This window comes from Peromyscus eremicus, chromosome 19 (genome assembly GCF_949786415.1).
Source record: "Peromyscus eremicus chromosome 19, PerEre_H2_v1, whole genome shotgun sequence".
In the NCBI taxonomy this organism is placed as follows: domain Eukaryota; kingdom Metazoa; phylum Chordata; class Mammalia; order Rodentia; family Cricetidae; genus Peromyscus; species Peromyscus eremicus.
In genome coordinates this window covers 7,443,784-7,587,962 of record NC_081435.1, presented here as the reverse complement: position 1 = coordinate 7,587,962, position 144,179 = coordinate 7,443,784, and the positions used below count along the sequence as shown (strand labels likewise).

The 144,179-nt window shown below is 38.6% G+C and overlaps 2 pseudogenes; one reads left to right on the top strand and one right to left on the bottom strand.

Moving 5' to 3' along the window:
• Window positions 1-62,734: 62,734 nt before the first annotated feature.
• Window positions 62,735-94,691, bottom strand: LOC131896109 (swi5-dependent recombination DNA repair protein 1 homolog; annotated as a pseudogene).
• Window positions 94,692-101,655: 6,964 nt separating this feature from the next.
• On the top strand, window positions 101,656-103,361 carry LOC131896108 (ribonuclease H2 subunit B-like; annotated as a pseudogene).
• Window positions 103,362-144,179: the final 40,818 nt, after the last annotated feature.

The window sequence follows — 144,179 nt, the reverse complement described above, 5'->3', positions numbered from 1 at the left end:
TCCCACTCTGTCCCTGTTCCAGCTTGACCCTCCCATTTCCCTATGTTTTCATCCCCCACTCCTTGCCCTCTGCCACCCCCCCACACACCCAGTCCACTCATGTAGATCTCATCCACTTCTCCACAGGGTCATTTATGTGTCCCTCCTAGGGTCTTTCCCTGTTAACTAGCCTCTCTGGAGTTATGGGTTGCAGTCTGGCCGTTCCTTCCCTCACATCTAGTATCCACTTATGAGTGAGTACATACTATGTTTGTCCTTATGAGTCTGGGTTACCTCACTCAAGATGATATTTTCTAGTTCCATCCATTCGCTTGCAAATTTCATGATATCATTGTTTTTTCCTGCTGAGTAGTACTCCATTGTGTAAATGTGCCACATTTTCTTTATCCGTTCTTCAGTTGAGGGGCATCTAGGTTGTTTCCAGGTTCTGGCTATTACAAATGATGCTGATATGAACATAGATGAGCATGTGTCCTTGTGGTAAGATTGAGCATTCCTTGGATACATGCCCAAGAGTGGTATAACTGGGTCTTGAGGAAAATTTATTCCCAATTTTCTGAGAAACCACCATACTGATTTACAGAGTGACTATACAAGCTTGCATTCCCATCAACAGTGGAGGAGTGTTCCCCTTGCTCCACATCCTCTCCAGCATAAGCTGTCTTCAGTGTTTTTGTTTGATCTTAGCCATTCTGACAGGTGTAAGGTGGTATCTCAGAGATGTTTTGATTTGCATTTCCCTGATGACTAAGGATGTTGAGCAATTCCTTAAATGCCTTTCAGCCATTTGAGATTCTTCTGTTGAGAATTCTCTGTTAAGCTCTGTAGCCCATTTTTTAATTGGATTGTTCAGTATTTTGAAGTCTAGCGTTTTGAGTTCTATATATATTTTGGAGATTAGCCCTCTGTCAGATGTGGGGTTAGTGAAGATCTTTCCCCATTCTGTAGGCTGTCGTTTTGTCTTATTGACCATGTTCTTTGCTCTACAAAAGCATCTCAGTTTCAGGAGGTCCCATTTATTAATTGTTGCTCTCAGTGTCTGTGCTATTGGTGTTATATTTAGGAAGTAGTCTCCTGTGCCAATGAGTTCCAGACTACTTCCTACTTTCTTTTCTATCAAGTTCAATGTAACTGTATTTATGTTGAGGTCTTTGATCCACTTGGACTTGAGTTTTGTGCATGGCGACAGATATGAATCTATTTGCAATCTTTGGCATATTGACATCCAGTTATGCCAGCACCATTTGTTGAAGATACTTTCTTTTTCCCATGGTACAGTTTTGGCTTCTTTGTAGAAAATCATGTGTTCATAGGTGTGTGGATTAATGTCAGGGTCTTCAATTCGATTCCATTGGTCCACGTGTCAGTTTTTATGCCTGTACCAAGCTGTTTTTATTACTAGAGCTCTATAGTAGAATCCACAAGGATGACCCCACCTTGGTCTGCTGGCAGTGGTCCAGAGGGTGCCTAGACTGGTCTACTCTGGTGACCGATAGTGAATAACCTAGCTGTAATCATAGAGCCTTTGTCCAGTGACTGATGGAGGCAGGTGCAGAGATCCACGGCCAGGCGCCAGGTTGAGCTCTGGGAATCCAATTGATGAGAGAGAGAGGAGAGATACTGCAGGCAAGGGACGTCAAGATCATGATGGGAGGATGTACAGAGATGACCAACCACACTAGTGGAAGCCCATGAACTGTAGACTGGTGGCTGTGGAGCCCCCATGGGACTAGACTAGGCCCTATGGATATGGAAGACAGTTGTTTGGCTTGAACTGTTTGGGGGGCACCCAGGCAGGGGGATTGGGATCTATGCCTGGTCTATGGGCAGGCTTCTGGGAATCCAGTGCCTGTGGTGTGACACTTTGCATAGCCTTGGTTTAGTGGGAAGGAGCCTGGACCTGCCTAGGCTCAGTGTGCTGGGCTCTGCTGACTCCCCATGGGAGTCCTCGATTTGGGGGATGTGGGGATGCAGGGTGGTTTGGGAAAGAAGGCTGGAGAGTGGGGGATGGAGGAGAGGGGATCTGTGTATGGTATGTGGAGTGAGTAGAAAGTTTCTTAATAAAAAAATAAAAGTAAATGTAAGTTTTTATTCTTATGAACTCAAAGGTATTGTTCACATTCACAAATACATTATTCACATGTACCAATATATTGTTTACATGGTTACAGTAGTTTTACATCCTTACTTTAAAACTTTTTTTTATTTTTACTAGTTCTTATACTAGCTGAAGAAATCATATAGTAATGGAAAAGCTTGGTTTGGTCATATTAACAGAATCCTTGAACTAATTTAAAGTATGAACCAATGGGAAAAAAATTGACCACCAAACTATCTCACTAGCTACTACATTAATAACTCAATTTGTGATGTCCAACAGTAATGTAGAAATGCGTGACTTCATTTGAGTGTGTAATCAAATAGCCAGTTCCCTAATTATGTATTAATATAATTTTCTCAAACTGTTACTCCTTCAAAAGTGTCCTTAGTTTCAGGTGTCGAAAAATTCATTAAATATGGTGATGTTTATTTCATAGCATTCATATCTATTTTTATGCAAATAAACATTTTTAAATCTTAGATATACTCTTAATTTAATGCATGATAAAATTTTATGAAATTATTGAGACGACAAAGAGCACATACTGGAGACAAACTATCAGGGAGGAGAGACTATTCTAGAAGAGAAGTGGTACAATAATGAACAAGCCTGCCAGCCTCACACAGTGTGCAGCCCCACAGAGCCTTCGGGGTCTCTAAGAACTGATCTTTCTGTTTATTCAGAATGAAAGAAAACAATTAGAGTTAAAAAAAAATAAAATGCAAATGAGCAGATTTTTAAATTTTTTTCCTAAGTAGTATTGTAAATGGTTTCCTAATAACCTTTATGAAGCTATATTTAGAGAATAATTTTAAGCCTCTTCCACAAGTAAAGAAAAAAAGGTGATTGGAAGGTGCACGTTTAAATCATAAAAAAGATTAAATGAATAAACAAATGTATTATCAGGAAGTGGGAAAGTTGAAAATTAGCTATTGAAACTGTGATGATCTCTTATGGTTACTGGTCTGAGTGCCTTCTTTTCTCCATGAAGCCTGCAGTTCCACTGGGGAACAATACATCTTGCATTCCTGTCAGCAAGAACACAGCCTGGAACATAAACACTCGAGAAACACTTGCTAAATTAATTTTTTTAATTGTCTCATAATTCACAAAGAAGTAGAGAGTCTCAGGTGACTGACTATAAAATTTGCCTCTCTTTGCTAAATACTATTTTAGTTTGTTAATTTTAACTTCCTGAATGTTCTGAGCTCAGTATTGGCTTGTCTAGTTCTCGCCTCCAATTTATTTTTTTCAAGGTTTAGTGTTTGTTATTTTTATTATGGGTATGTGCACATGAATACAGATGCCTGAAGAAGCCAGAAGCATCAGATCCCCTGGGTCTGTAGTTAGAGGTAGATTTGGGCTGGCTGACATGAGTTCTGGGAACCAAACTTGGATCCACCACAAAAGTGGCAAGCACTAATTTTGTAATATCCTCTTATTACTATTCTGGAAATTCCACAGGTATATACAATCCCCTTTCCAACTTCTCCTCTCCCAATTTCAGGACCTTTTTGCTTTTCTTTCTTTTGGGGGCCCGTTGATTCCATGTTGGCTGTTATCAGCTCCCAAGTGTGGGCCGTGCACTGCAGCATCCTTGATCTACCAGTGACCAAGCTCTAAGAGGATTTTTGTAGCTAGAGTTTTCCTGCCTGGCCCACAGTCAGGACAAATCTCTGTCACCTGCCAGTCCCACAGCCGCTCAGACCCAACCAAGTAAACACAGAGACTTATATTGCTTACAAACTGTATGGCCGTGCCAGGCTTCTTGCTAACTGTTCTTATATCTTAAATTAATCCATTTCTATAAATCTGTACCTTGCCACGTGGCTCGTGGCTTACCGGCATCTTCACATGCTGCTTGTTATGGCAGTGGCTGGCAGTATCTCCCTCCACCTTCCTGTTAGCTCAATTCTCCTCTCTGTTAGTCCCGCCTATACTTCCTGCCTGGCCACTGGCCAATCCGTGATTTATTTGTTGACCAATCAGCAACACATTTGCCATACAGACCATCCCACAGCACTTACCCTTTTCTTTTCTTAAAAAGGAAGGTTTTAACTTTTACACATCTCCAAAGTCGGCTTGGTATATTTGGGAATTTGGGTATAGCTTCCCTTACTACTTTCTGCTGGAGGGGGGCGTTGTATCTTATGGGAACACAAAGAAAATTTTAGGATTATGGAGTAGTCTGTGAGGGTGTATCGTCTGAGCCAGTTGCCTTGAAACGGTTCTGGACGTTGGATCATCTGGGCCTTGGTGTCATCGGAGACCATTCAGGGGGTCTTGGCTGGTCAAACCTGATGTATCTCAATCTGGAACAAATTCATAGCCTTTGGCTCTCTGTGGAAACAAAAGCAGAGCCTCCTTTCCAAAGAAACATATCCTTACATCCAAATTTTGAAGTCAAGGTACCTTTAAAATATACATATTGGTTTAACTCAACATCTTTTACCATCAAATGTTTTTCTGCAGTTAAAAATCCCAAAGACAACACAATCCAGATTCTCTGTGTAATATTCATCTTTACATGGCTTTTTTTTTTGTATTAATTTTACTGTCTCTTTAAAGACTTTATTTTTTAAAACTATGTATTTGTTTACATAACTGTATATATCACCTTTTTTGTCTCTTTCAAGCTTATGTATATTTTACACACATTGTAAAGTATTACATGTGAATCTGTCTTATTGTGAATCTATTGCTTTAAACTGCAGCATTTGTAAGACTGAAATGGTGCTATGGCTGCTGGCTCTGCCCACCTCAGCTTCCCAACATGGCGGTGGTACATTTACCACCAGCTCTGGGAGCCATCTTGGGTCTATGCTTTTATCTAAGCAGCATGTAGCTCAGAAACCTCTTTTTGTTTTGTACTAGCAAAGGCTAAATCCACCATGCAGTTTAATGTGCCACTTGCAGAGTCCTCATTCCCACCATACAGCAGGTCAAACATGTACACCAGGAACCCGCCACAGTAGCTCAAACACGCAGGCTGCCACTAACTTGAGAGAGACAACTAGGAACTGTTTTTAGCTCCGTTTTAGAATCTTTTTAGTCAAGTTTTAGGTGGAAACTCTCACCAACACGTTGGGTGCCAGGTTTGACTCTCTCCCTCCCCACAAAAGCCACCAGCAGCCAACAGCTCTTCAGCTATGGATGTGGGCCCAGGAGACCCTCCCGCCTCAGTAATGGAATATTGATGTGTTTGATCTTGCTTATGCAACAATAGCCTCTGTGAGTCCATGGGTGCACCAGTCTCTACAGCCCAGAAAATCCTTGAACTTTTGGTACTTCTGTCTAGGCCTCCTGGGTAGCTGGAATTACCCACCAGGCCTGGCTCTTTCATTTGTTGTGTCTCTGTAACATGTGCATCCATTACTGAGGGATGCTCACAGGCTGCAGGGGGTGTGCATTTGGTGAGAAATACTCTTCCGGGCCCAAATCCACAAGCTGGGTTTGGTGGTATAGAGATTAGCATAACTACCTTCCAATCCACACCCTGTACCCTGCTGGTGACATCTCTTCAGGAACTCTCTCCCGCTTTTCCAAAGCCAGGTTTAACTCCGAGTACACCACTCTCCTTAGCATGCAGACTCATTCTACTGTCTCTCCATGCTGCTATCCTGTGATTTACTGCAGATGCTATTCAGAGCATGATTTCCCCAGATCACTTTTAAAGTGAATCAGTTCTAACATTTGAGGAAAAAATACATATCCAGGCATTTAGCTTACAAGCTTTTCATTTATCGTGGCATCACCTTCCTAAATGTTCTTAGTTTTCAAGATGGATATCTCCACTTCTCTGGGTAATGACCTTTCATTTCCGTTCTCAGATTCTTTAATTTTATTAGTTAGGAATCATGAAAGAATAGAGATTGTTATATAAGAGCTTCAGAGTTGCTTATTCCCTTTCCTCAGTCTATCAGTTACATTTGCAGCAGTAGCTGATAGGCTTGTGTTTCTATTTTTGTTTGCCTGCCATTGGTACCTTTACTTCCTGTTGGGCACCACAGGTTCCTCACAGCTCACCTATTGGCTGTACAGTGGAGCATAGCACTGGCTGTTCTTTACCAAGGTTCTATTTTCAGGCAGCTTTCCCAAAGGCAGCTTCTTCCTCAAAGGCAGGAAACATTCTAGCTTAATACCTGCTCTAAAAGATGTTGAAGGACAGATGAGATGGCCCAGGTGTTAAAGGCAGGTGCTGTCAAGCTTGACAACCTTGAGAATCTGGGTTCAATCCTCAGGACCCACATGATAGAAGAAAAGATTCCTGAAAAATTTTTTCTGACCTTTGCACATGTCCATAGTACATGTGAATGTACACACACACACACACACACACACACACACACACACACACACAGAGAAGTAATATATTTTGTAGATGTTAGTTACCAAGCATGTTTCCCAATGCATGCAGCATCCCATTAGATTCGTCGTGCTGGTTGAATCTGTGTGTCAGATTGTTACCAGAGTTCCTGAAGCAGCTCATATCCACTGTCTAGGCGACATGGGAACATAAGCCCTAAAGCCCTCCTCATTCCAAGTGCTTTGATAGATCATCTTAGTGTCAGAGATCCCTACAGGGTAAGCTGTTTCCTTCCTGTATCCCAGACTCTCTTAGTACTTTACAGAGTCCAGCTAATATTTTCTTAACCTTCAGTACTCAAGAGCCCCCTCTTCAATATTCTACCAGGATGCTCTATTTCAGCCATCTTCATGAGAAACCCAACCTCTAAGTATGACTGTTAGCCCTTACATATTTAAGAATTTAAAATGGCACCACAAGTTTTGTCTGCTACTACAGATCAGGTCATGTACTTCTCTAATCATCTATATGATGGGGATCTATCCTCCTGGGTGTGTTTGGAAAGGTGAGGGGGGCTGTGTGGCATTTCACTGACAGACTTCAGCCCAAAGCCACAACACAAACTAGTACAGTGGATACAGGGGGATGCTACACACACAGGGATAATACACTTGGTGACTCAACATCTGAAAATGCATTACATTCGTCTGTGTGTTTAGGTGTATGTGTGTGTGTGTGTGTGTGTGTGTGTGTGTGTGTGTGTGTGTGTGCATATGAGTGTTTGTGTATATGTGTGTGTGTGTATATGTAGGTTTGCACGTGTGTGTGTGTGTGTGTGTACACATGTGTGCTATGGAGTACTGCTGAGATCAGAGGAAAACTTGCAGTGTCAGAGTAGTTTCTTGAACCACACGTATATCTAATCCTCAGATGCCAGATGAAAGTGTGCTTTCCTTGGAGCTTAAGTGCCATTGTAGATGTTTATCTCTCCACCAAAGAACTTTTTAAAATTTTCTTTGATTTGTTTTAGATTCATTTTATTTTATGTACACAAGTGTTTTACCTATATGTATGTGTGCCAGGCAGGAAGTATAGGCCAGAGAAGCAGAGAAGAGAATTCTGGGAAGAGTGAGGAGTCGCCAGATAGACAGAAAGGAAGCAAAATATGAAGGCAGAACTGAGAAAAGGTACCAAGCCATGTGGCTAAGCATAAGTAAGAATTATGGGTTAATTCAAGTGTAAGAGCTAGTCAATAGTTAGCCTGAGCTAATGGCTGAGCAGTTTTAATTAATATAAGCCTCTGTGTGTTTACTTGAGTCCAAGTGGCTGCAGGGCCGCAGGAGCCAGGCAGGACCAGGAAAACTTCAGCTACACCTAGTACTCTCAGACTTACTATGAATGCCTGTGAGCCACCATGTAGGTAACAGGAACCAAACCAAGGTCCTCTGCAAGAACAGGAAGTGCTCTTGATCACTGAGACATCTCTCTATCTTTCCAAAGAATTTTTAGATGAAAGCCATTGCTTCTTTGTGGGATGTTATGGAATAGATATTTTGAGAAAAGAGGAGTCAAGAGCTTCAATAACTTGCTTTATTTTCAACTATCTTTATCATAAATGCTTCTTCAGGATTACATTTGCTTCTAACAACAGATTCACTCCTACTGCTACTAGAGTTTTCTCTAGAATATTCTGAAATATACTCTATTATCCCCCTAACACTCCCCTGACCTCTTTTTAACCACCAGAAGCCATTGAAAAGCCCACTTTCTAACAGGGCCTCTTGGTATTCTTGTGTTGTGTGTTTAGCTGACTACATCTCTGCGTTTTTATTTCAGTGCATTCTAAATGTGGATTAGGAGTAATAAACATCCAGTTTCTTACCCTAAACTGAAATTGCTTGTTCAATTTAAACACTACTCTGCTAAAATGAGATTTTATTTTGTGTAAATTAGAAAACATATAAGTCTCCAGGATATCAAGGGGATAAGTTTTAGTTCATAGTTAAGATAATTAACTACCTAACATTGGGCAAACGATTTTGCTGAGTCTCATTTTTCTTGACCATAAAGTTTACTAAGAACTACTTAAATAATGAAAAACTTGGGGGTTGGAGAGACAGCTCATCTGGCAAACTCACCTGCCACCAAATTTTGGAATCTGAGTTCAATCCTAAGTACCCAGATCATAGAAGAACAGAACAGACTCTCAGAAGTTGTTCTCTGAACTCCCTACCCACACCATGACATGCTAACAGCTCCCCCTACACACATTCACAAATAAATAAGTGTAAAAACAAATTAATAAAAAATAAAAGGAATGTTTGTCTGAATACTCAGGAGACCTCCCAATACTGACACAAAGTAATGATGGAAAGAATAGAGAAAAGCCAACTTTTGGGTTTCTGTGACAACTGAAAGCTGGTGGCCAATGCTGTCAATGCTTTCCAGAGACCACACTCAATGCCTTTCAATGGCGATCAAGACTCGAATTCTACCAGCAGCATCAGTGTATAAATTGGGATTGGCTTGGTTTTGTTGGAGAAATAGCTCCTATATGTTGTCCCTTAGATAATCCCTGAACTCTTTTTTTCCTTGTGTGCTCATGAGCCTGTCACTGGGGTGTCCCCAGGTATGTGTCCATGAGCCTGTCACTGGGGTGTCCCCAGGTATGTGTCCATGAGCCTGTCACTGGGGTGTCCCCAGGTATGTGTCCATGAGCCTGTCACTGGGGTGTCCCCAGGTATGTGTCCATGAGCCTGATACTGGGTGTCCCCAGGATTTAAACTTCCTAAAATTATTTTTGCTTTTCTCTCAAGTGACTTTATTTGACAAAATGGAAAATCAATGAACTTCATTTACTCAGAATTTGGGATTCTTAAGTGTTCTGGCTAGATTCTCTATTATATGCCAATTAAGATTCCTTTGATGAACTTGAGTCATAGGTAATTTATTGAACACAATATGAAAACAAATTATGTTCTAAATAAACAAAATTGGGCCACAGTTACATATAGAAATAAGATCCTTATTGTCTTTCATGGAATATTCTTGTAACTTAATAATTTATTTAATATAATACCATACTTTTGACACTATCTTTTTTTAAGAGGGGGTAATAATACTTCAAGTTTTCTATGGTAATATGTTTGCTTTCAATATTAAAGTTTTAAGTTTTCTGAATTTTTTTACTATGAATAAACAAGATTTCCACATAGAAATTTCCACTAGAAACACACAGTTCCATAAATTTATATCAAAGAGAAGGCATCTATGAGATGATAAGGACTAATAATGACTCTAGTTGTGTGGTTAAGCATTTGTAGGATATCAAATCTACTTAGTAGAATCATCTCTGTGCAGCCATTTTAATTGAATGGGATAATTATTTTTCTAAAATAGTCAAGTAGGAAAAGTGTAGAAACATTAAGTACTTTAATTTTCAGGAAACTGTAAAACACTGGTAATGTTCAAGCCATAAAACTGAATGAGATTTTCTATTCATCCACTTTCAAAATCAACCACCAGGGTGGGCAGTGTGCAAACAGAATGCTTCTAACCTGTCACCTTTGGCATTTGAAGGTTAATTTTATATCTTAATAGACATAAATTTGTTATTTTAGTAATTTTATCTTAATAACAGATGGTGAACCCAGAAGAAGGGGATTGGCACCACTATTGAGTGTGTTACCTTGAGCACATGTACAGTGGAATCACTGCTCAAGATATAAGAAGTTAAATCATAGATCCTTAAGTGTTTCCCCCTTATGTATTAACATATACATTGAAAAATATCAGTGCTTCTACCCTTCTGCACCAATGCACCAATGTCAATATTTGATGCTATTGTATTAATGCAATGTGTGACATTATGGCACATGTGCATAGATGAATGGGAAAGAATTTACATCAGCTTCACCTGGAAAGTGATTAAAACTATCCCATGGCTTTTCCTACGGAGCATACACAATACTACAAACATCACTACCACAAGAGGCTAAAGAAAGAAGACTTTGTGATCATGTCTTAGAATAGACACAACATGGCACTCGGAGCTCACATCAATTTCCATTTCCATACCAACTAGTTTGGTTTCTCATTTTCTTCCATGAATATTACATATTCAATTTATTATGACAGATTATAGAAATGTCCACATTTCTCCAAAATAAAACAACTCAAGCCCTAGTAAACTCTCCTCAAAGTATGAACACAGAACTATTCATATGTGAATCCTTCTTTGCCAGTTTCCCACACTCTGGTTTCTCTTACAGCGAAACACCAATGATCACAATTTTGTTTAACAATCTGTTCCTAGTTTCATTGATGAGTGAGCATTAAATATGTATTTCATGAATAGTAGATGGCTATTTAAGGTATAAACGAATATGTATATACACACACTTACCTATGTATACATGATTTCATACAGAGTTTCTGGCAAAACCAAAAATAATAAAGGGCAAGAACTTATAGACCTTTGGCATCTTCAAATGAATGATAAGGTGAAATACTTAATTCAAGAAAGAATAAGCAGGTAACAGCCCAAAATAAGGTGTAAAACCAAATGTTAGAAAAGTTGATGGTTTATAAAAATTATTCATGCCAACTTCGTATTCTTTGACAATAATCCTGTGTGTATTTCCATTTCTATTTTAAGTATTATTTTTTCCATAAGCTATTTCAACATTCAGACTACAAAATGTTCCTATTATATTATGGTCTTTTGCTTTTAGTCAAAAAGATATGTGTCAGTATTTTATAGAAGATATGTTGTAGGTGGTATTTTTATATGGCAGAAAACCTATTTGTATCTCAATATGAAAGAGAAATGTAATCACAAATCTCTTCTATTTAGTAATACCAGAGAAAACCCAGAATTTGGAAAGATGTTTGACTATGGCAGGCCATTGGTTTTACTTCTAAAGAATACCTGATGATGTACCAATAGCAAACTGTCAACCACTTACATTGGACATTGAAACAAAATGACCTTGAGTTCTTTAGTGAGCATTTTTTAATTGTCTATCATTCAGATTATAAATTAGCTTTTCCAGTTGCTTTAATATCTTTTGGAATACTAAATTCAATATCTAAACCTGCTGCTATTCAGAAGATATTGTAAAATTCAAGCCAAGAAAGGGTGACATGTGTATTTGGATTTTTTTAAACTTGGATTTTTTAAAATTAATTAGTTGTAACAATTAACAGTACTTGTAGAATGGACAATACTTGTGGAAAAAGATAATATTGACAAGTGGTCTACGAGGCCCTCAGAGGTTGAGTGTCAGAAAATGAGATCAAAGACATGATTGGGTGTTAAGGAACAGGAGATTACATCACCAAACCTCAAATATCCATTTTCTGGAACAGAATGAAAGAAGAGAAATCTATTTGCCTGAATCAGTGCTGGACTAAGAGCCAAGAATGTACTCCAAACAAGGAACGGACTGGTAACTACAGAAGCTTAAGTGTCAGGGCATCACAGTAGACCTAGAGAAGCCTGCATCTCAGAACCCTGGTACTGAGGATGGAGACAAAGTAAAGGGTTCCAGGGAAAGAAGTGTTTTATTTAAGGAGATCAGCATGACAATCATGTTAAAGCAGAAATTTACTGACTCCTGATGTTTCACAGTTAACTTGACCTTGAACCAGTATCAGTTTTAAAGTCTTAAAATTAGAGCAAAATCTAGATAAGTACATACCAAAGATAAAGATGGATTTGACCATGAGAAATAGGGGAGTTGAGGCAAAGATAAGCATGTCTATAAAATAGTTAGGAATTTGTATTTAAATAATGTTGACTTAAAATCAAATACCCATGTCATATTAGCTACAAAAGTATTCTTCTAGTGTAAACAGCGCAGATTAATCTGTGTAATTCAACGTTACAAGATTTTGCTCACATGTCTCCTAATTAAGATAACCAGAACATTTATCTGGCTTCATTTCAAAGTAAGTTGTTATATTATTAACTAAATATTACAGATTTTCTCTGCCTGTGTCTTCTAATAGCAGTGACATAAATTTGGGAAGGACTAATTAGTGAAGGCATCAACATATATCTCAGAAGAATATACTTACCACTTCATTTTCTCAGCCATATGGCTGAGAGATCACACTAGGCATGACCTTTCCAGCAGTGAGGTCAGAATTTCATTTATAAATAGATAATTGGAAATTCATCCATCTGAGCTTCCATGGTGCTGCAGAACTAAATTTTTCAGAAGGAGCTATTTAAAGACCAAAAAGAAAAAAAGGAAAAAGAAAAAAAAAGAGAGAGAGAGAGAACTCTCTTGATTGAAAGCCATGCCAGCAAGCCTGAAGGAGTCTGAAACACTTAAATAAAAATTACATGAAATTATGTGTTTTTGTGTGAATTTCCTTCTAGTCTTTTGAATATAAAAACTAGCTGTAGAAGTACCAATTCAAATGTATACAGACATGGTATCACAATTTAACAACCTACAAAGCTTTTGAAATAACACAAATATTTTATTTTATTTCTGAAAGTTCTAAAGAGTTACCTGTTTTCCTGCAACTGCTGTCAACCCTGGACTGAGGACCACAGTGTTGACATTCTGATTTTATATATCTCACTTTAAAAATTTAGATTTAATTAGCCCAAGATAGCACCTGGGTGTGGGTATTTTTCTAATGCTCCGAACCAGGGTTGAAACCCTCTGAATGACAGGTGTGTTAGACAGAGTAATGACACCACCTTCGATCTCATTGAAGAAAGGACTTCTTGTTCAGCTGACAGAACAGAGAGCAGCAGGCAGCCCTGAGCTGAGACGTCCTCTAGGTCCACCTCCTCTGACAACACCCACTGTAAAGAATGTCCCTCCCTTTCCAAGCTAATCTACTTTATGCTGGTGACCCAGTGAAGACATGAAATCCTCCTATGTTCTCTGGAGCCTCAGATAGTTAGGCAAGAGTTTTCCAAATTAGTTGTTGAAGTTTGACATCTCTTTTTACCTCGTGGTTCACATGTGTTATCTCTACTTATAGAACTTTTAAATTCCCACCCTGCTTCCGCTTTAGAAAAGCACCTATGACAAGAGATTCAAGTGTTCACGAAGACATTTTAATAGGCCTGCCCCTCATCTTTTTTTTCCTTCATGCTTAAATACACAGACTGTAACTTTAATACTCATTTTGGAAAACTTGTTTAAACTATTATGTTAATACATCAATACATATGCATGCTTCATATACTTATATATGCATATACTTATACACGGACATCTTCACTGGGGCTAGGAAATACATTTCACCTGGTTTTTGTAGGGTTATTACTTGTATAGTAGAGTAGGGCGTAGTCTTCAAGGTAAAGGGCTTGATCTGACTTTGGGATAGGTATGTATAGAAAATAAGTTACATTAATTCAAATACTTCTTCGAACACTTATATTGTAGGTATGATAAATAATTCAGGCACCACACCTACTAGTTGACAGTGATTTCAAAGTTCATATACACACTTTTAGTGAATTGTTACAATGTTATTTGTACCCAGTGAACTTCCAACAGTCGCCTCTGGTGTGGACATATTCTCAGTGTATCAACTTAACTGCTCAAGCTGCAGAGAAAACCAGACTACAATGCTCAGCCCTAAGTGGGACATCTATATCACAACTCTGCTCCCAAGTCTCAGTAATCATGGGGCCCTGGGGCCTGGGGAGATTCTAAGAGCCATAGATGGCAGATAACTACAGGGAACCAGCATTTGCACATAGGAATTCACAGCAGTTGGTGCATTATACACAAGACCTCCACAGGCTCAGAACAGACAAAATTCCAGCATGGAGAAGAGAATTCCTGGGCATGAAGTCCTGCGCTTAGCTAAGCAGCTCTTGACAGTTGATAGCTGCTGGGAGAGACAGAGCCAGTTTGCCACAGGTTAATCCCTCTCCAGTGAAGGCCACACATCCATAAATGTATGGGTAGTAAAACTGTACTTATGCATTATAAGAAAATGAAGAAGAAATAAATTTGAGTGGGTAGAGAAAGGAGAATGGATCTAAAAGGAGTGCAAGGAGGGATCAACACATTGAAATATATTGTTAGAAATACTAAAGCACTAATAAAAACGAGGAAAACAAAATGCCACTTTGTCTGATACTAAATAAATACAAACTCTTTCCTCCTGTAAATGGTTGTTGTCCAGTATGTTGTCATAGTCATGAAGAACATGGACGGAACTATGGAAAATTGTCTTTTCACTGGTTGTCGGAGCCAAAGACAATTGGCTTAATATTACAAGGCATTTATATTTGCACTGTGTTTCTCTGAGCTGCCTACCATGTAAGGTTTTAGAAGAATCACATCTTTCAAATATTTCTGTAGTCATATTTGGCTTGGGATGCTTCTGCAATGGAGGACACTGACATTCTTAAATATCCTTAATGCATAGGAAAGCCACTATAAATAAGGACAAACTAGCCCAACAGGACAGCAGTGCTCAAGTGTAGAAACCCTGGGCTGTAACATGGAAAGCATACACAGTCAGCATTTCCTAGCAAGGTTATGAGAGTGATTCAGCTCTTCAGCCATTTTCTCTATTCTCTCTGACTTGCCATATGGACTTCTACATAGTGTGAAAAACGTATTCTGCATACTTATTCCAATTAACTAAGTCTAATTACACAGTTTATAAAAATGGGAAGACAAAAGCATCCCTTAAATAAAAATGAGGTCATCTGTTTTCTGATATGAAAGATTAGATTTAACGCAAAAGGACTTAAATCCTAAGAAGAAAATAATATAATCAACAGAATTATAAACCCATGTGATAAATGCTCTGTGGCATAAGAAAATGTCCGTGTTCACTGAAGTACCAAGTTGCTTTACTGGTTACTGATCAAGGACATTTGAACAATCATAATTGGCTGTGGAACTTAAGAGTTAGCATAAATGTTTAGATAAAAGTAAATGGTGCCTGTTCCCTCTTCTTAAAGCAAAGAGGAAGCATTGCTCATTATCATGACTGTAGAGCCTGTTACACACAGGCAGAACTTAAAAAATATATCCTGTTCATTGAAAGCACTTTATAGTTAAATATATCATCTAGTGCTGCACCTTTTGTAATTCTTTTTTCATGCTGACCACAGTTTCCCATCCCTCCACTCCTTCTGGCATCCCACAGCCATGCTCCTGTACCCACATTCCACCCCTCTACCCCAGATCCACTCCTCCTCCATTTTCCTTCAAAAAAGAGCAGACCTCCCAGGGATATCAACCAAGTACAGCATAACAAGACACAATAAAACTAGGCATAAACCCTTATCAGGGCTGGGTGAGGCAACACCATAGGAGGAAAAGGGTCCTAAAAACAGGCAAAAAGTCAGACACGTCCACTCCCACCATTAGAAGTCCTACAAAAAAAAACCAAGCTAACAACCATAACATATATGCAAAAGACCTAGCTCAGACTCATGCTCCTACAATCCTTCTTCCCCCACTTCTGAGTGGTTCCCGAGATCAAAGGGGAAAGAACCAATGGAGATCTCCTGGCTATGAGGCTCTACATCTGCTTCCATCAGCTGCAGGAGGAAGCCTCTCTGTACCTATAAAATTCTTTCTTATTTTAGTCATCAAAAAATCTATTAAAACACTCATACACACTCTCCCACAAAATCCACACCAAGTGGTTTGCAGAGAATTGAGTACCATCATCCAGAGAAAGTTCGTGGTCCCAGTCTGAAGCCCACTGTAGCACAGGATTAGCAGAGCTCATCTGAAAGAGCTGGGTTCAAGTTTTCAATGCACTGATGAACAGCTGGATAAACTTGAGTACTTTATATTATCTAGGTAAATTTTAGTGTGTTTGTCTTTGAAATGAAAATTGAATATTTCAACCTGTTTAGAGATTTTAAAAAGCACACATATTATTATTTGAACAAATTGCAGCTGTCTTTTTCATTCTAAAATGATCCATTAATAAGGCTAGGAAGACAGATCAGGGTTTATGAGCAGTTGTTTTTACAGAAGACCTAAATTCAATTCCCAGCACCTTTGTGAGAAAGTTCACAACCATCTATAACTCCAGTTCCAGGGGATCCTACACCAAAATTTCTTTATCTGAACCCATACTCACCCACCCAGATAATTTTTAATTTAAAAAGATAAATCCATTAGAAAACACCATTTGGGACTGCAAATGTATGGGTTAAAACAACCCCAAATCAGTAACCTCAAATTAGCCCCTTCCCTTTCCACTCCTCTCAGTCTTTTCCTGATTCTGCTTTTATCTTTCTGCGCATTTCATGTTATTTATTTAAAATATGATGACTCTGTCCTATTATACCTTGGGTAGTAGTTTACTTTGTTGCCATAAAAGGGGTGAGTGGTGTTGGATATTATTGTATGTGAGAAAAGGTGAGCAGAAACCCTTGATTATTTAGTAAACGTCTCTCTGAGACATGATAATATACTTTTTGTTAGCTTTTGATGAGGTACTATAATTTATTATATGTTATTGAAAAAAAATTGGCCTAAGAAGATTCCTAAATTTTTCATGAGTGCTATATTTTTATTAAGTTGGGTTGGATGGTTTGTCTAAAAGCTTGTGTTAAGAAGTCTTGTGTTTCGAAAGGCTGGCTATCTGCTGACAAATCTGATCACTGAGCTTATGAGTGAATTAATCCCAGGGTGGATATATGATCACATAGCATTATGGGAGGTGATGGAAACTTTCAAAGGGTTTGGCTGGAAGAAGTAGGTCACTGTGAAGTTAACACCTTGGGACCTATATTTTGTCTTTATCTGTGTTTCGTGGATACCATGAGACAATGAGCTTGTCTCCACCATGGCCTTCAGCCATGACGCTTTGGCCTCATCATATGCACAGAAACTACAGAACCAGCCAGTCATGGGCTGGACACTCTGAAACTGTGGGCCTAAACAAATTCTTCCTCTCTTGAGTTGTTTTTTAGGTTTTTGTCCCAGGGACATAAAACTGAGTACCACAGCTTGTAATTTTATTTTCCTCATCTTCTACTTTTTTATTGTGTATTTCGCTGTCTAATTGTATCCTGAGCACTCTTAAATATCTTTCTTCTACTTCTAAATTGCAGCTATGTAAGAACGGAACATGTTTGTTCTGTCTTTCTGTCTTTCTTTATACTATATAAAAAAATATATAGTCAAAACATTTTAAACTAATAGAAAAAATGAATGTGTCAATGTATTTTTCTAAAGAAATGTTACTTAACATTTTTAGATTATCTTCTTTGAAACACAGAAAGTTTTACTATGGACTTACTTGGGATAAATCGATAGACAAACTTGTGAAGGAGCATGTCTGTGTATGATTTTAAAAGGTACTTCTTCTATTATGGACCTTGTTGGGATATTTTTAGGACTTGATGGAAAGAATGTTCAAGGGGAAGCTTTTCTCACTTCCTTCCCCCTGAGCTTACACTAAGAGGATAGAGATGTTTTGAAAAATTCTAAAGAAGCAAAGCACTAAGTCAAATCTTCTATGAATAAAAATGATTATTTCTTCAGGATATTTAAAGAAGCTAGAGATGTGTAAATGGCTAATGACTTCTACTATTGTATAGGAATTCATTTGAAATCATTACACTCACTAGAATTAAAGTTAATTTTTGATGCCTACTCAAATAAAATAAATTAATAAACAAATAACTATATATAAAGAAATGATAATTATATACAATCCCATACTCCAATAACAGATACTATAACATGCAGATGTGAGTCCTTATTGTCTTTTATCTAAGAAAATAGATACATGAATAGGTACAAAAAACTACATAGAAAAATAGTTTTGAAAAAGATATAGATACTGAGAATGTGATTACTCTGGTACAAAAATTAAAACACAAAATCACAAAAAAATTAATGGAAAATTAAACTATTTTCCTATCACAAAACTATGCTATGCTTTTTCCATTTAGTATAAATCTTCAAATATCCTATTTTGCAATGAAAATTTCTTCAGTAGTTTCAAGATAGTCGGTTTATATACATAACATTTAATTGTCACTCATTGATTATTTCTAACAACAGGATGTTTCTCATTATTTACTTTGAAATTAATATCATAATAAATTCTTCATACTTATAACTTTGTTTACAACATAAATATTTCAATAATAAAGTTGCCTAAAAGCATAATAAATGAATTAATGCTTACATATGTCTTCAATATTTCAACATATATTACCTAATTATTTTTAAAAGATAATTGAGGCCAATTTACACTTCTGGGGGTGATGTGACAATATCAATGTGTTGTAATGGGTATCGCTAGATTCTAAAGTATGTATGGTACAATTCAGTGGTAGAATACTAAGGCTGTAAGCTGGACCTGAACTAGATGCTCCCTTCCTGCTGACTAGCTTTTCTATTGCTAAGGAGAGCTATGTAGGCTGTTGTGGGGAAACAGTCGTCATTGGTCTTACTCAGCGATCAGACAAGATGTGCCTACTGGTGTAAGAGTGGCACAGCTGTAATAAGGGCAACCAACTACATTCTGATTGGATTTGAGGCCCACTTCACTGAAGCCAAATTATGCTAAGTACTATGAAGCCAGTCAAGAGCCCTTTCTTGGGAGGACAATAGGCCTTAAGTAGAAATCTACTACTGATGTTTTGCTGTAAACAGATATATAGCACTCTGCCTCCTTAGTTAAACAAATTGACTAATGTTGCTCATAGTTTTGGTCAGAGAAGCTTCTTTTTGCAGTGAGTGGTGGTTAAGGCAAAAATGCATTACAGACAAAAATGATGACAATAAGTAGCTATTGTATTCAGCCCTAAATGGGACATCTCTATTAGCCTTTTAAAGGTCAGGGGAAATTGCAAAAGAGGAGAAAAGACAGCCTATAAGAACAAATCTGCAAAGAAGTATTATGAAATGCCTTCTTTTAGATATGGCATAGCTGTTGTACCCACACATTCACAGCTGTGATGGTCCCGTGTTCTAAACTTTCTCATTGTGGGGCTTGTCAACATTCATCATGGATGAGGGAGGGGCTTGTGAGGGCCTATACCCCCCTAAAGGGCTTATTGCAGTTAATGGTTGATGAAGATGGGAAATAATGGTCCTTAACTGTATACCCATTGTTAATTGCCCTAGGTCAAGTAAATAACCCTGTCACCCTTGCTTCTGCAAGAAATTTTAATGATACAAAGTGGATCATGAGAAACTATAATAATATGGTGTATATAACAGTCTTCTTCAAGATTTTGGTAATGTTATTTTTATGAGGGGGTCTAGATAATTCCTAGGTCCCTTCCATAGAATGGAAGAAGCAGTGTGCCTTCCTCAAAAAACCTTCAGCATCACTTTACTTGTCTCTGTTACGAGTTTTGAACTAAATAAAGAAGTCATGTGGCTATATATTTTGAGACTGGAGAAAGTATAGACAGAAAACAAAATTTGACAAAAAAAATCCTTGCTGTAAGTATAGTTGTCTAGTGTTATAAATTACTTGAATTATCTGAGACATGAGAAATAGTCTAAATATCATTACATCCTCCTGGGAGGTGATGGTGCTAATTTATGAGGTGGGAATGCATGACTGGGCAATAATTTGATTAAAACAATCTTTGAAAGAGTTATTTCTATTTTCTGTGCTGTGAATGTCAACATTTTCTTATCTTCTTGAGTTCTCTACAGGGAATATTGCATAAAAGCTTTTGATCAGCAACGTATTCAATTACATGTATGAAACTGTCATAGCTTGAATAAAGACAGTCAATGTTTCTCTTGTAACAAGAATTCTAGATCTATATAGGTGTTGAAACTTGCTCAGATACTGAATCACTCAGAGCAGGGGTTTAAAGACTATTTTGCAATAACCAAATCTATCTTGTGATGCATTTTGCCAAGTTTTATTAGAAAATAGCCACACCCATTCATCCAATGATTTTGTGTGTGTATGTGTGCTTTTTCACTCTAGGAGGTTCAGATGGAGTATTTATGACAGAAATGACACATCCCACAAAACCAAACACACTTATTATCTAGGTCAATACAAGAGAAAAAGCCAAGGGCAAATGCACTGTATGAAGTCTGACCTAGTTTCTGTTCCCATTGTTCTGATAAATGGCCTCAAGAAAAGTTAGGGGAAGAAGGGTTTATTTTAGCCCACAATTCCAAGTTAACATACATCACAATAGTGGCAGAAATTTGAGAGCTGGTCACAGAAAATCCACCAGGTAAGAGCTCAGAGAATGGATGTTTGCATGCTTCTACTCTATGCTCACTCTTTACTCTTACATACTTCAGGATTCAAATGCAGGTAATGGTGCTGCCCACAATGGTCCATCTTCCCACCACATCTAGCCTAATGAAGACAGTGCACCCCAAGACATGTCCACAGGCCAACCAGTCTACACATTACTTCACTGAGACTCTCTTTGCAGATTCTTCTAGGTTATATCAAGTTGGGAATTAAAATTAACCATCTCAAGGTCTCTGAGAACTCTTCACCTTTGCCCAGAATTTATAAGATGGCAGTTAAGCCTATTGCATACCATCATGGAGAGTAATGAAGTAGGGGAAATGGGTTGAAACAATTATATCTGTGCCTTATATTTCAGAAAAGCAAAATTCTTCTCAGAAGATGGCATCAGTTCTCACTCATGTCTCATTAGCCATAACAATGTCATATATTGCTCTGAGCTCCAGGAAAAGCTCAAAGGTGAGCATCTATATTAACTAATGAGAGAGAGTTGAGATTTTTGTGTTGGCCTATCACATGCCATTATTAGTTTTAACAACAACAACAAAAAAAAAAACTCTTGTTGGATATTACATTTTGGCTTCTTATTGAATTTCTCCCTTTCCTGCCTAATTATGAACAATATTAAGAATCTAAAATATTCTAATTGGTAAGCATGGATCACATTTTTTCTACAATCTTCTGTATTGTTACTAATGTGGGGAAATGTCTATTGAAAATCCTTGAAAATGTGAATAAACAAGCATATGAAGAATGGAAAATGAAAAGAGTGAGACCAGCTAAGGGCCTCCAGACTGAAGGAGTCATGAAAGCAAATTTTCTTAGTTTCCTTTCTACCTCATTTAGCAGAAGACAGGGGCTGGAAAAACAGAACTCAGAAAATGCCATCAGTCCCAGACTGTGCTAAGATTAAGGGAAATTCTATTAAAGGAACCATGAAAAGGCAATGAAGTGCATGGGGAACTAGGATTAAGACAATTTTATTCCAACTGAATACCGCAGAGAAAATTCCATGTGTCCAAATCATGACCCAAAGGGACAAGTGAAAGGCCAGAGTGCCACTGACATCACTTCACTTGCAAAGAGTCCGTACAGCAGAGAGGCAGAGGAAGGAGATGGTGTCATTCTTCCCAGCTGAGCAAGAACGAAGTGCCAACCCTGTCGTCAACCATTGACTGACAAGTAATAAGGAAACACTTCTCCCTTCACGCTGGGATGGAAAAGAAGATGGTGGAGTACTGACTTTTACCACAGTTCTACAGTCTCATCAGTGCCTCGGCAAACTGCATAGTCAGCAAAAATCCAGCAGCTCATGCTTCTTGCAATCGCTGTGACATCAGGAAAGACCTAAGGAGAACCTGATCATTCCTTCTGTTCCCAGCAATGACAACAGTCATCCCTCCCTTACTGTTATTGTAGACCAAGTGGGGAACCTGGACATCTATCCTCATGCAGCAAAGTCCCCAAGTAACAGTCTTTCCCTGTTGTAGATACCTGGAACAGTCTGCCAGATCAGAGCCAATCACAGCCCAGTCTTTCCCTGTTGTAGATAGCTGGAACAGTCTGCCAGATCAGAGCCAATCACAGAACAATCTGAAAACACAAGAAGGGAACTCCATTCCAAAAACAAAAACAAAACAGAACCCACAAGAAAACCACAATCTGAATGAGGCAGTCAGCAGAGATCCACAAGCTTGTGAATTAATTACCCAAGAAGAGTTGTATTTTTTGTTTGTTTGTTTGTTTTTGCTGTTTTGGCAGTTACAATAAAAATGCTTCAATGATCATTTTACACTATCATTCTCATAAACGGGCAAATGGAATGTCTTAAAAAGCATATAAAAACATTAGGAGGAAACAACTGGAAACTTTAGATCTCCAAAGGACAGTATCAGAGCAGGTAATTGATAGATTCAATAATAAAATGAGAGGGCCAGGAAAGAATTTGTGAACTGGAAGGTAAAAGAGAAGGACTGATCTAAACTCAGCAACAAATAAAACTTATTCAGGGAAAATTTAAACCTTACATTTTGCAATCTATCAAATAATCTGATATTTGTACTATTTGACTCTCAGGAAAGGAAGAAGAAGATATGTTTTTAAAAAATCAAGTAAATAGTGACTAAACTTTCCTGAATTTGGCAAAAAAAAAAAAGAGTAAAATTGCAAATTTAAGGATCTGAGTTTATCCCCAACAAGATAAACCAAGAAATACAAACCAAGAAATACAAACCACAGTACTCCATACCAGACTGCAAAAGGCAAAAGAAATACTGTTAGAGTATCTAGAAAAATTGGGAAGAAAAAATCCACAATGACAAAAGCAAGACAAAAATCAAAAATGCCCACACATTTCTTGCTAGAAAATAAAAAGAGTAGAAAAGAATAAAAAATATTTTCAAGAATTGAATCAATCAATAATCCATCACCCCTGAATTTTATTGCCAGCAAAACAATACATAAAATGGAATAAAAATAAACATTGTTATCAGAAAAGGAAAAAAGAATTCTCTGGTAGTCTTTCCCTAGAACAGCTTAAGAAGTCCTCTAATAACCAATAAATAATAAAAGAAAAAGACTTGGAACACCAGGAAATATTCCATGTTGCTTTCTATTGCTGTGATAAATACCATGACCAAAAGTATCCTGTGGGAGTAAAGGGTTTATTTCATCTTAGATTGAGCTTGTAAACCATCATTGAGGGAAGCCAAGGCAGGAACCTAGAGGCAGGAACCTAGAAGAAGAGATCATAAAAGGATGCTACTTACTGGCTTGCTTCCCCTAATTTGCTCAGTTACTTCTCTTACATAGCGCAGGGCCATGTCTAGGTGTGGGCCAGTCCCTTCGCAATTAGCAAATAAGAAAACGCCCCCACAGGCCAGTATGAATGAGACAGTTATTCAGTTGACTTCCCCTATCTCTGTCTGAAAAGTAGCAGGAAAATGTGTACTATACAAGAAGAAATATAAGAAATTTATAGTGAGATTAGGCTTCTAAACTTCACTTGAACAAGTGACAATCCAGTAGACTGTGCTTAAGTTCTGGATAGATAGTAATGCCTACAGAAGGTACAAAGAGACTTAAAATGCCCAATAATATACAGAAATATCAAAGTAAAAGTATTGTTTAAACTTACCTCAGGAAAGAAAGAAAAAGAATCTTTGAGGGAGAAAAATAGAAAACACCATAAAATGATAAACATAAACTTCAAATTATCAATATGAATATTTGCAAATAATTGATCTAAACAAAATACACAAGAAAGTTATTAGAATAGTAGGGTTTTTAAATGATCTATATACATTTTATCTACTAGAAATTTACTTCAAATATATTCAAAATCTAGTTCGATTGAGAAAAAAGTATTAAACTGTAGCATACAACTGTGAGTCAAAAGAAACATGAGGAAAGCCAAGGATAGCTGTATAAATATAAGATACAGTCAATGCCAAAGGGAAAAAATAAATCTTCCAAGAAGAGAGATATTATAGAGTATTTTTAAATGCCAGCACACAGAGAAAATATAGCAACCCTAAAATATGTGTGTAGGAATCAATGATGTTCAAAATATGTGAAATTCATTGTTTTTAAATTGTTTTTATTTATAAAATGATACAATATATTTTGTTGTTATTTCTCCAACAACTCCTCCCAGAACATCCTCCGCCTCTCTCACCACCCAACTTCATGTTCATTCTCTCCCTATCAAAATAAAGTCAAAACAAACAAAAATTAAATGAACAATAATACAAAAATACTCAAACTAACACACACACGCACACAAACAGAAACTATTGAGTTTTGTGTTGGTCAACTACTCCTAGGCATGAGACTTTCCCTGGAATGTGGCTGATATACCACAGACAGTCAAGTAGAAAAAATTGGTTTTCCTTTTCCCATGTGAAGTAGCATCTTCATTAGTGGGAATTTGTACCCATTTCTACTTCTTAGCACTGTGATTTTGTCTGATTTGAAACTGTGTATGACTTGTGTGTGCTGTGACAGTCTCTGTGAGTTCATATGTTTATCAGTCCTGTTATGTCCCTGGAGTCACCGTCACTTCTGGCTCTTACAATTCTTGCTCCTCTCTTTCCCATAGATCCCTGAACCATGAGGGAAGGTGTTTAAAAAAGACTCAACTGGCTATAACCTATTTTTGGTTCTGAAATTATTACTTGGTGGAATAAGATGTTTAGTTGGGGCATTGTCTCTCCCATTATATGATGACTCCATTTAAATTACTTTCATATGTGTATATATTTTAGGACGCTTCTATGATAGTTGACTTCCATATGGCTTCTCCAAAGGCCTTCAGTGTTCAGTGTTGCCGCTCTTCTATTACCCTTTCCTCACATACACACACACCCATTTAGTTCAATTATAATTTCTCCTTTATCTCTGTATAAGATTACACTCTATTGCCCCTTCCTTGGAAGATCCACTCTTTTCCCTTGGTCATTTACTACCTAGCTAAACTCAGAGGATATTCTGAGTAAAATATACACACATAAAGCATAAGAGATAATATTCATGTGTAAAACAAAACATGCAGTATTTGTCTTTTGGTATCTGTGTTACCTCGCTCAAGATGAACATTTCTAACTCCATTCATTTACCTGCAAATTTCATTTTTTCCTCATAGCAGAATAATGACATTTTCGTTATCCATTCAACATCTGATGAACAGCTAGGTTGTTTCCAATTTCTGGCTGTTATAAAATGAGCAGAAATGAAAATGGATGAATAAGTATCTTTGTAGTAATGTAACAGGCCCCCAGACCATACCACATCAGACTCCATGCTGGAAGTATCATTCAGTCCATAAAATTCAGCACATAGACAGCATTACCCACCAAAATGAAAACAAAGGCCTAATACATCATAGTCCATAGTTCTGAGAACATCTTTAAATGTACTGACCTTAGTTTTTGGCTTCTGTGTTTTGCTTCTGGCTAACTGTCCTTGTTAAGTGAAGTATGTCAACCCATGATACATTTTTGTGCTTAAAAGCTCACCCCAAGAAAGGCTCAGGATATGTTGGGATTCTGAATATCCACTGTAGCTGCTGACTGGCTAATAAAAATTTTTATTGGTTTCAACCATGTCGTACTAGTCTTCAACAAGATATGAGCTCTTTGGATATATGCCTAAGAATAGTATAGCTGAATCTTGTAGTAGATCGATTTTCAAATTTTTGAGAAACTGCACAGTGATTTCAATAGTGGCTTATTAGTTTTCACTCCAACCAACAGTTAATAAATGTTCCACATTCCCTGCATCATTGCTAGTACGTGCTGTCATTTGTTTTATTGATCTTGGTCATACTGACTGAATGAAATCTCAAAGTAATTTTAATTTTAATTTCTCTGGTAGCTAAGGATGTTGGACATTTTTAAAGTGTTTGTCATCCATTTGTGTTTCATCTTTTGAGACCTCTGTTTGGTTCTATACTCTAATGTTTAATTGAGTTATTTGTTTTCTTGATGTTCAAGGTTTTTTTCTTTTTGTTTTTTAAATATATTCTAGACACTAACTCTCTATCAGATCTGCATTTGGTAAAGATTTTTTTCCCACTCTTTAGACTGCTGGTTTGCTCAAAGGATGGTGTCCTTGGCTGTACAAAAGTTTTTTTGTTTCTTTGTTTTAGCTTTATGAGGCCTCATCTTTACCAATTATGTATCAGATTGAGGGTTATAACCTTGGTTAGGGTTACCTCAAGATATCTTTGAGGCTATTTGTGAAACATACTGTTTCCAGATTTCCTTCTAAGTGTGTTTATTATTTATATTTAGGGAGGCTACTGATTTTTGTGCATTCATATTGTGCCTGCTACTTTGCTAAAAGTATTTATCAACTGCAGAAATTTCCTAGAATAGTCCTAAGGGTCTTTTTATGTATAAAATCAGATATTCTGCATGAAGATACTTTTACATCTTCCTTCTGTATTTGAACCATTCAGTTGTCTTCTTGCTGTAGCTAAGACTTCAGGAATTATATTGAACAGGTACGGAGGGAGTGAATACTTTTGTCTTGTTCATAATTTTAGTAGAAATACATTTAGGATGATGCTGGCTGTGAGCTTACTGTAAATTGTCTTTATTATAATTGAGGTATGTCCCTTGTATTCCTAGTCTCTCCAGGACTTTTAACATGAAGGGGTGGTGATTTTGGCAAAGGTTTTTCCTGCATCTAATGAGATGATTTTTTTTTTTTATTTTTTAAGCTGTTTCTGTGGTGGATTAAGCTTATTGATTCACATAGGTTGAGCCATCCCTGCATCTCTGGGAGAAAGCTGACTTGGTCTTGGTAAATGATGTTTTCCATTGGTTCTTAAATTTGGTTTGCAAATATTTTATTGAGAACATTTACCTCTAGGATCATAAGGGATGATCTAAAATTTTCTTTTGTTGTTAGGTCGTGTGTGATTTTTGATACCAGAGTAGAAGTGGCTTCATGAAAAGGATTAGGCAATGTTCCTTCAGTTTATATTTTCTGGAATAAAATCTGAGGAGTATAGGCACTAGTTCTCATGTATAGGTCTAATGTAATTCTGTGTTGAATCCATCTGGCCCTGGGTTTGTTTTTTTTGGTGGGGTGGAGTGGGAGATATTTTTAATCATTGCTTTTATTTCACTAAGGCTTATTTATCTGTTTAAACTGTTTATTTATTCTTGGTTTAAAATTAGTAGAATATATATATTATATATTATATATATATATATATATATATATATATATATATATATATATATATATATCCTACCAATTTTATTGGTATTTTATTAATTTGCTGTGGTTATTGCTCTGTATGCTGTGAATGTGTTGCTCTGATTGGTTAATAAATAAAGTGCTGATTAGCAATTAGCCAGGCAGGAAGTATAGGCGGGGAAAAAGAGAGAGGAGAATTCTGGGAACAAGAAGGCTGAGTCAGGAGTCACCAGACAGACACAGAGAAAGCAAAATGTGAAGGCAGAACTGAAAAAAGGTACCAAGCTACATGGCTAAACATAAATAAGAATTATGGGTTAGTTAAAATGTAGGAGGTAGTCAATGGTAGGCCTGAGCTAATGGCTGACCAATTGTAATTAATATAAGCTTCTGAGTGATTATTTTATACATGGGCTATGGGACTGTGGGGGCTTGGCAGGACCCAGAGAAAAACTTTCAAGAAATTCATTCATATCTTTTGTTTTCTAGTCTGGTAGATTTTTAAAGTTTGTCCATGTGAGTCTCTGAATTTCTTCAGTGTCTATTGTAATGTTTTGCTTTTTATCACTAATTTTATTAATTTGGATCTTTTATGTCTGTCTTTTTAATAATTAGGCAAGACATTTGTCATTTTTTTCTCAAAGAACCAACTCTTCATATCATTGATTATTTGTATGTTTTTGTTTCTATTTTGTTGATTTCAGCCTTGGATTTAATTATTTCTTCACATCTACTCATTTTTGGAGGGTATTATTTCTCCTTGTTGTAAAAGAGTTTTCAAGTATGTTGTTATTAATATGAGAAATGCAGTTTTCAATGTAGACACTTAGTGCTGTGAACTTGCCTCTTACAACTGCCTTCATTGTATCCCACACATTTGGGTATGTTGTGCTTTCATTTGGAAAAAACCATGTCACATATACAAGCAGACTCTTGAAAACAACATCTGACTTTTAATGGAGACCATGAAAGTCAAAAGGTCCAGGATTGATGATCTACAAGCAATGAAAGATCAAATATGCCAGCCCAGATGACTATATAGAGTAAAATTATCAACTGCGTCTATGTATGAAAATATTTGACAATTAAAATGAATTTAAGCAATATATGTCCACCAATTCAGCTCTATAGATGGCACTATTGGGGAAACTTCAGTCTGATAAGAAAGTTAACTACATCAAGAGGACACAAGGAATAAATAATCCCAGAACAGAAAATCTAAAGAGCAAGGGGAACCCACACCACAACAACAAAATGAGAGGAATTAATGAACTCTGCTTATTAATAACTCTCAATATTAATGGTCTCAAATCCCTAATAAATACATAGACTAATGTACTGGACTAGAAAACAGAATCCATTTCTCTGCTGCATCCAAGAAATATACCTCACAGTCAAAAATAAACAGTACCCTGATGTAAAAGAATGTAAAAAAGCCCAAGAAGCAAGCAGATATAGCATTATACTATCTGATAAAATAGAGTTCAAGCAAAAATTAATCAGAAGAGAAGGAAGTACAACACATATGTATTAAAGGAAAAACTCCCACCAAGTGGATATTACAATTCTAAACATCTATTATTTTGAAATAAAAGGATTACAAATCATGAAGCCTAAACTATTCTGTGCCTTCATTTAACAAACATTGCTTAATATTGATAATAAAATTCTGTATATAGATAAATAATGCAGAAGGGTAGCTGCTCTCTTTTTACACTAATTAGAAAATGAGGTCGTTATAACAGATAAGTGAGATTCAGACTCAGTATTTTGCTCTCATATGCACAAGATCGATATATTTTAACTAGTAGCTTGATTACTAATAACATAAAAATAGTCAAAAGTGAATAACTTAATATGTATCTGAATTGAAAGCACATTAGGTTCACAATAATGAACTTATACTGTATACTTACAACAGACATATTACATACAATTAAATTTAGTCAAATGCATGTTCTTGTATGCCTATGTCATATCAATTCTTCATAGAATTCCGTTAAGTTAAATTAAGCCATATAACAATAATGTTCCTTAATATTTAATTCAATCTAACAGTAGATAATTTTAAATTATCTATAAAGATAAATAGGAGGTGCCAGGCTTTCAGCAAATAAATGTTAATTTCCACAGCTTTTTACAGAGGAAATTCTCAAGGGAGACCAAGCAACAATGCATGAGCTAATTTGGTCAGCAAGCCATATATCAGAAATATATAAACTAAATGATTCCTAGCTCATAAATGTTTTGATAAAGACCATGTAACATCAAGTGACATTTTGGCTCAATGGGACAATTGATAATAACTTAGCAAGTCCGTCTTCATAGTTTGACAGAAGCGTCCTTGTTAGACAATCTAGGTAGAAGTCTTAGCACAGGCCCTTAGTGTTGGTAAGAGATATACCTAACACCAAACTACAGATACTACAGGTCAAGACGGCATACTGAAATAACACATTTATGTCTATTGTCCACTTGGAATCCAAATAAAATATAAGGGGGTACAGAGATGAGTGAGTTTATAGCAACACTGAAAATGTGTGCAGCCTCTCACAAACATGTAATTACAACTAAGAACAAAAGAAACTATGAAACTACATTGGCAAAGCAAATCAGACAGCCTGAGAAACATCATTCAAGGAAGTTGAATAGAAGAAGGGAGCCTCTACTTGGGCAGAATTTCAAATACTTTCATCATTTCTACCTTTAATTTTCTGACTTTTGTCATTTGTTTGTGTGAAGAGGTATTTTGATCCCTTTACTCGTCACACAGCAAAGTTCTCCATAACCTTTATTTCATGTTCCATCTGATGTAACATGAGTAACTTAAAGGAACAGAAGCCAGAACAAAGCTTGTGTCTTGTTCAAATATACATTCTCATGGAGCATGAATTAAGTCTAGATAATAATAGAGAAGAGGTAAAATTTAAGCCTCCTCTAGTATAACTACACTTGACTAAATACTCAGTATAATTAAGAAACAGGGATCAGAAATACTCATTCATGTCTCAAAGGAGAAACATTCACCTATCAGCTCTCATTCCCTCTTCCAGCTGCATGCATCAGTCAGGTGGTCTTTTGCAAGTTACTAGAGGTCCCATGGGGTGAGATCACACACTTCTTAGAAAAACCTAGTAGCAAGGTGGTCAGTGCCTTGAAGGACTTGTGCCAGGGTGGACTCAACAGAGGATCTGAGTAAAGAAGCACACTGTCAAACACACCTTCCTTTCTCCAATTGGTATGAAGGGCTCATTCATCCAAACAATAGATTTTCCATAGATGTGTCCTTCCAGAGACTTTGTTCTGAAAGCACTGATCACTGTTCTTCCTAAATCAATCAACCCAGGTTTCTGCAGTAGCTTTCTAGTATAAGCTGATACCTGGTATGTTCGTAGACCTCATAAGCACTCTTTCAAATATGTAATGGGTTTTTCTAATCACAGCTTATATAGCCTATGGATTTTAGAACCATTTTGTTAGAAATTGAATATCTGTTTGTAGTTGAAACGGTATTGTTTTGAACTAAAAGGTTAATTTAAAGAGATCTGGGAAGCACTCAATCTATCCTGTCATATCTTTTAGTTGGGTTTGTAAGCTTATATGTAGAACTGCATAATTTTCTCTAGATTTACACTTACTGGAATAGGTAATATTGATGGTCAACTTGATTGAATTGGTGCCAAGTCATTAATAAAGCACAAATCTGGGTGAGTCTATGAGGATGCTTGTAGAGTTAGTTAAATCATGAAGACTCTCGTGTAATTCAGTGATGGGTGGATACTCTGAACAAGCAGGAGAGAAAGTAGGTCACTAGAAGTATGTCTTCCCCTCAGATGCCTTCCCCTGGCTACTTCCTATCTTGACTTTGTTTCCTGGTGATGGTAAAGCTCTGCCCCATCATCACTTCCTGTTACTAAAAAAATAAAATCTCTAAAAGCAAGAATAAGGTAAGTCCTCCCTGCTCTAAGTTGCTGCCACCTGGTATTTTTATCATATAACGAAATGGCTGTCTAGCACAACTAGACATTCCTAAATGTAGGTACTTTTTTCATTATACCTTACAACTGGAATTGTCACATAGCAAAGCTGTGGCATTTTCTATAAAGATATCTTCTTAAATGAACAAGAGAGTCTCCACTTTACTTTTGTTACTCTTGTTTTTAATGATGAACTTTCATCATTTCATGTTTTGAATTAACTTACATAGTGATATTTAGATATCCAGCCATAATCTACAACTTACCTATATTCGAATCTAATTTCCAACAGTCTGACAAAAAACATTCCACAGCAAAATGAAAGTACCATTAGATTTACAGTTTTTCATGCAGCATGCTCAAACAATTTTTAAATTTTATGAAATTCTCCTTAAGGCCAACACATATAGATGAATCCAGGGTTTATTGTGTGATAAGAGACTCTCTGGTTTCACAGAACATAGTTTATTAAGTGAAATACTAGTTCTGTGGTAAACTCTCAGCCAGTGGTTCTCAATCTTCCTAACACTGTGATACATTTTTATTCAGTTTAACCCTTTAATACAGTTCTTCATGTTATGGTGACCCCCAACTAATGAGGCAATTCCATGGAGTCTGTCATGATAGTCAAAAGGGTTTATTTTGGGGTAACTTACAACAAGCAAAAGGGAGTTGGTCACAAGGTTCAGGAGAGGTGAGGCGTGGCACAACACGCTTCTCTGGAGAGCTCTGCCATGGTCCACAGTACCAGCATCCAAGACCACGAGGTAGCCAAGAGAGTGGATACATATGCATTCCAGATCTTTCTTAAGGGGTCCCCCCTCGACCATGCCCCAAGGGGCGGGGCAGGCAGATACCTAGCAGTTACCTGCTGCCTACTAGGGGCATTGCTTCAGGGGTAAAGCATAGACAACCACCCCTACACTCAACCATAAAATTATTTCATTGCGCCGGGCGGTGGTGGCACACGCCTTTAATCCCAGCACTCGGGAGGCAGAGCCAGGCGGATCTCTGTGAGTTCGAGGCCAGCCTGGACTACCAAGTGAGTTCCAGGAAAGGCGCAAAGCTACACAGAGAAACCCTGTCTCGAAAAACCAAAAAAAAAAAAAAAATATTTCATTGCTACTTCATAACTGTAATTTTGCTATTGTTATGAATTGTAATAGGTGACCCCAAAGAGTTCATGATCCACAGGTTAAGAACCACTGCCACAGGCTAATAAATAGCCCTCACAAATTATCATTTCTGGGTATGGAAAGGGGGAGTGCATAGAACAGATTAGCACTGAAATGTGTAAAACAGAGATCTCTCCTCACCACCCAGTCTGTGAAGGATCTGAACAGAATGAATAAATGGAGAACAGAGCTGAACTAGTGAGTAATTTTGCTTCCAGTTTAAGCTGGGACTTCTATCTCTTCTATCATGTCCAATCCCACTCCGACCTTTGGGTTGACTAGATCTTTGGCTTCTCTGGGTCTTAAGCTTCTAAGTGGGCAGTACACAGTTTCTCTTAGCCTCCATAGTACACAAGCTATTTTCTATAGCAAATCTGAATTCTAAACATTAAATTAGAATAGATTAATTTAGGGGATGAGACAATGGCTCATGGGTGAAGCGCTTGTTGTACAACTGTAAACACCTGAATTCAGATGCCTATCTTCCGTATAAAAAGCCAAGAGTGGTGGCATATATCTGTAACCCGGCACTAGAAGCAGAGACATGAATTGCATGGCCTCCCTGGCTAGAAATGGTAATTAAAACAGTGAGCTCCAGGTTCAGTGAATGACCCAGTCTTTAAAAAAAAAAAATGATGTGTAGACGAACAGACAGAGATAACTCAGTGTTAGTACCTGGTTTCTATGATACACTTCTGCACTGGTTCTCTCTCTCTCTCTCTCTCTCTCTCTCTCTCTCTCTCTCTCTCTCTCTCTCTCTCTCTCTGTCTCTGTCTCTCCTTCTCTTTTGTTCCCTCTCTCTCACATACATACACAATAAAAAATTTATATACTACCAAGACTCAATAGTAGCCATAGCAATTCCTTAGAATTTAACCCAAAATTTTTTTCAGAAGAGACTGTATTATCTGGTATTGCTAAATGTTTTCAGCAAATGGTTTTTAATAAAAAAAGCGGAGTAAATTTTAGTCTACTTTGTTATTTTGAATTGTCTACCCAAGTAATAACCTTGCTATGTTGGGGACTGATTCCCCAGTGCCCCACCATCCTTAAATTAATGGTTCTTATATACAAAGTAAAGGTGTTTACTAACTTATTAAGTGTATAGGTAGTACTGAACTCATGCAAAGGAGAGAAAATTCTTCCAAAGAGAATCTTTTGTATGCAGCAGAAAGATGGGTCCTGCTTTCGTATCCATTCTGTAAGCCTATGTCTTTTTATAGGTGAATTAAGTCCATTGATATTGAGGGATATTAATGTCCAGTGATTGTTCATTCCTGTTATTTTTTGGTGGTGATGTGTGTGTACTTTTCTTCGTTGGGGTTTACTGCTGTGGCTTTATCTATTGCCTGTGTTTTCGAGGGTGTATCTGACTTCCTTAGGTTGGAATTTTCTTTCTAGTGCTTTCTGTAGGGCTGGGTTTGTGGATAAATATTGTTTAAATCTGGCTTTGTCATGGAATGTCTTGTTCACTCCATCTATGATGATTGAAAGTTTTGCTGGGTATATTAGTCTAGGCTGACATCCATGGTCTCTTAGTATCTGCATTACATCTGTCCAGGTCCTTCTGGCTTTCAAAGTCTCCATTGAGAAATCAGGTGTTATTCTGATAGGTTTGCCTTTATATGTCACTTGGCCTTTTTCCTTTGCTGCTCTTAATATTCTTTCTTTATTCTGTACATTTAATTGTTTAATTATTATGTGGCGAGGGGACTTTTTTTGGGGGTCTAGTCTGTTTGGTGTTCTATAGGCTTCCTGTATCTTCATAGGCATTTCCTTCTTTAAGTTGGGAAAGTTTTCTTCTATGATCTTGTTGAATATATTTTCTGTGCCCTTGAGTTGGTATTCTTCTCCTTCTTCTACCCCTATTATTTGTAGGTTTGGTCTTTTCATGGTGTCCCAAATTTCTTGGACATTTTGGTTCATGACTTTGTTGGCTTTAGTGTTTTCTTTGACTGATGAATCTATTTCTTCTATTGTATCTTCAACGCTAGAGATTCTCTCTTCCATCTCTTGCATTCTGTTGATTATACTTGCATCTGAAGTTCCCAATCGTTTTCTCAGATTTTCTATTTCCAGCATTCCCTCTGTTTGTGTCTTCTTCATTTTTTCTATTTCCCTTTTCAGGTCTTGGACTGTTTCCTTCATTTGTTTCATTGATTTTTCTTGATTTTCTTTCAGTATTTTATTGTTCTCTTCCAGGACTTGTTTGATTTCTTCTAATTTGTTTGCCCTTTCCTCTAGTTGTTTACAGCGTTCTTCACATTTTTTTGTCTTTTCCTCTACACGAACCTCTAGCTTCTTCATGATGACATTCATAAGGCTATTTTCTTCTGCTTCTTCCAATTTCTGATGTTCAGGTCTAGGTGTTGGAGGAGGGCTAGGGCCTGGTGATGGTGTATTGCTATTCATTTTGTTGTATGTGTTTCTGCCTTGACGTCTGCCCATCTCCTTGTGGTTCGTTCTTGGCCTTATCTGCACACTTGGTTCAGACAGAGCTGACAGATTCAGGAAGTCTCTCTCTCTTGTCCAGATGGGAGCTCTCTTGTCCAAATTGGAAGTCCGGGGCAGGATGGGAGCTCTTGTTCAGAAGGGAAGTCCGGGGGAGGATGGGAGCTCTTCTCTCTCTCTCTCTCTCTCTCTCTCTCTCTCTCTCTCTCTCTCCTCCAGACAGGAAGTCCGGGGCAAGATGGGAGCTGGGGGCCAGCCTCTAAGTCTCAAGAAGAGGCTTGGGGCTTGGGCGGATGGGCGTGGGGGCAGGGCGTGGAGACTGCAGGGTCTGCCAGGGGTCTTGGAGAAGGGGATCCTTCCCGGTGGGGCTAGAAGGGAACCTGCCCGGTGACCAGAACCTGGGGCCAAGTTGGGCAGGTCTTCCCCGGAGTGGCTGGTGCCCAGGGATGGGGTCGGGGGCAAGCTAGGGCACTCACCTGTGCTTCAGAAGGGAAGTCCGGGGCAAGATGGGAGCTGGGGCCAAAGAGAATCTTTTAATGAGAACTAATGGAGCCCAGGAGAAAATTTTGAAAATCTTCAAGTTTTTTTTCTTTATACCCCAACAATAAGAGGTAGAAAAAACAAAAATTACAAAGGAGGTATGGTAGTTTGAAAGAAAATACCCCTCCAAAAGGAGTGGCACTATTAGGAGGTATGGCTTTTTTTTTTTTTGGAGTAGGTGTGGCCTTGTTGGAGAAAGTATGTCACTGGGAGGGTGAGGTTTGAGGTGTCCTTTGCTCAAGCTGTGCTCAGTGTGGTAGACAGTTCCCTTCTTCCTATTGCTGGTGGTTCAAGATGTAAAAATCTCAGCTACAGCTACAGCACCACATCTGCTTGCACTCCATCATGTCCTACCAAGATGGTAATGGACTAAACCTCTGATACTGTAAGCCACCCCAATTAAATGTTTTCCTTTATAAAAGTTACTGTGGCCATCGTGTCTCTTCACAGTAACTGAAGCCCTAATCAAGACTGGAGGATACAGAGAATAGATGTGACAAGTGAACGTAAAATCCAAAATGTCATTATAGGGGGAAGAACAAGATGTTCCTAGTTCTGGTTTTCCCAGTTATTTGCACAGCAGAATTCTTCATTCCACAATTCCATCCATGTCTCAATCAAGACCTTCACATAAGATTAGTTCATCAAGGTCTACTTCTTAGACACACTGATCTATGGCAGATGATGCCACAGAATAAGCAAGGAGTGCAATCACCTGGGATTGAGGGGATATTTCCAACTGAATGAGGCCACAAAATACAATCTTGCATGTGAAGGAGCAATGATGATTAAACATGGAAATGGCAGTTAGAAGAGAGGATTGAGGACACAGTGAGCATGAAAGAAATTGAAAATCAGTGGGTTTTAAGTAACAATAAGAAGGTGTATCCATTAAGTCCCAATGATGGAAAGTAGATCAGATAGATCAGAATGCAAAGGCACCTGCCACCAAGCTTCTCAACCTGAGTTGAACCCCTGATACCCATAAAATGTAAGAGAACCTGAGTCCTGAAAGATGTCCTTTGACATCCACACATCCTTTGACATCATGTGTATGTGGACACACATACATGTGTACAAACATAAAAAATAAATTTAAATTTTAAAGAAAATGGCAAAAGTCCCAATGACAGAAAAGGAAAGTTTTATATATACATATTTTTAAAAAGACAGTGGTAGAGGTGAACTGGGAAAATAGGAACTGTTAGCATGAGAGTAAATGGAGTCATTGAAATCATGGAGGAGTCGTGATTATGGGAAGTGACAAGATCTAGGATATGTGCATTTGAGTGACAGGAAGAAGGAAAATACTGGACAACATCATAAAGACAAACTGTCAATAAATTGCAGGTCAAGGCACTAAAGTTTAATCAGCAGGGATATTGAAAATATGTAGTACAATGATAAGAATAGTATTGGGGAGTAACAACTATGCTTGGAGGAAGAAAAGTGCACAAAGTTCTTGAAACTGAATTTCTGGTTTGCCTGAGATTTTTAAACGACACAAGCAAGTAGATCAATGAGACAACACAATGCACTTTATTCGAATTGACTTCCGGAAGGGGCTTTTAGTGTGGCCCATTCTTCACACCACTAAATATCTGGATCACTCTGGGTTTCTCTTTGTGTGCTCTGGGCAGTGTGTTTTATGTTATTGACCAAAAATCCCATTTATAGTTCAGTTAATACAATGGCAAAAACATGATACACGCCAAGCTCTTTCATTCTTTACAGTTGGCACTGTGATTTTAGTGAATAAAGACCTGTAAACACTAAGGAGAGAAAAGGGCAGAGTAAGAGCCAGTGATCTTTCCTGCTCATTAAAACTCATGGATACTTTGACACCAAATAACTTTACCTTATAGTTCGGTATCTTCATGAAACATTAGTGCCTTTCGACTCTATGAAGAAATGCCAATCACACTTAAATCCAAAGGCACAAACTCAAAAATCTAGAATAAATACAATTTTATTAAGGGAGTATCAAATCTTTTTCTCATACTTTAAAAAATGTCTCATTCCCATACCCATTCATTAATATTTGCATCCAGATTTATTAGGGCAACTTTCTGTGGGATGGGCAGGGACCTAGAGTCAAATCAGTTGTTCAGTGTGACATTCTGACAACATGAATCTAGCATAGGAAACTTTTTATTATTCTTTAATGCAACTTCAACTGAGGTTGCTTGATATTCCGACACTTCCTCTCATAGAGATTATAATCTACTGCACAATGTACTATCAACACTAGTGCAGTATGTCTTGTCAAGAGACTGCTTACAAACTGATATTATGATTTGACTGATCTGTTTTCCCTGCAGTCATGGTTATCCAAAACAACAGATTGCATCATCTCTCTCGTATATAAAGCAGAAAGATATGACATGGTATAAAAAGTTGTTATCTTTTATTAATGCATACCCCTTAGACTAAAATCAACATAAACAATGGATAAATAAGTGTGAGGAGTCTATATTTTTATTTGAACTTTAAAAGATGGTTTGGCATCCTATAATAAAATCTTATTTTCAAATGCTTCATTGTGACATGGGCAGCATCACATAAATTTTAAAAATGACTGAAATAAGTGGGGGTATGTCAAGTTCAAGGTCAAGTTTTAAGAATTTTTTTGATTTATGTTTGTTTGTCAGAAAGAAAGGCTAACATCTAGATAAATTTCTTCATATGGAAAAGCTATGAAATTGTAAGAAGAATCTGAGTTTGTCAAAATACAAAGAAGAATGTAATCAACAGTGAATTCTATCACATAACTCATTTAGGACATTAGAGGAAAGTGATCTTTCTCTAGAAGATAAGAGTCATAGTTATTACATGATATTCAAACATAATGGCCATGAATGAATGCAATGTTAATTTTAAAATTATGAATGTTTGGAGTTTGTTTCCTGTGGGGCGTTTACCCAACCACCCCCACAGTTCCCCAGAGTTTTCTTGAGTGCGAGCAGCAGGAAATATTAGATAGAAGGATTTATTGCGGAGAATATCGCGGAGATAAACAGATAGAAAATAAAGGATAGCCTCGAGAGGGCCTGGAACCTATTCCAACGGCCCCGACTGTCTCTGCCCCAGGGTTTTTATAGAGACGCCAAGGGGTGGAGCAAAAGACCTCCTCCCCCAGCACAGCCAAGTGCAGACCATCTCAGACACCTGCACTCAGGCCCGTGGTCTAATCATCCTCTATGAGGACCTGCTGGGTAAAGCCACGAGGAACCCGAGAACGGGCTCCCACAGGTCCCCCTTTCTTAATATATATAAAAAATAACTAATAATGGCTTACAGCAATCTCCATAGCTGTTACACCTCCCAGTATGGGAGTAGAGGATGATATAGATGGCATTTCTCTTTTGAATTAGGTCCAAGGTGACTACAGCAGTCTTAGCTGCCTCAAGCCCTTTCTAAGCCAAAAACTCTTAAGGCGACTACAAACTTAAAGAATCCCTTAGCTTCATCATTACCATAACAGGTTAACATAAACATTGCTATACATAGCCACAATTCTCTGTCTTACAACTCAAAGCAAACTCTTAACAGAACCATTTGAATTAGCATATATGGTGCTATATATAGTTAACAATTTTCTCCGTCTTACAACTTTAACTCAATCATTTGAATTTTCTTGTTAACAGAACATAGGAAAAACTTCGATGTATTCACAAACTTAAATATTTCCTTAACTCCACAAAACCAGGTGCATTAATATCAATAGGTTTCTGCAAACATAATTCAATCTCATAACTCCTCCTTCTCTTTATAATTTTTTAAACAAAATCTCAAACCTAGTTAGAGGAACCCAAACTTATACAATTCCTATAAACCCATATTGAAAAGCAATCTTCTCAGTCTAACCATGAACACTTTGAAAACTTAGCAAAACATCCAAAAGCAGTTTCTTAATAAAACTCTTTACACTTTAGAAGTAGTCTCTTAATATACCCCATTTGCATTTCTTACTAACAAAAACATGACATTAATTCACTCAAACAACTTTTGAAATTAGACTAAGGATTATTAACTCTCCCCGTTTTCTTTATGATTTAAGCAAAATCTCAAGCCTAGTTAGAAAACCCAAACTTTTCCATTTAAACAGTTCCATTTGTAACACAAAACCAGTTCTGTAAGTAATTTCATTTTTACATAAACAGTTCCACAAAACAATTGCATTTTTAACACAGAATACATGAATCACCAATTAATAAAGCATATATGCATACACATCTTGACTCTAGGTAGAAATAATAAATTTCTTCATTTAAACAGTTCCATTTTTAACCCAATTCCAGAAAACAGTTCCTAGGTCATTACTATAAGTAAACTCAAAATTGTCCCATTGCAATGAAATCTCTACTATTCATTTCATTTCTTAAGTCCCAAAATTCAAATGATAAATTCTGGTACGAGCCTTCCAAATATGAAGAAATCTATAACCAAAGTCTTTTTGTAATTTTATCTCATTTTAAGTTCAAAAAGTTCAAACAAGAAATAAATTCTGGTATCAGGCTTTCACTTCCAAATATGAAGAGATGGTTTTCAACCAAAACTTTTTGCCGTTAACAATTTTACTTCAAACAAGCGTCTCTGCAACTTTTGTTCTCACAGACAGACCTTTTTAGGTACAGTAGTATTCTAAACCGCACCGTTTTTGATGTTAGCTCAGGTTTTTCTGTGTTGCGTTGATTTTCCATGAATCTCAGCTGCGGATGCCTTGTGCTAGTTCTGGCGTCCGCCATTCTTAGCTTCTTAGCGGCTTCTGGAGCTTTTGAAAAACCGCTCAGACTGCCTGCTTTGCAGTCTGCTAGGACACTAACTTCTGTATGTCTCAGGTTCTTTCACCATATACATTAAGAATAGATTCACACTTAACATTTACACTTTACAAACTCACATATAACCTTTTGCCTTGCAAAGCATTTAGACTCACATTCAACATCTACATTTTACAAACTCACATATAACGTATTAACATCTACTTATTTATACTCCTTAAGGAAACTATAGAACTACTTTAGCAAATATATTTCTTATTACTTATATATTTCTTATATTCATTCCATCTTATTCTTATTTAAACTTACATTTACAGCTAACATCTTTACTTCTTACAAGCTTATCACTACATGTCTTAAGACTACCTTAGATACTTCTTGCAAGCTTATATTCTTAAAGGATCTATAGATCTATTTTACAAACTTATATAGGGCTACCATTAGCATATATTTAACTTAGCAAACACCTAACGATTTTTTTAACACAGATCTAACAAGAGAATTTTTATAAACTTACATATCTTATTTTCATCTTTTTCTGTTTCTTACTCTTAATTATTATCACTATCTCTATTAGAAAGATTCTTAACTAGACAAGAAGTACATACATCATTTCTAAAGTTTAGAGTTTATAGTCAGCTTTGTTATAAAACACTGGGATTTAGTGAGTGTTGTTATAGAATTGTGATAGTTGTTGCTAGGGGACTGTAACCTTCCCAGGATGATGCCACACTCCAAAGTTGCCAGTTCTCTCAGCCGTTCCGGACCCAGCAGAGATGCACTGTCAGCGGTAGACGGTGTTTAACTAGAGGCTGTCCCTTCACCCAAATTCATAATAGTTCCCCTAAGTGCTTCAATTCAGACAAATGTTTCTATTACAGCAGTACTCTTGGTTTGTTCTACCGAAAAACTTCCCTTCACGCTGACGGTGAAATTACCGTATTTAGCTGCTGTAAGCTCTTTGCCAAATATCGCACAGTTATTAGGTGATATAAAGTATTTTTCCAAAGGAGCTAGTAAAGCCAAAAGCGGCACAGCTCCGAACTCTATTTCCTCACTGTTTGCATTAACCAGTGACAAAACCTCAGAAACACTAATTGAGCCACTTTCATTCTGGTTCCATTGTAGGATCATCATTGGAGCTGACCTTTCTTAGTTCCAAGCTCCTTACGAAACGCTCCGGTAATCACCGAGCTTCATTCTCCTCTTGTGAAAAAACACAAACATGTCCTCGACCCCATATTAACACAGGATCGGGACCCTTCCACAATCCCGAGCAGGGATCTTTCCATTTCGCATTACCCTCAGCTAAAGGACCAGGAAGATTGGAGTGAACTCTAATATGGCCCACAAAGCATGGTAGCTTTCTTTTGTAGATAGCATAAGTTTCCTTCATATCTAAGACAACGTTCAGTGTATAAACTGCTCTCTTGCTTTAAGGATTTTAAAGTGGCTTGTTTGATCTTATAGGTAGCTTTCTGTCATCCAACTACCGTTAAAACTTTGCACAGCTATTAGGGTAAATAAGTCATTTTACCAACCCCCAAACCGCGAAGTGCCTAGTTCCATATCCTTTCAATGTTTCATTGGAACTGACACTTAAAACTCTTAGATGATTTTCCTCCTTATTCTTTTAAAAGCTGTATTTTAAAGTTTACCATAAATGTATTTTCGAGCTGACAAAAGTGTTTCAGGGCAATGTCGCCATCTTTAGCAGAAAAACTACCTTTCCCAGAATGCATTTCCCTTATATCAGTCCATAATAGTATCAGTCCCTTAAATTAGTCCTTTATATCATTTCCCTTATATCAGTCATTTCCCATAGTTCTTTTTGGGTCTGAGAGTCAACTTTTAAGTTCTTTACCAGACTTGCTTACAAATTCTTGCCCGGGAGGTTTGAACAAAGTTTTTTGCTTTTACAACGGGAGATTTGAACAAGCATTTTACATTTTCAATTATGGGACATTGGGAGGTTTCTGGTCTCTCCTCAGCTGGCTTTAACAGGTGTCTCTCCTTTAATTGACACTGGCCCCCAAATCAGAACTGCACCTGCCTCGTTTGCCCACCTCAATGCGCGCTATTTCTGATAGCAACTTTCCTCGGGGCTTGTGTTTGTCTTAGCCAGTCAGTGAAAAACATTCACAACAGTTTTTTCATAGCTCTTTCAGAAAGCTTTTCTCCCACTGATCTCATTTTGCTTGTTCCTTCCTTCCCCAGATGCAGAGCTTCAAGTATCTGCGGCTCTGTACCTCTGCTAGCTGCCCTTGGAAGTAGGGGCTTTTTTTTCTCCCCCCCCGAATCTGCCTCAAATTCTAGCAGCTTTTTCAGGTCATATTTTTCTGGGGAGGAATCGGTCCCTTCTGTTTCTTTAGAGTCTTTCTCCCAGACAGTTCCCAGTTTGGTCTCAGTTTATCCCCTCTACCCCAGAAACAGTTTCCGACACTACAGTGGCGGCTTTCCCTGCTACTGAAGGTAGGGGCTTTTTGTCCGTTTGTTTTCTGGGTCTGTGTGGTTTGCGTACAGACTGAAAATCTAACAAGGGAGGTTTTTGCCATTTCTAAACTCCCATTAGGACAGGCATTTTGTTTCATTAGGCCTTCACCTGGCCCAGTCCCCCAGTGGGTTGTGTTTGTCTGTCTGAGTGCTCAAGGACAGAGCTTATGCCAGAGGCAATCACCCCTTAGGGCTACACTCCCACATCTGATTGGGAGTTAGTTGAAACAAAGCTTTTCTCAAAGAGATGCTTTCTCTGACAGAAAAGAAAGCTTTACTAGTTCTGTTCTGCCCTGGCTGGGCTCTTTCCCCAGACAGCGTTCTGACTCAGCAGCACAACTGCTTCAGACACAGTTCAGCTTTACTGTTTTCCCAGAAAGGTCCTTACTGATAGGAAAGCTTTTTTCAGATGTCTTTTTGCAGCAGTGGACCTACCAACCCGGGACTTGTAGGAAAGCAGACAACTGTGCTGTTCCCACTGGCTTTAGTTTTGTTCATTGGCAATCTTCCCCTGGGTCCTGCACCTTCCTGCCTCAGCTCTGTGCTCCAGGAAGTTTACCACTGCAGGAACCCTAGTATCCCCGAAATGCACCCCAACTCAGAGACGCTGGCCAGTCACCTCTGGGTTTTTGGTCAGAATCGAGGATACAATGCTTCAGGGGATCTTTGCGTTAGGACGATTAGGAGCACCTTTTCATTCTGAAACGCTCACTCAGAAACAAAACCCTTGATGCCTCAGCTCGGTTGTAACTGAAAAGCTTGGCTTTTTTGCTTTTCTCAGGTAAAGTTTCTGGCCCTTTTGGGCTCTCTGTAGCTCTTTACCCACACTCTCCCAAGCGTTTCCCTCAGGGTACTCTGACCCACTGTCTTTTACTAGCTTGAAGAGACAGAGCTTAGAGGTTTTTAGGAACTTGTCCCTGCCTCCTGCATTGCAGGGAGGATTTTTAAAGCTTGAAAGAACTTAGGTTTTGCTGTCTTCAGAGGTTTGTTGTTTTCCCTTAGAGCTAATCACAGGCGATCCCCATACTAATATCTTCAGGTGATTCTAATTTTTGCCCTTGAGAGAGCAAGTTAAAAGCTTTTTTAAGTTTAAGAGAGCTTTTGAGAAAGATTAAGGCTTTTTAGAGAGTTCCCAAGTTTTCCAAGAAAAGCTTTTAGTTTAAGAGAAAGATTTTTCCCCAGGAGAAAGACCAACTTTTCCCAAAACTTCCCAACTTTAAACTTTGACTTCTTACACCCCCATTTTTGCCTCAGGGAGAAGTTACTTTCTCCTGCCACTTGGACTTAGCATTTCAGCTGTCCCCAGGACAAAAGCTTCCATAGGAAACTCTTTCTTCCCCATAAGCCCGAGGAAGAGCTTTTTTACTACCCAAATAGCCCAAAGAAAGATTTTTTCCCCCAGTTTGCATTCAGAGCCCCCAAGTTAGAAAATTGAAGAGTTTTTCTGTCTAGTTGCCTTACTTATTTTTTCCTACACAATCTTACACTTCTAAGTTTTTCCTACACTATATTACTACCCTATGCCTTATTTTTCACAGATAGAAATTGAGAAAGGGATAGAAGATAGAAAATTTTGACAGAAGAGAATTTTGCTGCAGCATCGGACATCCTTCCAGTCCGCTTTCCTTTTCTCTCGAGGATAAAACCCCTGCCTCTCAAAAATATATATATATAAAATATATATTTTCCATAACACCGGCATGCCTCATCCACTGGCAGGGCTGAACTCAGCACTTTCGCCAAAAACTCTGTAATAAAACTATTATTTTCCTTTATCTTTAGTCCCTATTACTTTGTCTTTAGTCCCTGTTCATTTGTCTTTAGTCCCCCCTTTTTTTTAGTCCCCCCTTTTTTTCTTTAGTCCCTTTTTTCTTTTTTCTTTAGTCCCTGTTCATGGCGCCATTCTGTGGGGCGTTTACCCAACCACCCCCACAGTTCCCCAGAGTTTTCTTGAGTGCGAGCAGCAGGAAATATTAGATAGAAGGATTTATTGCGGAGAATATCGCGGAGAGAAACAGATAGAAAATAAAGGATAGCCTCGAGAGGGCCTGGAACCTATTCCAACGGGCCCCGACTGTCTCTGCCCCAGGGTTTTTATAGAGACGCCAAGGGGTGGAGCAAAAGACCTCCTCGCCCAGCACAGCCAAGTGCAGACCATCTCAGACACCTGCACTCAGGCCCGTGGTCTAATCATCCTCTATGAGGACCTGCTGGGTAAAGCCACGAGGAACCCGAGAACGGGCTCCCACAGTTTCCTATTCTCAAAAGTGATTTACTTATATCTTTTACTGTTTTGTGGTTTTTAAAAACCACAGGTCATTAGATGGAAAACACCTCTGTTTTAAATGTTCTTCTTTTGTTTTAATGTCATTATACAATTTTTTCCTTGGGGGTGATATGTGTGTACGTGTTCATGCGGATGTGTACATCCATGTTAACATGCACATGGAAAGCAGATGTAGACTGAGCACTAATCACTAATGTAGACTGCTCCTAATCGCTCTCCACCTGTGTTTTGAAATAAATCTCTCACCAAATCCGGAGCTCTCAAATTAATCTAGATTGGCAGGCCAGCTGGACCCCTGGGATACTTCTGTCTGCTTTCTCAGGGCTAGGATCATGGGTACATAGGGCCATGCCCAGCTTTTTTTTACACGGGTTCTGGTATATCAAATTCAGCTACTCATTCTTATGCTACAAGTACTATAAGAACCAATGTAAAGTACTTTACCGACTTGGTGCAATTTCCTCAGCTCCATTATCATAGTGGGGTGTGTGTGTGTGTGTGTGTCTATCTGTGTGTATGTGTGTGAGTGTGTGTGTGTGTGTGTGATACTCTCCTATTGTAGGGATAAAACATCATACCAAGGCAACTTATAATAGGAAGAGTTTATTTGGGACTTACAGTCCCAGAGGCGTAAACGTCCATCACCATTATGCTGGGAGGAAGGACAACAGACATGGCCACTGTAGTGGGAAACTAGGAGCTGAGGGCTTAACATACTGAACCACAAATAGGAAGCAGAGAGAAAACATGAGACAGCAAGAGGCTTTTAAACCTCAAATCCCTCTCCAGTGTTGTCCTTACTCTAGTAAAACCCCATCTCTTAAGCCTCCCTAAATAGCATCACCAACAGGGAACCAAGTATTCAAATGCCCAAGAATGATCTATCTCATTAAAACCACCACAGTGTGTGTGGGTATACGCATGTGTCAGTGTTCATGTGTGAGCATGTATTAGAACATGTGCAGTAAAATGTATGTGGAGGGAAGAGAAAAACCTTGGGTGTCAGTCCTTGCCTTAAATGTTTTTAGACAGTGTCTTGTTGTTTGCCATTGCATACAACAAGCTAGCTGGCCCTGGAGATTCTAGGGTCTCTACACTTCCTATTTTGCCTGAGGTGTGCTGAGGTTACAGATGCTCACCATCACATCTCAGTTTTACACAAGTTCTGGGGATTGGAACACTAGTCCTTGCACTCATACAGCAGGTGCATTGTCCACCCAGACACCTGCCTCCCCTTCATATTCTGAACCTTAAAGAACAAGAACAACAAAGGGGGAACCTATTTTCTCAGCTGTCTCTATTATCAGTTTCCTAACCACATTCTTGTTGTCCACGAAGCTCAGCTTTGTCAAGCCCTGGACTGCTAGATGTTTAATTCATGTGTGTTTGGCAAGGCATACCTTCATCTGCAAGTTGAATAATACATTCTCTTAAGACTCAAAATTGTGTTACTACTACCAACACAATAATAATAAAAGTCCAACATCTGGTGTGTGAAACTGAAAGACTCTATCAAAGAGCAAATGAAAATCAACAGTATAAAGTAGAAGACAGCTACTGTTTCCTGAAGTGTCTGCCAGCTCTAAGGCTAGGTCAAACACAGCTGCCAACTGCTCATGTTTTTGAAGCTCCCCAGCATTTTGTCTCTGCTTCTCTTGGCAGTGAACTCCATTGCGTCTTACAGCTCCCACAATGGGAGTAAAACAAAAATGAAGGATCATCACCGTCCTCCAAACCTCACTACATCTTTTGAGATCATAGCAGGAACTCCACATGAATGGAGCACAATTCTTTATAGGAGAGTTGGCTAAACTCATAGCCAACTGAAAACATTGATGAAACATTCAAGCTTACTATCATCCATACCAGAGCTGTGAATGAGGGAAAGATAGCCAGTAGCCATAAAATGGAAGATGAAAACGTATTTTATCTTTGCACCAAAAATAATGCTGAGGTTCCTTCTCTCACACACAAACTAATTAGCTTCTAATTCCAGTACCCCAAATCCAGATGTCCCCAAGCAAGTCAATATGTCAATATATTCTTTATATTGGGCATGGAGTCCCTGATTCATATCTAAATGAAGAATTCACAAAATAAGAGGGGACTTCAGCTGAAAAAAGAAGAGAGCAGCCATATGGTACCAGTTCTCTATGGCTTAATTTGAAATGGGATTTCTGAATGTTAGTTAAACTTATAAACACCCAGAATAAAAGCCAGATAGACCTTTTTTAGTGACTTTGCTCTGGCCATTGTAACATACCCAGAAGTGATAGCATAACTTGCAGAAAATTTCTTGCTGCCTTGGACACATGTGAGCAGTACAGAGGGCAAACACACCTGTGATCACAAAAGAGAATTCAAGTATGGAAGATGATTGGAAAAGTAGGTAGAAGAACCCTGATGCACAGTAATCATAGAGGTTCTAAACCTTATAGCTAGACTTTGAGAGGAGAGAAAAATAAATTGTGTCTTATTTTGGCCACTAGCATATTCTTTATTCCTGTCACATGAAAAAGAAACTGATCATCACTAACACAGCAGAGGAGGCTCATTGTCTCATTTTATTTGATGCATTCAGAAACAGTTATGGACTTCCCTTCACAGGTGTTCCTGGGAGAGGATTTCAATGTCAATGTCATATGCATCTCAAGAAGCATAATAGCACTGTACAATGTAATTAATGCAGCCCATTTTGCTACCTCATCCATCCTCTGAATTCTCTAATTTTATTCAAGCTTTTAAGGTAATGTTGGTATTTTATAAATGTTTTCAATATTTTCAGTTCTCTTTCCAGATAGCTGGTAGTGTTGCTTTTCCATGATCACTTAGAGTCAGATGACTATGGCCAGTGAGTAGTGAGAAAAGGTGGACTTGTCACTTCTGTTAGAAAAGTATGAGAAGTAATGTGGGGTTATCACCGCCATCTTTCTTCCACAGTGATGCCTGAGAAATGCTTCTAAGACAGTGCTCATTTATTGCAGATCCCCAAGTGCCTGTGATAAGTGCCTCCAGCTGTCCTCATGCCAAACATGGTGTAGACAAGAAACACTCTTCAGTGCAGTGTTGTTTTGAGGAAATGAGGTTATTTTTTGAAGTAAATCAGACCCATGACTGATACAGACAGTGCTCTGAGCATCCACTTGTGCTTGACTTTATATCATAGGGGAATATGAATCAATTTCTTAAAGCTTGTACCAATTGCAATATCAATGTTCTTTGCTCAAGGGCTCTTCTATTTTCACTTGAGTCTTTCATATATCCCTAAATATGTTCAAGTCACTCTTCCTTTCCAGAATGCCTTTATGGCTCAATCTTTACCTTTCTATGCCACTACCCCCAAGTATCTGTTTTATGCTGTCTACAAATACCCATAACTCACTAAATACCATTATTGTTTTTCATCTGTATTCTTGGTCATTCCTAAATCTCTAGTTAGTCTTATCCACATGACTCTATTTAAACATGCTTTGTGTAGGGCAAAGAAATTGATCAATGGTTAAAGCACTTGCTGTATAACTATTATGACCTAAGTTTGTTCTCCAACACCGTATAAAGAAGCAGGTGTGGTAGCATGCCCTTGTAATCCCAGGGCTAGGGAGACAAGCGGAGGACTGTGTCTTGTTTTCAGACAAGCTTAGACTAATCAGTAAGTCCTAGGTCCCACTAAGGTATATGTCTTAAATAAGATAGATGTCTCCTGAATAATGAAACTTGAAGCTGACTTCTGGCATTCACACACACACACACACACACACACACACACACACACACACACACACCTGTACACACTTTTGCATCTGTACACAAAGGAGCACACACATGTACATGCACATATATCATGTTGTAAATAGGGACATCAATAGTTTCATAGTTACCAAATGTAATGACTTTGTCTGACTTAAACATTGTGCCCCCAATGGGACCCTTGATGGCATTTTTCTGTAGCTTTAATTTTGCTGCTCTTTTCTTGGCCTCTTCTCATCCCAATGACCATTTTTCATGTCCTTTCTTGGCTCCTCTTCTAACCTCAGAAACCACCAAGATTGTGTGGTCAATCGTATTGCCATTTATACTCTTTTCTTTTCTCAGATGAGCTTGTTAGCCTTGGGGTCTTAAATCTTAAACCTTACAGCCTCTTGAAATCTTAACCCATAGTCCCCAAACTCATGTCAGTAATTACTAACAGATCTCAGAGAACTCTAAGCTCTCATAAGTAAATAAGAAATCATTATCTTCTTTCTCTAGTTTATCTCCTTCCACTTCTGTTCCTGTCCAATCAACACACTGCGCTGGAATCATGTTATCCCTTCTTTCTCAGCACCTAAGTCGGAGTTTTCTCCACCCCACCACCAGATTTCCCTCAACAGCACACTCAGGCAGAGACCTCTCATCACCACACAGAGTCTGAGACCTCACTTCTCTGCATTGTAATTACAAATGAATTTCCTTAGTTTTGTATCGTCTACTAAGTTGCTCTCTTAAATATCCCCCTGGTTAGCTTGCCTGTCTTCCTTTTCCACTCACACAAACTGGCCCATCAGACGATTATCAAATCATCACTCTCAAAACTTGATTTGATTAGATAATCTTTAAAAATTATATACAAAGCCCCAATATAAAGCCAAAATTTTATAAAGTTTTAGGTAAACCTAACCTACCCAGCAATCTCTACTATATAGGCAGATTAATGTGAACTCAGACCTTTCCTGTCCCAAACCTTATTTTCTGGATTACATTTGTCTAATGACTGTATGCTTGTATTTTATCATCTAGACCTTGAATGTCTATCTATGTTTCATAGATACATATGAACAATGTCATATATATGCATATGAATATGTATATATATATATACATATATATACATATATTCAGTTCTAGGCAATAAAATTTCCAAACTTGGATCCTTTTTTAAGTAAAAAAGAAACAGAGATCATAGCCAAGCTATCATTTATTGAACTTTATTGCTATTTTCCTTTCCAGCCAAGGTCTGAGTGAAATCTAGTTTTCTCTCTTTGTAAAGGATCATGTTATCATAAAGCAAATCTTTCATTTAGGTAGAAAGTATTTTCTGATCTTTTATAGAAGAGGAAACTTGGTGCTAAATTACTTAGAAACAGTTTCAGAATGTTGTAAAGTAAAAGCCATAATGAATAACTTGTCCATACTTTGTAGGCTGACTCATTTTTGAGCAAATTTTTAAAGCAATGCACAGGGATTTAGATGTGAGACTTCCAGCAAGATTAATGGAAGCAAGTCTCCTTAAATCCCCTGCACAGCTCTGAAAATTTCCATGTGCTATCAGTTATAGCTCTGTGGCTTAAAATTCTGGCTTTGGTTTCAGGCTGCAGATTTAAAGGATGCATTGGATGTGTTTGATATTGACAACCTTGGGGCCTCAGTTAATTAATGTGATACTGAGTTTTGAGGATAAGCTAGAGAGTGTCCTATCTGGTGCTGGAGTCCTTTCAGCAGAGTCCCTGAGAGCAGCTGCCTCCCGGATGTCTATATCAGTTGAAATATACAGAGACAAAGACCAATGGAACTCTTTTATCATGTTGAGAGATAAGAATGTAATATATTTTTTTTTACAGAAAGAAAATGCCATCAATAGCATAGTTTCCCATATTCCCCGGCAAAGTAGGAATGTTCTAATAACTGCTGAAGGACAATGATAGAAATGAGGTTTCACTTCTATTTAGTGTGGATTCACTAATATCAAAAGACTTTTAGCAGTGACTTGTCCATACTTAGCTCACCATGAGATAGCTCTTGCCCACAGACGGAACACTTGTGGAAAACTCTTGCCAGATGGAAATTTTTATCTACTTAGGACAAGGACAGGAATGTCCATGGAGTCTAAAAGTAAATTTAAATAGTTTTAAATGGATACTTCTAAAATTAATAATTTCCCTTCAGGTATCTTCCACATAACCAAAACAGCCCTGAAAGCCTATGGGATGTTCTAAAAACTTTGTGCCACTCCCATGCTGATTTAACTCTGGAGAATGGTTCCAAACATAGAGTAACTCATAACAGATCGTTCCTAAAAGCATGTATCGTTCTGCTCCTGATAGGCAAGAACTGAAAATCATTACTATTTGAGAGACTATCTCTTTGTTACCATATGTTTGGCAATATTCAGCTGCTGTCACAATCATTTAGGCTACTTCTCTAAGATTAAATTTCTATTGAATGTAACATTGATTCAAGTCAAAAAGTTCATAACAAACATATTTTCACATGAACTATAATCTATCTATCCACACAGAACACCACTTCTAATTCAGAATCCTGCCAAAGTGGCAACTCTGAAAGAAAAGACATTCCACTTTAAATGGAAAAGCCTGGAAGAACATGATAGTCAAAGTATTTAATGCTTCAATTTATAAAGTTATCAGGGAGTGGGACTTTGTAATAGTACTGTTGTTCTAGGCAATAGGTAGAATCTCTACAGACTCTCTATATCTTTAAGACAATCATATTCTCTGATCTAAATTATTTAAGCTGAGGTAGTTCTTTATGCAAGCAGTATTGAACCTATAGAGTTTTTCTTATACACACACACACACATTATACATACACATATATTCTCATGAATATATGTATCTATATAAAATCTAAGAAACAAAAATGAGAAAAAACGTGTTGTTTCTCTCTCTCTGGTGCTGGCTTAACTCACTTAATGTAATTTCCTCCACTTTATACAATATTTCCCTGAAAATATGACTTGGTTCTTTATGGATGACAAAAGTTCTCTTATGTATAGGTGTCACATTTTCACTGTCTATTCCTCTATTGTTAGACACTTATTCTGGCTCTATAATTTAGCTTGTATAAATGTTGATGTGCTAAATGTTGATGTGCAATAAAAAACAAGAGCATTACCACATACATGTATTAGATAGCTACAGAAAACTCCCTGAGGAAGAAAAGAGAAATTTCCAGGTTGAAAGCTGGTACCTTTGCAAGGAAATTTTATGGAAACATGGATTGTCTTTGTAAAAACACCAGTGAAATGCATCTGAGAATTCCAGTCGCTGTGTTCTGTTGGCCTAACAGACAACACAGTGGAAACGCATCAGTAATGTCACGGATCACACAGAGATGGGAAGGAAGGGGGGGCTTTCTGGAGGTTTTTGAGCATGAGAGGCAAGGAACAGGAATAATAGATGTGACAGAATAACCTCTTCAAGGCATCACCCACCTCATCCCAGCTTGCTTTCTGTTGGGGTGATAAAAACTGGTCAAAATCAACTTGAGGAGGAAAGGATTTATATCATCTTATACTTTACAGTCTATCACGAAGAGAGGTCAGAACAGGTACTTAGCAAGAGTCTAGGGGCTAGAATTTAAGCATATACCATGAGGGAATGCTATTTGTTGGTTTGCTTCTCCATGGCTTTCTCATGCAAGACTGCCTGTCAAGCGGTGACACTGCCCATAGTGATCTGAAATAAATAATAAATAAATAAATAATCAAGAAACTACCCCCGGATACTTGGGCAACAGGTCAATCTGCTAGAGGCAAGTCCTCAGCTGAAGTTGTCTCTTCACAGGTAACTCTGGCTTGTATCAAGTTGACGAAAACTAACCAGTGTTCTCTAATAATGAGAAGTAAAGAAAAAAAAAAAAAAACTATGTGACTAGCTGTCAAAATGGACCCACAGTTTGATCCCAGGTGTCTATAAGGAGAATTTTCCATCTAACATAGAAGGAGGAAATAGTTGGAGATGGAAAAGAATTCACATCTTAGCAAAGTAACATTTTTAACCATAATTCTTTTGAATTTGACCCAGAGTTATGAAGGTCAAAATACAGAACAAAATCATTTACTCAGCCTTTGCTCTGACAATAAAGACAAGCCTACAACTCTAGGAGAATTGACATACATATAGGATGATGGAAAAACAAGATAAAAATTAAAGTGATTAAAGAATTAGGGCATAGGCCAGTGGTAGAGCATGCGTTTAAAATATATAAGGTCCTAAATTTGGCCACAAGTACCCTCCTTGAATTCATGTGATTAATTTTGTTACGCTATACTTGCCTTTTGATGGGTTATGAACAAAACATCTAATATGGTGGCCTCTCCTTGATGATGATGTTAGTCAGTCTGCTGTTGTTTTTGTTATGTAAGTAACCCCTGTTATTTAGAACTCAGCATACTGACAAATGATTTTCTCCATATAAACTGCAAGTGAACAAACAAAAAGTGAATGGGATTTAGGAAAACCCAAAGAACATTTACTGGATGCCATTATTTAAACATTTATGAGTATAAGTTAGGCATGTGAACCACTAGACTTACATAGAAATATAACTGGTTTTCACTCAAATATAAGTTTTATACAACTCAAGATACATTGTTAAGCATTGATGTTGAAATATTGTATGGAATGTGTGCCTCGATGTTCATGTCTCCTTTGCCAAATGACCACACTCAGAAGAAATACATAACCTGAAATATAGCCAATTTGTAATCATAATTTTAGTATAATCAAGTAACTTTTCCATAGTATTCAGTTCTAGCAAAGTCACAGTGCAGAGGTAAAGAAAACCCTTCTCACATGCCTATGTCCCAGATTCCTCTTTTAAGTGAGGTCATTACTCTTTACCCTGGAAAACAAGCATTCTGCCTAACACCCACTGAAATCATTCTTCCACGTGCAAATTTCTCCTGCATAATCTCTACAACATTCAGGAAACTTGTCAAAATCTTAGTTTAATCTAAATGCTTGTGTACATCAAACACAGGCCTGAAAAGTAATATTCATTCTAGATTTGTATAAAGTCAGAGAATGTTGGACTTCATAGTTGACCTGATTTAATTAGTTTAGGTATCAATATTCATGGTCTTTACCATGGGATATTAAAATTGTGATGTTGAGCTGGGCGGTGGTGATGCACGCCTTTAATCCCAGCACTCGGGAGGCAGAGGCAGGCGGATCTTTGTGAGTTCAAGGCCAACCTGGGGTACCAAGTGAGTTCCAGGAAAGGCGCAAAGCTACACAGAGAAACCCTGTCTTGAAAAAAAAAATTGTGATGTTGGGCATATTGTGAAATAAAGTCTCAGGAAAAGTTTAACTTATGCTCGTTTGAGAACTTTACACAGTTTTACCTGCTTGCACAAGGTGCAATATAATGACCAGACTAAATGTTCCTTTTTCACTAAGTAGTATCTGTACTGACATGTGGCTAAGTCTTAAACCACCTAGACAATTCTTTGTGCTTATAAACATTAGTCTTCTCCTCTGGGGTCCAGTTACTTTAAACAGAAACCTGTGTGCCACCTATGTACCACCAACGTCAAGAATGATGTCATTTGGAAGCAGGGGAATGAATGTGTGTCTCCTTCTTGGTGATTTAACTGTGGTTTTTTGCTGCTTTTGATCTTCATTGTTAGTCACTTTATTTAGTGAAATTAGACTATCTTCCTTTGAACAAAAAAAATGATTTTAAACTTAGAGTAGGAAATGAAAATGTATTCCCATGGGAGACTATTATGCTCTTTAGATGTCATATCCCTGGCTGGAGCTGCTATTCCTTTTCTTAAATAGAATAAAATGAGGTAACTCATCTTTATCTAAAGGATACAGTCAACTGACAAGATTCAGGAGATAACAGTTGTTGCTTTTTGTTTTTTTTCTTCCCAGGGACCTCTGGTAATTTGGTTCTCAGCATTCCCACAACACATGCACATATACTTTGGGATTCTGAGGGGAGTGTGCACACTGTATGATTGCATGTGCTGGTCACAATTCAATAATCTGCAGGTATGCACTTGACCCTTGACAGTCCTATATGAGTACTTAGTGGGAAATGTTGAGACTGGTTCTGAAGAACTTTAGTCTCTCCTTAGGTGACAGGTTTGTTTGATGAAAGATAGGAAGCTGTCATATCTTGGAGCCATTGACTAAATATGTGAAGAAAGGGGGTTTATTATGAAAGGCAAGCATGAGTCAAAACACATAGCAAGACAAAGACCTTTGAATAACTCTCGATTGCTTCACCTTCCGTTAATGGGGAGATGTAGCTGGGGACAGAGTTCAGATTATACTACTGGCCTTTGGACAAGTGTTATTATTCTGACTCCAAAAGCTATGGACATGCTGAGTGGTCTCATCAAATCCACTATTTCCTCTTACATTGGCAGTGCTTAAAATGTATAAATTTACAATTCTAATGAAAGTATCCAAAGCCAAACAGCCAAGTATATTGTCAAAATAAGCCCCATAAAATCAAAGTCCTGATACTAAAAACTTCTATGAAGAGGAATGTAGAGGCATTGAATATCACAAGCAAGTTTTCTCAACAAACACTGAATAAAACCTCCTGATCTCATAATACCAATATTGTATTGATAACACCTACTTGGCTTATTCTATTTTTTCCAATTGCTTCTGGCTGCAATTGCTTTTAGATACTATTAATTTATTCTCTGTAGGGATATCCTGTAAAATGTTTTATTCTGTAAGGTTTAAGGTGAATTTTTTTACAAGGCAGGGACCATAGCAAAATCTACTCAATCACATGACATGTGTAAATGAGAATCAGTACAATGTGAACTCAGAACCCATGTCATGGTGGGTAGAATTAATTTTCATATCCAAAACTTAGATGTGGCATTAGGTTTTTAAAAGCAACCTAATATGCTGATGAGACAGCTCAGTAATTTAGAGTGCTTGCTGCTTCTGTAGAAAAGTCAAGTTCACTCCAAGCACCCACATTGGGTGGCTCACAATCATCTGTAACTCCAGTTCGGGGAGATCTGATGCTGTCTTCTGACTTCCATGGAAGCCCAGCACACAAAAGTACACACACACATACAAACACATACACACACACACACACACACAAATAAATAAATAAATAAATAAATAAATAAATAAATAAATAAAAAAAAATTTTAAAACAAAATGATTATTGCATTCTAAAAATCACTATCTTGATAGAAATCCCATCATTTTTTCAAAGATTTCCTTACCATATATATATTTGTATTATGTGACCGGCATGAGTCTATGTGCATCATTCATGTACAAGTGCCCACAGAGGCCAGAAAAGGGCCCTGGAACCCCAGTAATTGGAATGGCAGACAGCTGTGGACTGCCATGTGGTAACAGGAAAGCTCTGGCTCTCTTCTGGGTCAATAAACACTCTTTAATACGGAACCATCTCTCTATGCAACTCACCATCATTCTTTTAAAAGTGTTATCTAATCTATCAAAATGACCCCTAGATATTTTTATCTTTATTTTTAATTGGCATTATTCATTATACATGATTCCATAAAGACATTTTCATACAAGTACATGATGTACTTTGAGCACATCTTTCCTGGCAACCTTCTTTCTTCCTGTTTCTTACCCACACCCTTGTAGCTCCCATTCTTTCCCCTAAAATGTTGATTCTACTTCCATGTGATATACACATACTTTACCATAGGTTTCTATAGAAAAGCTGGGACCCGCAAATGAGAGAAAACATGACATTTGTCTTTCTGAAACTGACTTAACTCATTTAATTTGATAATCTCCAATATCCTGAAAATTATATAATCTTAGTCTTCTTTTTTTTTAAAAAGATTTATTTATTGTGTATACAGAAGAGGGTGCCAGATCTTGTTACAGATGGTTATGAGCCACCATATGGGTGCTGGGAATTGAACTCAGGACCTCTGGAAGAGCAGTTGGTGCTCTTAACCTCTGAACCATCTCTCCAGCCCAATCTTAGTCTTTTTATAGCTGAATTTTAATACATAGACATACCATGTTTCCTTTTTCACACCTCTGTTGACAGAAACCGAGATCGGTTCCACATCTTGCTATTGTAACTAGTACAATAATATGTATTGAAGTGCAACATCTGTGGTATATTGACTTGGAGTCCTGAACATAAACATCCAGAAGAGAGTCATAGGTTAGATCCATTTTGAGTTTTGGAATGCATTCATACTGATTTCCATAATAACTGGAAAAATCTTACTTCCCAGAAGAAATTTATAAAAACTCCCCTTCTCCATACCCTCACCAGCATATGTTATGACACATTCTCTTAAAGACTGTCATTCTGCCTGGAGTAAAATGAATCTCAAAGCTGATTTATTTGTATTTATCTGAGGATTGATTAGGTTGACCATTTTTCATGCTGGTTGGAAAACTGCTCTTCATTTTTTGAGAAATGTTTGTTCATCTCTTTATCCCATTTAATGATTAGATTGTTTGATTCATTGCTATTTTGTTGTTTTGGTGTTTTGTTTTGTTTTGTTTTGTTTTTTACTTCTTTGTGTATTCTAGATACTAAGTCTCTAGCAAGTAAGTAGTTAGCAAAGATTTTCTCCCATTCTGTTAACTGTCTCTACAATCAGTTACTTGTTTCCTAGGCTCTTTTGGACAATACAGGTCTTGATGGAAATAATTGATCTGAGCAAGTTCTATTTTAAGAAATACTGGATCACAAGGGAAATGATTACTATTTATACTCACAAAAAAAAAAGAGTGCAGGTGGTTTAGACTTAGTCACATGAAACAATGCTGGATGGGGAGACTGCCAACAGCAAATGTTTCATTTGATCCTTCTGGCTTTTTCTGTGTTTTTGTTTGTTTGTTTTGTTTTGTTTTTTCCTTTATTTTTTGTTTTGTCAGTTGAAATAAATGTGTATTAGAATTAGCCAGCAGGACTCAGTTTAGGATCTCAATTAATCAAAAGCCAGCTGAATATACGCCTTCTTCTCTCTGCCAGACCTTACCAGGGTATTGACCACATCAATGTCATAGAGTTTCTCCATGGCCTGTTTGATCTGGGGCTTGTTGTCCTTGATATCCACAATGAACACAAGTGTATTGTTGTCTCATACCTTCATGGCTGACTCAGTGGTTAGGGGGAATTTGATGATGGCATAGTGGCCAACCTTGTTTCTCCTGGATCCACTCTTAAAAGGATATTTGGACAACCTTCAGAGCCTCAGGGCATTGGGCCTCAGGAAGGTGGGCACAGATCTTTTTGTGGTGTGACACCTTTCAGCTCTGCCTTTTTGCTTTCAAGCCTTTTGCTTTGGCTTCAGCTTTGGGAAGGAGGGGCAGGAGCTTCATTCTTTGCTTTTGGAGCCATCCTGGCAAAAAGCTATTTTTCCGGGTTTGTTTTGGTTGGTTGGTTGGTTGGGATTTTGTTTTGTTTTGTTTTGTTTCCCACAGCTCTCTTTGCTTTGGCCATCATTTCAAGACATCATTGTGAAATTTGATGCCATGAATGTTTGACTTTGCTTATTTCTGTGAGAGTCATGGTGGCAGGTCTTATTTTTACATCATCAATCTGTTTTCACATGGATTTTGTGTTTTGCAGATTGAGGGCCAAAGTTCATATTACCACTTGTATATATCCAGTTTCCCAAGCACCAAATGTTGCAAATGCTATTATTTCTCCTGAATGGGCTTGGAACTTTTCAGAAATCATTTCTCCATATAGGCCATTGTTTACTTTGGGCTTTTTAATTCTATTCCCGCTTCTGGGTCAGTCTTCAGGACAGAAACACACTGTTCTCATTTTATAACTTTGTAGTATTATCAGTTACAATGAGGTCATCTCTTTTTCCTTCTTCCTCAAGTTGTCTTGACTAATTGGTGTCAAATTCCACAAAAAATTTAGGATGAGGTTTTAGTTTTTGTTTTATTCTGTTTTTTTGTTTGTTTGTTTGTTTTTGGTGTGTGTGTGTGTGTGTGTGTGTGTGTGTGTGTGTGTGTGTGTGTGTTTTGATTTCTGTAAAATAAAATCTAAATTTTTTCACCAAATCTATAGTCTTCCTCTGGTAATATTGATATCTTAATATTATTAGCTCTTTCAGTTGAGAAACATGGAAGGTGTTTGTGTATATCTTATTTTTAATGTTTGTCAATTTCATTATGTAAATTCTTCACTCTCCCAGTTAACTTCTGCCTGTTTTATTATTTATTGCAAATAACATTTCTTTGATAACTTCTTTTTGGGATTTTTCATGGCTAGAGAGAAGAGATGCAACTAACTTTATGTTGAGTTCATCATTCTGTCTTCCCTGAATTTAGTGAATACTGACAGACTGTATACCGCCTCTGGAGAAGTTTTCCGGATCTAAATCACATCACACAGACATACTTGGCATTTACTTTTCCAAATCTGACAGATTTCGTGCCTTCATCTTCTCTAATTTTTCTTGCTACAATGTCTAGGATTTTGGTGACAGAATTATTAAAAGTCTTATTGATCCTAGAGGGAAAGCGCTCATTCTCACTAATGAGTGGGCTAGTTTTCACTTCATGCAGGAAGTTTTCCTTCACGCATGGCACTTGCTGTGCGGAGATAGCTTTCAACTGTTGCTAATTTGCTAAGAATTTGTATGAGCTAAGGATGTTGGAACATTGCCAAATGACGACTTTGTGTGTCACTTGAGATGAGGATGTCAGAATCTTTTCCAATTTATTCTATGAATGTGATCTATAGTTACTTTGTCTAGCCAAACCCATAGGAAGAGATATCCCATAAATGATGGTAGGAGAGACTACAGGGTATGGTCCCAAATGGACCTGAGATGATTAAGATTCCAAAGAAAAGTGTAAGTGCCAGGATGATCATTCCAATGTGTACATAGAAAGTGCTTCAGTTTTCTGCATGAAAAGATCATGAGGAAAGGAATGCTCTGCCTCCTTGTGTTCACAAAGAAAGGATATGGCTATGAAATTTACATGAGGTTTAGGAGACTTGGCTCTTGACCAAGACTAGTTTCTATCTGATTACTAACATAGTCAACCTATGTTTTCCTGCATCAAACTAAACAGTCTCTTCAGCATTTTTGGCATGATCAAGATCCCAGCTTGGCCTCAAATCTGAAGAACAAAACATGCAGTTAACTGGGTCTCAAAAGATTCAAGGCACCGGGTGTTTTTTGCTCAGGACAAACAAAAAAAGCAGAGGCATCAGGGTTAGACCTAGAAATTTGTTGACCATCCATGAAGTCCAGGAATAAACCCCATTTGGTCACACTGCATAATTCTTCTAGTATGCTGCTGGACTCAGTTCACAGGATTTTGCTGAAAATGTTTAAACACTGCTCATAGGGATAGCAGTCTGTAGTTTTCTTAGAGTCTGCATAGTTATCCCCAGACTCCACACATCAGGCCCTGCGTCCTCATAGCCACAATGGACTGCAGTAGTCCTAGGCATTTAAAACATGGAAAACCAGCTCCTTTTTCATTTCTGTAGAATCACTATTTACTTTCCCCAACATCATTTCTGATTTTTACTAATTTGAGTCTTCTCTCTTGTTATAAAATTTTTCTTAGTTTTTATTGTTTGAAACACTTATTTAGAGAAGGAGAAGAATACTTTGTCCATTAAAGTATCATGAGTAGCTTATTGAAAGCAAACATTTCTAAAGTTGTATTTTGGGAAATTGACATCTCGAGTCAGTGGGAAAAATTAAAGAATATACTAATTTCATCAAAATATGGGATAGGTGAATAAGCAGTGTTCCGGGAGCAGAAATTTTGAACATTGTTCTTGGTTCTGGCAGCAGCAGAAATCGAGAGCTGTGGCAAACTATTTGTTTTACTCAAGCTTCAATTTTCTTATCTAGAAAATGAAGGAAGTGGACTGGTTTATCTCCAGAAAGACTTCCAGCAGGAAGCTTTATCATTTCTACTCCCTTGCATGTTTATCATTAGCATACGTTTTTATTTATTTTAAGCAAATTACAGGGATTCCTGTGGATATTTTAATTATGTAAAGTAAGAGGGATTGTAACTGGCTTGCCTGGCAAGTATAAGGAAATACTAGAGAAATTCCTGTCTCCCTCCTTTGACTATCAAACTTTAGAAATAACAGACCTCAAGAAATTAGAACCTTCCCCCAGGAATCTTGGCTTAGGAAGTGAAAAGCTGCTAAAGCCTGGGCCAGCCAGAGGGGAAACTACTCTTCCAGAAAGATATTTTCAACATGTCTGACCACTTCATTGGAAAGCAGAGCCCAAGGAGTGGTGGTCGATGATGAGCACGGCCACAGCTGCATCAGAATGGCTTATGTCAACTGTCTCCTGCCTTCTACTTAAACCCTTACACCCACTAAGATCTCAGAAATCAGCTGAAATGGGCCTTGTATCTCTGTGGTCTTCTCTCAAGTGTGGACACACTAGAAAACCTCACCTTCCCTTGCTTTTGCTCTTAATGTAGCTCTTCTAGTTGACTAACTGAGGACACGTGACTGAGCCTGGCTGATTTAGGCAACCAGAGCCTGGTAACAATTTCTTTTTATTATTTCCATACATGTATATAATGAACTACAAGGAACTTTCATCAGATTATCTTTTCTTTTCTTTTCTTTTCTTTCTTTCTTATTTCCCGAGACAGGGTTTCTCTATGTAGCTTTGATGCCTTTCCTGGAACTCACTCTGTAGCCCAGGCTGGCCTCGAACTCACAGAGATCTGCCTGCTGGGATTAAAGGTATGTGCCACCACCGCCTGGCCAGATTATCTTTTCTTATATTTCATCTATCTTCCATTAATCTTTCAGAAAACCAACTTTGTCAACCACTGTATGTTCCAGTATTTTCTATTTTTTATTTATCAATGCTATAAGAGCTATCGTTTTCATCCTTCTGGCCTTTGACTTAGTTTCTCATTTTTTGCACTCCTTAAATTTTAAGAATGTATTGCCAGTTCAAGCTCTTTTGGTTACTCACATATACAAGATCTCACTTTATAATCCAGACTAGCCTTGAACGTGTAATTCTCCTGCTTATGAAACCAAACTTCTATAATTTCGGGTGCATCTCGACATGCTTTTCATTTCCCTTTTGTTTTGGTTTTCGTTTGTTTTTTTGAGACAGGATTTCTTTGTGTGGCCTTGGCTGTCCTGTAACTAGCTCTGGCCAGGCTGGCCTCGAACTCACAGAGCCAAAATTTAGGGCTAAAGACATGTGTGCCACCACTACCTGACTCATTGCTTTTGTTTTGTTTTTGTTTTTGTTTTAGAAAAAATTTGGTCATATACATTTAATTACTCGATAGATTAGCAGATGGAAAGATATATTGAGCCGATGAAGGCAAGGTTCATAAACTCAGGAGGGGCAGGTTACGTTTAGGCCAGGTGAGGTTTAGATATTCAGACTACATTTAACACTGAATATAAAACCTTTTGCCACAAATGTATTTACCTGGTTTCCAGAATTATCCAAACTTCCTTTTAAACATGATTATTTATTTATTTATTTATTTGATTTTCCGAGACAGCGTCTCTCTGTGGAGCTTTGGAGAACTCGTTCTGTAGACCAGGCCAGTCTCAAATTCACAGAAATCCACCTGCCTTCACCTTCTGAGTGCTGGGATTAAAGGCTTGTGCCACCACCGCCCCGGCTCATGATTTAACTTTTTAATATTTAGATATTTTCTTTAGCAAACATAGCCAAAATACTAAGCTTCCTTTTATATATATTTTTTTATGTATCAGAATATCCTAAACTGTTCAAGATACCTTTCTCTAAGCCACAACAGCTTTACGTCTTTCTTTCCTTTAACACATTTGTCTTTCCATACTGTAATTCTCAAAGGTAGCAGAGGGACAGGGGTATAGCTCAGGAACAGAGCATTTTTGAGGCCCTGGGTATGATTCTATCACCCAAAAAAGAGGGGAGGGGGAAGCCTGGAGAAAAAAAATAAACGAAAGCTTCTCAAACCCCTGTAACCTCTTCCTCACTCACACTACAGCGCAGCGACTTGTCAACTCTCACCCTCCTCAGACATGACTGCCGCTCACACAGCAGCCACTGGCTGGATTCCTCCACTTCTTCATCAACAGTTCTAACTCAGGTTAGTCTCTAGTCTATACATTTCAACAAGTTTTAACCTCCGAAGAAGGTCTTCCTCTTCTTGAACCTGCTTTGTCAATTCTGCTTTTTTTTTTCCTTTAATCTTTCTTTAGTATTCTCATTCACAGAACTATTTTGGAAGGCGCTGGGTGATCCAGTATCAAGTGACGTAGATTCACGTGTACTGATACTCTCCGAGCTACCTATTTCAGATTCATTGTCTCCGTGTGTGTTTCAAACTCTCTTGGAACTCTGAAGAGCTTTCTTCTTAGGAAGACGCTCCTGGTTCTGAAAAGGTCTGATGGTTCTCTTCGCTCTCCACTTTAAGTCGCTTCACCACAGAATGAGAAGAATGAGATGGAGATCGTGTTTTCTGTCTTTAAGGGTCCCACGCATAGATTGCTTTCCTGAACTATTTGTTTGGTGATGGCAGATTCTCACTAGTCTCAGGGGTGTCAGGTAAAATCCTTGGACGTGAACTCCTGGTTTCCATCTTCGTCAGCCATGCCCACAGCATGACACAACAGACACACAGTCACCACAGCCAAAGTAGATGGACCTCGTCCCGGGGGCGGGCCCAAGCGTGGCTCATTGCTTTTCAATACACACATTTATACCTTCACGTTTGCCCCTTATCCCTATGTTAGTGGTGTCTCAGGCATTGTATGGTGTATTTCATTAAGGCTCATCTATTCTTTTTTTTTTCTCTAATTTCTCTTGTGATTTTTTTCTTAGATCTAGTGATGGTTCAGGTATTTAATTCAATCACCACAAGTCTTGTTTTCTTGTTTCCTACCTTCCAGTTATATTTGCATTAAGTTCATCATACTGTGACTAGGAAGATACTTGGTGAATATCCCTCCTTTTAGCAGAAACTTCACATACTGTCCTTCCTGGAAAATGTCCTAGGTGTCTGTGTGTGAAGCCGCTAATAAAAGTGTTTCATCTCTAGACTTCATGTGTACTCTTCTCTTGTGTTAATCAAATGTTGTATTCTGTGCTTCTCCTCTGCCCAGTTGTTGTGTCCATTATTGTAAGTTAGGTATGGAATTCTTCAGCTGTTGTTTTGAAACTGCCCCCTTGTTTAGTTACGTTAGGGAGGCTGCCCATCTTTGACGACCGCTTGCCAGTAACACCTTTTCAATTCCTTCACTTTCCATCCACTTCTGCCTTTGGTTATAAAATCCATCTCAAGTCTGTAGAAAAGAGCCATAAGGTGCTTTATCAGCACTGCCAGCCTCTGTCTTTTGACTGGGGAGATTATTCCATTCACATTTAAAGCAATGACAGAGAAGGAATTATTCATTTGTTTCACTGCACTCTTTGTTTTCTACGTGACATAAGACATTGGTTCCCTCATTTTCTGCTTCACTATTTTTGGTTTTAATATTTTGATTGCCAGCTTTCTTGGATTAAGGGGCTCCTAGAGATTAGTGGAGTACAGCTCTGTGAGAGTCAATGAAAGAATTTCTAAACATTCTGTGCCTCAAATTATAAGTAATAATTATTTTAAATTCATTAGTCTCAAATATTACACAGAAATCAAACTTCATAATTTAAAAAGAAATTCACAAAAATATTAGTAAACAAAACTAGTAATTAATTTGTTAATCTCATGAGTCATGTAGAGAACAAAAACTTTCATACTTGTCCAAATACTTAGCTTTTTAGGGAGCTTAATTTCTTCATGTATCTCCAAGTTAATAATGTTTTTCTGTTGCTCTCTGTCAGACTCCCTTAAACTTTTCTTATAGTTCACACATGTGAATTCACATATTATTCACAATTTCTGAGAATGTAATACTTTCAAAGACATCAATCCAGATGTCTCTGCCCAAAGTCATGCTAACCATGGCATCACAACTTGTCAGGGATGAGCATTCAACTTTCTTGGGAAATGTCTTGTTCTACAAATGAAGTTTAAAGCCTGGTTCTTGTTTTTTCCTTCTCTCTGGCTTCATGATGTTGGGTTAATTTATGTGTTTTTCAATGAAGCCCTCTGGGTACAAGAACTACTCATTTTCTTTATCCCCATTATTCCCATCCATGATGTACAATTGCACTTTCCTTGAGACTATTCCTGAAACTGTTAAAGAACTTATGATATGCCACTGCTGAAGATTTTCATTCCAGTTTATAATAAATGTATGTATTTTATAAATGTTCCACAGTGGGTCATGAACTTCCTATGGGCTACCTACCAATATCAGTGGGGTCTTCATTGCACCTCACTGGTACACTGTAGCTGTGATGATCCATTTCTGAATCCTATGCTAGATATAAACTCCTGAGATCACTCCAGATACACATATTTGTAGACCAGATGCCCTGTGCCTCCAGGAAGTGAATTTCAAAGTGTCCTTGGGCTCCAAACTTGAGGAAGACTGCAGAAAATGGAACTGAATAGAGACAGGAACTGAATGGTGAATGTGAATCAACAGCTGCACTGAAAATGGACATAGTCCAGGATAATGCCACAGCCTATCTTCTGGGGAGCTCTGGGCTGGGAACGCCCTTCAATGTGGTCTTATTAGAAAGATAATTAACCTACCCACTGAAAACAAAGGACTTTACAACTGTTTAAGTCAATATTGACCCCACCCTTTCACATAGAGCCCATATGTTATTATTACTTTGACTCAAGTTAGATTTCTGTTACTTGAAATAGGTATACCTGCAAAATAAACAATAAACAACTATCTCAACAATATGGTTGCTGTTATACCTGAACCATGACAATACCAATGGACATGCTAACATGAAAGGGGGAACTCACATGGGACACATCCTCAAAGAACTACAGGCATCTACCAACTGCTGAGAGAGAGAGAATTTGACTTCCCCAAGAAGGTGACCCCTAACTAGTTACCTAAGTAGTCAGCCCTGAAATCATATACACACAAGCAATACTAAATGAACTCAGTAAATTGCACATATGTATATATTTGTGTGTGTATGTAACAATAATAATTAAAGAAAAAAAATCATGAATTTGACAGGGCAGTGGGAAGGGCTGGAGAAAGAAGAGAGAGGGAGGAAATGCCACAATGATTTATACTTTAACTTTTAAATATTGCAAAAATAAAAGTAACTTGGATGAGAAAAATATCACCAGTCCCAAAAGAAAAAATAAACTAATAGTAAAGTAAAAATAAACAAACATTAAGCAATGGGAACATTCCAGATTCTAATTTTGAAGACTCTAAGTGAAATGATCTTGAAAGGTTATCAAATCCATTTTCTTGCCTTTAAGCAGAAAGACACAACCAAAGACAGCATGTGGATTTTTAATAAATGCCACCTGTTACTGGCATATGCTTGTGGGATTTGTATGTATAAATTATGGTTATGAAATAGCACAAAAATAAAGAACAATGCTATATTCCTATCACCTCTTTAGAAGGCAAGGAGTCATATTAAAGAGTATATTCTTTGTTTCTCATTTTGAAAGAGCATTACTAATTACTTTAGAAATGGATTTTGAATAAAGCTAAAACTGCCTTGATGAGACTACCTCATATCTGTTTGGAAAAGATATACTCAGCTGTCAAAAATTTTATTTTAAAATGTCATATCTTTGAGAAAATACCTGTGTTCTGTTATTATTATCAGTTATGTATGGAAGAGATCAAAATTCATTAAAACACACCACACACACACACACACACACACACACACACACACACACTTCCCACGACTATAAATGATATTATATAATATAAATGGCATTATATCTGACATTATCTTATGTGCTTCATACTGCAAACATACACTCTACAAACCAAGGCAGAATCTGAATTTCTGCTTTAAGAGACAGGAAGGATGATCAATGCCCAACAAATAACCAAGAATTTTCTTAAAAGTCAGAGAGAGATTTCTTTCAGATTCCACAATGATAACACCAATGGGGGAAAGAGATGGAAAACACATTAAGTCATTTCATACATCTTTTTTGTCAATACTGTATAGACATGTTAGGAATACTTTAATTGAGACTGCCTTTGCATTTTGCACAGCCAAAGTGGAAGAGAACCCACTTCAGAAGCAATGGTATGTGGTGACTCCTTATTCTGGTAGTTGAAATGCTGACCAAGAAAGTCAGTTTGGTCTTTCCCAAACTGTTCCAAGAGATCTCTTTAGCTAAGATGTCATAAAGACAAAAACACAAGTTAGATGACAGCTCATGTTCCCATTCTGCATAGGATATAATTTATTCAGCCAATTTAAAGCTGTATGTTTGCAAACAAGAATATGTTGGTGTGTGCCACTTTATTTGCCATGTATTCACACTATCTAATTCTATAGAGAGGTTTTGGTAAAATATCACACTAGGGACAGTGTTGCAGACTGTTTTCTCAGAATTCTCTAGACCAAAAAGGCACTTGGAGCTTCATCTGTCACAGACTTCAACTGTCCAGATGATGTGACAAGATTAAAATGTGAATTTCAAAACAAATAAGAGTACCCATTTCTCTGTGTGATTCAGACTCCCTTTTATAATAAAAGAGATCACATTTCCTACAAACACTCTCCTTACCTCAATAAACAAATCTCATTCTCTCCTGGTTGGAGGGGAAGCCATATTTTCTTCCTATAGGAAGCATTTTACATTTTGATTTTCTTTTAACACAATATATTGAGTCTGCTAAGTAATTAAATTAAATCTCATGTATTTTTAATTGTTTTATTGTTTATATATTTATATATTAAGGTAATAATCTAATAACCTTGTATTTTGTGCTCTTATAGATCCCAATGGAGTTACATTCCACACTAGTCATATGAAGTATTTTGTCCAAACATTTTTTTGAAATCCATTTGGAAAATACTTTAAAGAAGGTACTTAAGTACTGAGACAAACAGACTCACAAACACATCCATGCAGATTTTTTAGTTCAAAACTTCCAAATTCATATAACTATTGAAAATCCTGAGGGAAATGTAGAATGATTAGCCTTGATAGAGCACACACTACCACAATACAAATATTATTTCATCTGAATTAGCTTCAAATAAGCAAGAATATTCTTACGAAAATGCATTATATGATACAAAGAAACTATCAACCCTCACATATTTGCATATGACTATGTGGATATTTCCTTCTTCATGGTCAGCTGGAAGTAGTTTTGGCCAAGAATGCCTGAGGGTGGCAATTTTCTTCATCTTTGATTCTCCTGATTATAACCATCATGTTGTGTCAGAGTTACTTGGATGTCATTACAGAGTTAACCTATTTGTCAATCTACTTAAAGGAATCCTCCCCTTCAGTATCTGCTATGAATCTTCAGTAGCTTCAGTGCTATATGAAGTCTGTCTGAAGTACATTTTTCATAACATCACCAATGCCAGTAGAAGAGAAATGAGTCACAGGGAATGTGAGTTTGGGTTAAGTATTTACTGTAGGGGCTGACTTGCATCCAGAGATGTCAAATCAATGAGTCTCACTATGGTTTGAATATGAACTGTCCTCTACAAGGTCATGTTTTGGATGCCATATCTCCATTACAGATCCATTCTGAACTCCATACAGTCTTCAGAAGCTGGGGCCCAAGCTCTCAGATTAGGTCACTAGGATTAACCTTATGAACATGAGAGCCTGGCCCTTGGCTCTGACCATCTCTACTTCCTGGTCTGTCAAGATGGAAGATACCTCTGCCACCAGGAAGTTCACCATATCTTCCTCACCATGATGAGCTGCAATTCCTCTGATACTCTGAGCCAAAACAACCTTTTTCTCCCTCCCATTGTTTCTGTCAGACGCTTTCTGTCACAGTCATGGAAGATCAATGAGCACACCCGTCTTGACCTACTTGACCTTCTTCACCTTCTTGGCCTACTTGGTAGGCAGTGAGTTCTCGCTTATGTAATTACCAACATCAAAACTGCTTGCTTCAAGTTGAGCCCAACCTTGGACCCTTTTCATGTTCTAAATAAACCTTAAATACACCTACACTCTTTTAAAATTTTATTTTAGAATTTTGCTAAGGCATTTCTTAGCTGTGCTATGCACCTTCTAATGTTTGAGTAAATCACAGATATATGTCATACTTTTATCTTTCTCCTGCTGATGTTCCTGCTAGCCTTTAAACACAAAATTTAAAAATACCTGATCATCTAAGAGCACACAGAGCAGCAAAAGTCCTCGTCAAACACTGTACCCTGCCTTCTCTTCTCATCTTTTGGGATCACATCCTTCCCTGACTATCTCTGAGTGGACTATTCAATCTATACTAACTTCTGTAATATTTTATGTCGACTTGTCAATTTTTTTATGATTGTGGAGGCCATAGGTGATTTGGGACATCTTTCTCCATCACTGCCCACCTTATTTTTTGAAAATGTGCTAAGTTTGGCTAGATTGGTGGGCCAGTAAATACCAGAGATTCTCTTCGCTCAACCTTCCTAATACTGGATTTACAGGTACAAGCTTCCACGCCTGACTACCACGTGAGTGCCAGGACACCCAAACACAGGTCTATGTTCTTGTGCAACAAGAACTTTACCAGCTGAGGTGCTGCCTAATCCCTTACTCCTTAAAAGTTTTGTGTAAGTCCTTGGTTTACCAGAGATACAGAAGTTGAAATATCAAGAGTGTAATAGAAATAAAATAAAATAAAACAACCTGAAAACATACTATCAAAAAGGAAAAAAGTGTACCACAAGAACCCCAGCACCTCTAAATGTGATTTTTCAGTCCTCATTCCCTTCCAATTCTGTATACCTTGACTACTTAAGCTCTTCAACAACTAGAACATTAAGTAGAGATAAAGTAACATATATAAAATAATTCACTTCACTAAAACCTCAAAAGTAAGTAAATTATCCATTGAATATGCTTAAGTTTGATTAGCTCAGATATCCAAGTCTCTCCTGAGAGAAAACAGTTACTTATAGAGACATCTTCCAGCCGCTCAGTTCAAATGACAGTTTCTTGAAGAAGCAACATCTGTAACTCAGGCCAACCTTCTAACCTTTGTCCATATGTATTCAGCTTGGTGCTTGAGCAAGAGAATAATGGATGAATCCACAGGTGGGGGAATGTATTAAAGAAACAGCTTCCATGATAGATAGCACATTTTATATCTATTGGTGGAGACTTTATTTACTTCAATAGATACTTCCAAACTGTTTGCAATGTCTTACTCCCACAATATTTCTTATGTCAGATTATTTTCCCTAGCAAGTCATTTCATTTCATCTTCTTTGCAATACAAGCTCCTATATATTCTTCAATGAAAGTCAAGTGGAGACTGGAGAGATGGCTCAGTTGGTAAAGCCCTTGCCTCTCAATCCTGAGGACTTGAGTTCAGATTTTCAGCACTTATCACACATAAAAAAACCAAGTATGGCAGTATACACCTGTAATCCTAGCAATAGGGAGGAAGAAATAGAAAAGTCTCTGGGGTGGGGCATGCTGGCTGGCCAGTCCAGCCAATTGACTAGTTCTGAGACCCTGTCTCAAAAAACCAATAGGCAGAATAAGATATTTGATATTGACTTATGGTCTCCACATGCATATATACCCATGTACATGTTGTTGGTTATTTTTTACCCTTTACTCTTTGGGAAGCCCACTGCCCAGTTCCCAAATGAATACACATGAATACTTAATTCTTTCTCATAAATGCCTAGCCTTAGCTTGGCTTGTTTCTAGCCAGCTTTTCTTAACTTACATTATCCCATCTACCTTTTGCCTCTCAACTTTTACCTTCTTCTATTTCTGTATATCTTTTCTTTGCTTCTTACTCTGTGTCTGGCTGTGTGGCTGGGTGGCTGGTCCCCAGCATCCTCCTCCTTCTTCTCTTGTTCCCCAATCTCCCTTTCTCCCAGATTTCTCCTATTTATTCTCTCTGCCTGCCAGCCCCATCTATCTTTTCTCCTGCCTTGCCATTCAGCTCTTTATTAGACCAATCTGGTGTTTTAGACAGGCAAAGTAACACAGCTTCACATTTAAACAAATGCAACATAAAAGAATGCAGCATATCTTTGCATCATTAAACAAATGTTCCTCAACATTATCAAATGTAACACACCTTAAAATAATATTCCACAATATGTACACATACAAACACATGTAAAGATGTATGCTCCCCACATATGCACAACCACATACGTAAGAGAGAAGTGGCGAGAAAGGAAGGAAAGGAGGAAGGGAGGGAGGGAAGTGAGAAAGAGATGTAGCTTCCTTCAGGACATGTTCAGGGTATACCCCTTGCTTCTTGTAGGCTCGGGACCTCTTTTTCTATTTTACCACTCCTTCTTCTTAGTAATTCTAGAATAAAAACCACCCCTGTTTACCCTGATTTTACTTTTTAAAATGAAATTTTAAATGATTATTAATTATTTCTTTTATTTTTTGAGATTGTAATACACACACACACACACACACACACACACACACACACACACACATTTCCTATTTCCTACCTCCTTCCCCCTTCCTTCCCTCCCTTTCAACCCTTTCACATACCCCTTATTGGTCTTTTTAAATTCATGATATCTTTGAATTAATTGTTAATACACATACTATATAGTACAAATTTATCAAATTTATTAAATATATCCCCAAAATACTTAAGTACTACCTACTCAGTTTGTGTGTTACTTGTATATATGTTTTCAGGGCTATGTATCCATGTGCTATTGGATAACTAATTGGTATGTACATCCCTGGGAAAATGTATTTCTCCCACTCTCAGCATTTCTTAGTTGACTGTAATTCTTGGTATAGGTTGATGCCTCCTGGACTTCCCCAGCCCCATCCACATTAGACTTTTTAACAATGGCATCAGAATGTTTGATGGTAGGCCTACTTGAATATCTTTCCTAGACAGGAGGGCAATTCAATAGGAAAATTTCTCCTAAGAATTAGGAAATGAGATAAATGTTGCAGTCTTAGACAAAGATTGAAAAGCATCGTAAAATAGACATGAGTACGAATTTTAGTTTGCAAAATCCAATCAATCAACTCTGAGCCTCTCTGCGAGTATCTGGTTAGCTGCACATTAGCTCCCTAATTTTCTGTGGGGAAAGGCCCTATCTATCTTACGTGTTTGCTAACAGTCCCCTTAACTGTATGCAGACTTTAGGATTAGGATAAACCATGCTCTCCTGGCAGCTTAGAGCAATGTTCACATTGTCTGAATCTAAAGATCATCTTCTTCACTCCCTCTTTCCATCCCAAGCCTGAATCAGAAGTGATTTTACCAATTGTGCCAAGACCACAGATCTTGATAGTCAGTGCATTGACAACGCACCATGGCAGAGTCCGAAGACTTTGTTCCCCTGGGAAGATACAAAGCACCCCATTTTAGGCACCAAATGTTTATGTAAAACTCACTGATGGCCCACAGGCTCCTGGGCAGGTGAGTGGCAGAGTTCTTGCACACCAAGCACTACCTTGCCCTCTCCTCTCTAGCATCTCTGTGGCCCCTGCTGACCTCACCTCTAAGTGATTTTCCCCGCAAAGGGGGGTGAGATCAAGAACAGTCTGCCTTTGGCTCTTCAGTAAGGTACAACTGGAGGAGAGAGAATTGTCTTTTGCTTTCCATTATCTTGCTTGTTCAACGTCCTTCAGAGGCAAGGACTTATTGTCCATATCAGAAAAAGGGAATTGCTGAAGCATACGTACACTCGAGAACACATCCCGGAAGAAGCAGCCAGAGAAAATCCTTTTCTGGTGTTGTCGTGCCTACTCCTTTGTGAAGATGTGAGCAGCAGCTTGGGTCTCTGGGTATTTCTGTCTATGAGAGAAAGGAGGAAACAGAAAAGCATGGCTGCATGTGTATTTCAGCTGGCACAGCAGTTGTTTCTTCTTGCTGTAATGAATTGACATTCTGATTTTGTAAATTTGTCCTTGGAGCTTTGATAATGTGAATCTTTTATTGGAGAAAAGGATTCCCTATAAATAGGCTAACAATAGAAAAGTAGGAAATCAAATCTGGGTAATGCTACCTAAGACAGCCTTGGGAGAATAACCAGGAAGCAGCATCTGCGCCCTCTCTTAGGGGTTTTCCAACACTCTTCAGTCAACTGAATTTATACAAGGGGCTGAATGGCTATCTGCTGAATGGTTAAGCCATATAAATGTCTACGGAACTGTAGAGACTACAAACACTTCTCCAGACTTTATATTGTAGAATTGTCAGGCAACAATAAGGACTTGCTATGAATGTTGACATCCATTTTTCCTGCAGATTTCTTTGTGTGTGTGTGTGTGTGCATGTATGTGCATGTATACCTTATGTACAGAGTTGCCCAAGGAGGCCAAAAGAGAGTTACAGGCAGTTGTGAGACTCCTGTTTCAAAGCCAAATCCATTTATAGAGCAGCAAGTACTCTTAACCATGAACCTCTTTTCCAGCCCCTCCCTCCAGTTTTTAAGGGAATAGTCTGATAGTGTTTTATTCACTTGCTTGAGGTCACAAAACCAGTAATAACTAGTCAAGCCACAAGATGGTCAAGAATTGGGCTTAGTATTCTTAATTATCTAAGATCCATCTTTCATGCCTTCCTACCTCAAATATGCCATTCAAAAACACAGATAAGTAAAAAATATAGTAACTGCTGGTTGTGCAGCTTTTGTGAGAATTTCTGGGAAACTGAGTCACCGAGCCACTTTCAGTTGGGGTGAAAAAGTTGATTAAACTTTGCTTCATCATTCTTTTATGTGCAGAAGAGCAACCATCAGCAAACTGGAAGTAGAAATATGAAAGCTGGTAGGTGGCAGCAAACCAAAATGGCTGAGCAGGGCTTTCCCAAAGGAGGGCAGATGAGCAGGAAGGAATTTCTATTGTCCTCAACAAGTGGCAGTTTGGAGGATTTCGGCCACATCCCCTCCTCTTCATTGTCACGACACCTTCTGACCTTTCTAATGGAATCCTCTGATACTAGCAGATGACCTGCAGGCTAACAGCTTCTGCCATATTTCTAATGACATGAGTTAGAAGCTTCATAAGCCTGGACCAAACAATAGGTCAGGAGAATCATAATTAAAGGTCCTGTGGGGGGAGGGGAGCAGCCATGGGTTTGAAGAGGTCCAGGTCTCAATCCAGTAAGATCCTTTGGTCTTGTCTCTAGCATTTATTTGTCCTAACAAGTGTCTAGCATTTTTCTCTCAGGATCCCTGATTGGTTTTCATAGAAACAAAACTCTTCTCTCAAGAAGACCCGTATGTCACCCTTTCCAGGCCTGAGTAGGTCTAGCCCTCTATGATATTGTAAAAGCATGGCTGCCAGGGAGGTCTGTCTGGTTCCACGGGGTAATTGTATTCTACTGAACTAGACTGAGGTTGTCCTCAGTTTGGTTGGACAACTAGCTATGTTGGACCTGTTGGGTCCCAAGCAGGATTGTCTCTGTAGCAGTAGCACTTGTGAGGGTCTTTCCCAATAGTATTGAGAGTGATAGGATCCTTCTTTCCCACTGTTGTGAGGCCCCAAATATTTGTCCAGGAAGAATATCTGGAGTCGGGAATATCATCCTGAAGCACTCTGCCCCCTGCATGTGCCCCAGGCTCTCCCTCTGTGAGCCAAAACAAACTCTTTCATCCATAAACTGCCTTTGGTCATGATAGTTTATCACAGCAACAAAAAGTAACTAATACAAAATATGTTTACTTACAAAGCTCATTTTATCTACAAAGGAGGGTCAAAGGCATCTTAAATCGTCTATGTTGGATTATTTCTAGGAATTTGGGCATATTTTGCATGAATAATAACATAGTCTAAGACCTTTTATTTAATTTTTATGTACACAAACAAAGGACGAACCAATTAATTTTGTTTCCTGAAGTTGTTTCATTCTAAGCCAGCAGCTGGAAGTCCCACTACTTCAAATAGGCATTAGCAATTAAAGGAACCAAAAAAAAAAAAAAAAGAAAAGAAAAAAGAAAAAAAAAGAAATTAACACAGAATGCTGCTATTTAATCAGCTCAGCAGAAAGAAACAATGGAAGGGGCGCCTGCCACAGCGTATTCTAGCGCAGTGCCTGACGGAGTCTTCCTCAGCCCCTAACCCCAGCTCCATGTGTCCCCCATTGTCCTACATCTCCTGCTCTCAAAAGCCTTCACAGAGCTTTTACCTCCACCACTTGTCCTGGCACCTCTATGCTCATTGTACAATGAATTGGGTCAATATACTTCCTATTCTCAGCCTTTTCTTCTCACTCAACAGGATGCTGGCATGCTTCCTAACCTGCTGGGTCTCAATCCCAGTGTCATAGGGATTTTTTTAAAAAGTCAATGAGAGGGAAAAAAACATTCCTGGATAGCTCTATTGACATGGCCACAGGAAGGGGCTGGTGGGTAATGTCGGGTATTTGCCATATGATCAACCAGATGTGGACTTTGCTATTTCTCAGATTAGCCTGACAACCAAGTCCTTCAATCACTGCAATCAGAGCTAGTGCTTGAGGGTAAAAATAAATAAATAAGCACACGGACTAGCACACACAGCAGCTAGGGCTGTGAGCACAGATAACAGCAGCAGAGGCAGAATCAGCCTGCTGAGGTTGAAATCAGCTAATCAATTCCTGATTGTTTTCTTTATGTTTTATCAGTTAACGGATTGTGACCCATGAAATTACTGCTTGATCAAGGGACCTCTCTAAGTAATATTGTTCTTGCTGAAAGGAAATTTACTACATATGGCATGGCCAGTCAAGAACACTAGGCACAAGCCACTGAACATCAGGAGGCAAAAGGCAGGAGTTTTACCTAGTCAGTAACAGGAAGAAATCCCTGGCTTTGGAGTGTAGGAATTTCTTAAAAGGCTCTAGAAGGTACTCTTCCTCACAGTAGCACAGGGATGGTATAATTTATGCAAAGCATCTCATTTTAGGATTGGAAAAAAGATGGAACTATAAACCTACCCAACTTGGCATGAAAAATATAAGCGGGTTTGAATAATTGAAAGCAAGCAGATTTCACCATATTGCAGCCCAAACTCAGACAGCATGCTGGCCCCTGCTATGTAGGAAAGCAATCTCAGGCATTTTTGAGTTTTTTTGTCGACTTTTGACTTACATTTTCAGGATGAGCACTAGCTAAGAGCAGCATAAAGAGTGAGCATCTTTAACAACTTTAAGACATTGGGAAACAGCTTTGTAGAGAAAAACGCACACATGTACATTGTAGCCTTGCGGAGGTCTGTCTTCACTTTGCCGGCGCTGAGAAACAGGGCTGTCATCCATTATGTTAACACAGGATGTTTGAATGCTGAACGTGTGAGAGGAGAGGAAGTTGCTGTGGGCAATTCTATCTCTGTTATTTGTATTAAAAGTGATGAGAATAGGAAGAAGCAAAGTGCTAGAGAGGCCCACAGAAATCCACAAAGATACCCCCACAACAGACTGCTGGCAATGGTCGAGAGACAGCCCGAACTGACCTACTCTGGTGATGGGATGGCCAAACACCCTAATTGTCGTGCTAGAAACCTCATCCAACTACTGAGGGATCTGGATGCAGAGATCCATGACTAGGCCCCAGGTGGATCTCTGGGAGTCCAATTAGCGAGAATGAGGAGGGTTTATATGAGCGAGAATTGTTGAGACCATGGTTGGATAAAGCACAGGGACAAATAGCCAAACGAACGGAAACATATGAAATATGAACCAATGGCTGAGGGGTCACCAACTGGATCAGGCCCTCTGAGTGGGTGATACAGTTGATTGGCCTGATCTGTTTGGGAGGCATCCAGGCAGTGGGACCGGGTCCTGTGCTCATTGCATGAGTCGGCTGTTTGAAACCTGGGGCTTATGCAGGGTCGCTTGGCTCGGCCTGGGAGGAGGGGACTGGACCTACCTGGACTGAGTCTACCAGGTTGATCTCAGTCTGTGGGGAAGGCTTTGCCCTGGAGGAGATTGGAATGGGGGGCAGGCTGGGGGGGGAAGGTGAGGGGGGCGGGAGGGGGGAGAACAAGGGAATCCGTAGCTGATATGTAGAATTGAATTATATTGCAAAATAAAAATTAAAAAAAAAAAAGTGAGCATCTTTCTACCAACGGGAGAAAATACTCATTTTCATCCAGAACGCTAGAATTTCACAGCTTTGCTTCTTTCTTCTAACATCTCCCGAATTAGCTCTGGACTCCTAGGGCTGAACTGCAGCATGACCTGAACTTCATGCGAAATCCGCTGTGCAGTGACATCCTCTGTGTGTGATGCACAGATATGGCCACAGTCGTACAGGTGCATATGCTGTACAGTTGGTTTTATCTATAAACAGAAATTCATATTCTCAGCTTCACCAGGTAGGAAGGAAGAATGAAATGAAAAACAGTTGGTGAATGAATAAAGAGCTGATCGATGGTTGGAGGTCACCAGAACACAGACTGTTCAGAATAAATGATAATTTTATCCGTAGAAAGGAATGTAATTAGAACAGAAATGGCAGCAGCCAGACGGCAGAGATCGGTAAGAACAATGTGTTTTTGAAAGTGGTGGATAATTCAAATCAACAAGCAGATCCAGTGGGGAGAAAGAACGGCAGAGGGATTCAGATTGGTTAAGTTGGTTAAGACACTGAGAAGCAGCCAGGACTGATGGCACACAGACGCAGTCCTGATACTCCAGAGGCTAGGACAGCCTAAACAATATAAGGAGTTCTAGGACAGTCTGATTTGTGAGATTTTACCTAAAAATTAAAATAAATGAAAGTGGAAGAGAGGGGGGGGGGAGAAAAATTACTCCCTAAAGACTGGAAGTAAAAATGGCAACCTAGGACTTCACAAAACTTCATACTGAACTGCCCACCTCTCTCCTAAAATGAATATCCTATACCACCCCACCCCACCTTATATATGTGCTTCCGATACAAAGAGACCAGGGCTTCTTTCTCAAAATTAAGCAGATGAAATATGTACTGGAGAAGTCCACTTTAAGTGGCAAAATAAGTGGAATTTTGTCTACTTGTTGAATACTTGTCCTGAAATTGAATCACTTCAAGAATACTGCCTCTTGATGAAAGAAAATACATACAATACATTAATTATACAGAACAATGTATTTTGTCTTTTCAAGGTTGTCTATCTGGTCTGGATTAGAAAGTTGTCTTCAGAAATGGGTAGCAAACTATTGAACATGCTTTCCCCAAGCCCCAATGTCTGTGCTGGATCAAACTGACTCCCTTAATGCTATGCCACTACTACCTAAGTAGACCTTTTTCTGAGATCCTTTGCCTCATAAGGACCTCAAAGAACAGAGCTCTTCAAAACAACCTTCTGAGAGAAAGGAAGAAAATCTGCCACACTGCCATGAGTGTAGGGTGGGAGGAGTCAGGAAAAAGTGAGTACAGGACTGTGGTCAGCAGACTGGGAAGTCCCAGTGCCACACTGTCATGTGTAGGATGGGAGGAGACAGCAAGGAGTATAGGACTGTGGTCAACAGACTGGGAAGTCCCAATGCTACACTGTCATTATGAGTGTAGGGTGGGAGGAGTCAGGAAAAAGTGAGTACAGGATTGTGGTCAGCAGACTGGGAAGTCCCAGTGCTACACTGTCCTGAGTGCAGAGTGGGAGGAGGAATACAGGACTATGGTCAACAGACTGGGGAGTCCCATTTTTCCCAACATTATCCTAGTGGCATAAACGTTTGAGTTTTGAAAACACAGATAAATGTGAATGATGAACTTTTACTTTCTCATTAGAATTACTCCACTAGTCTTTCGAAAATCAGAATTGAGAAAGAATAAACTGAGTTGAAAAGAATTCATTTATTAAGAGGAACTCTACTATATAAATAAAGATAAAAATAATAACACCTCTTTTGTTATTTTGTTCATCTGTTTCGTTTAGACAAGGCTTCATTCAACCCAGACTCCTTAAACTTACTATGTAGTCAAGAATGACCTTGAACTTCTGATCTTGCCTCCACTACCTGAGTGCTGGTATTACAGCTAAGTGTTGCAACACAAGATTGTGTACATGTAGTACTTGGAGAAGCCAGAAAAGGGTGTCGTATTTTCTTGAACTAGAGTTACAGATGGTTTTGAGCCACCATACGGGTGCTGGCAAACAAAGCTGGGTCTTCTGCAAGAGAAGTAAGTGCTCTTAACTGCTGAGGATCTCTCCAACACCAATATCCAGGACTTTCATCAAAATTTTTAAGATTCATCTAATGGGAATGTAGACAACCAAGAGTAGCTCTGATGGTTTCATGAACAAGGAAACAAGAAAAGACTCCAAACAGTGAAAGTGATGCTAAACAGAAAAAAAAAAAAAACATGTTTGAGGAATCACACTATGTGTATTCCAAAGTGTAAAACAGAGCCATAGTAAAAAGCATAGCATGGTACCATCACAGAAACAGACATGTGGATCAGTATGATAAAAGAGAAGACAGAAAATAATCTCTCACAGCTATAGCCAGATGATTTTACACAATGGCAACTAAAACAAACCCCAGCAAAAAGACAGATTCTTCAACAAATGATCCTGGGAAAACAGGATAGAAGCATGCCTATATCTCTCCTCATCCTGCACTGAAATCAATGCAACGTGGGTCAAAGACTCAAAGACAGTCCTTATGGAGTGAAACTGCCCAAGGAAAACATGAGGAAATCTTATAGGTTATATTGTCAAGTGCATCATAGTTTATAATTTTATAGGATCTAAACTATTATGCTGACTAAATCTAAAAGGAACAATATACACTTATTTAAATTCTTACATACTTACTTATCTGTTCCTTCCTCTAACCAAGTATATGTCTCACACTGTCATTTTCCTTTATATTTTGCAACAGTGTAAGAATTCCACACAGGCATCTATTCTGCAAACCCCATGCCCATAAAAATATACTAAGTCAATTATTTTGAAAACTTGCTCTCTGGTTGAATTTCACAAATTTCCTCCTATCTCAGCAGAATCTAAAGGACTGGCTGATGGACTGTATTTTCAGACATCAAGAAGTCTAAGGAGCAGAGAGAATAATAGTGGAAGAATTTATGCTTTCATTTTTTTCTTTTAAAAATTCTATAAATAAGAAATATTGTGAACTCTGCCAGACTCACTACCCCAGTGTTGTCCACAAGGACCTCAAGGGGAAAGTTCTTCTGTGAAGATCATCTTCTACTTTCTTTATGCTTACAAACTACTAGGAAAAAACAGTTATTCAATACTGGCCTGCTTACTGGCCTCCACATTCAGATGGATTGACTATAAGAAGCCTGTTGCTGGGGTTGTCATTTCTACAGGACCTTAAGGACAGGAGGGCTGAGACTTATGACCTAATCACATCTGAAATGGCACCTATCAACACTGCATAATTGATGATTAAATTTCTGACATATAAACTATGATGGGGCCACATTCAAACCATAGTATAAAGTCAAAGCTTTGGAAAGACTTGAACACCTTGACCCTTGCTTTGAGTCTTCTTCTCACTTCAGAGTCCTTGGAGCCATGAAATTTCAATGTTCATGATTGAATTAATGATCTCAGTGATTTTTAAAACAATGGAACACACTGAATTCACACTTTATTTTTCAGACCTATGAGGAAGCTCCCCTCCTCTTTCTGTGTATCTCTTTCTCTCTGTCTCTGTCTCTGTCTCTCTCTCTCTCTGTGTGTGTGTGTGTGTGTGTGTGTGTGCCTGTGTGTGTGTCACGTGAGTGTTGTGCTGAGTACCTGCCAATGCACACATGCAGAGACCAGAGAGCAGGGGAGGACTTCCAATGTCTTCCTCAATCACCCTTCACAGAGTTTCCTGGAGGTCTCTCATTGAAACCTGAAGTTTGGCTTTTGGCTAAGCTGACTTTGCAGTGAGCTCTCAGGATCTGCCTTCTCTTCCCTACAAAGCTGGGCTTCCAGATATGTACACCCATTTCCAGCTTTGCATATAGGTGCTTGATATTTAAAAGCAATAATCATGCTTGCAAAGCAGACACTCATACCCATTGCGTCATTTCCTAGCTCAAAGAGCCTTTGCTTAGCAGATATCAATCTCATTTCCCTATGTCTATACAATAGGGTCTTTCACGATATTTTATTATATTCCACATCTGATTTCAAAGCAGTTGCCTAATGTCTTTTTTAAATGATCAACATGTGGTTAAAATTAAGGTAATAATATTCTTCATTCCACGTACAAATTATTTTTCATCCTGAGGGAAAACATTGATTGCTTTCAGAAATTGTACTCATGCACAGATTATTATATCCTATTTCACAGAGCAAGTGTAGAAGGAAGAAACAAAGGCTAAAAGAAGATAGCTGCAAGGAACCCCAGTCAGAATAAGAGTCAGGGTATTAAGAATATGGTTTTCTAGATCAGCTTCAGATCTACCCTCACTGTATGCACAGTTACAATCCTCAGTCAGCTCTGAGCTTACTCTGCGTCATAAGTCTAATGCCTCAGGAAATGTCTTCCCCTTCCAAAGTAAGCGAAATAAAACCATGTAATTATTATTAAGCATTTAGTTTGTAAATTCTAATAAATATTTTTGTTGTTTCAGTCAATTGAAAGGATTTTACAACCTGCATTTATGCAGCAAACAGGCTACCACTTTCTCCTGCTAGGCTGCTTTTGTCGCTTGGAAAAAATCATAAAGCCAAATAGCATCTTGAACAACCTACAAATCATTGGCATACACAAAATGTGCTGCTTCTACCCTCAGATCTCTATCTCCTCTAGAGCCTGCTTCTCAGGGCAAAGGCCACTCTCCACAACAATGTGTGTGTGAGCTGACGAAGGGCTTGTATCTATTTAGAGAATCTGAGTTCACAAGGAAAGGGGAAGTTGTTTCTCTTCTGAGAAACATCTTTGAAGGTTTCACTCCTGAGGAACGCCTAAGTTATAAATACCTTGCCTCTGTGGGTCTACCTGCCCCCAACACAGTTCTTCTCTTCCTAAATATACTTATCTCTGAGAACCCTTCCTTCTGTCATAATGTCCCAGATTCTACCAAATAGAGTTGCATTTTGTTAACAGTAATTCTCTTTTAAAAGTCAGATACCTTTGAGTATGTTTGCCATTTGACTAATAGTCTCCATGGTATCGTAGAGAAATTAAAATTTTAATTTGTCGGATGATGGGCTTATTCTTTACAGTAGCTAAGCCAAACTACAAGGTGATGGTTCTCAGAGTTCAGTGTATGAAGAATGTTGTTAAATCCTAGGACATAGTGTATCCAAGATATGCAAACCCTACATGGTGTGTGTGACCCATTTTCATGAGGGATTAGACAACTTAACTATATAGCAATTGGGGCTGATGGGAAACCTGTAAAATGGAAAGACAGATGAATACTTGATATCTCAGCACACAAGGCAGAGGTGACATTTCAAAATTCCATCAGTTTCTCATTGCACCCAAAAATGTAGCAACTTCTGTTCTCCTTCTCCTTTTCCCTCCTCTTCACCTGTGTCTTCCTCCTCCTCTTCCTCTTCCTCCCATTTCTCTTCCTCTTCCTTATCTTCTGCTTTCTCCTATTCCTTCTTTTTCTTCTTTTGTAAAATTCCTTCATCTTTCAGACTAGTATCTATTTCACAGAGTCTAAATTCATATGAGAAAAATACTGTTCTCTGTTTCTCTGAGGAATCTACTCATCATCTATAACATTACATAAAAAAAATCCTTTGCCAATTACATAGAATCCATCTAACACTTCTCAAACTATATTTCTTATAAAATCAGACAGAATTCTCAGGGAAATAGAAAGTAACAATATTGTCAAGAATCAGCATATAAAACAATTACATTTCCCCTTAAAAAGCTACATTGAGGGGCTGGAGAGACATCTCAACAGTTAAGAGCAGTGGCTGCTCTTCCAGAGGACGCAGATGGCAGCCCAATACAGTCTATAACTCTATTTCCTGAAGATGTAACACCCTCTTCTCATCTCTGTAGGTACCTGGTATACATGTGGTACAGACACACATGCAGACCCAGCACCCATACAAGTGAAATAAAAAACAAAACAAGACAAAACAAAACAAAAATTCTTTAAAGTTGTGTTGAGTAAGAAGAGTACAATGAGGAACAGCTGCCACAATCTAGGCTTTCCTAAACATTGTAGCTATCTTACAAATATTTTAATTGGAACACTTGACATTTTCAGACTTCAATATGAACTCCTAATCAAAAAGATCTAAATGAATGTTTTAAAGGAAGTTAGGGATAAATTCTGGATGAATCACCAGTTCAAGTCTATCAAGATAGACAGATTAAATGCCTTTATTCCTTTGCTGTAGGAAATAAAATCCTCAGACCAGTAGCCAGCCCATGTGCCTGGGAGCCTGTTAGAAATGCAGAATCACAGATCACATTCCACACCATTGAATCCAAATCTCCCTTTCAGTAAAGCACCAGTAACTGTGGTCGTAAGAAAAGCATCATTTTACTTCCCATCAGGAATTACAGCTGAGGGAACTTCATGGCCTGTATGCTGTGCATATACTCCAAGCCAATGATGTAATGTATTTTGATTCTGAGTATGAAATATGCATAGGCATTATAACTTTAGAATTGTCTACAGAAACAAATTAGTTTTATGGATGATGGTTTCTATTTAAAAATCTTATATTTAGGACATCTCAGTTTTACAAAACAATGCCAAATTTCTCAACTCCATGGTTGATCTGTGGGTAGATGAGGGCAGATACTCTTTCAACAAATAATAGAACCAAGTATCAAACTAGTTGGGAGTTTTTATGTTAAAAAGCTTATGATAATATAAAATGCATGACTCTTCTCCCCAGAGGGTATCTTAATTGAGTATTAGCCATTCTCAATGCAATTGCAGAGGAAACAATGCTAACCATCCATGTTGACTTATTTATTTACTTACATATTTACTATCTTAATTAGGGTTACTATTACTGTGATAAAACACTGTGAACAAACAGCATGGGGTAAAAGGGTTTAATTGGCTTACACTTCCATATCACTGCTCACCACTGAAGGAAACCAGGACAGAAACTCAAACAGGCAGGAACCCGGAGGCAGGAGCTGATGTAGAAGCCATGGAGGGATGCTGCTTACTGGCTTGTTCCCCATGGCTTGCTCAGCCTGTTTTCTTATAGAACCAAGACCACCAGCACAGGGGTGGCCCTAGCCACAGTGGGCTATGCCCTTCCACATCAATCACTAATTAAGAAAATGCCCCATGGGCTTGCCTATATCCTGATCTTATGGAGGCATTTTCTCAGTTGAGGCTCTCCCATCTTTCATGACACTAGCATGTGTCAAGTTGACATAAAACTAGCTAAGACTGCTGACCCCTTATCAACTTGACATACAAACATATCACTACTCAGCCACAATTTTACTTTCTCGTTCATTTCCAAGATCACACATTAATAAAAAAAATCACAATATAAAACATTTTAGGACCTTAAAGTGTCACACATTCTTATAAATTTCAAACACTTAAAAACCAGTCTCTTTTTAAAAATTCAGTCACTTATAATTAAAATTGAAAGTTTCTCAACTGTGGGCTGTTATAAAATAAAAAAGTAAGTTCAATACTTTTTTATTTCAAGAGGGAAGAACAAGGTCACAGTCACAATCTACACAAGGCAAAACCCAACTTCAACAGTATAAATAACTCAGTGTCTGATATCTGTAATCCACTCAGCATCTTCTGGGCTCCTCCAGGCTGCTTGGGTCACTTCTACAGCTCTGCTCTCTGCAGCACACACAGCTTATCTTCCAGGCTCCAGCTGGCTCCAGTCCATTGTTGCCAAGTTCTTGGTGGTCATCTTAAAGTACTTATATTTCTAAAATGCTGGAGTCCCTTGTTGCAACTAAGCTGTTACTTTCACCAATATCCTCTCCTGGGCTCTCTTCAGGGATGCTAGCCCTGCCACACAGTACCAAGGCTCAGCTTCTCTCCAAGATTCCTTCATGCCTCCAAAATCAGTACCATGTGGGTGACTCTTAACACTACCAAGTTTTTGGCTTCCAGCAGGAGGTATAACCTTGGCCTCCTCTGGAACACAGCTTCTGTAAGCTGATCCTGATGAAACACTTCCCTAAAGACTTCACTTCAATGATGCTGATCTCTTTTTAATCACAGCTGATTCTCCAGTCTCAGCTGACCAGCATCCATCATTCCAGCAAAGCAAAGGATTTACTTTAGTGGTTCTGGTCTCTTGTTAATCACAGCCTATTATTTAGCTCCAGGTAACCAGACATTGCAGATTCCTCATACAAAAGGCCTGGCAGTGTCTTTGATTCCTTCTGAGACTTTACAAGCCATTGTCAGCACTTCTCTCAACTTTCTTATCACAATCCTCCCAAATACGACACTGGCAGGTCTGTCACAGCAATACCTTACTATTCGTGGTACCAATTTCTGCCTTAGTTTGTTACTATTGCTGTGATAAAACACATGCTCAAAAAAAAAAAAAAAACTGGGGAGGAAAAGATGTACTTGATTTACTCTTCTGTATCAGTTTTCACCATTGAAGGAAGTCAGGACAGAAACTCAAAAAAGCAGAAACCTTGAGGCAGAAACTGATTCAGAGGCCATGGAGAGGTGCTGCTTACTGGCTTGCTCCTCATGGCTTGCTCAGCCTGCTTTCTTATAGAACCCAAGACCACCAGCCTAAGAGTAACACCACTCACAATAGGCTGAGTCCTTCTCATGAATCACTAAGAAAATGCCCCATAGGCTTGCCTACATCCCCATCTTATGGAGGCATTTTCTTTTTTTTTTTTTTTTTTTTTTTTTTTCCTGGTTTTTCGAGACAGGGTTTCTCTGTGTAGCTTTGCGCCTTTCCTGGAACTCACTTGGTAGTCCAGGCTGGCCTCGAACTCACAGAGATCCGCCTGGCTCTGCCTCCCGAGTGCTGGGATTAAAGGCGTGCGCCACCACCGCCCGGCTCACGCATTTTCTCAAATAAGGTTCCCTCCTCTTTGATGACACTCACTTGCATCAAGTTTACATAAAACTAGTCTGGATAGTTACTTATTTTGATTCACTACTGAACCCAGAAGCAATTTCTTTCTTTAGTTTCCTGACTCCCATTTCAAATATCTCAGGTACCTTTAGTAAAATCACCTGCAAATTGTGAAAACACATGGTAGAAAGATAAGAAATGAATAGAAAGATTTATTCATAAGTGATCTTAAAATTTCATGTAGTCAATTTTACAAGGTCATTTACTCCCTCGAAGGTGAATTCCAGATGCTGCAAATTGGGACTTGATTTCTGCTAAATTTGTCTTTTCAGCAGTTGGGAAAAGTACTGCAAAGAGTTTACCATGAATCAAAGGCAGAATTTTTGTTCTCTTGGGAACATTTCTTTTACTTTTCTTCCTTACCTTGAGTCACAGACAAGCCAATAAGCTAGAAAGAACATGCAGCAAATTATTCACAGAGAGTAGGTCAATGATCATAACACCAGAAGCCCAATCAGCCCAAAGCCTGTGTCTAATGAATTCATAGTATGTAGCATAAAAAGCATGTGCTTATCCATCATAAAAATACCATACAATGCTGATGAACCAATTTTTGCTCATTTAAATTATTTCATCCTTAATTTCCTAATTTTGAATTCCTAGTCTTGAATTATTCTGATTTATGACAATTTTGGATTTTTATATATCAGTTTTATACAGTTTCATCCATTTTAATAATCTCTTTTCCAAAAATCTTAATATTTCATCATTGAACAACATATCTTAGCTAATCAGCTTGTCATGGACAAAAGTAGACCTGAAAGTTAGTATGCAGATTTCATCCATCCATTAGAGCTGACTTTCTGAAAAACACAGGGCCTGGGAATGTAGCTCAGCTGACAGAGTGCCTGCTCAGTGTATTAGTCAGGGTTCTCTAGAGGAACAAAACTGATACAATGAATCTACACATATAAATGGGATTTATGAGAGTGGTTTACAAGTTGTGGTCCTGCTAGTCCAAAGACGGCTGTCTCCTGACCAAAAGTCCAAGAATCCAGTAGTTCTTCAGTCCATCCATAAAGGTGGGTGTCTCAGCTGGTCCCCAGTATACATTGGAATCCCTAAGATGTAGCCTCTAAAATAGTGAAGGAATGAACTTGCCAGAGAGAGGGGTCAAGCAAGCAAATATCAAGTGTTCCCTTCTTCAGTGTCCTTCATATAGGCTGCCACCAAAAAGTGTAGCCCAGATTTATGATGGATCTTCCTGCTTCAAATGATTCAATCAAGAATAATAACTCACAAGTTACCCAGCCTCTTAGGTTTCAGTTATTTCCAGATGTAATCAAGTTGACAACCAAGAATAGCCAACACACTCAGCATACCTGAATCTCTAGATTTAATCCCCAGCATTGCATAAACCAGATGTGGTGCTATGAAACTAAATTCCCATCACTCAGGGGGTAGAGGCATGAGGATCAAAAGTATGCTGTCACCCTTCAATATATAGTAAGGTCAAAGCCAACCCGTGCTTCCTGATACTCTGTCTCAAAAACAAAGAACGACATCCCTCAAACACTTGTGATTTAGAGTATATAACTCAAACTTTTCATTTGTGCCATATAAATATATATTGTAGTTTGGTTAATTGAAAAAAAAAAAGATTCAACCAGAGATTTTAACTAGAGATACTTTTAAGCAAGTGATTATAACTTAGATTTATATCAGCATGCCTTTGTTGCTAGGCACTGGGAGCTTCGCTACCTTTGAAAGCACAGAGGCACACAGAAGGCATGGTGTGTGCAGCTTTTCTCAGTTACCCAGAAACTTAACTATCAAAGTACTGCAGTGGTAATGGAACTCAAGGCTCAAAGGACAGGACAGAGATTATTCCATGTAATGTATTATGCATCAATAGTTTCAGGCAGGCGAACTCCATGGGCCTTTCAGGCCACGACAAGAGAGCTAGTGAAAAGAATATTAACTCTTAACTCATTCAAGATATGGAAAAGTATCAACAACAAAGAGACCAAATTCATTCTCTCCCTCCCTCCCTCCCTCTCTTCCTCCCTCCCTCCCTCCCTCCCTCTGTCCCCCCTCCCCACCACTTGTGTGTATGTGCCTTCCTTACCTTGAAAGACCAACTGAACATCAAAGTTAAGTATATATTCACTGTCACTCATCCAGATATTTACTTGTCACACTGAGGCTATTCTAAACCAATCCTTCACTGTGATTATGTTCTGACTTCAATCCTAACCGTGTAATCCCAGATTTTGACATCAGTTCTAGCTCAACAGATTTTACTTAACTTTTCCTACACATAAAATCTACAGGGCTGCAAGATGGCTTGGCAAATAGAACTTGCTACTCTCACAGAGGACCTGGATTTGATTACTAGCATTCACATGGTCACTTAAAGCCATCCATAACTCTGATTACAGTTCTCCTGGCTTCCATGGACACTGAGCATGTACACATACACACATGCAGGTAAAAACACTCATATACATGAAGATATACAAAATAAATAAGCCTTAAGGATTTCACTATATGTTAGCCTTTTTTTTTCACTATATATTTTCACTGTATATTAGCTCATACATGTAATTACAGCACGTTGGAGATGGAGCAAGAAAGATGAGTAATTCAAGGTTATCTTCAGCTACATCACCAGCTTTAGCACATAAGAATCTACTCCCTCCATCAGAAAATGAAAGAAAGAAGGAAAGGGGGGAGGAGGAAGGAAGGAGGGAGGGGGCAGGAGGGAGGGAGGGGAGGAAGGAAGGAAGAAGAAATTACACTGATACCAACATCAATGTTTTTTTTTTTTAAATGGAGATTGGCCAGTTTCTTTGTTCGTTTACCATGGAGAAGCATATCTATTTCTTGTATTCTAGCAATAATATTATGTCCTGATCTTTCAAGCCCATTTGTATTGATTTCTCTCAAGACATATGTCCAGTGTCCAGGGGGGATATGTTGAGTTCCTTTGTTACCAGTATGAAAGAAATGCATCCAATATCTTCCTTCATTGCTGTGGATATCACTGTATAAATAAAATGCTGAATGGCCAGTGGCCAGGCAGGAAGTATAGGCGGGACAAGGAGAGAGGAGAATTCTGGGAAGTAGAAGGCTGAGTGAGGGAGACACTGCCAGCCGCCATGACAAAGAGCATGTGAAGACGCCGGTAAGCCACAAGCCACGTGGCAAGGTATAGATTTATGGAAATGGATTAATTTAAGCTATAAGAACAGTTAGCAAGAAGCCTGCCACAGCCATACAGTTTGTAAGCAATATAAGTCTCTGTGTTTACTTGGTTGAGTCTCAGCGGCTGTGGGACTGGCAGGTAACAGAGATTTGTCCTGACTGTGGGCAAGGCAGGAAAACTCTAGCTACACTTCATGCCTATTAAAAGGCAAGGCATATCTTCTTAAAAATTGACAAGCAGTACTCTGTCAGACAGAGGGACAGAAATCAGCCAGATTCAATAATAAGTGAACTACAGACTTTGCATGGGTATTTTAAAATACTCACCCAGAAGATATGAAAGTATAGAAAGAATTTCCAAATGTTATTATCTCAAGAAGGGCACATTACAGTTTTCCCTATTGAATTTTTAGACCTGTGTAAGTGATTTAACATGTGGACTTTTAAATATAAAAAATTCTTGTCTTTGCATATCAAAAATTTGCTAAGTTAAAAAAAGTTTCCAACATAATTAAGCAATCACTGTGATTCCTCAGAGACACATTAGTAATTATCCTTTGGCTTTGCAAGTTTTTCCACAAGACACAGATTCTGAAGGGAGCTGTTTGCTCCCTTCATCGGAATTATTATCGACTCAGAATGAATCTCCTCATCAGGTTTATATCACCATGGGTACATGATGTTTCTATTTGCATAAAGGCTAAAGTGTCATTTATGAGAAAGGAAGCTGAAAGAAAGCATCAGTTGACATTTTTAAGAAAGGTAAGCTTTTTGTCTCCTTAGTCAGGACATTAGCTCACTATCCTACAACCTTTGTCTCCTGACATGTACTCTTGCCTATTCTGTTCCAGCCTCTCCATAGGGGAAAGCAAGAAATTGAACATTGCAACCCAATAGTGCATGTCCAGCATTCCCTGGCACACAAGTAATATTGCAAAGGAATCATATGAAAAAGCCATCAAAAATACAAATAATAAGCTCCTTTATGTCACATCCACAAAATAACATTTGGCATCAATCTGACAAACCAAAATATTAGCCCTACACCTATTTCCTTACAAAAAACACAATTCAACATCCTATTGTTCATGTTTCAACAAACATTTGCAAGTTGGATCTGAAGTCACGCATTTCACCTAAATTATGTTTGAAATGGGTTTCTTTATTCAATTCATAACAAATGCTTTCCAGATGAGAGTCAAACTCAAAAATAGAGGCTAGAATTTAGAACTGTTTGGTTGGATTGTAGAATTTGTAGCCTAAGACAAAAATGAAGGTTGAGATCTGCAAAACACAAAGCAGTTCTCAGCCTCTGTGCCTTTGAGAAGGCTCATTCTGAAGGCTATGTGATTTCTGTCAATTCCTAAGATTTCCAACCATTGCTATTCTTTTAGAGACCTAAATAAAGAAGAAATACAACACCCTTTGTATGACAGAGTGTGGAGTTCGGAATGAGAGTGTGGGGCTCAGTCCACCAGCTAAATGGGTAGAGAGCAGTCAAGCAAGGCATGAGCACTTCCGGTCTGTTCCCACTGCTTTCTGTCTTCCAGACTTCCTTCCTCCTGTATTGTCAGGTGCTTGGTACCCTCTGCTTTGGGAAAAAGTAATAGGCATGACTACTTGTGCTGGGTTCTGTCACAGAATACTTTTCAAAATCAAGAAACAGTACAGAACCAGAAAATAAATCTGTAGTCACATCCCAGTGACATGTTTGACCCTATCACAGTGTAATGTTGATATGCGTGGGCACAAGGGAGAAAAAGTAACAAAATTATTCTTCAAAAATAATTGGTATTGTAAGTCTAATTTCAGTGTCTACCAATCAGTTAAAGTTGCCTGTTCCTCAGTTTGTCTCCTGTTTAATTATACTTACTTCTCAAGCATGTCAGGAGGGTCAGGTCAATGTTTCTAAAGTCCATGGTCCAGACTTCGGCACATAACAGGTAATCACTATAAGATCTATTACTGTTCAGATGATAAAGGAATAATAGATTGCTCAAGGCTGTATTCCAGCCCATTAACAATATCACATAAGATCTACATTCAAGAGCACCAAAGATTACTGTATAGATGATAGACAGACAGACAGACAGACAGATAAATAGATAGATAGATAGATAGATAGATAGATAGATAGATAGGTAGGTAGATAGATAGATATAAGGAAAGAAAGGCAGATGAAATCCTTTTATCAATTGCTTTATCTCATCATGGTTTTGAATATGCATTGGAAATTGGCAGTCAAAACTACAAAGTAAATGAGAACTAACCAGCCATTTTTATGTGAACCAGGAGAGATACACATGCCCTTTCTTTTTCCTGTTTCTAAGACATTTCCTTATGCATGGAAACAGTTCTTTTAACAAATCTTATTATAATGTATATTTTTAAGTGTTCCACAAAGTTCAAATAAATACACACAGTAAATTCAAAGTGTGATTGAATGAAGGTACTCTAAATATGCTAGGAAATAAATCATGTGCATAAAACTGTCCCTTGCCCACTGCCCTTGCCTGTCTTCTTTCCACTTCAGCTGGGAGCTTAACTTCTCCCTCAAGCTTAGCAGGGAATGCCTTCCTTCTTTAAAACTCTATGGAACAGAATTTCATATTTTTGCAGTGCTTATTAAGACAAACAAATGTGTTTTGCATGCAGAAACCTAAGCTGTAAGCAAGGATATCACCTAATGACGTCAGTAGATTCATCTCATCCAGGCAGTTCCTTTGTGCTGCCAATTGCTGCCTGGTCTTTGCCATTCATGTCATTTACGGCCTTTCACAACCTCCTACTCCTCACCTAGTCTACAGGAAATCTTCTAAACTGGTCCTCCTGCCTCTAGTCCTGAACCTTTGCAAGTTTCCTCCAGACTGTCACCAGAATGTTCTTTCAAAGCATCAACCTCATCATAATGCCAACTTTGTGAATCCTCTTTCCTCTTGTCAACTTAGTCAAACTGTGGACCTGGGGCAGAACTGCACATGTATTCCTCCATATGAAGACATGTTAGCATTTTGAGGCACTCAGTTTCCTGGACACACAGCCTGAACTTACTACTCTATGACTATCCCAGTGATTTTTATGTTGCTGTAACAAAAGACTTGAGAGATTACATACTTTATAAGTAACAGGGTTTATTCATCTCACAGCTCTTGGAGGTTCAAGAGCAGGACATCAGATCTGCTTTGTTTTTCAAGGATCTCTCAAAGGATGGTATCATGGTGTATGTACATGTAAGAGAGGGGAGCCACGTAGTAAACTGGAAGAAAGATAATGGAGGGTCACGCTTTTTGTAATAACATACTCTTAGAAATGAATTCATTCTTTCCAGACCCAATCCGACCCTGTAAGATAGCATCAGTCCATTCACAGAAATACCATCCCATGCACTCCATCTCAATAATTCAGTCCTAAACCTTCCTAATGCTGTGGCCCTTTAAAACAGTTCTTCATGTCGCAGTGACACTCAACTTTATCAAATTATTTTCATTTCTACTTTATAACTGTAATTTGCTACTGTTATGAATCATAATGTAAATATCTGTGTTTTTAATGGTCTAAGGCAACCCCTATGAAAGGGTCTTTGACCCTCCCCCAAAGGGGACAAAGCCCACAAGTTGAGAAACACGGCAATAGGTTCCAATGCCCAGAAATTCTGACATCTCAAAACCACCACACTGAGGACCATGCCTCCAGTAGATAGTCTTCTGATGGACCAGCCATTGTCAGCATGCAGCAGGAATCGGGCCCTTAGTTCTCTAATCTTCCACTTTTGTAGAAGGGCATGGGAAGCACTACATGCAACAGTGATATTTTTACTGATTATCAGAGTCTCCCAAATAGACATCACTGGCAAACATTCATGATGATCACCCACAATATAACCCCCACTTGCAGCTTTATCCCCATCTCCTACTTTTCTCCATCAAACTCCACACACTAGCAATATCCTCTCCTCTTTTTTCATTTAGAACAGAATCTACTACAACCACTCTACTAGACCAGAATAATTCCTCACTGCATTCTAAATGTAGTGGATCAGTGTAGCCACCAAACCTCATCAATGAAGCTTCTCTTTACAGCAAATGGAGACCATCACAGTATACCACAACTGGACACAATGCAGAGATCAACAGAGCATGGAAATCCCAGCCCCAAAGGTCACATCTACATCACATCTTCTGCATCTATGGCTCAATGAACATCAAAAAAGAGTGGGTGGAAAAAGTATAAGAACCAGAATGCCAGAAAGTGTGCTAGAAAACAGTCTCTCCCTTGTCCCCTTTAGCTTCGAACATACTATTACCTCTCTATGGAAAACTGCCCATGTCTGTTCCTTCCATGAACAGCAATTACATTATTTGTTGGTTGTGGCCGAGTCTCTATATTTGGGATATGAAAATGATAATATTTATCATCATAGGTAAAATTAACTTTTCCATTTTAATTTCACTTCCCTGGGGAACAAAATCTAGTGTCATTCAATCCAGAAATGTCTTCCTTTCAGGTTAAATATAAGTTCTGAGACATTCACATAGCACCAAACCACTGGATTGTCCATTGGTATTTTTTAGTGCATTCTTACTCCTGCTCATATTGCTAACATTTTTGTCTAGCTCTGTACCACTTATCCACCAGGCAGAACTCTCCTCCATTGCCCCTTGTGACCAGTGAAACATTGGTTCTAATATTTCTGCATCTGTTGAAAACTAAGATTGTGCTGTGACTGGCTTTCTACTTAGAATTCTCAGTGATGTTTTTTGTTCAAGAGTCCAAGCATCTCCTGAGCATCATCCTGACTATACCTGTACCTCTGGTCCTGTATGAAGGCTTTGTCATCTCTTGAAGGTGGAGGTTAGTATAGTGTCAATTCTAAGCAGATGTGACTCCATGAATCCTTTTCCTGAACTTATTTTGCCCCATACAACAGAGTTTTGTTTTCTTGGCTTTTTTGCTTTATTTTAGGTTTGTCATTATAACCTTTCAGTCTTTTGAAGTCTATTCAGTTCATAGCCCAAACTCGCTCTTTATCTTTCCACAGCTTTGGTTAAAACAAAAATCTTTCAATAAAGCAGTGAACTGGCAGTTTGGGTGCTCTAATTGGGAATATTGAAATGATAACAGACAATATCAGAAGAAAAAGTATTGCTTACATTTCAAAATATCATCACAGTGCAGAAATAAAAACAGCTAACATTTACTGGGTAAGCTCAACAGATAAGTCCTCAGGGAATTTACAGTCTGCCTCAGTCAGGGTCCCAGCAGGCAACAGATTGTACACTCTGATTAGGAGTCTTTGAATGGGTTTTTAAAAGGGAGTATTTGCAAATGTGTGGGCAGTTAGACATAAACTACTAGAAATAATAGAACACCCTAGGCTAGGGAGGACTACCCTAGAACTAAAGAGACAAGAAATGGAGCAAGAGGAGATGGGTCTCAAAGACTTGGGAATAACAAGTGGCTGAAAATGAGAAGGAAAGGAAAGAGTTAAATCCTAAGAACAAAAATAGTCATGGTCAGCAAGGTGAGATGCTGCACTCCTGGAATCCCAGAAAGGTGAGAAGATAAAAAAGGAGAACGATCACTGGTTCAAGACCAGCTTGGGTTACTCAGTGTTTTCCAGGCCAGAGTGAGATACAGACAAACAAACAAGAAGACACTAGTCACAGCCATCATCACGTGCCTGAGGCCCCACTCCTCTCCCGGCACATGCTTCTCTTTATTCTGCTTGTCTCCATGAAGTACACTGAGGGCTGCTGCTGTCCCCAGGTCCATCGGCCCTGTTGCTATGTACTACAACAACTGATATTTGGAAACCCAGTGAAAAAGAGAGTGGTCACAGGTACTTTTCTAAAATGTAATCATCTTTAATCATTGAAGGCATATGATTTAAGTAAAAACTAATAAAGTATATGATGTGCAAATACATGTTTCAACCAAGCCCCTCTGAAATAGTATTTTCTCACATGCTTTCAAAAAAAAATTTAAAGCATACATGGTCTCTCAGAAACTTTTAAGTTGTCATATAAAAATTTTCAAAACAGCTTTAGTTGCAAAGGACACAACTTATGGCACATTGCAAAAGCTGGCTAGTTTTCAAACCTATTAGTAGCCCATTTAAAGGCATCCAAGGAGAAATTTTCAGAGGAATTTGGTATCCTCTATATCCTTTTAAAAACACACAATCTGATATTTATGTAATGCCTTTTTTCTACTTGAGTACATATTTCTATCCTGTTTCCCTGCAGACTTTAATACCAACGTATTTTCATGCATGATGTCTTTTGTTGGCAATTCATGCATATGCGTCTGTTCGTCAGAATTATACAGTTCTAAATATCTTAGGCAAATTAATATTTTAGGTTATTATGTAATCAATCAAACCATTAAAAATACATTTGATATTCTGAAAGATATTAGTAAATACAAATGTAAAATATATTACTGAATGGGCAAAATTGAAATTAGCACACGCACCTGTACATACATTTCAATTAGTCCTTTTTTTGAAAAAAAAGGCTTCATTGTTTTTATTTTTTTTATTATTTTTTCTTTATTAACAAATTTTCTACTCACTCTACATACCACCCACAGATCTCACTTCTTCCCTTCTCCCATCTCTCTCCCAAGCCACCCCACACCCCCAAATCCCCCAAATCCAAGTCTCTCATGGGGAGTCAGCAGAGCCCAGCACACTGAGCCTAGGCAAGTCCAAGCCCCTTCCCACTGTACCAAGGCTGCGCAAGATGCCACACCACAGGCACCGGATTCCCAAAAGCCTGCCCATGCACCAGGGATGGATCCCGATCCCCCTGCCTGGGTGTTCCCCAAACAGTTCAAGCCAAACAACCATCTCTGTTTTAATTAGTCCTTGAATCAGCTCCATTCGGTTTCTTTTGTATCTAGTGAAGCACGCATCAACTTCATTTGAATAAATAATCAGTTGACAGTAAATTTCCTCTCATACTTACACTACTTGACTGTTTACACTGCTTTTAAGTTTTATGTCGAAAATTAAGCTTTATCTAAAATAAATGTTAGTAATCAAGCACTAGCCTGACAAGGCTTTTTCATACTTCAGAAAATGCACTGGATCCACATATTTAGAGAAGAGTTTATCATGTCTTCTTATAACAGGCTTTTACTTTCTTAGCATCAACAATGTTTCAGCCTTCCCATTTTATACTCAGGATTGTCCACTCCAACGCAGTGTACCAGAATGAGAATATGGATGGGAATAAGGGAAAAGGGAAGGATATGGGAGAGGGTCCAGTTAGCAAAGTGGTTAGCTAGGCATGGTGGTAGTACATTTGTAATCCCAGTCTCAGCGGGGAGAGACAGGGTAGATCCCTGAGATCACTGGCCATCTAGCTTGGTGTATTTGGAAATATCCAGGCCAGTGAGAGACCCTACTTCAGAAACTATATGGACAGAACCGGAGGGCTGACACACAAAATTATCCCCTGGGAGGAGAGAAGGGAGAGGTAAATAAGGAAAAGAAATTAGTCATAGTGAAAGGTAAACTAGGAACTGAGAATCCATATGATAAATTCCTGGGTCAGTTCTCAGAAAATAACAGATGGAAGTAAAGACTTGAAACCATCTTTTAAGATTACCTTTAAAGGAATCCATGGAACTCCAAGATAGCCATGATCCACGTGAAGGCTACTATCCTAACCTGATTTCCAATCAGATCAGTGTAGATGTAATGGTCTTATTAAATAAGAAACACAGAGCCAAATGCAGAGTTAAAAGCCCAAGAGGTCAGAGCAGTAGCTAAGAGCTGAGACTAAAACAGCTTTCTTATCCCTCGCTGCAGCTGCCGTCTTTCCGCTGAGAAAGAGACCTACTTCCTGTGTATCTGTCTTTTTATTGACTCTCTGTTCTGCCTTCTCATTGGTTGTAAACCCAACCCCCTGACCTCCTTGTCACTGCCTGTCTATACAGACCTCCAGGTCTTCTATGGTTGCTATTGAGATTAAAGGCGTGTGTCTCCATGCTGGTGGTGTCCTTGAACACACAGAGATCTGCCTGTCATGTGATCGGGATTAAGGGCATGTGCTACCACTGTCAGACTTCTGCTATAGCTTGCTATTAGCTCTGACCTCCAGGCAACTTTATTTATAATTAACATACAAATAAAATCACATTTCAGCACAAATAAAATATCACCATAGATCAGCAAGCCTAATAATGGTCCATACATAGTGGACCTAAAGATATTAAATTTTTGAAAACATTTCACCAAGCCACTTAGCATTTACTTACCCCCAATTCCCCTCCAATACATAAGACATAAAGACATAAACCCATAAGTCAATCTCACTGATTTATAGTCCTTCCTCACCAGGTTTTCACTTTTACCAAGTTCCTGGAACTATAAACTAAGCAGTCTTCTTTAGTTACATTTGTCTCCTTCCTGTTCTGTATGCTTATTTTTCCAATTGTAGATAATATCTTTGCTCATGTAGATCCCATAACCTGTGACACTGTGTCTGTTATAACCACCTATCCAAATCTGCTCATCTTAGATTTTTTTCCCTTAGGAAATTTCTTTTCCTACTGCAGACCCAACTAATCTCAGAGTTTCATTAACTTGCACGCTCAACACGACTATAAATATCTGGACTACTTTTTTTGATGGAAGGGGAATTAATAAAAATCAGTTACGGATTTCCCATTGCACTATTCCTTTTTACCATCGTACTTAATGTCCCAAAACAAGAAAAGGAAAGAAGAGAAGTACAGAATGGGAAATTAAGATTTAAATTTCTTTTTCTTCACAAGTGTTATGATTGTTTACTTAGATTAACTATAAAAATCAGAAAAAAACAATCTTGGAATGTGTTACATATAATGGAGTTGTTGGTCAAAGGGGCCCATTGAATGACTTGGGCCCTACTGCTGAAGACAACACCTACATATCTCAGCGAACATGAAGAAGTCAAACTAGTGCCTAACTAGAACCTTCACCCCTACTGATGGTGTTCATAGTACTAGTAGGTACTCTGCAGTCTACCAAAGGAGAAAGATAATCATAAACCCTTCTAGAAACCCTTAGATCTACAATGGTGACCTGCCTGCCAGATATGAACCAACTTCTAATCCTTTGTTATGCTGGTGCAATAATTGTAGCTAGAAGAGTTTTTGTGTCTCAGCCTGCCGGTGGTCAGGACAAATCTCTCTCACCTGCCAGTCCTGCAGCTGCTTGGACTCAAGTAAACACACAGAGGCTTATATTATTTAGGAATTGTATGGCCATTAGCTCAAGCTTATTACTGACTAGCTCTTACACTTAAATTAACCCATAATTCTTATTTATGTTTAGCCACATGGCTTGGTACCTTTTCTCAGTTCTGTCTTCACATCTTGTTTCCTCTGTGTCTGGCTGGAGACTCCTGACTCAGCCTTTCTCTTCCCAGAATTTTCCTTGTCTGTTTATCCTGCCTATACTTCCTGCCTGGCTACTAGCCAATCAGCATTTTATTTATCAATCAATCAGAGCAACATAGATTCACAGCATACAGAACATCCCACAACAAACAATGACACAAGCACTATGGGAGGGAGTAGCAAATCACTATCTGATTATATTTAAGGCTCACTCTATGAGACAGGATCCATGCCCAACACTGCTCGGGTGGCCAAGAACCTGAGACTAGATAGGGCATAAACCTAGGAAGAAAGCAAATATGATTTTCTGATAAAGGAACATAACAACAAAATGATTCTTACCAACATTCTGCTATATCCAGGGATCAATGACTTGCTCAGCTATCATCAGAGAAGCTTCCTCCTGCAGTAGATGGAAAATACTATAGAGACTCACAATTAGACAATGTGCGGAGAGTGAGACTTTGCAACACTCAGTCCTAAATGGGATGCTTCCATCAAATTCCTCCTTTCAGGGCTCAGGGAAGAGAAGGCAAAAAGATTTCAAGAGCCAGAGTGGATAGATGATACCAATAAAACAAAAGGATTGATGCTCATAGAGCATCAATGAGCTCATAGAGACTACGGTATCATGTATAGCCTGTACAAGTTCAAAGCAGACAAGGGCCCAGTGCTTAGATGGGAAAATAGAGATGAGCTTCCATTCCCAACCCAGAAGCTATTTCCCATTGACAACCACTCACAAAGGAAAAATAAGTTTCTTCATGGGAGTTTCACTGGGTATACCTACCACCACACTGACTATGCCCCATGACCAACAGTAGATGCCCAACATAAAACAAATCAAAGATATACATGGAGGATTTCTTGTCTCATTTTGCTCTGTTTGGGCATTTTTTAATCTTTCTGGTCTTCTGTTTATATATTACGGTTTCCATTTTTATGGTGTGTGTGTGTATGTGTATGTTTATCATACTCTTACTTTTTCTTCCTTTTGTTAGTTTATTTATTTTGTCTTGTCCTTGATTGTTTTTCTTTTTATTTGCCTGTATGTTTTCAGAAGAAAGAGAGAGAGAGAGAGCTTGCTGCAAGAGGAGAATTAGCAGGGTCAATGCTGGAGAGCTCAACCTGGTAGTGAGGACGGGAGACCTGGCAGGTAGACCAACCCTGAAGCTGTCTAGGTCCAGCACCAGGGTTATTACTTCACTTGCCCCAACATCCACCCCATCTGTGATCTGCAGGAGCACATGAAGGGACCTGACACGTAGATCCAAAGCTGCAGGATCTCCACAATACGGGGCAATAACAGGATAACCAAAGGAGTCCCAGTGAGGACCCAGCTTGATAGTGTAATAGAAACAAGAGGCCTCGAACCAGATCAATGACTTTGCAATGAACACTTGCAAGTAAAGATATATGGACAAAAGGTTTTATTGTATGATTCACTGTGTCACACACTACAGTTTCCATGCCAAGGATTTTTAATTTTCCCCCTTTTTTCTCTTAAATTTTGTTTTATTTGTAGGGGGGTTTGCAGGAGTGGAGAGCAGATGTGAAGGGACGGGGAAATAAATGGGCTCAAGGTACCTAATATAAAGGACACATAGAATAAATAGAAAGAACAAAAAAAGAGAGAGAGAAATAAGGCATGGAGTTGGAGGAGTGGGGAGATAGAGAAGATCTGGAAGGCACTGAAGGAGGGAAAGCATGAACAGAATATATTGTATGAAAAAAACTTTATTTTCAATTTAAAATAAAAAAGAACCACTAAGCAAGGCAAACAAACTTTCAAGACAAGTTGCTAGAAAACTTGGTTCAGGTATCTTATAACATAAAGAAATACAGACTGCATTTACAACAAATGGTGCTGGGGAAATTGAATAGCCACATGTAAAAAAAAAAATAATTCCTAAACCAGATTTTATGATCTTCAAAAATTAACTGAAAATGGGTCTCAGGCTTAAATGCATAAACAAAACTATAAATTCCTGCAAGACAGTAAAGAAGAAAGCCATACAATATTGGATGCACTGTGACTTTTTAAACAAATAGCAAAAGCATGGGTATGGGGAAAAATGAAAAGACAGATTTCAGTTTTGTCCTTCAAAACATATCAGAAGAATGAATGAAAATACTCTGACTGAAAGAAAAGATATGTGGGATATTTTATTATTATCTAAAATGTATGGAGACATCTTAGAATACAATAAGACAGTAACAAAAGGATTAAAGATTGGTCCAAAGACCTCTGCAGATGCTTCAACAGGGAAGCTTTTCTGGGGGTGAATAGACCTGTGAATGTATGATGTTCTTATATGCCACTAGAGAATTGCAAAAAGAGCAGTGAGATATGATGGCACACATTTTACAGTGGCCAAAAATCTAAACCATGGACAATGTCAAGTGCTGGCAAGGATGTAGAGCGTTCTCAGTCATTTCTAGTGGGAGTGTAAAATGGGATGTCTTCATCCAATCCCTGCCCTCACAGCTCAAGGAACTATATGGAAGAGAAGGTAGAAGAAATACTGTAAGAGCCAGAGTGGATGCATGATACCCACAAAACAGTGTCTTCCAGACACCACAGTACTGACACAGATATGAAGTCACGGAGACTTGGGCAGCAGTCATAAGGCCTGCACAGGTCCAGATCTCATTGATCTATGGCTCTTCTTAATTTGCTTCCCACTTTTCTCTCATTTCATTCATGGGACAGCTTCTTATCAGATAAACATAGCCTTCCCAACATACCTAACAATTGCTCTCCTTGGCATCTATCCAAGAAAGTTAAAAAACATGTACTCTTGCAGAAACCCATGAACACACTTATCGTAGCTGTATTCATGATTTCTAAAATCTGAAAGCAAGAACAGTGTTTTTCAGTCCTGAGTGGACAAATAAACTACAGAACATTCAGAAAATGGAATAACGTTCAGCATTTAAATGAGTTCTCAAGACAGAAAAATTAAAAGATATCACTGCCCATTAGAAAGTATAAAAAGGTCACTCTGAAAAGGCTATGTACTCATGATTCCAACTATGCAGCATTGTGGACAAGACAGAACTACCAAGATAATAAAATAAACCAGTGGTTTCCACAGGCTTCAGAGATGGAGAGCAACAAAGATGAAAAGTACAGAAGAATGTGAGAATAAAAAAATATTCTCTGTATTATTACAATAGTGGACACATGCCATTACACACATTTCCAAATCCACAGACTGCATACCACATGTGATAGCTAATCATGATTGTCATCTTGATGGGATTGGGAATCACCTGGGAGACAAATATCTGCTTATGTCCATGAAGGTGTTATAAGAGTTTAACTGAAATTGGAAGCCCTACCATGAATGCAAGCAGCACCACTCCACTGGCTGAGGTCAGACTCAATTCAAAAAAAGCATGCTAACTGGTTATCCACTAGTCAGGAGTGAGGCATCCCCCGTGCCATCTTGTACAACGAAAGCTAGTCATCAGGGAAGAGGAGTTATGGTCAGTTCTAGCTCATTAGTCTCTAGGCCCTGCTTCTGGGGTAACCAAGGGCAACAGCACTGAATAGTATTGTAAGGAGTTTCATGGACAGCCCTGGAGAGCAACTCAAAAGATACCTTCTCATGTCTGGTATTGGGGGTCTTTGTTAGGTGATTTTGGGCTCTTGGAGGGAACACCCATCAGCCCAGATGGAAAAAGTTCACTAAAACTATGTATGTCCAAAGATGAACTGAACAAGAACACCAATGAATATGCCAAAGTATATATACCTTTCTGCTTTCTGCATCACTCCCTGGGATTAAAGGCTCGCTTTCTGGGATTAAAGCCGTGAGTCACCATGCTTGGCTGTATTCTTGAACACATGGATTTCTGCCTCTGGAATGCTAGGATTAAAGGTGTGTGCTACCACTGCCTATCTCTATGTTTAATATTGTGGCTACTCTGTCTCTGACCCCAGAAAAGTATATTAGCATGCACAATATTTGTGGGAACACAATACCACCACAACACTGTACTGACTGAATGGGTTCTGTTTTGGAATATAAACATATACATCCAAATAAATAAATATATACATATATTCATGCAATAACAGTAAAAAGGAGGCCATGTATTTGAAGAAAAGCAGGGAAGGTTATATGGGATGATTTGGAGGGAGGAAAGGGAAAGGGAGAAATGTTGTCATTATATTCTAATCTCAAAAATTAAAAATTAAAAAATAAATTAGTGTGGCAGCAGGACTGTGGGTGTGACCTGCAGGGGTGCAGCAGCCAAGCAACACATGTTCCTGCTTCCACAATGTTAAAAGATGCTTCAGTGAAGATAAAGCAAAGCCTCATAGCTGTAAAATGGGTTCATCTGCATCCAGGAGAAGGAGCACTTACTTGTTCATTGTGTGTATACATTGTTCTTGGTTGATAAGCCAATCAGTTCAGTCGAAGGATTTCTCCACCTTGCGACATCCACAAATCCCCCATTTCTGCTCCTTCACTGCCTCAGAAAGGCTGGCAAAGAGGGATCAGGTTGCAGTTAGTGGATGACATGTTTCCAAATTGTATCTTATCGTTGAAATTTCCTAGGCTTGAAAAGTCACTTCACCATGTGATAGAGGGAGGAAAAAGAAAAAAAAAAAGAACAGGAAATATTTCAGGGACAGCACGGAGAAGACATGAAGTGGCTGAAGAGAAGGGTCAACCAGACCAAGCCGGCACTGAAAGCCACCAATGTCTACCTCGGAGCCCAGGCACACTCAGCTGCAGTTTTTGCTAGTGATGAGGTTTCCACAGACCAGGAAGGTGGTGGTGTTTGTTATACCAATGGTCTTATCTCTGATTACACCTCTAAAGAACGAGGGGATGACTTACCTAATTTGTAAAGCCTCCAGACCCTCCAGCTTCACTGTCGACCTGCCCGACAAAGCAACTTAAGTGGTCAGATGAGCCTGCAGTAGTGAAAGAAGGTTACACTAAGTTTCACACTAAAGACTTGAAGAGTGGCAGGAAAAATATCAAAACAAGTGCAGCCCAGAAGGCTTTAACTAAAGTCACAAGAATGGGATGAAAAGTATTAAGGCTTCTTTAGAGCAAAAAAAAAAAATAAAAATAAAAAATAAAAATAAAAGAATAAACTTAAAAGATCTGTAGCACTGAAAATAAAAGCTGATGAAGCAGAAAAAAAAATCATCTGCATTACCCAGCATGTGTTATTGTTTTGTTTGTTATTGTTTTATGTTAACCAACTGTACATTCTCAGCCTAGCTATAATTCAGGCTAGTTGTCCCAAATAGGAAGCATAAAAGGATTGATCAATCCACCCAAACTTAACCACTAAGTATACAAATATTCTTTCTTCTTAATTATTTGATTCATCTATGTATCTTCTTTGTAAGGAGCAAACTTTTTCCAAAAGTCTTCGACTGTGATCTCATGCACACACACACACACACACACACACACACACACACACACACACACAATCAACTAAATCTCCCAAAGGAATGGTAGTATGAGTAGTAAAGTAGCTAATAAAATCATTTATTTGCTATGGTTTCATGAACGAGCATCTGTCATTTCCAGTAGCCCTTCCGTACTATTTCTGATGTGACAGTAGAATCACCTAAAGTGTTAGTGAACTGAACCAATAGAGTCAATACATTGTACCGGGAAAGGATGGTCCTAATAAGTTTATGGACTGTGACAACCCCTGTGTTGTGGAACATTATTTTAACTGTGTAAAGGTGTGTTACATTTGTTTCTGCTGCTTTTGTTAATGATGCAAAGATGTGTTACATTTGTTTGAATAAAATTAAGCTGGGGTCAGGAGGCTGAATCAGCAACTACCTAACAGGAAGTGGTAGGGAGGAGCTAAGTACAGCGAGGCTTCTTTAGTTGGGGCTGAGGAGAAGGACACATTTTCTTTTTTTCCCCTTTGGGAGACACAAGCAAAGAGAGAAGGTTATGTACTCGCTATTCAGCCTCTCTGAGCTAGCAGGATTTCACCTCAACCTTTGAATCCTAAGTTCTATGAAAGGATAGAGATCTAGATAAAATTTCCTTTAGTGGCCTGGATAGAGCCAGTGCCTGGGGGAACAGAATTCTGCCTGGCTGCTGCTTATGTGGCCCAACCACTGCTGGTACCTGCAGAGTTTCAATGGCCGGATGGGACAGCAGTTGCTTAAGGTATAGCCACTCTATTGAATACAAAACAACACCCCTGAAAAGCCAGAGTTTAGTTGTTGTACCAGCCCCTGAAGTCACCAGTCCTGGTCGTGTTGTGTTTTCTAACTCCTCTTGCACAAGAGATGGAAAATAGCAAGCAGAATTCAAATCACTAAAATCTTATCAAACGTTTCAACACAAACATTGCCAATCTTGGGTTTGTTCACTAGTTCATGTTTTATCACATGCCTTTCCTGAAGGTGAAGAGACAGACAAAGAAAAGACTGTATGTATTTAGAGGTCTTTGCAAAGCATAAATAAACTCTGTCACTCACCCTTAATGAATAATGGATGCTTCTTTCTACCTGGCAGATTTAAATCATTTATCACTATTTTAAATTCTACAGTTATCAATTTGATAATGACCTATCCTATTCATGTTGATATTTAAATACTTACTATATATATATATATATATATATATATATATATATATAATTATCTCCTACAAAATTAGGCAGATCACATGAATTGCTGACTTTTCTTTTATCCAGTGTTAGCCCAGTAATGGCACATATTATGTGATAAACTAGTACTCCTTAAGGAATCTCTAGTAGAATGGGGGAATATTCACATGTGCCCTATTACAATACTTTATTAACTTCTGGTATTTCACTTTCTAGCTTTTATTGTTGTTGTTGTTTTTGTTGTTGCTATTGTTGTTTTAAGAAGGAGTCACAGAGTAGCCCAGGCTGACTAGAACTAAGTATCTAGCCCACATTGTTGTCGTCAAATTTATGACAATCCTTCTCTCAGGCTCCTAAGTGTCAGAATTATGGTTGTAAGCCATCATACCCAGCTAGCTATAACTATAAAAGAAGATTATATGAAACTCCTTAAACGTTTTAAGCAGTATGTAGAGTTTTGAGCTATGTGGAATTCAGGTATGTGATACTACTGTGGAAAATTTGTAATCCTAAGTATAACTCAGTGGCTGGTATTGGATGTTAATGTGCCTGTTAGTGTCACATGTACAAGACAGAGAGAAAGGGCTGGAAGTTATTGAGAACTCTCAAAAGATTTGGGATTCCCTTCTGTGGAGCACGCTTTTCTGTCATGCACTTTCTGAGGGTTGTGTTCAATGGAACCTCAGAGAATCCCAGTTATCAATACTATGGTCTCTCCTGACAATTTGATTGTGCACAAAGTTGATCAAAGTCTCCATAGGACGAGTTGGAAAAGCAGTGCTCAAATAGGACACAGGGATGAGACAATTTAACATGCACCCAGAGATAGATGCAAACCAACATAATAACTGGCAAGGCTGGAAGAGGAATCCACATGAGAAATGTCTGTGCATTTCTTCATTTTCTGTAAATGTATTTTCTCTTTAAAATCTGGTGCCCTAACTGAGAATTAGTCCATGCTCTAATAAATCACTTCTCACCCATGACTTCTATTTTTAAACATTTATCTATTTAGGAGTTGGGTGTGCCGTAGCTTATGTGTTTTGGTCAGAGAAAAACTTGCAAGAGTTGGTTCTCTCCTTCCACCACTTGGCTTTCAAGTTCTTCAGGCACAGAAGTAATTGCCTTCAGCTGCTGAGCCAGCTCCCTGCCTCAATGACTCATATTTTTATTACCTACAAAGATGTCTGTCTGGATGACTTAAAAAGTGGACTCCTAAGAAGCTCCAAGGGAGACTCATTCAACTTTCCTTCATCTCCAGTGTCACACATGCTTCTTTGTATGATGACATAAATGTACAGGATGCCAAACGCCAGGCACCCCACTTCTGAGACATGGGGGGGATCACACTAAAACAGTAAGTGACAAGCCCTATAGCATCCCAGCATGCAACAGCACCTCTCCGTACCAACCACTCAGAAGCTAGGATGCTTGATTCTGCCCTCCCCTAGCTGCCTTCATGAGAGAATCCTTCTTTTGGAAGGAGCTTTGAGAAAGTGAGACAGAAATGATGGGCATGCTTTTCATTCCACCCAAAAGGAAACAGGAACTTTTACGAAGCTGCCTTAAGTACCTGGCCTTCACTGTTTGAGCAAACCTAACATTTGGAAACCTCACTTGTTTGATAATTATGAAATAGTGCACTGTCATTGTTACCCAAGTGACCAAGGAGGATGAGAGGGCTGCAATGGGAAAAAAAGGAGTGGCATGGTGAGTAGCAGGGGAAGGACACCTAAGAATTTTTCCTCCAGAAGCTGTGTATAATGTTACAAGGGCTTTGATACTTATTTAGAAAAAAATCTATTTTCCCTAAATTCTAATTCAAAATATTCAGTATCTGTGATGACACAATACATATGTGTGTGTGTGTGTGTGTGTGTGTGTGTGTGTGTGTGTGTGTATATATATATATATATATATATATATATATATATATATATATATATATATAAATTCGATATATTACATGACAACAAATATTTAGGGATTTGACCCACACTAAGTGACTCTTCAACTCTCTGTATCCCACTTTAGTACCTTACAATTTAACTCCATTCAGACACTATCTACCAGCAAGAAGCAGAAGCGCCCACAAGTCAATGGACTCAGTAACGTATCATGTCCCCAATTCCAATGCTATATTAGTGACTCTTCCAATCCCTGTGACAGAAAACTTGAAAGAAGCAACTTGAAGAAAGAAGGAAGGGCTTATTTTGGCTCATAGTTTTGGAGGAGTTTCAAGCCAGGAGGGAGAGCACACTGGCATAAGTAGCTATCCATCCATGGCAAATGGAATGTGTGGGGGAAGTGTAGTGGGTAGCCATTCCAGCTTTGATCTGGAAGTTCCAACCCTCATTGAGGCTTTGGTAACTGTCATGCCTACAAGGCAGGGCCGAGAGAGGACCCTGAAGACCCGAGATCCGGATGCTCTGGCTCTCTTGGTTCCTGGAGGCAGACCGAGCAGAGTTCTCCAGAGAACACCACCAGACTGCACCACACCTTTCCCAGACCCTGTTACCCATCCCTTCACTTGTAAGTTACCCCACAAAATAAACCTCTCTTTTAACTATGTGGAGTGGCCTTAATAATTTCACCAATAGGGAAGGACTCATGCATGACACTCAGAGCAGGAAACAGAGGAAGGTAGATTAGAACTAGGGCTGTGCTACACTTTCAAAGGCCCACAGTGACCTACTAGCCAGGTTTCACTCTCCTAATGGTCTCATAACTACCCGGACAGCACCTCCACATATGAGCCAAGTGATCAAACACATGACCTTTTGGGGAGATTTGAAAACATAACAGATGTCATGACAAGCCCAGGTCTCCTGTGTTCATGATCAATCAACAGTAAATCATAGGTTCCTACAGCTCACAGTTTTGGTTTATTACAAAAACTCCCAAGTCCTACATTGAGGAAACACAATTGGATGAGGTTTGAGAGAAGTGCCTCTAAGTCTTGCTGTCCTCTCCACCTGCCGAGAACCTCCAAGTCCACCTATCCCCCAAATGTCTGAATTCTCTCCTATAGGGTTCTTTATAGAGGCTTTGCTATTCAGGTATGATTGATTCAATTACTGTCCATTTATCTCAACCTCCATCCTGTCCCTTCTCTCTGAAGTCAGAAGATGAAGCTAAAATGTTTCAATATTGTCATCCTCTATTAGTTCCCCTGACAACTATCATATATTCTGAGGCTGTAGAGGGACCCCAGCACTGAATCATCTCATTAATCCCTGAATAGCATTTCACTATGGAAAATGGAGAATATAAGCACCTTAGTACCTGGAGATGGAACCAGAGAACAACTGTGTGTTTATAATTTCAGAAAACACCAACAGAGAAATTATATGTGAGGTAGACTAGGGTAGGATACAGAGGCAACCATCAAGAGAAGAGATAAGAAGCACATTTTGGAGATATTTGTATGGATTTGTTTATCCAAGAGAGCTCAAAATACCAACACACAGATATGCAGACAGACACACATACTATTCACACAAACATATGTATACACATATTTAACAGACATACCTACACACATACGTATATACACATATATGTACAAAAATCTACACACACACCTACACATACCTGTTTACACACTGTGATGACTATTCTTGGTGTCAACTTGACTATATCTAGAATTAACACAAGCAGCTAGATACACCTGTGAGAGATTTTTCTTACTTAAACCTTTGAAGCAGGAAAAGCTACCTTTAACTTGGGCCATACCGTCTGGTGGCAGACTACATAGAACACGGAAGAAGGAAGCTTGTTCTCTTCACTCGACTGCTCTCATTCTCACTGGCAAGTGCATTCCTTCACTGGCATTAGAGCCTAGTTCTTCAAGATTCCAGAGTAAACTGAAGACCAGCATGGACTGAACAACTAGTGGATTCTTGAATTTGAATTTTCAGTTGGTAGAAAGCCACATTGGACTAGCAGGACCACAGCCTGTAAGTCATATAAGAATGACTCACAGACTGTGATACACACACACACACACACACACACACACACACACACACACACATATATGGAATATATATATATATATATATTCCATCAGCTCTGTTCATCTAGAGAACCTTAACTAATAGGCACACATACACATGCACACACATTTATTGATATGCACACACATGTATACACACATGAATATATGCATAGTCATATAACATACTTATATTTGTAAATACATTTCCTTTGCTGTCCTTTTCTTCCAAACAAGTTCAGGAGTACAACGGGTGAAAATCACCATTCTATGCCTCCATGCCTATGGAAGAAGCAAGCTAAAACAAGACATCATAGTGTTAATTAGGACCTTGCGCCAACCCAAACGATTACTAAAAGTACACTGTGCTTAGTTCAGAAGAAAAATCTAAGAGAATTTTTTTTTATTTCACAGTGTTTATAACATATACATGGCATTTCTGATACTTAGTTATTGGATAAAAAATCCCTAGTCTCCATATGACTTTAAAGGATCATGGGATAAAATATTTTCTGCTATCTATATATTAAATCCAAAACATATAACTTATTTATTATAACTCAATAACAGTTTGATAACTGGATGCATGAATCAATTAGTAAGTCTCAGTTAAAACTTCTCGTAATGTCAATATAGAATTCATTAAAGGCAGATTCTAATAAAGTCTGATGAAAGTCCTATGAAATTAACTCCTTATCTGACATGGCAGTAATCAAGAAGACATGACAACTTCTGAGGGCCAAAATTAAATGTACTTCACATATAAGAGGGGATGAATTGCAAATTGTGGAGAAGAGAAACACAGGCATTCTGCAATTATTCTCTTTTCCTGTAACCTTTGAATGAGAACTCCTAATGGAGGAGATAGAATACAGAAGGCATTATGAAGCCTAATCCTTTGTATAGTTTTGCTCAAGAGTACTCTAATTAAGTAAAATTAAAGACCATCCTCTTTAATCTTGAAAAGAAAATTAACTTAAAGGGGATGTGCAAATTATTTTGCCATTTTTTCCTTCTTTAATTTTTGACATTATAATATAATCACATTATCTCTCCCTTCCCTTTCTTCCATCCAAACCCTCCCATCTACCCCCTCCTTGTTCTCTTTCAAAATCGTGGCCCGTTTTTCATTAGTCATTATTATATGCATATATGCATATGTGTATACATATATATTCCTAAATATAACCTGCTCAGTCTGGTGTGTTACAAATATGTATTGGATAACCAGTTAGTATGGTGCTTTCAGTAGTGGCAAACATACCTTGCTGGTAACCAACTACTCTCTAATTAGACTTAAGACCCACTTGAGAAGGGAGAGGTCATACCTGGTTCTAGGAACCTAGCCAATTACCCAGGGCTAGTTAGAGTTTCTATTGCTGTGAAAAGACACCATGACCACGGCAACTCTTGTAAAGGAAAACATTGAATTAGGGTGACTCTCTCACATTTCAGAGGTTCAGTATATTGTCACCATGGTAGGACATGGTGGAGTGCAGGCAGACATGATGCTAGAGCTAGAGCTGAGATTCCTACATCTTGCAGTCAACAGGAAATTCTCTGTCACACACTTCCTCCAACAAAGTCACACCTCTTAGTAGTGCCACTCCTTATAAGCTTATGGGGGCCAATTACATTCAAACTACCACATTCCATGTCCCAGTTTCCATAAACTTGTAACAATATCATAATACAAAAATGTATTTGGTCCAACTTCAAAAGTCTCCATGGTCTATCACAGTCTCAACAATGTTTAAAAGTCCAAAGTTCAAAGTCTCTTCTGAAACTCATGTAATGTCTTAACTGTAATCACCTGTAAAATCAAAATAAAAAACATATCACAAAACTTCCAGCATATAATGACACAGGATATACATTACCATTCCAAAACACAGGGAAGGGAGCATAGTGAGGAAATACTGGACCAAAGTAAAACCAAAAACCAGCTGGGCAAACTCCAAACTCTGCATCTCCATGTCTGATGTCAAAATCCTCTTCAGATCTCCAACTTCTTTCAACTTTGTTGACTACAATACATTTCTCTCTCTTGGGCTGGTTCCATTCCCTGTTAGCAGCTCTCCTCAGCAGGTATCCCAGTGCTCTGGCATCTCCAACATGTTGGGGTCTCCAAGGTGATCCAGGATTCAACTTTATAGCTTCACACAATGGCCTCTGGAGGCCTCTATTCAGGGGCATTCCTGACACATGCCTGGTTTCAGGAGCTTTCCTTAGATGTGAGGGCAAATTCCGTAACCCATTTCCTTTATCCTTAACTCTAAAGCCAGAAGCATGTGACCATAGCTGCCAAGTTCTGCTGCTTGCTGGGACAAGCTTTCTGTTTTTTCTCTGCCTAACCTTGGCTGTCCTTAAACTTGTTTGGTACACCAGGGTGGCCTCAAACTCAGAGATCCACCATTCTCATCTTCTGAGGGCTGGGATTACAGGTGAACACCACTACACCTGGCTCTAATCTTTTCTTCAGTTCATATTCACAAATTGGAAACTTAGCTGGGTGGGATCTTGTCCTGAGGTCACCACTGTCTTGATTCTATTTTTTAATCTATTTATCTCCTTGAACACAGACTTAGTTCCATTCCACTTATAGTGTTCCTTTTCTCCTGAAATTTTACATTTTATAATTTGCCCTGCTCAGCTGGTTCCTTTTCATTATAAATCTTCATTAAAGTTACCACTAATAACCATACAACAGAGTCTATACTAGGCTGTTTTGATATTTCCTCTGCCAAGGGAATTAATCCAAAACTCTTTACTTTAGCTTGAGGCAGATTCTTTGGACAAGGGCAAAAAGAACAGCCACTTTTTTCACCAAAATATCACAAGAAGGAACTCTAGGCAACATACTAAAATTCTTTTCCTCTGTAGCATCTTGAGCAAGCCACTCACAGTTCATCAAATCACACTCAGCACCACTGTCTTCCGTGCTCTTACTAGTATGGCCATTAAGCAGCACTTAAAGCATTAAACTACTTTTCAAATCCCCAGTCCCTAGGTCCAAATTCCTTGAAACAAAAACATGGTCAGGCCTATCACAGTAATATCCCACTCCTGGTACCAATGTCTGTCTTAGTTAGGGTTTCTGTTGCTATGAAGAGTACCATGACCATAGCAACTCTTACAAAGGAAAACATTTAATGTGGTAGCTTGCTTACAGTTCAGAGGTTCAGTCCATTATCAACATGGTGTGACATGGCCCAGTGTAGGCAGACATGGTGCTGGAGCTAGAGCTGGAGCTAAGATTACTACATCTTGCAGGAAACAGGAAATGGTCTGTCACACACTTCCTCCAACAAGGCCATACTTACTCCAACAAAGTGACACCTCCTAACAGTACCACTCCTTATGAGTTTATGGGGGCCATTTACATTTAAGCTACTACAGCTAGTAAAATCATGAAACTTGGAAGAGAATCTACAACCACTAATTTACTAAACTAGAATAATTTGTAACTACATTCTGAATATTTGTTCTTATGCTCACAGCTAAGTGTCATCAAGGAAGCTTCATTTTGAGACCATCACAGGAAACCACAACCAATGTAAATGCAGAGTTGTGCAGTCCAGTCCCAATGGGTACATCTAGAAAATGACTCCCACAATGAAGCCTCAGGGAATACAGAAGAGGGGGCAGAAATGTCATAAGAGCCAGAGGATCAAGAAGCTTGCTGTGAGACTGCATCTCTCCTAGTAATGTCAGAAGCCACACCCATATTGTCTCACAAACATGATTGCCTAAACATAAGCTGAAAAAGAACAAAAGCAGGCCAAAGTCAGTCAGGGAAAGACATGAGGCCTCCACCCTACCAAAGTACTGCAGGCAACTAAGGAATGTTGAGAGTCGGAGAAATACTCATGTTTTATCTCTCAGTTTTGCTGCTGTTTTTACTAAAACTTATCCTATACTACATATTATTTGAATCAACCTTATTTCTTGCCACCAAATAATTTTTGGGTGTAGGATATAGACACATGTGTAAATGTTGGTGTATACATGTGTGATGTTGTATACATACATGCATGCCTGCACATGTGGAAACTGTGGAAACCATAGGTCAGTGCTGGCTCTCTTCCTCTATCAGTTTCACCTGAGCTATCTCCCTAGACCCTCAATTTGCCATTTTAGTATTTGTGCTACTGGATTATGAACATTCATTTGAGCTCATTTTATAAGACATCATACACCAAGATGAAATTATCTACGTAAGTACCCCTTGGTCTTTCCATGATTTTACTATTCTCAATTTCCATGCAAAAGGAGGCTCCATACAGTCTTGGGTGATTCTTGTGGTGCAGAATAGGGTGAATTTCTCAGTACAGGCTGTCAGAGCAGAGGAACTGCTTCTATTTCTCCTGAGTGCCTCCTCCTGGAAATTTCTGCAAGTAGGGCTGTAGTCAGCACTATTTCAGCAGAAAAGAAAGTGATATGAAGAGTTCAGAATGGCAGTGTGGGTAAAAGACAAAGAAATAGAAAGACATGGACAATTGTCAAGGGACAACAGTTCACAGATTCAGCCCAGGAAACAGGGTTTGTGTGGGAATCTGAGCAGGGGAAATGAAAGATAGACACAGAAAACATGATTGAGTTATGAAATTGCATCTACTAATGTTCTTGCAGAGGTGAACACTAGGGCAAGCATTCCTTCTCCTATCTTCCAGGCTAAAAAGCATGAACAAATAGTGCTATGTGACCTGTGCAAGTGGTACTCATATACTTGGGAATATGAAATATTTTTAAAATTGTATACATAACAGATAAAGAGGGACCTCGGTCTGAAAGAGTAGTGACCCTAGAAAGAAACAAACAATAATGTGATCTCTCAGTGCGCTGATGTCACTCTCTGACACTGATTGCTCTAACTGAAGCACTCACCATGGCTCTAGCCAATGGTTTTAATGGAAAATCTGACTAGGAGAAAAGGGCCTCTTTTCCTGAGTAAAAATCAAAGCCTATTTTGTTTTTAGTTTTTTCTTTTAAGTTTTATTTATTTTTGTTGTTCTTTGAAAACTTCATATACTTATACAATATATCTTGAGCATATCAAACCCTCCCTATCCCACACTAGATGACCTCCAGCCCCCAGTCATATACCTCTTCCAACTTTGTGTACTTCTTTTATAATTTACTATTTATTTATGAAACCCGCTAGTCCAAGTAGTGCCGCCCATGTGGGCGTGGTTATGGGTAAATCACTGGGACATGAGATACAAAAGAAAGAAACATTTTCCTTTCCCCTGCATTCATTCTTTATGCTCTGAAGAAGAGTGAGTGGATGGGGATGGAACAGCCACCTTGGTCCTTCAATAATGAAGGACAGAACAGTCTTCCAGATCGAAGCATCAGCACACTGGCACTGAGCCATGAGCTAATTCCTACAAAGACTACTGAGCCTTTTTCCATAAAATGAGGGAAAAAAAGTTTCTAGTTTTTTCAGCCACTATATAAGATTTTGTTGTATAACATCAAATACATTTTAACTAATCAAGTAGAAATCCTATATTAGCATAGTTAGACTATATTTATTATAATTATCATCACAATGCATAATTGCGTACAAACAAATACAACTTTCTTTGAGGTTTTTTTTGACAATTTCATGTACATATAAAGTACATTCTGATTAGTATAACCTCTTCACTCTCTAATCTCCCTCACACTGCTAATATCACCTTCCTCCCAACAAGTCACTTTTCCACATCATGATTTTTGGAGGGGGTTGTTGTTGTTGCTGTGAAACCTATTGAGTTTAACCAGCACCATCTGTGGGACCATGGGTTTGGAAGTTTCCTTTGAAAACTGGTGGCTCCTCAATAGGTGCAAAACTGAAGGCAGTGTCTGCCCCTCCCCCAGAATCCGTCAGTAGCCAATGGTTCAGCTGAACAGGTTTAGGAATCCCTAATTGACTGTTGATAGGACCAGTCTAACATAGGCCCATTGCAGGTGGTCATACCTATTGCCAGATAATAAATGCAAATGCCTGTATAATGCCCGGAAGACAGTATTTCGCACCCTTCTTCTTATCCTCTGGCTCATACACTCTTTCCAATTTCTGCTCTACAATAATTCCTCAGCCTTAGAGGATAGTATAAATGTCCTATCTAAGGCTGAGCACTCAACCATGTTGGGTAGCCATGGATGTCTGCATTCACTGCTATTCATTGCTAAAAGAATCTTCTCTAAGCCTGCTAGTACCTGTCTGTGGATATAAACATAGATATTTAGAAGTCTCTTTGATAGCACAGCAATTTAACTAAACTAGAGTTGGAAGTTAGAAGAGGAAATTCACACTAGTACCATAAACCCAGTCAAAACTCATGGCAGAAAAGACCCACTCATTTAACTTGCTGATCCCAAATCTTACCATACTTAGAAGGCACAGAGTGCCACACAGTAAATACAGGTTGAGTGAATGAAAACACCTAATGGTAACACCAGAACAGAGTAATGAAGAAGGCGTTATCAACAAAGCTTTCTTCAAAGCCAACTCAGAAAACTTCTCACTGGATCAATGCATTTAAATTACGTGAATCATGAAGTTAATTGACAGAATTTTTATGTGCTAAGTTTGTAAGTTCATCTTCCTTCATACCAGAGCCATGAAACCCAGACCCTGTTTACAGCAGCTCAGGTGATAATAAATTGGATAAATAAAACACATAACGCAATCCACATCTAGTATATTTTCCTATGTGCCAGGATGCTTGAATCAAAAACTAATTTGCACAATTTGCATAAATTTACATATTATGTTCAAGCATCCTTAACTTCAAGCTTGTAAAATAAAGCCCAATTAATTAATTAGTGCAACCTACTGCAATTGTATTTAAACCCAATAGTCACAGCATGACACACAGTATATTTTTATACCAATTAATTTAATCACATTCCAGTTCAAAAAAGACAGATGCATAAAGACAAAGAGCTATTGACAGTTATGGAAAAGGAGATAAAACAGAGGAGGGTGAAGGTCCCAGATAGATTCAAAATTAACATCAGTATTGGAGGTCTAAAAGTCAAAATATGCTCAAAAAATGCTGAAGACTTCAAGGCTGTCAGCTACTCTTCTCCAGTCACAAGAGACATGACCTGCCTTGCTGAATAAATGACAATTACTTTCAGTCCAGCTCTGTGCAAGTGATATTGCCCAGTCTAATAGAAGACCTGACCATCCTTCCAGATGACTCTTGTGGCCACTACAGGCCATAGTGTTCCCCTAAACATTGCTATTACAATCTCAATCAAACAATCTACTGTGCTGTGGGATGGTCTGAATGTCAAGTGTGTTGCTGATTGGTCAATAAATAAATCACTGATTGGCCAGTGGTCAGGCAGGAAGTATAGGCGGGACAAGGAGGAGAATAAAGCTGGGAAGTGGAAGGCTGAGTCAGAGACACTGCCAGCTGCTGCCATGACAAACAGCATGTGAAGATGCCGGTAAGCCACAAGCCACGTGGCAAGGTACAGATTTATAGAAATGGATTAATTTAAGATATAAGAACAGTTAGCAAGAAGCCTGCCACAGCCATACAGTTTGTAAGCAATATAAGTCTCTATGTTTACTTGGTTGGGTCTGAGTGGCTGTGGGACTGGCAGGTGAAAGAGATTTGCCCTGACTGTGGGTCAGGCAGGAAAACTCTAGCTACACTACCACTTAATTGTCTATAATGGTATTTTTACTCTTCAGACTTATGATAATCTCTAAAAGATCAAAAACTATGTCCTGGGCTTTCTAGTGTCCCAGATGATCCCAGGTACTCATTGAACAGGCTTTTCATTTAGTATATCAACTAGAAAGCATTTGTAGATTTTCAAAGACAAACCGTCTTGGAGATGGAATGGTCTTTCCTATAAGTGTCTTGAAGACTAGCACACTAGCATGGTATCCAAAGCTGTAAGGCAATCACTTCGAACATGACGCACAGTTTGGCCATGCCTGGGGCAGTCTGGGAGGAACAATTTCAGTCTTCAAAGAGGTAAGGTAAATGATAGGGGAGTGATAAAAAGTGTTAAGGCATGCCAGAAATCACAAAAATTATAAATAGGTATACCATGGCTAAAAAAAAATGCATAACATTTAGCAACTTAGTAAATAGGCTCAATGACAAATTAGACACAGCAAAATAGAAAATTAGCAAAAATAATTTAATGTATACTGCAACATAAAACTTAAAAATGAAAACATAAGAATGTAGATGTAACCGTCTTATTAAATAAGAAACACAGAGCCAATGCAGAGATGAAAGCCCAAGAGGTCAGAGCTAAGAGCTAAAAACCTTACCCTTCACTGCTGCTGCTGTCCTCTTCAGCAAGAGACCTACTTCCTGTCTGTTTGTCTTTTTTATAGACTTTCTATTCTGCCTTCTCACAACCACATGAACTCCTTGTCACTGCCTGTCTGTACAGACCTCCGGGTCTTCTATGGTTGGTATTGAGATTAAAGGCGTGTGTTTCCATGCTGGCTGTATCCTTGAACACACAGAGATCCGCCTAGCTCTGCCTCCCAAGAGCTGGGATTAAAGGCGTGCACCACCACCGCCCAGCTATGGCTTGCTATTAGCTCTGACCTCTTGGGCTTTCATTTTTGCATTGGCTCTGTGCTTCTTATTTAATAAGACGGTTACATCTACATAAGAATATAGTTCATTTTGAGCCAAATAAATAAGTGATATTTGGGGGGCTTGGAAGACAGCATGGAAAGTGAGCACTTGCCACAGAAATGTGAGAACCTGAGTGTGAATCTCCAGAATCCACATTTAAAAGCCAGACTCTGGGCATATTTAATCCCTGCATTCCTCCAGCTATATGGGACCAAAGCCAATAGGACCTCCAAAAGCATCTAGGCCAGGTATTCAGCCCCAGGTATCCTAGCCAAGGTTTCCAGGCCAGGAATCCAAGTCCAGGTATCCAAGCCTAGGTATCTGGGCCAGGAATGAAGCCCCAGGTATCCAGGCACAGGTTTCCAGGCCAGGAATTCAGGTTCAGGTATCCAGGCACAGGTATCTAGGTCCAGGTATCCAGGCACAGGTATTGAGGCCAGGTATCCAGCCACAGGTATCTAGACCCAGGTATTCAGGTCAGGTATCCAGACCAGGTATCCAGTCCCAGATATCCAGTCCCAGATATCCAGGCACAGTTACCCAGGCACAGATATCTAGACACAGGTATCTAGGCACAGATATCCAGGCACAGGTATCCAGGCATAAGCAGCAGGAAAACGAGAATTTTAGTCTCGTAACAAGGTAGAAGTCAAAGACAAAACCCAAGATTGTCCTCAGACCTCCACAGGTATACCATGGCACAAATATTCATCCAAATTTACACACAAGAATGAGTGCACACAGCCGGGCGGTGGTGGCGCACGCCTTTAATCCCAGCACTCGGGAGGCAGAGGCAGGCGGATCTCTGTGAGTTCGAGGCCAGCCTGGGCTACCAAGTGAGTCTCAGGAAAGGCGCAAAACTACACAGAGAAACCCTGTCTCGAAAAACCAAAAAAAAAAAAAAAAAAAAAAAAAAAAAAGAATGAGTGCACACACACAAATACACAGACATTCAATACACAAAGATAATTTTTAATAAGTGATACTTGTGGAAGTAGAGTTCAAGAAAGACCCAAGGAAAAAAATAAAATAGAAAAAATACTGTAGAAAAAATAGCCAACAATTTTTGGAAGCATTTAGAACACATAGACTCAGAACTCAGCCCACTCCAAATGGGATAAATACAAAGAAAGCCTCACTTAGGCTCATCAGGATAGAAATTCTAAGCCTCTAAGACAAAAGGAAAATCTTTAAAGGAAACTTGACCTCAATTGCTTTCAACTGTAATCAACTTCTCATCAAAGTGTCTTCAAAGAAAAGACAATGGAATAGCATCCAAATGGTGAAGGAAAATAATGGCTAACCTGAAGCTCCAACAACCAGCACATCCTTCAAACAATCCAAAAAAAAAACATGCTATAAAAGTGAGATATGTTTGCAAGCACAAAAACTATTTACTACATAAACCAGTATATGTACTGGTTTATAGAAGTCAAACACTGTATATGGATTTTATGTGAGGAAGTTAAATGGCCCACCCATGTCTGCAATAACTGAAAATGATAACTCATATTAGTAATATAACTGAGATGCATATTGAAATCTCCACCATAACTAGAAAACGTAAACGAGAAAAAAAGAAAACCAGATAACATATTAATAGCAAAAAGAGAGTAGCAAAATATTTTAAATATTTTCATTAAACAAAGGAAGACACAAAGAACAATGTCATGAAAGAGACAGCTGAGAAAGTCATTCTATGTAGACTTTGCATTTGTTGCATTTAGTGTATTCAGCTAAATACTCAGCATCAAATTTAATGTTTAATAAAATGTTGTGTTAGGTGAATAACATATTACCTTATAAGAGATACACTCTAAATATAAGAAAATGGAAAGCTCAAATTAAAATGTTAGGAAGTTAAGGAGTTTGACCCAAGCACTCAGAGAAAGGGAAGAATAAAAAGCTTGAGAAATAATAAGCAACACACCAAAATACAATGCCAGGAACAGAATTAATATCCCACAAAACAAACCTCAAGGCAATAAACAGTGCTAGGAGACTTTTAATTGAAAATCAGTCAAGATTAAAAACTCAAAATTTGTTATTGTTTATTGACACCCCAGCTGTCTGTGTAGACCTAGAAATCACTATCCTCCTGCCTCCACCTCAGTAATTGCTGATCTCAGATTTGTATACAGACTTATGCCACCTCAATCAGAATCTCTGTATGCGGGACAGGGCTTTGAAACATACAAAGCAAACATTAAATGTCAATATTAATAAGAAGCCTTGACATAAGTCTTTCAATAGCTAATAGTAAGAATAAATTTAAAAACAGAAAAATTGTATCATTATGAAAATTGCACTCAACAAAATTGATCTGACAAAGGATAGTACATTCCACAATGGAGAGTTCATAGTCATTCAGCAGCTACATCTACAGCTGCCTAAACTCACTGTGTGTTGAGCTGTGAGATAAGCAGTGGCACTTGGACATTTAATAATACAAATTATACTCTATGACCACAGGGGAAATGACTTAGATTACTAACAAAGAGGTAACTAAAATTCTAATATTTCAGGAAATAACAAAACATACTTTTGAATAATGAACAAATAAATATAAACATAAAAAAGCAATAATGAATTGACAAAGAAGATACAATATATCAAAACTTCATGATGCAGCCTAACCACTGTCCAGAGAGAATTCATCTGTTAGAAAAAAAAAAACTTATGAAAGTCAGTGACTGAAGCATTTGTTGCAAATTGCTGAAACATGAAGCTAAATTGAGCCAACTGAAATTGACAAAGGGCCGGAGAGACAGCTCCGTGTAAAGTGATTGCTGCATAAACAAGAGGAACAGAGTCTGCATCTCCAGTGCCCACAGAAAATCCAGACACACCAGCACAAGCCTATAACCCCAGTGCCAAGAAACTGATTCTGCATCTCCAGCACCCACAGAAAATCCAGGCACATCAGCACAAGCCTATAACCCCACTGCCAAAGAACTACAACAGGAAGACCTGGGGATTTACTGACTAGCCTGTCTAATCAAAGCAGCAAGATCCTAGCTCAGTGAGACACCTTGTCTTAAAAATAAGGGAAAATAAGGGAGGAAAGTAGTTGGGGAAGACCTGCACCTCAACCTGGCCCTACAAGTACCCACATATGCACACATACACATATGCATGCACACAAAGTAAAAGAAAAATATAAAAATGTCAACTAACTAAATTTTGAAACATTGTATAAAAACAATAGATCTAAAAACTTGTCTTCTGGAAAGATAAATAGAACTTGGTAGACTTCACCAAGGATGATGAATTTAAACAAGAAACAAACTGAACTTGCCAATAGCAAGAATTTACTACAAATCCAACATGAATCCTGGAGCCTCCACAAGTTGTATTGTGAATGACTTTATTTCAATCAGTAATTTGTATTAAATGAATATTTTTTAAAAACAAATCAGTTTTTCAAAACTTTTTCTTTAAGAAAATCCTAGGTGGTATATTATGTGAAGTCTTAGAAATATTTAAGAAGTAAAGAAAAATTATATTTTAAAGCAAATATTTCTAGAAAAGAAATATTTTGCAATTGTTAAATTTTGATCAAATTTGAAGAGTATTGCAAGATGTATTCACCAGTTTCTCTAATGAAAATAGATCACATGGGCCAGTGAAATGGCTCAGCATATAAGGATACCACTGCCAAGCCTGAAAATCTGAGTTCTGTATCATGGACCCACATAGTAGAAGAAGTGTAGCTGTTGCCTTGTGACCTACATAGACATGCACATTCAAGAAACAAATGTTATAAGTTGTGGCAGGGTCCTCTGCTGCTGTTCCCTTTGGGGGAGGGGGCCAAGTAGGCACAGAGTCAATGACACAGACTCTGGGAGAATGTTGAGACAACAAGCTCAGTTTACTCAGGAAGAGGCAAGCCTTATATACCCTCCACCCCACACTGGGGGAAGGTCTGATGAATATGCATCGGCTGGTATGACATGACTGCCTTTCATTGATCCAGGTCATCTCCGGATCATGTCTCAACTGCTGTTGTTACAGCCCTTAGGCAGACCCAGGTTGGCTCTCAGAAAATATCTTATTATTGGTTTGGGCCATCTGGCCTTCAAGCCTGTTAGGGATGAGTCATCCCACACATCCACCATTTTTTATTATGTTATGGGACATGCTCAGTGGGAACTAAGGTGCATTGCCCTAACCTTGTTGACCTCACCTCAGGAGAGCTCAGCATAGTGGACTGTGCCTGGCTTAGGTTGGCTTGCCAAACAAGCTTGTACTCATCTTTGACTACCAGCCCTCAAGGAATATCCACCCTGGAGAGTTGTCTGGGTGGTGGGCTTTAGGCAGCAGCCTTCTGTATCTCAGTGAGCCATGTGTACATTACCTCTCTATGAGGACTTTGATCTAGGTGTCTGAGAGCCAATAAAACCTGTAGGATTGCCTTTGTGGCTGCCTTCTGTTGGTGAACATCTCTGAAGCTTCTTTTTGGCCAATGTCTCTTGGTCTATTGCTAGACGCACATCTCTGGAGAGTATCCATATCAGCTTGGTGGTATTCTGGGGAAAAATGCAAGCATACCCCTGCCCCTGGGTTAATAGGAAGCAGGGGGTTGTCATTGAAGGGTGATAGGATCCCTCCAATACACCAAGGGCAATGATGTCTCCCAAGGCAGGTAAATAAGTGTGTTGTCCAATTTGGGCTTGTGTGACAAAGTTAACATATGGTCCTTGACCCATGAGCATCTCAAGAGAAACAGCAATGTTGTACTGTATATTAAAATGATCCTGAGCCTTGGCCTGATCATCATAGGCAGCTCTCCAATTAAGGAAGACCACAGGCTCCAACACAGCCTTCATCAAATGGTACCAATCATAAGTCTGTAAATGCATTGCCCACTGCCATAGGACTTGCTCAAAATATGGCAAGTCAAGACCTGACTTATTAGAAGCTTTATGGACCAAAGACAGGTAGAGGGGTAGGTATCCATGGCTGATTGGCCGTATTGGGGCCCACATTAACTGGAAAGGCCATGGTGGGCATACACCATAGATGGAATAGGCTGGGAGGTATGCAGAGCAGCTGGCTTGGCAGGCAGACATCCAGGCAAATCACTCCATAGATACTGCAGTGTGGGGAGTAGCCACTCAAGGCATGGGGGGAGCAGAGAGAGGGGCTGCCAGTGTAGGCTTGGGTGCTGCTGCGATCATTTCCTCTCTATGTCCATCCTTTTCCTTTACTTTATACCTATTCTCATCCATCTCCTTGTCAGCAGAGGCAGAGGAAATATCAGTCATGGATGGAATGAACGTGATAGATAAGTTGGTGTTACATTGTTCCTGGCAGTGCTCATTGTGGGCCTTAATGACCTCCTCAGTAGAGGAGGACTTTAGGCCAGCTATAACAAAATGGGCATAAAAACAATTGGAGGGTTACTCCTGAGGCCATTTCCCTTTTTCTGGCCAGGAACAGAACTCTCACCCAAAGATCAGGTTCCCACATGTTCTCTGAAGGAGCAGTAAGCACTCTTTAACTACTGAGCCATCTCTCCAGGCATCACAACCCACAAGCACATGTATGCACTCACAAACACATTAGAAACAGAAGGAACATTACCAAATTCTTTCTATAAAGCCACAGTTACCCTGATACACATACCACACAGAGATGCAACAAAAGAAAGAGAATTACAGACCAATCTACCTCATGAACATTGATGTAAAAGTCGTCAATAAAATACTGGCAAACCAAATCCAAGGACATATAAAAAACTCATCCCTCATGGTTCAGTAGGCTTCATTCAAGAGGTGCAGGGATGGTTCAACATATGAAAATCTGTCAATGTAAAACACCGTCTAAATAAACTGAAAGAAAAAAACAATCACATGATCATCTCATTAGATGCTGAAAAAGCCTTTGACAAAATCTAACACCCCTTCATAATAAAGGTTCTGGAGAGACCAGAGGCACAAGGGACATACCTGAATATAATAAAAGCAATATACAGCAAGCCAACAACCAACATCAAATTAAATGGAGAGAAAATCAAAGCAATTCCATTAAAATCAGTAATAAGACAAGGCCATTCACTCTCTCCATATCTATTCAAAATAGTTCTTGAAGTTCTAGCTAGAGTAATAATCCAATAAAAGGAGATTAAGGGAATACAAGTTGGAAAGAAAAAAGTTGAACTTAACACTATTTACAGATGACAAGACAGTATGCATAAATGACCCCTAAAATTCTACTAGGGAACTCCTACAGCTGATAAACACCTTCAGCAATGTTCCTGGATACAAGATTAACTAAAAAAAAATCAGTAGCCTTCCTGTATGCAAAAGATAAATGGGTTAATAAAGAAATCAGAGAAACAACACCCTTTACAATAGCCACAATTAATATAAAGTATCTTGGAGCAGCTCTAACTAAACAAGTGAAAGGTCTGTATAACAAGAACTTCAAGTCTTTGAAGAAACAGAAGAAATATCAGAAAATGAAAATATCTCCCATGCTCATGGATCTGTAGAATTAACATAGTAAAAATGGCAATCTTACCAAAAGCAATCTACAGATTCAATGCAATCCCCATCAAAATTCCAACGCAGTTCTTCACAGATCTCAAAAGAACATTACTCGACTTCATATGGAAAAACAAAAAACCCAGGATTGCTAAAGCAATCCTGTATAATAAAAGAACTTCTGGGTGTATCACCATCCCTGACTTCCAGCTCTACTACAGATCTATAGTAATGAAAACAGCATGATACTGGCATAAAAACAGACAGGTGGATCAAGGAATCAAATCAAAGACCTTAACATAAACCCACACACCTATCAACACCTGATTTTTGACAAAGAAGCCAAAATTATACAATGGAAAACAGAAAGCATCTTCAACAAATGGTGCTGACATAACTGGATGTCTGCATGAAGAAGAATGCAAATAGATCCATATCTATCACCCTGCACAAAACTCAAGTCCAGGTGGATCAAAGACCTCAACATAAGTCCAGTTACACTGAACCTGATAGAAGAGAAAGTGGGAAGCAGCCTTGAATGCACTGGCACAAGAGACAACTTCCTGAATTGAATATAACACCAGTAGCACAGACACTGAGATTGACAATTAATAAATGGGACCTCCTGAAACTGAAAAGCTTCAGTAAGGCAAAGGACACTGTCAATAAGAAAAAATGGCAGCCTACAGAACGGGAAAAGATTTTCACCAACCCACATCTGATAGAGGGCTGATCTACAAAATATGTAAAGAACTCAAAAAAACAGACATCAAAATATCAAATAATCCAATTAAAAATTGGGTACAGATTTAGACAGACTTCTCAACAGAAGAGTCACAAATGGTCAAGAAACACTTAAAGAATTGTTCAACATCTTTAGCTATCAGGAAAATGCAAATCAAAATGACTCTGAGATACCATCTTACAACTGTCAGAATGGCTAAGGTCAAAAAATGCTAATGACAGTCTATGTTGGTAAGGATGTAGGGTAATGGGAATACTCCTTCACTGCTGATGGTAGTGTAAACTTGTGTAGCCACTTTGAAAATCAGTATGGCAGTTTCTCAGAAAATTGTGACTCAATCTACCTTAAGACCCAGCTATACTGATCTTAGGCATATACCCACAGGATGCTCAATCATACCACCAAGACTCTTGCTCAGCTATGTTCATAGCAGTGTTATTCATAGTAGCCAGAACCTGAAAACAACCTAGATACTCCTCAACTGAAGATTGGATAAAGAAAATGGGTACATTTACACAATGGAGTATTACTTGGCTATAAAAATAATGGCATCATGAAGTTTGCAGGCAAATGAATGGAACTAGAAAAAAATCATCCTGAGTGAGGTAACCCAGACCCAGAAAGACAAACATGGTATGTACTCACTCATAAGTGGATATTAGATGTAAAGCAAAAGATAACCAGGCTACAAATCAAAGCCCGAGAGAAGTTAGGTAACAGGGAGCACCCTAAGAGTAGCACATGGATTTCCCAGGGAAGGGGAAATAGATGAGATCTCCTAGGAAAACAGAGGTGGGGGTGTGAAGGGGATGAGATGGAGGGATGGGAACATGAGGGATTAGGTTGGTCAAGTTGGGGTGAGACAGAAGGAGAGAGTAATGAAAAAGATATCTTGATAGAGGGAACCATTTGAGGCTTAGGGAGAAACCTGGTGCCAGGAAAACTCCCAGGAATCTACAAGGATGACCTAAGACTCCTATCAGTCGTGGAGAGGGTTCATGAACTGGCTTTCTCCTGTAATCAGTTCAGTGACTTTCCTAATTGTCATCATAGAACCTTCATCCAGTAATTGATAGAAGCAGATCCAGAGAGCCACAGCCAGCACCGCACCAAGTCACAGGAGTCCTGTTGAAGAAAGGGAGCAGGGATTATATGAGCAAAGGGGGTCAAGATCATAACAAGGGAACCCACAGAGACAGCTGAGCTAGTGGAAGCTCACAGACTCTAGACCGACAGCTAGGAAGCCTGCATGGGACTGTTCTAGGCCCTCCACATGTGGGTAACAGTTGTGTAGCTTAGTGTGTTTGTGGGGCCCCTAGCAATGGGATCAGGACCTGTCCCTTGTGTATGAGCTAGCTTTTTGGAACCTTTTCCCCATGCTGGGATGCCTTGCCCAGCCTTGGTGCAGGGGAAGGAGCTTGGTCCTGCCTCAACTTGATATACTATGCTTTGTTGACTCCCATGGGAGGCCTGCCCCTTTCTGAATGAAGGAGGAGTAGATGGGGGACAGATAGGAGGGGTGGAAAGGGACCTGGAAGAGAGGAGAGAGGGGAAATTGTGGTTGATATGTAAAATAAATGAAAAAAAATGATTTGGATCACAGGGTCAGAGGAGGCTGAAAATGTAAAGAAAAAAAAAAAAAAGCCAGGTCCAGGCCAACAAAACCTCTGAATAGGTTACAATGTGTTTAAAAAATGTACTTAGATGCTAAATAGAGAAAAAGAAAATGGGTATAGACAGTTATAGAAAAAATAGTTTAAAAAAAAATAAAGTAAAGTCTTTAAAGAAAAAGTAAAGTAATATGAAAAGAATAAGGCACATAAGGATGGGAAATAAACAGGGTATCTGCGTCCTGTATGGCACTTAGTTGACTTTGAATTTTTTAAATGCTAATATACAAGAAAAAATAGCTGCTGAGAGATATGGGATTATGAAAACTGCTAAATTACGCCAACCTATGTATTTTAAGAATGTCTTAATTTCAAAATGGAAGTTAGAAAAATGCTGTGTTGGAAGAGAGGTTATGCCTTTGTTTCCACAGGAAACAAAAAGTTATAGTTCTCTTCAAAATTAATGAAGATCAGATTTGATTGGGGGAGACCTCCTGAAAATCTTGACTACAGACATGAAAAAAGGAAACAAGAAAGACTACAGAACAGGTGACATGGATGCTGATCCCTCTTCTATGGGAACAGCTCTGAGATTGGATGAGACATGATAAATCCTGTTGGTTACAGAACCCTCATAACTTATTACATGCCATCCTTTCATATGGTGTGGATATTGGTTTGGTTATACAGTCCAAACAAACTTACAAAGTTAACAAATGCCTTTTACCTGCTCAAACATAGAACATAAAATCATCTTTAGCTTTGTGCACATTGCACATTTTATACCTATGTTATATGTATGTTACCTTTAAAAGTGTGTGTGTTTTCAGAAAAAAAGGACCAGAAACCAATAAGGACAAGTACCCCTAGGTAATCCAGACTCTCAATGATTCTGTTGCAGTTTCCTCAAATCTTGGCCTCCAGAACAACCTCAAAGCAACTAGTTGAGATGGTTCAGCCTCACTCACTACTCCAGCCAGGACTTCAGATAAGCCCTGCACTTTCCCATTACACAGAGACTGGACAACAAATGATACAGCTATCTCTCACAGGACTTGACCATTATCTCAATTTTCTCAGGGTCCCCTATAGATGCCCTCACCCCAGACAACAGGAAACAGTCTAGAGAACACAATGCCTATATTCCTAAGAGGTACGGTGGGTGGCTTTTGGTCATTTGTTACATTATGGAAATTTGTCATCATTTAGAGGGGTTGGTTACAAGTTGTTATTGGTCATGGTCAGGAAAAAAGCTGAACAAAAGAGATTAGATTTAGGGATCACCTTCTGGAGAGAAAGGGGAGAATATAGTATAGAAATGATGATATAAAAGGGTAGATTGTTGAGTCTACATTCAAATAACCACTAGTCACAAATATTTTACATTGGTATGGATTTCTGTATACTGATACAAATTTAAGGCTATTTTGGTTATACTGTATATATGTTTCTTCTCTTGTTTAAGGTATTGTACCTATGCAGCTCATTTAAAAATATAATGTAAAATTCCAGTCCTTGAAAGCTATATTATAAACTATTTAAGATAATTAAGAAACACGGGTTAGTAGTTAGTCATCTAAAACAATCAAACTTGTAGCTTTGTTAGGTACGTATTCAAGTTCAAACAGATATATTTTAGATAGACAGATGGTCTTCAAACACTTCCAAGACCTACAGAATATGGAATTTAAGATATTTTAATAACCTAAGGTTTTTCATGACAGTCCTGGCAGTACCAATTTACTCAAAAAAAAAATGGATGATGGGCATCATAGAACCTCTATGTGGAGTTTGCTTTCAGTGTGGCAAAGCTAGCCATTTGGACAAGAAACTGCCTTTGCCTCAACTGCTGACAGTATGCTGTTCAAATTGGACAAGCAGAACACAAAAGGAAGTGACTGCCAAACTTTGCCTAAGACAAGGTAGGACAGTCCTTCAAAATTTCTGCTTCACAGAAAATTCTGTCAGATAGTCTAGGCCTGGAGGCTGAAGATGGATGCTCCAATATTGTAGATGAATCTTGTGTGAATGTCCAGGCAGCCAGATACCTCTGTCATTTCTATAGTTTTGGAAATTGTTTACTCTGTACTTCCTGTTTATTCAGATAATATTATATCCTTCCTCGGTCTTTGATAAGGGTTAAAAATTAGATAGTTATAGTTTTCCAGTTTTGCTTGTTACCAAACTTAAAAAAAGAAAAATTACAAAAGAGATGTAAAGTTTATCAGGTTGAGAAACATAAAAGCACCTATCCAACAAAGACAAACTCAGAAATTGGCACCCAGACCTGTGTTCATCCCTAACCCAGATGCCTAGATACCAGAATAAAAACACAATCAACAACAGCTGGGGCTATATAGCACTTCCAGAGCCCAGCTATCCTACTACAACAACTACTAAATATTCCAACACAGATGAAGCACAGGAAAACCACCTTAAAACCAAATTTGTGAAGATAGAGATGCTTAAAAAGAAATGAATAGCCAGGCAGTGGTGGCACACGCCTTTAATCCCAGCACTCGGGAGGCAGAGCCAGGCAGATCTCTGTGAGTTTGAGGCCAGCCTGGTCTCCAAAGTGAGTTCCAGGAAAGGCGCAAAGCTACACAGAGAAACCCTGTCTCGCAAAAACCAAAAAAAAAAAAAAAAAAAAAAAAAAAAAAAAAGAAGAAGAAGAAGAAATGAATAAATCCCTTAAAGAAATCCAGGAAAACATAAATAATTGGAGGAAATAAATAAATCCCTTAAAGCCATGGGGGGAGGGGTTGAAGAAAATGAATAAAACTGTTCAAGACGTGAAATGGAAATAAAAGTATTCATGAAAACACAAACCAAGGGAATCCTGGAGATGGAAAAATCTAGGTCAATGAACAGGAACTACAGTCACAAGCATCAACAATAGAATACAGGAAACAGAAGGAAGAATCTCTTCCATAGAAGGCATAGAAGGTATGATAGAAGAAATTGATACATCTGTCAAAGAAAATGTTAAATCTAAAAGTTCCTGACACACAACATCCAGGAAATATAGGACACTATGGGAAGGCCAAACCCAAGAATAATAGGAATAGAAGAAGGCACAGAAAATATTTTTAACAAAATCATATCAGAAATTTTTCCTAAAGAAGAAAATGCCTATAAAGGTACAAAAAACTTACAGAACACCAAATAGATTGGACCAGAAAAGAAAATCTCCCTACCAGACAATAACCAAAACAATAAACAGACAGAACAAAGAAAGTATATTAAAAGCTACAAGGGAAAATGGTCAAGTAACATATAAAGGAAGACCTACAAGAATAACATCCTACTTCTCGGTGGAGACTAAAACCGGAAAAGTCCTGGACAGATACGTTACAGACTCTAAGAGTCCACAGAGGCTTCACCCTCATTGTCTGCATCTTGAAAGTTGAGAACTCAACATGAGTTTGGGATTTGTCATTTACATTCAGACCACAGTGTTTACTTCCTTCAAGCATTTCCTCAATTATTTCCCTCTCAGGGAGTCCTGATCAACAAGCCTTAAATGGCAACCAACACTCATCCCTCAATTCACATCCTCTATGCTCCACTCTGTCTTTGCTTTATTCTTTTGTACTTTCATCTCCTAGACAAAATACAGCTTGCTTATTTTTACATTATAATGTTAATTATAGCTACATCTCCTTCCACTCACAGAATATACACTCCAAAGAATAAGAATCTTTGCATTGTTCATCAATGTGCCCTGAAAATATTATGTGGTACAGAATAGCTTTCAGTCGATATTTGTCAAATTAAATGTATGAATCTTAGCAATCGGGAGACAGTTCAGGCCACTCAGGCCTACCTAGCAAGTTCCAGACTGATTAAACTGCATAGTAAGAATGCTGTCTCAAAACGAAAATGAAAACAAACTTAGTTTAACTTCACCCTAATTGTGCACACACTAATGAAATATGGTTGAGTTCAATATGAAGAGAAAAGGAAACCACAAGTTCCAATGTGGTGAATGGGGAGAAGACTGCTTGTTAGGAAGAGGAGTGAAGTACTAAAAATAATTCTATTATTAACTAGTGTTGTTTTCTCCATTTTCCCTAAGAGAATTGCACAAGATATGTCATTCACGGGAACGGTCGGAAGGACAGGGAGGTACTGTCACAGATGTAGTCATAAGGCACAAGCCTTAAAAATTTATCCCTAGAATTACTTTTTAAACATAAGGTAATTTCTGCATACCACCCATGTAAAGTAATACATAATAAAAAGTATGGTAATATTGGCATAATAGAGAAAAGGTTAAAAACAGTTGTCTTCTCTAATAGAAATCCTAATATTGGGCATGTTTTGAGTGCCTACTGTATATCACCTTTGTGTTAAGCATTTTATAATTCATCTCATTTTGCATTCACATTTTCCCAAGCTAGGTACCATCATTATTTGTTTTTATTCGTCTACACAGGAAAATTTTATAAGAAAATAATAAAAAACAATGACTTCTGTGGGTTATAAAAACTAATCATATCTAAGTTAAACAAGGTCACAGAGTCAATGTGTGGTGAGTTTGAATGTGAATTAAGGCAATTTGCTCACAGAACTAATAATCACTCCACTTCATCTCTAAAACTCTTCTGCTACCCAGCCCAAAATGACTTTTCACATGAAAGCAAATGAAACTATTCAGTGGTAAGCCATGTATGTTAAACCTTAAGCTAAACCACGGTCACAGGAAGTTACAGATCATTTTCTCTGCCTCAGCATCCATTCTAGAACTGACATAATCTGTTTAGATCATCAAACTGTTACTCTAATTAAACTTTCTTTCTCTTGTGGTAGTGGGGATATGATTGTCTCATGTCCTGCTTCATAGACCTAAGACTCGAAACACCTTCCACATACAGCCCATTAATAAAACCTGTTGGTCATGATCATCAGATATGAAAGTTGGTTGCCCCTCTTGGTTCATTTTCTTCAAATTAGCCAACCCATGTTCATCACAGGAAAGTCACACTCAGATGTTACGGATTTTATGACGTTATCTTTTCTTCAGACTCCCCTGAAAATATAATTAAACCATCGACAGACCTTTGGTATTTTTAAATATATTTTTGTAACCAAGGAGAATGTTAAAAACTGGGAAACTTAACATAACATAATCCTTGGCAGAGGATGTGGACCTAGTCACACCAGTCACATTGAATAAATGTGCAAACACAATTAAGTGGAAGCATCTGCTACTCTAGCCTTCTGGGAGCTTGACATCTATCTTCCTCAAACTATAATTAACCACAAGACACGTACCATTAGGTTTTGATTTATTAATAATGTACTTATTATTCCAGCACTCTCTATAAGTTTTATCCTATGCCATAGATAAGAACACCAAAGCCTTGAAATTAGCTTTGAAATCAACCCAGTAAGCCCCAATCACCAAATAACAGAAGAAGAATTTTCAACTAAAACCTAATTTAGTCAGGTAATCCCTGCACCTGGGGGCTGGGGCAATGGTAAAAGCAGAAGTATCAGGGGATTAAGATCATCCTCAAGTATTTAGTGAGTTCATGGATAGTCTTAGCTAAATGAAACCCTGTCTCAAAACCTAAAATCATAACATAACATAACCATCTAATTCAAAATTGAAGCTGTATTTATGCAACCCTTCCTATTGTGTCCCCTTATACAAAGTTACCAACCTAACTAGTAGACCTCACTGAGATGACTCACATGTACACAAGTCTATGAAAGACTGATCACGTACACACACATAAATACATATACATGGCACTGTTCAGCAAAAATTTGGTACACAGATCACTGTGAACCAAAAAAGGATGGCAAGTGTCTGAGAAATATAAATATAACCTGTGAAATCTTGAGACGCTCAGAATTTAGCAGAATAAAATATAACCTAAATCACATTACATCATTTCTTATGACATGCTGTTCTTCTGCAAAATGCCTATTTGGAAAGGTAGATAAAATCATGATGGTGGACTGATCATAGCACGTGAGATGAAGGAAGACAATCCCTTCTCATTTGTGTGGTGACACAGCAGGAGCACATCGTTGAAATAGCAATCTTGACCTCCAAAGTCCTCTTTATCCTATTACTTCTAAAATGTGATCATTTAATAAATACACACACTACAGGGTGTACATCAATTGTTTTCGGTGGTAATCATCCAGAAATCTGTTGGAAATATTTTTAATTTGCCTATGATACAAAATACACAAGTTATTTGGAAGCTAACTAGCTTAAATCAGCATGGGCTCACCTATCTCGTAAATGAAGAAGAAGTTCTTTGCTGCTCTATTAGATTGTCTTTGCTGATTAGAGGTATCAAAGCTATTAGGCCAAGTTGAATCCCACGCTTCCATTCGGTTTTACTTCTCTCTCAGGCTGCAGTCCTTTGCCTCGGCACAGTATTCCTTCTCCGAACCCTCTGACAAGTCACTTCGTAATGTTTTCCAAACACCACACCAGTGATGGAGCAGCTACTTCTGGATGTCAGTGGGAAACCATGTAGCACGAGCAAGCACACCAAGGTAGGGTTTTCTCCACAGCTCAGAAATGTCCTTTCCTTCCCAGCAATCAGCCCATCTCTCTGATTTCACTCGGCACTATGCTGAAAGTGAGCCTTGAGAATTGCATGGCTTCCAGCATGGAATCTTCCCTCTTCTCTTTTAAGCTAGTATTTTTTTTTCATGGATTGTCAGTCATTCACCCCAAAACAGAGTGGTTTTCAAGTGATATGTAGCTGAATGTATTCTTTTCTTTTTTTTCCAAATTGTTCAAAATGCCCCACATTTCACAAATGAAATGACAAATTGTTTGCTGTAAAGAATGAACTTTTTCAGTTGGGATAATCATCACAGAGCTACAGGACTTTACAGAACTGTTGGCTAATCACTCCCTTAGGTATCTCTAGTGTAACCTATGAAACACATTACAATATAGGTGTGTGCCCGCTTGTTGATATTATTCATGTTGTAAAGTTAATGCAGCTGGAGTTGTATGGAACTGAACTCAAACTCAGATTCTTTACCTTGACGAGTACATGACCTTGATGATTGTACCTGGACTTTGCATTCAGATCAACCACATCACTGAAGTGCACAGGACACTTGTGGTACAAGGCAGTTTTGAGAAGAAACTGAGGTCAAGTTCAGTCTTCTGTTGACTTTCAGCTATGTTCTCTAGAAAAACTTTGCCTCTGCTACCCATAATGAGTACCATAATATACAGTGACATGTCCTTGTGGCCACAAAATGCAGTAAAGCGGATCACCCCTTTGCCTTCAGTCTCTGTTGGTTCTCAGAAATGGCTCCAAAAGCCACTCACTTTGTCTGAGCCTAACTCCATGTGAAAGACCCTGCTTATAGCAGGCTTTTACTTAGCATAAGAAACACCATTCTGCGAGGCAAGTACCAGAAAAACAGGGCGTCCTTGGCCTAACTGCAAAATGTACGTTTAGATAAACCACTTGGCATAAACCGTAATCAGCCAGCTGCAAAAGCCTGGGACCAAGGAAATACCCGCCCTGGGAGAGAAACCATTGAGTCAAAATAAGATATCTCTGGTTGGCCACTTGGCCTTGGGGAATAAACAGTTGGGCTGGGAAAGCACCCCCAAGGCCAAGTCAGCCACACACATCAAATTTCCGAAAATTAAAAATATGTCCCTAAGTTCACCCTGGCCTTCTTTGAATCAACCAATGGGAACCCTGTAACTATGCTTCTCGCTTCTGTAACCGTGCCTCTGCCCCTGGGATCCTATTAAAAGTCCCCTTTACCCAAGGAGGGCGTGCAAGTCCTCCGAGAGACTTTGTCGAGCCCCGGGTACCTATGTATCTGAATAAACCCTCTTGCTGTTTGCATCTGATCCGTGGTTTCGGTGTGTTCCTTGGACTTGGGGTCTCTCCTGAGGGAAGATCTTTTCCGGGGGTCTTTCACTGGAGGTTCCACCGAGATTAGAGACCCCTCCCTGGGACCACCGACCCACCATCAGGAGGTAAGCCGGCCGGCCTCGGTATATGTCATCCCTGTCTTGTCTGAGTTACTTCAGACCCTGGAAACTTCACACTCCAATTGCAGTCAGTGAAACACAGTATGTAGAGTACCCTGTAGCTAGAGTTTTCCTGCCTGGCCCACAGTCAGGACAAATCTCTGTCACCTGCCAGTCCCACAGCTGCTCAGACACAACCAAGTAAACACAGAGACTTATATTGTTTAAACTGTTTGGCCTAATGGCTCAGGCTTCTAACTATCTAGTTCTTACATCTTAAATTAATCCATTTCTATAAATCTATACCTTGCCACGTGGCTCGTGGCTTACCAGCGTCTTCACATGCTGCTTGTCATGGTGGCGGCTGGCAGTGTCTCTCTGACTCAGCCTTCCACTTTCCAGAATTCTCCTCTCTCCTTGTCCCACTTATACTTCCTGCCTGGCCACTGGCCAATCAGTGTTTTATTTATACACAATGATATCCACAGCAGTACCCTAAACAAATGAGCATTTATTAGATTTGGAATTCTACAAAGTTTGCCATTACACTGACTAGGGAACAGATGACAGTCTATGATCTACCTATATATTTATTTGAGATCATTGTAAAACACAGGATTGAATGTGCCAAGTGAAATTGAAGGGAAACGTAAGAATGAAGCTCTTCCCCTCTCATTGTGCCTCACTCAGGCCTTAACACATTACCAGTCTTTGGCTTTTGTTTGTTCCCATTATAAATAAAATGATATCCTTGGCTGCAAGCTAACATCTGATTATTTTTGCCTTTGAATAGCAATGATAGTATTGACTCCAGCCTAGAATAATAGCTCTCCTTGTGATTTTTCCTTTTAATTTTCCTTATTAAGGTAAAAGAAGCTACGGTTTCAGAATAAAAATACAGTGAGTTATTAAATGCAAAGTGGATTACAAATCTTTCACAGAACAACAGGAAAGAAAAATCACAATTTTGTTAAAGACACTGGAATAAAATAGGCTATTATGGGATTCTGAAAATGTTCTTCCTGAACAATACATCTGGCATTTCAAATAAAACTAACATTTAAAAACTGTAAACACCCATTGAGTTCTATAGGGTAATTAGTTTTACAGTGTCTGTTTTCACAGCCAATCACTATTTCTTTAAAGAAAGACAATCTAATAGATGGAGAGTATTCCTAGGAGCGCAGGAAAAGGAAGAAACCCTGCATATTGAACACAGCAAAATCTGTCTTTATTGTATTATAAAGGAATGGTTTCTCACTCAAGTGTTCCCATGAGCAATCATCGTCTAAACTGCTGACAGTCACCTGTGTGGACACATGGACCAAACACCACAGGCCTCCATGCTGCACTTGGTGAGATCTTTCCCAGTTGGGGACTGGGTCAGTATCTGACGACTTCATGCCATAGCTCTTCCACTGAGTTTCATCACCTTCCAGCTGGGGAAGACTGCAGGGATGTTTTAAAAGCTAAAGTTGACTTCACAAAAAGGACAGCTCATGGAAATCAGTTTATATTAATTTAGAAACTCAAGAACTTTCCTTACCCCTGACTCTTAGCACACTGGGTTCCAGGTTGCCCTACATTTTCAATCTCATTATGGAAATGTCTTCATGTCTCCTAAGGAACTGCACTAAACCTCTTGAACCAGCATGGACTTACTCATTTATGTAAGAACAAAATTAATGATGATACCAAAGGCTGAGAAAGACAAAAGTTAAATGAAAAGAAAATGAGAGATGTTGTCTTCAGATGCCAACTAGAGCTTTGGAATATTGGTAAGACAAGACCCACCCTTTAGGTATTAAGGTCCTCATCTTCACCCGAAAGGAAGCTTGGTCCCTGAGTGTTATTAAACATATTATCAGAATCTTCTCTAAGTTCTGCAAAAAAAATCTTTTCTGCTCTCTTGCAAAGGGGACTGAAGTATTTGCTGCAGTTATAATTTTACACCCTACTATGTCTTCATAGTTGACATTTTTCACATTGTTAATGTAGTTAGTTTATAAGCCATTATCTTTATAAGCCCACATACACACACATACCCAGTGTTTTATGATTTTTTTTTCAATTTAGAATATTCTATGAGTTTTTCTTTCCTCATTATTTTTATTTTTAATTTTGATTATCCCAAACTTGAATTTTACATGAATATATCTTGTGTTAATTGATTTTCTTGTTGATATGATAGGACACCTTACCAATGGAACTTGTGGAAGACAGACACTATTTTGGTCCATAGTTCATCATGGGAGAGAACTCATATCACCAGGCACTGGTCAAATTGCATCTGTAGTTAGAAGCAAGGAGAGATGGGTACTGGCATTCAGTTTTGTAGCTTGAGTTTTCCTGCCTGGCCCACAGTCAGGATAAATCTCTATCACCTGCCAGTCCCACAGCCACTCAGACCCGACCAAGTAAACACACACAGAGACTTATGTTGCTTTCAAACTGTATGGCAGTGGCAGGCTTCTTGCTAACTGTTCTTATAGCTTAAATTAATCCATTTCCATTAATCTATGCCTTGCCACATGGCTCGTGGCTTACCGGCATCTTCACATGCTGGTTGTCATCGTGGCAGCTGGCAGTGTCTCTCTGACTCAGCCTTCCACTTCCCAGCTTTATTCTCCTCCTTGCCCTGCCTATACTTCCTGCCTAGCCAACGGCCAATCAGTGTTTTATTGATTAATTAGCAACACATTTGCCATACATCCCACAGCACAGTTTGCTTTCTCCTTCTCATGGAAACCCTTCCCATAGATGGTGCCAACTTTCAGAACAGGTCTTCTCTCCAAAGTTCAACATTTCTGAAACACCCTCATAGATATGCTCAGAAATGTGTTTCTGTGGTGATTGTTAACAATGAAGATTAACCATCACAAACTCACAGTACTTTAAACACAATAAAAAATGCACACTCCATCACAGATCCAGATGTGTAACTACTGTGGCTGGTTACCAAGCTTAGCTGTTGTAAGCTATCTTTCAGCTCAGCTTTGAATACATTGACTTTCTTTATAGAAAAACTCTATGTAGTGGGTCTCAGTAATTTGAAATATAGAGTCATTATAGGTAAAGAACAGAAGATATTTCCCTTGATGATATTACAGCTGTGCTCAGAAGTCATGAATTAATTGTACAATGTTCCCAATCTTTTACAACCAGAGGCTAAAATTTCTCAAGATCAAGGCCTGGTTTCTTTTAGCTAAATAGTTCTTCCTGCATTGTGTCTTTCTTCTCAGTTCCTTATTGTCAGAGCATGGCTCAAGAATGGAGTCATGTGAAGAGAATTCTGAGTGCTGGTGAGAAAACTCCAAGAAAACAAGACAAGAGTCTTGTGACCTAAGTTTCATCAAAAACACAGAATTTTTCTTGGAATATGCTTTCATGCCCCTTTCAGGTGTAGCAGGTAGGAGTGAGTTTACTTCAGAATATCCATTACAACTGGCTATTATTATTTGTTTATATGCCTCTATGGAAAAAAAACATGTTTTGCCACATGCTGTTTGTCCAACATCATGTATGTATGTAGCTCATCTACACCATGTACACTATGTGCTGCTCATCTGCTGCCATGTGTGGCTTGCCCTTGTGATTGCACACGTTAGTCATGTGACACTTTTTAACTGTCAGGGTATAAATTGTCTGATGCTTTGAATAAAGTTGGCTATTGCATGAGACTTCCATCTGCCTGATTTATTGGCTCCATTCTCCCACCTCTAGAGCAGTAAACACCCTCAATAAGCAGCATGAAGAATACAAGGCTCCATCAACATTTACTTGTAGAAATTCCACATCTCCCTAGATAGATCACCAACATCATTGTTGAATATTGCTGTGGAATGTCATTCTGTATGCTGTGAATTGGCTATAGGACCTTGGTGCCAGTCGAGCACAGGAAATCTTCCAACTACAGAGTACTCTTATTCTGACATAATTACAATACAAACATCGCTAAATTTTCTGCCACTACATGACATGAATCTCCCTTCCATAGATTTCTAATAGCATGAGTCTCATTTCCATTGGCAGCTTCACTGAAAGAATCCTTGAAATCAGAATTTTTGCTAACTCTATATCAAACAGTTTTGACTTTCTCCATCAGTCTTTAAAACTCCTGAAGTCTAGGGCTGGAGAGAGGGCTCAGCAGTTGAACACCTATCACTCTTACACAGGACCTGGGTTTGATTCCCAGCACCCACATCAGGTTTGTCACGATAGTTTGGAACTATGGACTCTATGTTGGTGTGTATAAATGCACTGAGACTCACACACCCTTAAGCAACTTTATAAACATTCTCCTAAAGACTTCTTCCAGTCTACCAACTACAAGGAACCAAAACTGTATCTATACTTTAAGTAGTAGTATAGTAGTAATGACTGTTTTATATCAGATTTATATATACTGTAAACCTTAGAAGAAAACATGATATTCTTTAAGCAAGTATACTGGCTATATACATCTCTTAAAGAGAATCCAATCATTAGTTTGAGCACATTCTTCTGTCTTCAAAGTCTTACAGTACTTTACATACTACTTTTTCTGTCATCAATTAAGGAAAATGAGACAGAAGCAAATCAATTCAACAAAATACAATAAAATCACTGACAGGGTGATTGTGTTAGCTTCAATCTGAAAGGAAATAATTTGCATTGTCATTAATAGAAAAGTAACTTTTTAGAATCTGTTACCCACCCTGCCCCCCAGCTTGAAGACTAAAAAAGTAAACATAATGACTTTCAGCAACAGCCATCCTCAAATGGGAGATGATCAAATGGTTGTTCTGGAGGGCATATATGTGTCTGTGTATTTTCACTCATGTGTGTGTGTTAATAAATATGTGTAAGAACTATGCCATGTGTCTATCTAGATAGTTTTTTCTAAAGAAGTATTGTTTTTCGGGACTACCATAAAAACATCATGGTGGCAGCTATATTCAACTTGAGGTGTTTTTCATTTCAGAGAAATGTCTCTAAACAGACTTATTATTTTATCAACTCTACTACAATTTACTTAGGCAACATGGAACAGTGACAGCGCCACACTTTGTTGACTTGTCCAAGCAGTAAATGTGAAAGTCGGGATTTTATATCACAGGGCTCTTAAACGTGTCAAAAGGATTTCGTCCAAAGCCTTGCATAAGCCTAGGAAAAGTAGGTAAAAATGACTGTCTGGAGGACTGTGAACAATCCAGTTTTCTCCTCAGAGCACTCAGCTATTAAGATATTATGCTATCATGGCTGTAATTTCTGAATCTTTATTTTTCTAGATAACTTCTTGTATTTTAGTGCATTGCTCACCTTATACCCTGTGAAGTATAAGAAAGCTAAAGGAAGCCATGTTTTATGTAGCATGTGAGTGCTCTCTGTAAGACACCTCAACATTTCTGTTGATTTGTCTCCAGTTTAATTGTGAACCAGTGCTGTCCCTTCCTCTGACATTCTAACCATGACAGGAATTGTATCGTTTACTGTTCTCATTGCTATAACAAAACACCTAACAGAAACAACTTGAAAGAAGAGTGTATTTTGCTCACAACTCAAGAGGACCGTCCATTGTGGTAGGAAAGTCACAGTAGCTAAAGCATAAGGCAGCTGGTCATATCATGGCCTCCATAGTCAGGAAACAAGGAGTGCTGGTCACTCACTTGATTTCTCCTTTTAATTCAGTCAGGAACCATATTCCATGGCATGGTCCTACCCTCATGGTCTTCCCACCCCAGTTAACCTAACCTTGAAACTCTGTCACAGACATGCCAGAGGTGTATATTCTACATGATTCTAGACTTCATCACAGTGACACCCAAGATCAGCCATTACAAAAATCCTGTAACGCAGGCTCCCACCTCTAATCAAGAAGCCATCTGCAATTGATACCTGCTGGCAAGAAAAAATTAACTTTTTCCAGTGGTGTCTCACTGGATATACTGACCACACACCAGGGTAGGTCCCATGACCAGGGGCATTTGGCCAACATAAAATAAACTCAATGAGATGTTTGTAGCCTTGTGTCTCATATTGCTTTGTTTGGTCATTTTTTGCTTGTTTATTTGCTTTTTAAAGTGAAAGAGAAAGGGGTGTGAAGTTGTGTGAGTGGAGAGGTAGGGAGAGTCTAGGAAGAGTTGGGGGAAGGCAAAATGTTATCAAAATAGATTGTAGGAATTTTTTTCATTTAAAAGAATAGAAGTAAATTTTAAAAAGAAATCCTGTGACCATATGTTAGCTGATTTGAAAAGCTTTCTTACATAGTATTACTTCATTTTTTAATCCCATATACCCACTCTTTGATTAAGTATCATAAATGTTATATCTGTTATATTGGTCAAAAATAACATATTTGTGATGTCCTACTGGTTTTTCTTATATCTCAGGCTTCTAGCTATTATGAATCTAACTTCAAACATTTTAAATTATATTTGAGATCCACCACTGTGATGTGAAATTAACTTTTTAAAATGTGCAAGGAAATAAAACACTTTCCAGAGCATGAAATTTTTAGCCTGTGTCGTGTTTTTTTCTGCCTAAACTAATGTTTATGTAATATAAATACTTTAATGCTTTAATATAAATACTGTAATTTAATTTTCTTAGTACATTTCTAACCTTTCTACACTAACAATTTTCAGTCTGATTATAAACCAAGGAGTTCAGGACAAAGACTTCGCTTCTCGTGTTTAATTTAAGTTTCTGGAAAGGAATCAGGAACCAAACACAGTTGTGCTTAGTCATGAGCTGGAATGGGATGATCATAAGAATAAACACCAAGGCACAGCAGAGGGAAGGGCCCATGTATTAGCAGCACCAAAGGATCCCAAAAGGACCAGGAGCTTAAGACCCAAGGGGAGGCCAAAGGACCACAACCTCTATTACTCAAACTGAACTCCAACATCTGTCTACTATAAAGCACATCTCTCACAACACACAAGTGGCATGGTAGCAGATGTCAAGGGTAGCAGATGTCATATTTTCCACAGTCTAACCCCCATCCCCCAAAGTAACCTGATTGCTTATGATGGTAGTACAATAAAATATTAACTACAAACAGGGTTTTAAAACATACTGTTGACACTAAGAAGTACATTTTAAGCCAGGCATGATGTCTCATGCTCATAGTGACAGCAGTTGGAAGGATGAGGAAGGAGGATTGACATTATTTTCTGGCCAGCCTTGGCTGCATAGTGAGTTCCAGGCCAGCTAAGACTACATAGTGAGACCCTGTCATAAAATCAAATGCAACAAGTAAATGAATCAAATCTGAAATATTTCAATAACAATAAAATTGGGGCTTTAATAATAGGTAGTATTTTTTAAATACTAAGCAATATAAAATAAATCTCACACTGAGTGAAGTTTTACGTGAATTCTAACAAGTCACTTAACAACAGGAACAATCTGCTAGAACAATGCAGTGTGTGTGAAAGTAAAATGAACTAAGACTCATGCCTTTTTTAACTTAAGGGAAAAAAAAGCTCAAAAATTTAACTGATGATTTTAATAAAAGTATTGACTGCTTTTGTTTTCACAACCACATCGATGTCATTTAATTTCTGTTACTAAAGAGTTGAATATTTACTGAACTAATTCTTCTTTCAACTGACACAAGAAAAGTATCAGATGTTTATGTCCCCTAAAGGGGTACAAGTCCAAGAAATTTCATTAAATTCCTAAGAAATCAAGACATCTGAAAATAACTCAATGTGCTCAACATTTTGCTAATAGAAAAACCACCTTCGTTTTTCCTGAGATGACAACACACACACAGTGAAGGACAGTCTAGTACTAAACTGAATGAGTCAGAGACGCTGAGAACCATTGTGATTTCAAAGAAAGATCCTGGCTATGTGCTGGGAGAAGGCTCAGTTTGCAGGCACAGGGTTTCAGTTAGGAGCCCTAGAATTCACATAAGGAGTCTTTGTGGCGTGTGCCTGAAAATACAGCATAGGGGAGGAGGGTTGAGACAGGCAGATACTAAAGTTCATTGGCCAGCCCGTAGAGTCTGAGAGAGAGAGAGAGAGAGAGAGAGAGAGAGAGAGAGAGAGAGAAGAAAGGAAAGAAAGAAGGGAGGGGGAGAGAGAGAAAGAATGAATGAATGTGGAGAAAAACAAAGGATGATACACAATGTCAGCCTTGGACCTGCACAAGCACACATAATCACATGAATGCATGCACCACATACATACACAACATTGCATACAAAAGCATACACACAAAGACATCTGTAAATAAAAAATATGCACTTCAACATAATCTCAATGTGTATATATTTCAAGTAGAAAAAGGTATCCCTCATAATATAAAACATTCATAAATTCCTTAAAGGGAATGTTGTTTTAGTAAAAACTATAGGGTGGGATTACTATTTGTGGCTTATCATGTTCCTGAAGTCTACTGGAGATATTCTAGAAGAAAGCCCAGTATGTGTAGAGTTATATCCTGTACACGGTCAATCTGGCTAGATATTGGCCAGAAAACGTCTTATTCTAGAACACTTGTAGCTGGAGAGTTTCTCTCCAGGTTCCGCCAAACCCCCACATTCCTGCAGCCCACTCATAAAATAAACACACAGATGCTTATATTATTTAAACTGTTTGGCCTAATGGCTCAAGCGTCTGTCTAGCTGTTCTTATATCTTAAATTAACCCATTTCTATTCATCTATAAGTTGCCACGTAGCTTGTGGCTTACTGGTATCTTAACATCTTTTCATGGTGGCAGCTGGGAGCATCTCCCTGCCTCAGCCTTCCACTTCCCAGACCTCTCCTCTCTATTTGTCCTGTCTACACTTCCTGTCTGGCTACTGGCCAATCAGTTTTTTATTTATCAATCAATCATCCACAGCAAACACTGTATACTTACAAAAAATTGAACATATATATTTTATTTTTCTATTAATCTTGTTTAATTTGTATTTGTCCTTAAAGATATAACATTTAATTTATATAGATTTTTATCATTGCACTCATGGCCAAGAGCATCAAATTCATATCTGCATGACCTTTATTTTACATGTGCTTTTCCATAAATTAGGTGACATCCTTCTTGTGTTTAGAAACACAAAACAGTACTTTATAGCAACATTTGGAAGTCATTTCAAATGAGAAAATTAACACCCTCAAAAAAATTCACAAAAGATGGAACCTATACCGGTACCATTATCAGAGCCAAGAACTTGTGGTTAGAGAGACTATGAGCACTAAGTGAGAACCCATTACTTTATTATTTTGCTAAATGACATAGCTGTACAATGACCCAGTTGACTTATCACCATATCTATAGACTAGCACATCTGCCAACCCTTATCAGACAAGCTTCTTCATGTAGTAGATGGCAGTTAATATGGAGGCCCAATGCTGGTCAACACGGAAAGAGTCACAGATGGCAGAGTGCTAAACTCTACATTGGACTGGTGTACCACACCCCTCCACACAAAGCTCAGGTAAAACAAGATCACTAAAGCCATGGGTGGTGGATGATTTCAAGGAAAAAGTGTTTCCCAGACACAACAGGTCATTTGTACATATGAACCCACTGCAATTGTGACTACATGCACAAGATTTGCATATTCTCAAGCCAGAAAAAAATATCCTCGCCTGGAGAGGGGAACTTGGCAAGAAGAAGTTCCACCCCTGGCTGAAGAGCTATTAGAAATTAATAGCTGTGGGGAGAGAGAGAGTCAGTTTTCTTTATGGGTATGATCCCTGACAGGTCAACCACATGACAAGGTAGGTCCACCACCCAAGAATGCTTGGGAAGCACAAATGAACTCAATGGCTTAAAAAAGACAGAGAGAATTAAAAAACACAAATTTGGACAGGTAAGAAA